Raw genomic sequence first — 144179 nt, forward strand, 5'->3', positions numbered from 1 at the left:
CTGGGTGGCTCAGTGGGTTAAAGCCTCTGCCTTAGGCTCGGGTCGTGATCCCGGGGTCCTGGGATCGAGCCCCGTGTCGGGCTCTCTGCTCCGCGGGGAGCCTGCTTCCTCCCCTCTCTCTCTCTCTGCCTGCCTCTCTGCCTACTTGTGATCTCACTCTCTCTGTCAAATAAATAAAATCTTTAAAAAAAATAAAAAAAATAAAGGGAGTAAATATTCCACAAGTTTCTACGTACAGACAACTTTCTGTATTTCACTCTCATTTACTAACCAAACCTCATGTCTTCTCAGGCTGGCAAGTCTAAATTTCAAGCACCCAAATCGCAATCTCTCTTACACGAGTATTTTCAGATAGATATCATCAGCCCCTCAAACTTCAATCCCAAATCAAATTTATCTGTTCTCTCCCCATACTCCTTAATATTTCTATGGTAACCATTCTCTCAGCCACAGAGACTCTGAAATTCCATTTTTATCACCTACATCCTCTAAAGCCTTACTATTCAAAAGGTCCTATGATCAGTGGCTTAACATCCATCAGTGTCACCCAGGAGTTTATTAGAAATGCAGAGTTTCAGTGGTTTAGACGGTTAAGTTCCTACCCTAGGCTCAGGTCATGATCCCCCAGCTCTGGGAAGGAGGCTCCGAGGCAGGCTCCCTGATTGGCGGAGAGCCTGCTCCTCCCTCTCTTTCTGCCCCTCCCACCCACTCATGCTCTCTCTCTTTCAAATAAATGAAATCTTTGGAAAAAAAGAAAAGAAAAGAAATGCCGAAGTTCAGATGTCACCCTACCTGTACTAAATCAGAATCTGCATCTTTACAAGGTTCCCAGGTGATTGATATGCATATTAATTCCTGAGGAGCGCTACTCTAACTTTTAGAGGAAAGGGATTATCTTTCTTACCTAGAATGCCTTAGCCTATGGTGGGTACTCAGGTCCTTCAGTATCTGCCTATGTATGTAACTGTTTCACCTGGGTATTGATATACTTTGCATCCTCTCCCTCTTGCTTTCTACACATTCCTTTTTGCAGTAACTTTCTCTTCAGCATCATCAATGTTTCCTTCTCCTGATCATCACCATCAGCATACATGTTCTGTAAATGGTTTGTTAGTTGTCATCAGGAGAAACCAACTAACCTGATTTTAGTAGGACTCTGCAGATGGTTTCCCCATCCTGCAGTCTGACATAAGCACCACAGGCAGTATTGCCCCTACAAACTCAAGCCTACCACAACCGCTGCTACATCAGAAAATGTCTCTCCTGAGTCCCACTTTCCTCCATCCTTGCTCCAGATTTCCCATCCAAGTGGGTCTGTCTGATTGGTGAAGACTGTGTCACATGTCAACACCCTACCTGAAAGGGAGGCTGGGAAAATGCGTGTCTGACATTTCCACCTTGTAGAACAGAAGTCAGGCTCTGCCTCCAACCAAGATTCATAATGCCATAATTCATAATTTAAGGAATTTTAGGAATTCCCTAAAAATGAAAGGGTTCAATTGTTACTGAAAGGTCAAAAAATAATAACATACTTCCACCACACTCAAGCATTTATCTTTTAAAAAAAATTCATTTTTCCTTTCCCCCTTTCAGTGAAATGTAGTGAAGCTAACTTTAAAATGCTATCTGCACTTGTCTTTATTTCCTCGTATCCTATTCACTTTCCACCCACTCCAGTGTAGCTTATGTTCTCAAAAACCACTGTATTTCCAAATCCAGTGCACACTTCTTGGTGCTCATCTACCATGACCTATCAGGGTCGCTGAATATTCTGCTGGTTTCCACGACCTCATGGTCTCCAGGAATTTCTCTTTTCTTTCTGATAGGTTCACTTCAACTTCCTTAGCTGGCTCTCTCTCTGCTCATCTCTGCATGTTTGTTTTCATAGCTCTGTTCCTGATTCACTTCTTTAATTCCATTCACTTTCAAACTGTTCTCGTTCAATCCCATTCCCTTTCCTGCCTTAAAATTCTTACAATTCTTAAATTTGACCATTTCTGCCTTTAGAAAAAAAGCTGTAGGCTGGTGGCCTCTTTGCTGAGCTCTGTAGAGTTTTGCGTTTCCAACTGCCTACTTCACACTTCAATTTACATCCTTAATGTATATTTTAATTTTAATATTCAATTTAATTCCTCTCTCTAAACTTGCTCATTATGAAGTCTCCCAATTTCAGCAAATGGCTTTATCATACCCAGTGTTAAGCCAGAAACCCAAGACTCATCCTTGATTTATTTTTCTTATATACTCATATCCCATTTAACTACAGGTTCTAAATTTTATACCTCCAACAAGAATCCCAAATTCATCTACAGCTCTCAATTCCCTGCAAGTCCTTCCTAAGTCTAAGCCATCATCATCCTTTGCTTATAATCATGTTTCCATATGAACCATTTCTTCCTCTATGACCTCATTTCAAATTACTCTCCCGTATCACCCCATGACCACTCAGTTTGGCCTCATTGGTCTCCCTCCCTATTCCTCAAACAAGCCAAGCTCTTTGCTATCCCAAGATTTCGTTTTTCTTTTTTCCTCCTATTATCCTAATTCTCACTCTGATTCATCTCATGTCTGACTCTACCTGATTTTTCCAGAACTGCTACCTTCCCTAAAGTATTCCACTACTTATCACATCACCTCACTTATTTTTGCTTTATAAAGCATTTAAAACATCTTAAAATTACCTTGTTTACCTGTTGACTAGTTTACAGAAGTTCTCCCCTGACTAGAAGATAAGCTTGATCACAGCAGAGACAGTGTCTTTTTAATGCATGGCTGTGTCCCTTCAACTAGAAGGAGAAATGTCTGATACATAGTAGGGATTCAATAAATGTTTGTTAAATAATTGAATGGGTACAGAAGTGAAGGAATGATGTAGAATTCCACTGAGATTCCCTAACCTTTTTATTTCTACCCAACGATTCATGTTTAGTCAGTCATCAGCTTGATAACAAGATACCCAAGACAAGTTTGTTTACTTTCTTTGTTTACTTTTGATTCAACTCAGGCTTGTTAATCATTTTCTCTACTAATAATAATAAATTGGGAAGCTAGCGGGAAAGGCGAAAACAATGACGCCGATATATTCCTAATATCTCCTGGCTGATGTGGTCAGTATCTAAATAAATGATGTCCACTCATCAATCATTTCTTTACTTCCTGCAAATGAATCTCCCTGGGAAAATTGTCAGATCCTCTCAATCTTGAATACTGACAAGAAGTCCCTATGGACTCCCTAACTCTAGTGAAGATCAGGAGGGGTCGTTGACACTAAGATTTAAAAGCCCCACTCTCAGAACAAGATTAGAAAACTGGTAGGTAAAGTTACAGTTATTGCAGTTTCTGGAAAGGAGCTGATCATGAAGGTAAGTGAAAGTTCTATTTACTTGAGACTTTTAAGCTGTTTATGAAAAGTTTTATAGCTTTTTACCTATTTTACCTTTAATAAGCATTTTATAGGCCAAATGATATTTAAACAATACACCTTAAAATATCAGAATCATTTGATTTTGCCTAAAAAAGATTACTCATTTTGGGCAAAGTAATGAAAGTAACGTATTTCTAAAAAAATTTTTAAAAGAGAATTCTTTTGTGGTTTAACTATAAGGCAGCCTCGGTAATCCCCCTCTCCTCTACATACTGAGTATTATTAAAACAGAGCACATGGAAAAGTTAAGAAGTTTGTAATTTTCCAGGTGTCACTCACAGAAGTAGAAGATCCCATAGGCACAGAAATTACTTTCTTTGCTCTTTTCTTATAGAGACTCAGAAGTTTGGTGGCAACAATCTTGGCTCTTTCCTTAGTGTTTTCTTTCTTGGGAAATTCCAGGAGTGCGCCACAGGTAATCAAACGCAAAAACTGGGGCTCTTGGATGTTGTTTCTTTTTTGTTCCTTTCCCTTCCTTCCTTCTGTTTCTTCTCCCTTTCTTCCTCCTTCTCTTCCTTTCTTTTTTCTAACAGAGGACTGGGCTACAATGTCTTACTAACTGCTCTTCTCTTCTCCCTGGGTTGTAGGGACTCTTTGAGAGACGGAACTGGACTCCTCAATCTATGCTCTATCTGAAGGGTGCACGTATGTTCCAAATACTTTGTTTTTCCTACAGCAATAAAGGAGGAACTTTCGGGGTGCATGAATCCATGGGATAGATGTGTGGGGAGAGAATAATATCGAGTGTGTTCCCTTAAATAATCGAGGTCAGCCTGGTCTCCGTCAAAGAAAAGGGATGGGGGGGTCTGGCAGGGAAGAGAAAGACTCCCTGATTATTTGAAGCTTTCCATTCTGACCTGGAGGGTTGCTGACTCTTGCCTGGGAAACGCCGCAAGGACCCTCGAACGCGACCACTGCTCAGAACCCATTCGCTGTGGCTGGCAGGGCGCGGACAAGCGCGGGGACAGGGCGCGGGCAGGGCGCGGGCAGCGCAGGGGCAGGGCGCGGGCAGGGCGCGGGCAGCGCAGGGGCAGGGCGCGGGCAGGGCGCCGGGTCCAGCCCGGAGCCGCAGGCGGAGCGCGGGAAAGCAGGCAGTCCCGCCGGGACCCCTGCCGCGGCGCCGCCGCCCCACCCTTCCAGGCCTGCGGACTCGCGGCGCGGAGCCCAAGTTAACCCCGGTTGTTGAGCACCTGGCAGGCGCTGAGCCCCCGCGTCTCGCCTTTGCAGAGGGGCGTCGCTTCATCTCGGACCAGAGCCGGAAGAAGGACCTCTCCGACCGCCCGCCGCCGGGTGAGTGAGCGAGGGAGGCGGAGACTGGGGCGGTGACCCGTAGCAGGACCCAGCAAGCGGACACGCTCCGCCTCGCGCCCGGCTCACAGCGGCTCGGCTCCGGCAGGGACGGGACTCGGGGCCGCCCTGGGGGAGAGCCGGCCGGGCCGAACTTAATTAAGCTGGCAGGTGCGGCTCCCCTCACTAAAACCGAACTCGGTCTGGGCTGTTCGGACCGCCCTCTGGCCGCCGGCGGTGCAGAGGTCCCGGGGGAGTTATCCGAGGACAGGCCAGGCCTGGGGGTTCACCTAACAGGAGTAAAGGAGGGGGAGCGAGAACCGTGCGACTGCTCCCAAAATGTACCTCCCCGTTTATGCCAAGATGTTTAAACGGTTTCCTCTTAAATGTTTTTGTTGTTATTAAAGTACTGATTTACCTGGAAACTTAAAATGTATGCCCCTATTACATTACTAGGAGGGGCTATAAAGCCGTTCAAAAGCAGAAATAGTTATGGGGCACCTGGGTGGTTCAGTGGGTTAAAGCCTCTGTCTTCCGCTCAGGTCATGATCCCAGGGTCCTGGGATCAAGCTCCGCATTGGGCTCTCTCCTCAGCCGGGAGCCTGCTCCCCGCCCCCCCCCCCCCCCGCGCCCCCCCCCCCCCCGCTGTTCTGCCTGCTTGTGATCTCTGTCTGTCAAATAAATAAATACAGTCTTAAAAAAAAAAAAAAAAAAGAAAGAAAAAAGAAATAGTAGGGACCATTAAGAAAAGGGCCAGGGACTGATATGAGCCTTATGCGTGGCCAAGAATGCAGATTATTATTTCAAACAGCTTTGGACAGAAGGAGAGAGGAAGAAGCCCAGGCTCCCAGGAGTACCCGTTACGTCTAAATGTTTCTGCCCAGACATTCCATTTTAAGCTGTGAAGGGTGAAATCATTCAGGGTTCTTTACCTTAATCCACCCTCCATTCGTGTTGTTCTCTGTAGTCTGTAGTTTAAATTCTCTTCCATACCTGTAATACACACCATAACCAATTGTAAGTAACATCTACAGGAAGTGTAAAACGTTTCAATTCCTAAAAATCAGTCTTCTATATAAAGGGGGGGGGGCTTTGTTAAGGGATCAAAAATTTATTTCATAAAGTTTTTTCTATTTATAGCATATCAGAATAGGGGTACTTAAATGGTAATAGAATCTGTACATGCTTTTTTTCTCCAGAAAGACGCAGCCCAAATCCCCAGCTACTAACTCTCGGAGAGGCAGCAGCTCTGCTCTTGGCTTCCTTGCAGAAACCACAAGAAGGTACAAGTCTAGGGACTCCTTTCAGCTGCAGGACAGGGAAGCTTTGATTACTTTTGGGATTCTGTGTTGAATACAACAAAGTTGCCTTTATTCAGATTTTTAAATATAATTAACAGTTGCCCCCTGACTCCAGAAACTCAGACATGTTTATTATATAAACACTAGTACATTTCTCATTAAGGAGAGTCCCCAGGAACATAACAACATTTTTTTGATGATGCTGGGGAATTTCATACTAATTTCAAAATCCAGAGCCTATTGTAACCTTATTTCACTTAGAACCAAATGACGGAATCAAATGAAATTGCTGAAAATGAAATATTTTTATTTGCATATATAGCAATGTTATGTGGTACATCCTAGTAGATATGGGCCAGTTCTGATTCTAAGCCTGTGTAATTTCCATTATACAGCTCCTTCTGTATGAAGATTAGGTGTACTTTTCAAATAGAGACATTTTGTCCATGTCTTATTGAAATCACAAGTTGAATTAAGGCGTCTTGGTAATATATAAGCCAGTGCTTTGGAGGACATAACAGGGTTCAAATCCTGGTTCTGCTGCTTTACAAGCTGGATGACACTGAGTCTTAGTTTCATATTGGTAAAATGGAATAATGAAACCCATGTGCAGGATTGCTATGAGACCTGATTGAAACAAGGTACATAATTTTAATTACTATTAACAATAGAGGTCATCAAAGCATAATAAACAGACCCAGAATTTTCCCTCTCAAAAATTGTAATGATGCCATATTGTGACATAATTTAAATGTTTAAGTATTTTAAAAATATATAGCAAGTGGTCTGGTGGTCAAAGCACAGGTTGCTGCTGGCCAAGTGCTCTGACACTTATGCTGAGGGGGAAGACATATAATCCTCAGTGCCTCGTATGGGGAGGGCCATGCAAGGAGAAGAGAGCAAAGGGTACTTTCTGGCTTCAAGCTTATAGTTTTCTTGTGAAAAAGATACCAATGAGAAGCAAATCCAAAAGACTGGCATTGGGTGTCCTCTGAATTCGGAGCAAGGCTGGGGCCCCTGTGGGGGTAGACAGGATTATGTGCACTTACTTCTGCTAGGTACCAGCTACCAGAGCAGGCAGAGAAGAAACTAGATTAAGGGGAAGCAGGAATGAGAACGACCTTTGTAGCAAAAAGATAGGGTGAGGAGCGCTTGGGTGGCTCAGTCAGTTAAGCATCTGCCTTCAGCTTAGGTCATGATCCCGGGGTCCTGGGATTCAGCGGGGAGCCTGCTTCTTTCTCTGTCCCTCACCCCCACTTGTGCTCCCATGTGTGCTCTCTCAAATAAATAAATAAATAAAATCTTAAAAAAAAAATAGCGTGAGCAGTCAGTGGAATAGCAGAATGCAGGAGGAGTGGTTATGTTAGAGCTAGGACAATGATTACCTGCTATCACTACCACTACCTGGAGCTAATAGTTGTTGTGGGCTTACTGTAATGCAGGGAGCCGAGCACTGTTCTCAGCACGTCATATGCATTAATACATTTAACCCTAACGGTGACCCTGGGAGGTAAGCACATTATTATCCACCCTCCAGGTGAGGAAAGAGAGGCATAGAAAGATTAAGTAGCTTGCCCACTATTACATAACAGATATCTATTGGAACTGGGGTGAAGAACGAATGTAATTTACTCTTTGTCTGAGAATCAGGAAGATGCCTTCTGGATTGGCAGCAGAGGGATGACGTGGTGAAGGAGGATGGATCTGATCATGGCACAGGGAGTAACAATAAGAACTGTAACAATAGCCACGATATAGGAAGGTCCGCTGTGTGTCAGATATGGATGTGAAACTTTCTAGCTCAGAAAACTGAACCTTCATGAAGTGTGTTTACTTTCCCAAGGTCACACCATTAGTGATGTTATGATGTTGGGATTTTAACTCCGGTCCATGTGACTCTACAGCTCTCTCCATTATGCCATGCCAGCTCTCAAATGCATTGTGTCCAAGAGGAAAGACCCGTAGAAGGGAATCAGGGAGAAGCCAAGGAACATGACAGGAAACCACAGGAGTGAGGAGAGGAGGTGCTGTCAGTCATGGGAATCGATGGGGGAGCTCAAGTCCGAGGGATCCTGGAAGGAAGAATGGGTAACATAGATAGCTGTTTACTGAAGGTATAAAAGGGAATCCAGAGTCCAACACATTTTGAAATGGTGATGCTGGTGATGAATGAACATTTATGTGGATATAATTAAGGTTCGGTTTGAGGTAACAGAAATGTTTTACTCTAGTGAGTAAAAGTGTGTAGGTCAGCGGTTCTCAACTATCCGCCTATGGACTGGCTCCATTGGAGTTAACTGGAGGGCTTACTCAAAATACAGTTTTCTCAGGGCACCTGGGTGGCTCAGTGGGTGAAAGCCTCTGCCTTTGGCTCAGGTCATGATCTCAGGGTCCTGGGATGGAGCCCCGCATCAGGCTCTCTGTTCAGCAGGGAGCCTGCTTCCCTTCCTCTCTCTCTGCCTGCCTCTCTGCCTACTTGTGATCTCTGTCAAATAAATAAAATCTTTAAAAAACAATACAGTTTTCTCAGCCTTAGACCCAGAGATTATGATTCTGTAAAAGTTGAATGACCTCAGAATCTGTATCCTTGAGAAGTTCCCCCAAATGATTCTGATGATCAGTCCGATATGGGAACAACTGGAAATTCAGAGCCAGTTACTAAACGCTGAAATCATGAAAATGGACATCTCTTCTAGGCCTCAAATAGAGCAGGAGAAAGGCACATAATAAAGAATTTGCCTTAGAGAATACCTAGAGATGAAGGGAAAAGGAGGACCATCCTATCAGTGAAGGGACATTCCAAGGAGAAGGCAGCAATGCAAGAGGAGAACCAGGATAACAGCATTTCCAGAAAGCAAGGGTGGAGAGTTTCCAGGAAAGAGTGATTAAAGCAGCACGTGTAGCAGAATGGTACAGAATGAGAGAAAAGAAGTCAACAGGAAAGGAAGATCATGCTGGCTATGAGAGGTCATTGAACAGCAGTTCACAAGATTTCTGCTCAGTTCCTGCCCAGTGATATTACTTGCTACTGCCATGCCCCTCCTGAAACCTTGTTTAGAAGGAATTTGTGAAAAGAAGAAAGCAGGTACTAGCCAACATGGCTCTCAGAGCTCTTGCAATGAAAAGGTAAGAAATGGTTGCTAATGGGTAGAAGATGCTACAGCCAAGGTGATCTTTTCTAAATTCCACATTCGGTACATTTACTATTTGTAAATGTACTATTTACTATTTACTATTGTTGAAATAGTAACTATTACTATAGTAATACTATAGTAGTATAGTATAGTAATAGTACTATTACTTTAGTACTATTTACTATTTGTTGAAATCAGTAAGAGGAGAGTGCTGGCGAAGACGGGTCGAAAGAGAAGTTTTAGATTTGGTTGCTGGGAAGAGGTATGGATCTAGAAAAAAAAAGTGAACTAAAATGGAATGGGGAGAAGTTAATTTTAAGAGGGGAAGAAGGATTTTCATTAGCAACTTTAAGGAGGGCTCCAGAAAACCAATATTGTACTATATGTTAACTAACTCAAATTTAAATTTAAAAAAAAAGAAACTTTAGGGACGCCTGGGTGGCTCAGTTGGTTAAGCCGCTGTCTTCAGCTCGGGTCATGATCCCAGCATCCTGGGATCGAGTCCCACATCGGGCTCCTTGCTCTACAGGGAGCCTGCTTCTCCCTCTGCTCTGCCTGCCACTCTATCTGCCTGTGCTCTATCTCTCTGACAAATAAATACATAAAATCTTAAAAAAAAAAAAAAAGAAAGAAAGAAACTTTAGGGAAGAGTGTGTGTGATTACAGGTCCCAATTTCAAGTCTTTTTTTGGAAAATAAATGTAATTTTTTGATCATTAAAGCTTCCAGAGTAGCTTGGTTCTGATGATGAAATAAAAAAATGAAATCTACTAGTTTAAATTGAAGGAAAAGTTTTTAATTTCCATATGATATATTCATTACTATTTTAAATACCTTTACTATTTTCATTCTAGAGTCCCTAAGCATTAGTAGGCTCTTATTTTATATAGTGAGTTTTTATTTTAGTGACCAATGTAAAAAGATACCCTTCTTATTGAGTTTTTTTTTTTTTTTCTTTTTCTTTAAAGAACAGCCCATCATCTGTTGTATTCTAAAATGTGCCAGCAATTCAGGTTAAAATGTAACTCAGACATGCAAATTATATTGTAACTAACTAAAGGAGTGTGGTTTTATGTAGAGATAACCTTAGAGAAAGTTAGGAGAGGCATTCTCCTCTGGCAACTTCCTCTCCCTACCTCTGGTAGGTTTTAGCTCTTCTACTCATTGTTATAGTCCCTGGAACCTTCTATAGCCTGACTGCTTACTCACTCTGCCCCTAAGTGATACCTCATGTACTAAAGCTTTTCAATCCCGTCCAGCTAACAAGTGTCCTTTCCTTTTGTCTCATTTCTTCCCCAGGTCTAGTCTAGCTCACCTAATAAGAGAATATAAGCAAAAGTGTTCCTGTGTCATGTTTCCCAAGTAAGATGCATTATTAACAGGAAACACAGAGGCAGTACCTTGATGCAATTGAATGGTTCTTGTGCTGGGTTTTAAAGACCTGAAGGGGCACACTTAGAGCAGGACATAAGGCCTTTTCAGATTTCTACGATGCATACCACATTATAGTTTCATTCATTCTGGAGAGTCAGATGTGAAATGTGAGTTCCCCTATGTGTCTTGAGCTGAGGAGGAAGATTTTTAAACCAAAACAATCAAAGCACACTTTTTTGGATTCTCAGTAGCAAAGTGTAGGAGTTAACATAATTTAGGAAACTAAATGTTTATTTCTTAGGGTTTTCTACATCTTATCCTTTTCCCTTTTAAAACACAGAGAAGTGTGTTTATTTTATGTACTTTTTCTTTTTTTCTTACAGCTGGAGAAGAAAACTTTGATCAAACCAGAGTCCTAGAAGATAGTTTACTAAACTGGTGAAAGTAGACCAAGTTATATTTAAATACATTTCCATTCTTGTTGAAAACATGAACCATGTAAATAAAGCCCTTGCACCCTTTTTACTTCAGTTGTAATGTTAGGAACATGCATAACCAATTTTATCCTTTCCAGAAGCAAAGGAATGTAGGGTTCTTAGCTGGAAACATCATGGCCTTCTTTCAGGGCTTCAGGTCCTGTGTAGGTCACCATATATCTTACTCCCATTTGTAATTATAAGACTGGAGACTCTTTAGAGTGTGTTTTCTATTTGTTACAAGTATCTGCCTTGAACTAGTGAGTCTTAATTGTTGGATTTTTCATTCCTTTACCCTTGCATTGTCCTGCACTCAGCTGCAAACCTCCCTCTCTTTTTCTACCCGCCCCCCCCCCCCCCCCCAGTCTCCATGGGGGTTGAGGGGAAAAGCAAGGCTGGAGGGAAAGAGCAGAGTGTATTCTCTTAGTTCATTTTTTTAGAGTAAGTTGTTAAGAAGCGAAGGGGAAGGGAGGTGGGACTAGGAAGAAGCCCGTGATAAGAACACTTCACTGTAGTTGCTGAAAGGGGGGGAGGGGGGACCTGTTAGGCCAGTAGAAGGTTCCGTAGTGGGGATCTCCCCTTTGTGCTCTTTGGGGATCTCCGTGAATTCAAGGAGTTACTGAGAAATAAGCAGATGGAGACGCACTCTGCTCCTGGGTACACTGTATAAAAGGAACAAACCAGTTTTTCAGAGGTAACTCTTGTTCCACAGCTAAACGACTCAAAGACTCTGCTTCTTGTAATTGACGAGAACTCTAGGCTTTATTTTACATTAAAACATTATATAAAGGCACCCTGATAACATCAGTACACGGTGATATGCCTCATCTGCTCCTTCTGAAAACTTTTAAAACTATCTGTAAACATACACACACACACACACACACACACACACACACACACATCCACAGTGAGCATAATAACCTGTTTATTTGGAGTTACAATATGATCAACATGTTAATTTTTTTGACCTAATTAGTTGAGAGTTGTTATTGATAAATGTCATAAGTGGAAAGTATTGTTAATTCTTATTGTTATCAGTATATAGCTATTATTCAGTAGCTAAAGGATATCTTTATATGAATGGATCTGTACCTGGGAATTACAATTTCAGGGTTATGAAGTCAAAACCCTGCTTATAAGATTTGTCTGTATCTTGTATCGTAATTGAATAATGAAACTATATTCAAGTAATTGTAACACTGATCCAAAAATAAAATGCTAACATTAAAAAAAAGTGGTATCATAATAGGCACTTGTCATTTATTATGATTTAAGTGGATTTTCTAGATAGTGCATATGTCCAGTTTATTGAGATTTTACTCATCATAGAGGTGTACATACTGGCTATTTAAACATTATGCTTATTCCAAGACTATTTTAAAACAACATATGAAATAATTCTACCCACAACTAAATAGAACAATCTCAAGTGTTTCACACTTAAAGTTTTTAAAAACTTTCTAAATGACCAAGAACTATTAAAATAATACAGTATCATATTAGAAGACTATTAGCATTGTCTATAATATCAAGTATTATTGATAGGTGCTTGAATTCCTTGGATGTTGTTCTGCCATACAGATGTGCTGATTAACATAGTAGTTGCAGGCCACCTGGGGGCTCAGAGTCAGGCTCCCTGCTCAGCGGGAAGTCTGCTTCTCCACTCCCTTTGCCCCTCCTCCCACTCAATCCCCCTTCCCATGCAAATGAAAAAAAAATTTGTAAAAACAACAACAACAAAAAAAGCATAGTAGTTGTAAACAGGCCTCTATGCCCACCTGCTACAACATTCTGTCTCTCTTGGAATATCTTTGCAATTCTCTTTATTTCTATCTTTTTCAAAATTGAAATGAACAAATTGTATACCTTATATTTTAAAAATGGGAAATACCTGCCCACAAGGCACACCAGGTACTAGAATACCTCCAGGTGGGACTGGTGGCCCCTCTGATCACAGCTCCTGCTGCTCTTAGGCTCTTTGTGTCCAAATCCATCCCCCCCTGTGGCTATCTGCCTTCTAGCTGGGGCTCTCAATTATTTTGTTTCCCCGGGTCTCCCCAGTGGATGCCTCCTCTCCCTCCTTCCACTCCAACAGCACCATTATGATCCCAAGAGAGGAGAGAAGGCAGAGGCCCTAGACTGTTAAAATCAGCCTCCAACTGGCATTTCCCCTTTATCTGGTTATGAGAAGTAAAAGTCTATATCTTATCCACCTTGAGTTACACTGTGCTTCAGCCACAGGAAACAGGGAAGTTGGGTATGTAACCCATTGGTCCCCTCCTACTAGACTATGAATTCCTTTAGTAGGAGTTTATTTCTACTGTGATCTGATCCTTATCACCAGCATGTGAAGCCAGCACTTGTAATGTGAATTCACAGAAGTGTATCCTCACCCTTTGGACCTCCCCACGTGCCCTCAACCAGTCCCTCTCCTGAGTCCTCTTTGTGCCCTGGGAAACTATTAGCAGACCACTTGTAACACTTTATATTCTCATCAGTACATGTAAAATCTGCTCTGTTCACCCTAACTCTTGAACATGGAAGGCAGGTGGGACAATGCATTAAAAAAAGTCTTCTGGGGGCTGGTCAGGCACACATTAACTATTTTCTATAGTTCTTTTACTCCAACTTATGCATACATATATTCTTTAAAAACACCAATTTTTTGTACCTCTATTTCTCCCAACGATACCATCCATTTGTGCAGCTACTGTGTATAAGGCACTGTGCTAGACACAGTCATCTATGAACCATCCTTACCTGTTGCTCCTCACATGGCTTTGTCAGTCTTGGGGAAGGAGGAAGGATTGGAGCAAGGGGATGGAGTCCAGTGGCAGCAGCTGTCTGAATGGAGGGGCGAGTGCAGGGGAGAAACGTGCCTTTCAACACCCAGTGTTTGCAAGTCCGTGAGTTTCCATCTGTTCTATCATTTGTACTCATTTCTAATCAGAGAACTGTTCTTCCGTTCAAAAAAAGCACTTGGATTTTCAAGTTTTATATTAAAAAGCTATTTTTCTGGGGCTCCTGGCTGGCTCAAAGGAGTGTGCCACTCTTGATCTCGGGGTCATGAGTATGAGCCCCACGTTTGCTGTAGAGAATACTTAAATAAGTATATATATATATATATATATATATATATATATATATATTACTGAGCCATTTTACTGGGGAAACCTTGTGCTTTCAATAACAGTGGACCAACCAGGTACCAACCAAGGGTATCACTTGAATACACACATTGTGTCACTTTACTAGGAATATATTTTCATGGTTATTGTAACTTTGAAACCCCTTTTTATCATGAGATCTTCCTGACACTTCTGCAAATGTGTATATATAATATAAGACAAATCCATGTCATATTTTCTGATTTCCTTGGCAGACTTTCCCAAACTGCTCTGCAGATGTTGGGTTAATTGGCATTAACAGGCATTTTTCAAGGATTAGGTTTTAGGTAATTTATTTCTCTCCTTTCTGAACCTCTAAATGAGGTGAGTTCACAACCATCTTCCACTCTGGCCTGATTTGAGGCTTATATCCACCAATCATCTACTTTTTCTGAACAATGGGACAGGCAATAGGAGAGCTCGATTAACATCTACTACTCCTGAACCACCTCCCACATGGCCATTGTTACTCTTCCCTTGTTGCCATCAATAATCCAGCACTGGGCAGACTAAAAATTTTTCTTTTTTTTTCAAAGATTTTATTTTTAAGTAATCTCCACATCCAATGCAGGGCTCAAACTCACAACCCTGAGATCAAGGGTCGTGTGTTCCACCAACTGAGCCCGCCAGGCATCCCAGACTAAAGCTTTTTTAAAAAACTCTGCAGACTCAGGTGAACTGGTATGCCAATCAAGGTATTCATTATTATCTAAGTGTAACAATACTTAAGTTGTGGAAAAGAACAATCCAAGAGGGAAGGAGGGCTTTTTGTTTTGTTTTTTGCCTATTTAGATTTCATTATATTTAAAACATAAATATGTTAAACTACAATCATGCAACAATGTCTCTAAGCATATCATGGATGTGTTAGAGACATTGTCCTTATTATAATTAGGAAGACTCTATATTTTCTTTTTGCTAATTTTTTGAAGGACAGCTTTAAATATAATCCTTTATAAGGCACTATTTCATAGCAGGTGTTTTATACAGGTTATCTCATTTAAATGTCTAAAGAATTGTAAATAAGACATCAATAAAAGCTTAATACATTGATATGGATATTAAGTTATATATCCATATATTAGCTTATTTGGGTTTAACAATTATCAGTTATAGATTGACCAAGTTTTCCAGAAAGCTTTCCTTTTAAATAACAGAAAAGTTGTTACAGTCAGATGGTATAGTGCAGATGGTAACATCTTCCCACCATTAAATTGAGAAATGATCTTGTAAATATGTGTTAATATGTATCAAGATCTCAATTTAAGATAGCTTTTTTTCTTGTGGATTTTGATTGTGTGCAAAGATAGAAACTCATGGTTCTGAATCATGTGAAACATGAACATAATCACTAAAGATAGAATTATTTAAAATATGTATGTAGGGCATGTCCAGGGCTCAGATCAGGATCTTTTGCAGGAAAAATGGGAGGTTTATTTGGTAGATGTGGCAGCTGTATAAATACTAAGCACAGGATTGTGGTGATGATAATTTAAAAATAAATACTAGCAAATGAAAATTCTTATTGCTTAAATTAACATTTTAAAAACACTTCCAGTCTTCCTCCTTTAATGAACATTCTTCTTCGTGCCTAGATTTACTGGGGGAAGGGAGTAGGGGAAAATAACTTGGATTTTAATAGAAATTACCAAATTGCCATTCACTTAATCTTTTCCCCTTGGTAAGCGGAGAATAAATCCCTTGGTCACACTTAGAAGAAGAAAATGAAATTTGTAGCATTTTCATTTCTTTAAATAATGACTCTTATTCTGTTCATACTACATCAGCTCTGTTCGACAAGCATGGAATTCAGTTCTTGTATTCACCATGTAGCTTTTTCTTCCCACGAGGAACACGGCCCAGAGAAAATGGCGACTTGATATTTAACCGATCCCTTTCAGCCTCCTCTTCCTCATTGTATCGCTCATCCTCTGCTTCGTCTTCCACATCACTGCTTTGAGGACTAGAGACCTGAGACCCTGAAGGAGAAGGTGGAACTGAGGAAGGCCTGGGGTATTTAAATCCTTCTGTCTGCCAAAGACAAAAATAAGTCACAAACATTATAATGATGTAAACACTTTGCATGTGCATTTGATACAAAACATAGTTGGATTTTTTTTTTGTGGTCTGTTCATGGGCTCTTATTATCTTTGATTCCTTTTGATTATGGTACCACCAAACTTAAGAGAAATTCATTAAATAAATAGTTTTCTTTTCTTGTGCACTGAAATGTGCCAGGTACCATATGTGTGTATGTATGTATACACAAAATCTTATTTAATCTTTGTAACAACATCAATAAATGTGTTTTTCCCATTTATAGAAGAAAATTGAGGATTAGAGAGGCCAGATGACTTGCCAAAGGTCATGCAGCAAAGAAGTGATAGAGCAAAGATGTGTACCAGGGTTGTGATCACTCCCTAGCTTTTAATATCAACTGTCATGTTACACCACTGATACTGTCAGTCCCCGTGCCACTTTGCAGGCCTGCTCAACAAAATTACAGAACAGGGGCAACTGGACATACCATGGACAGCTACCACTAGAACGAATCCTGAAGCCAGGCCACTTAGCTGATCCTGAAATTCTACCAGTTACTTTTATTTCAGTACATGAGCAAAAGTCACTAGGTTTTAATCAAATTGCCCTTCCACTTAAGATTCATGGAGATAAATCATCTGATCAATGAGTGCGAAGCACAACTATGGGTCAGGCACCATAATGCCACTGAGGAAGCAAAGAAGAACAATGTGATTCTTGCCCTTGAAGAGAGCACATATTTGACTGAGGAGAACAACTGTATAAAATAGTTGCAGCACTTACCAGTCTGTATTTCAACTACTTGTATTCATTATTATCATGTCATAGCTATATGATCATTTCAAGGTTCAGATATTGGCCCCAAAAGCAATAAAAAAAAGGTGGGGGGAGCTGATTTGTTCACTTAGGACCTGGCTCAGAGTAGGAGCTCAATACTTATTAATTGAATCAGTTGAACAAATGAATGAATATAGCTGAATTATCAAGTCCAGCAACTGCCTCTAATCAAGCTAAGCAATTAATCCTGAACAGGAAAGCTAGAATTAGTATTTTGAAGGGTTTTCAAAACCTGTCACCTTCTGCATGAGGGAATTTTCCCTTGGGCTAACTTTTGAGATCTGTTTCCCTTGACATTTGGTATAGATGGAATGTAAGTTGTGTTATTAAGAAAACTGATTATGGTAAAAGGGACTCCTGATTGGCAAGTTGCATCTAAACTCAGCGATTTTGGGGAATCCCTGAATTGGATGACTCTTGTACTTGTATATATTCCTTGTGGAGGCCATGGACGCTGATCTGTGGAGATTTACATGACATCTTGGCTCCTGTGGGGCACGAAACTCCTAAGCTAAGATAGATCTCATACCTAATGGTAAGGGTCTTATCTTTTTGCACCTAATCTTTCGCCTGGTGGCGGTGGGGGCGGGGGCGGGGCAAAGAAGTATGGCTTTTGGACTGCTGCACAGACTGCTCTAAGGACTGATTCCACTGAAGAGAAATGTCTGATGCTGTCCTACTTCAAGCTGCGTTTCCTATCTTATATCTTTCTAGGTGAATGTGATGACAAGTAGCCTATGCTCGTCTCATGAATATAAATGTCTAAGAGAGCTTCAGAAGACTCCCTGCCGGACACTGCTGACTGGAACATAAATACTCATCTAGTCCACTGCCTCCTGGGGTTCCTGAATTCACTTGCCAAGGAGTCACCTGATATTCAAACATTTCCTTGGTTAGCGAATTCACCTGCTGTTAAAGCAGGCCAGTTCATTTTTCAGTAATTCTCAAAAGAATGTGTGTCTAACACAGCGGTTTCAAGTACTAAGGCAAGGAGAGTTTTAATATGGAAATGATTCTCCAGTGACATGAATTAACTGACCATTGTCTCAGCTTCTAAATTAGGCTAACTCAGAATCAAGGGCTTTGACTTGATCTGATTTGTTAGTTCCTCTATTCCTTGCCTTTTTTTTTTTTTAATTCCTTGCTTTAAGGCAACATTATGAAAAAATATAAAAGTTTCTGTCCTTACCTAATTCTAAATAAAAAGGTATTGGGAGGACTTACCATGCATAAGAAATTTAGCTTCTGAAATAAATATACAACACATAAAATAGTTACCGTGGGTGGTGATGTAGGCTCCATATGGAATTTATCTGGAAAAGCTCTGCTTAATGTCAGGTACCTGGCGTGCTGATAATACTGTGATAGAAAAACCCGCTCATGGTTAAAAAAAAAATTATTTATCTCAAGAACCAACTTATATAAAATCTTATTCTCCTAGTTATAAAACACATTCTTAAAGTGAAGAACCTATTCACCCTAATTTTAGGAATCAAAAAGAAAAACCTGATAGTTTATAGTTTTATTATTTTCCAGAGAATAAGTAAAAGAAATATTACAAAATTTTGAAGAGAACAGCTATACTGATCTTACTGAAAGCTCTGAATTGGGTGCTAAGGGGACTGAAAACATTGGCTTCATTCTACAGAGAACCAGTATGACACAGGGAAAAGCTGGGCCCTGAATAATCACAAACTGGATCTAAATCCTGCTTGAAACCTTAGATAAGAAACATAGCTTCTGGGGCCTTTGGGTTGCAGAGTCAGTTGGGCCTCTGCCTTCGGCTCAGGTCATGATCCCAGAGTGCCCTGATGGAGCCCCACATTGGGCTCCCTGCTCAGTGAGTAGCCTGCTTCTCCCTCTGCCCCTCTCCTTGCTTGTGTTCTTTCTCTCTTTCTCACTCAAATAAACAAATAAAATCTTAAAAAAAAGAAACATAACTTTTAAGAGGCTTATCATTCTGTTCTCATTGTAAAATGTAGACGGTGCAGTGAATCACCCAGGGTAGTGATGAGCACTGGCATTAGTGTGTATGGGGACTCGGCAAATGGCAGCATCTATCATTTGTCAAGGAGAGCTTAGTGGCATCTAAGCAGATACATGATCTGAAGGTAAAGTCAATTTATTTTTCATTAAATCATCCAGTCCTAAGATACATGACATCTGGGTATTTACAAACCTGTTCTATAATTGAAAGGAGGTATTTCCTGTATTTGTCATTTGAAAACAATATTATTCCCACTTCCACTATGCTTAAGGAATATGGTCACATTATTGCTTAGGATCAAACAAAATAAAAATGTTTCTTTAGATGTTTTCCTCATATTCATGAAATAATACCTGAAATGCATCAAGTTAACCACTGACAAAAGACTAACTAGTAATACCCCAGATGGATCTGATAGACTTGCTGCTATAAGCTCAAACTAAATATGAAGATTTGGGTTTAGGACGTTGCCAGCTTGTTTTAAGTAAAATAGTACATGAAAACATCACTTGAGAGTTTAATAATTATGTTACAGAGTTGACTTTGCAGTTGATGATTAGAATCTGTATTTTTATAGTCCAGTGAGATATTCTTTTTTTTTTTTTTTTTTTTTTTTTTTTAAGTAAGCTCCACACCCAGCACAGATTCCAACGCGGGGCTTGAACTCACGATCCCAAGATCAAGACCTGAGATGAGATCAACATTCAGGTGCCCAACCATCTGAGCCACCCAAAGGCCCCAGTCTAGTGGGATTTTTTAAGCGGTTCTCTTGATCCCAAACTTAACTTACTCTGCCCAAGTATCTCCAATCCAGAAGATCAGAGAGCCTCTCAGTTCGGTTTCTCTGAATAATTCTTTGGCGGCGTGACTGTTTGCAAAATCCATAGAGAAACTGAGTCAGCTGATTGCAGGAATCATCCGGAGAGCGGAATCTCCTGTCAACAATGTAAATACCTGAGGAGGACAAAAACCAAAGCCCAGGTAAACACAAGGCTAACCTTAGAACGATCTTTCTTCCATTCATTAGGTTCTATCACAGACCACCACACTCATTATCTACTCCCTGACTCCCCTACTGCCTCTGCTTTATCTTTTCCCTTCCAATGCTGTATTTCTTCTGTGATCTTCTACGGGTTTGCAACCGTCACCAACAGACAGGCAACACAATGGATCTTGCAAAGAAATTTGGCAGTAGAGGGAATACCCTGGATCAATGATTCTCCCTAGTACTGCTCATTAACCATAATCTCTGGGGATCAGTGATTTTTAGGCTCCCCAGTTTTCCCACCATGCAACCCTAGCTGGGAACCACAGCTCTAGCCTGAGGAAAGAGAACCGTGACAAGGAGACTGCAGAACACCAGGAAATTGGCAATGTGTAGGCAGAGGATCCATCCCATCTCGCTTTTCTTGCTGCTAGGCAACACGGACACAGAGATGGTGGTATGCAAATTCTTCTGCCATCTTAAACAATTTCTAGTGAATTTTGCTAACTTGGCACAGACCTTTAAAATAATGACACTGACCAGTCTATATATTCTAAGGCCATAGTTACTATAACATCAATATACTTAATATTAATAGCATTTTTATCTTTTCTATGAATCACATAATTAAATCTATTTTCCATTAAACAAGAAGTATAAACATTACTTTAATCATCAGGATAGCTCTAGAGTTAGGCTCCCTAAAGACCCTGTGCTTTGTTTGTCAGAGGTTACTTCTCCCTACGCCGGGTGAATGATGACAAACCTCACCATACGCAGTAGGATCAGCCACGTGCTCCTGCATGAAACAGCCAAAGCCAGAAAGGTTGGTTGTCACACTGGGGATACCCATCACGGTGCATTCAGCTGCCAGGGGAAACAGATAAAGGCTTGGCTTCAGATCAACTCCTATATCCACTTATGCACATAGATGGGGGAGAAGCCCACGTCTGCCTAGTAATAGTGATGTTTATTCTGTATCAGGCACAGTACTAAGCTCTTTACGGGTATTAACTCATTTAATCTCAAAAACTACTTGAAATGAGACTGCCATTATCTCCATCTTACGGATGAAGAAACTGAGGCACAGAGAGGTTAAATAATTTGCCCAATGTGACACAGCCGGGGAATGGGGTAGAGGGATTTGAAGCCAGGTGCCTCGCTCCAGGGCTCCTGTTTGGAACTGCTGTTTTATCCTGCCTCTCTCATTCCAGCTGGCTTTGTTTTCTTTTTGCTCCATTCTAAGCTGTGTCTAAGCATGTGGTGAGTTTGTGGGTTTTGGACATGAGCAACTCTTCTCATCATATTAATCTCCCTTGCCACAAATCTCTCCACTTCCCCAAGTGTCCAATGTACCCATACCCTCCCTAGTTTTCTCTCCCCTTCTAGTCAAAACCTGTTTTTCATAAAATAGTGGATATGTTTCTTTTAAGAAGTATTACCTTTCACAAGGATGCCTGCATTTTTAACAAGGAATTTATATATGATTGTGGAATTAAACTTGGTTGGCTGGCGGGGATGGGTTAAAAAAAAGATTTCCCCACTAATCAAGAAATAATGCAGTTTAGACAGTGAGTGGCCTTTTCTTCTGCTCTGCAAGTATTGCCTCATGGCTTATCTCTAGAGAGAAGTGGTTTCCTAATTTCTGGGGGGAGTGGTAGAGGAGAAAATGGGACAGGGATTCTTGACCCACATGAGTATCTGATGAAAATCTAGAACTCATCCCCAGAAAAATCCTTATGCATATATGTAGAAAGAATTTTGCCTACGATTCCACGGAATTTAATGGAATAAGTATTTATGTTCATTGGATTTTCTCAAAACACAGACTTAAATGAATACTTTCTGGAGTGTGTTAAACTTAGCATCAAATAAAAAGTTATTCTAAAAAAATTAGAATTATCTAATATGCCAACACCAAACTTAGTCCACCAGAGGTCTTATTATTTCTGTAACTACAGGTTAGGTGAGGAATAGCCAACTTCCTTTGGTTAATTCAAAACAGAGAATGACTCATTCTCAAACATCTTTTTCCACCTGCTTATCTTTTATAACACTTTTGCTGGTCTTTATCTTAAAATACTAGATGTATCTCCTCTATCATTTTGGGTTAAGCATTTGGTGGAAAGTCTGCTGTAAGTTAGAGAACATTCTCTTTACCCAACATAATGATTTCCCACATCCTTCAGTTGCTCAGGCTTTGGTTTTGTGCTTCTCTATTTTTGAAACTTCCTTGATAATAAATTATGTTACTTACTAGAAATAATAGGAACACAAATCAATAACAAAATGCTAAGTTCATCCATGAAATATGCATTTTATGTATCTTAAAAGATAGATGCTCAATTATAAACAATTTAAGATAATATGAAGTTATTTCATAAGTAAGAAGACACCATCTTTATAAAAGTGACAACTGACACCCATAACAATTTTTAGAACTATGAAAGAGACAGCTAGAAGAATTAGATCAATAGCTTTTCTTTTCTTTTTTTTTTTAGATCAATAGCTTTTCTGTGTCATGTTTCAATAGGAGATAATATTTTATCTATTTTCCCCAGAAGTTTTAATATTTTTACAGCTGCTGGCAAACTATTCTTGGTGGAACCTAGAACAACAGAACAGGACCTTATGTCAAAAGATGCAGTGATTTCATGTTGCTTCTTATGTAAAGATCCTACTTACATAAAATTTTAAATACTATATTAAAATTCTGGGATCAGAATACAAAGATTAGAAAAATTCTTCCTCTTCATATTTCAACCATGATCTCCCTAACTTTGACTACAGCTACCCCTTGGTTGGGCAATGATGATGCTGAGATCAGAAAACAAAATTTATTAATTATTCATAAAAATGTTTTCTGAACCTTTTCTTTTAAAATTATAAATGGAGTTATATTTAAATAAAAAGGAAAATCAAATTACTAATACGAGACGGAAAGATCAAAATTATATTATATTCTTTCCACTGGCATTTATTTCAAGTATTTGTTTTTAAATTTTGAAGTATTTGTTTCCTTTTTAATTAGGTATTTCAGTCCAAATACAAATTGATCACTCTTGATACCAGTGACAAACATACTCAGAGGGGACAAAAAGAAAATAGGTAGTGCATCTGGGAATCTACCATTGGGGAGAAAAAAAAAAAAGGCAGATGAAGACGGGAAGGGTCTGAATGGAATGATGTCAGGGTCACAATACCTGTCACTGAATTGACATTTTATCTTAAAAGTACCTCCTTTTTGAGTGACTATGGTGTGAAGACTTCTCATTGTTTACTTTCTTTTTTTTTTAATTTAAAGATTTTATTTATTTATTTGACAGAGAGAAATCACAAGTAAGCAGAGAGGCAGGCAGAGAGAGAGAGGAGGAAGCAGGCTCCCTGCTGAGCAGAAAGCCCGATGCGGGGCTCGAACCCAGGACCTGGGATCATGACCTGAGCCGAAGGCAGTGGCTTAACCCACTGAGCCACCCAGGCGCCCCTCATTGTTTACTTTCTTATACTATTTGTTTCTTTAACTATGTGACTGTGGTACCTATTAAAAATTAAATACATCCATTAATTTTTAAAAATTATCATAAATTTTAGAGAACACTGTTGCTGGACCACTGTTTCTCATCTTAAACCTACCTGCACTCAATTTCTCCTTTATATGAATAGTTGGGACTCGGAGAGATAACTCAATAATACGTACCCTTTATAACACATTTTTTTCTTGTAATACAATATATTATTATAATTTAACTTTAGTAGAAATTACATATCAACTCTGAATATTATATCCATGTGCATAAAATAATAGATTAATAAGATTTAAAACATTCCATAATCTATACATGCCACATACCTGGAGTATAGCCCCATGGTTCATAGTAAGATGGAAATACTCCAAGATGACAACCTCGGACAAACTCTTCATAATCCATGGGTAGTAAGGGACTGGTGGAGGATAGAAACTCTGGGTGCAAAATCACCTAAAAAGGAGAATTCTAATGAGCAAAAAAAGAAGAGAAGAAAATAAAGCAAAAAATCTCCTACGGTTCGGTATTTTGACATGTAAAATCCTTGTGTTCTACATTCAGGGAAAAAGAGAGAGGAGAAAAAAAGAAAAAGAGATAAGCTTGGGTGTTTTTTTCTCTCTCTCCATTCAGTGTATTATCTACTCTGTGGACTAAGTTTCTCTCAGGTTCCAAGGCCTAGATTGGAGGAAAGGGAGTCAATATGACCATTTTTGTTCCCGTGCTAAGCTATATCCCTCAACCCAAACTGTATTGACGATAAGGTATTTTTTTAAAGATTTTATTTTTAAAGTAACTGCTACACCCAACATGGGGTTCAAACTCACAACCCTGAGATCAAGAGTCACATGCTCTCAGGGCACCTGAGTGGCTCAGTTGGTTAAGTGCCTGCCTTCGGCTCAGGTCATGATCCCAGGATCCTGGGATGGAGCTCTGCATCAAACTGCCTGGCCAGTAGGGAGTCAGCTTCTCCCTCTGCCTGCTGCTCTCCCTGCTTATGTGCAAGGTCTCTCTCTGTGTCAAATAAATAAATAAATCTTAAAAAAAAAAAAAGTCACACACCGTACCAAGGGAGTCAACCAGTCACTGCAACAAAAAAAGGTTTATTTTGTTTCCTAATGGCTGACTGCTGTCTATTTTTTTTTTATCAATTTGCTCCTATCTGGAGCAGAAAAGAGGGGAGCTTTGTAATATAATAGACTGCCCTCCATTGCGCCAGACACAAGGTAGCCCAGGGAAATGGAACTAAGGGACAGAGATGTACTAGGAATCTCATCTAGATTAGATCAGACTAGAAGCCTTCACCAAAGTCAGCATCCTCTCTCACCCGGAGGTAATCACCTCCTAACCTATCTCCCTGCTTCTATTCTGCCAAGGTCTCTACTCAGTACAATTAGAGTGAACATTCAACAGTGCCAGGCACTCCCTGCTCAAAATCCTTCAGTGGCTTCCCGTTTCACTCAGAGTAAAAGCCAAAGTATTTACCATGACCTTTAAGCAATGGTGTTCTGGTACATCCTTAAGAAGAAAAAAACTAGGGGCGCCCGGGTGGCTCAGTGGATTAAGCCTTTGCCTTCAGCCCAGGTCATGATCTCAGGGTCCTGATATCGAGCCCCACATCGGGCTCTCTGCTCAGCGGGGAGCCTGCTTCCCCTCTCTCTCTGCCTGCCTCTCTGCCTACTTGTGATCTCTGTCTGTCAAATAAATTAATTAATTAATTAAAAAAAAGAAGAAGAAAAAAACTAAAATATAAGTGTATATTTGTACATAAGTTTACTATACATTTTATTGATATAAAGAAAGCATAGCATACAATATCCAAATAGTAAAAAAATGTATGCACAAAAACCTGTACACAGATGTTTGTATCAGCTCTATTAATAATTGATAAAACTTGGGAGCAATCAAGATATCCTTTAATAGATGAGTAGATAAATAAACTGTCCAGACAATGGAATATTATTCAGTACTAAGAAGAAATGGGATATCAAGCCATGAAAAGACATGGAAAAAATTAAACATACATTACTAAGTGAAAAGAGCCAATCTGAAAGTCCACACACTGTATGATTCCAGCTATATGACATTCTGGAAAAGGCAGAACTATGGAGACAGAAAGAAGATCAGTCTTTGGATGGAGGCAGGGATGAATAGGTAGAGCTCAGAGGATTTTTAGGGCAGTAAAACTGTTCTGTGTGATTTTGTAATGGTGGATACATGTCATTATACATTTATAATGTCACAGAAGGTAAAGCACCAAGAGCATAACTTACCATAAACTATGAATCTTGGTGGATAATAATGTGTCAATGTAGGTTCCTCACTTGTAACAAATATAAGATCCTGGTATGATATATGGACAGTGCAGGATGCTGTATATGTGGGGGGGCAGGGGTACCTGGGAACTGTCTATACTTGCTGCTCAACTTCACTGTGAACCAAAAACTTTTCTAAAGAATGAATTCTATTGAAATATATAAAAACCTCCTTATTAAAAATTTTAGATAGTTAAATGCTTCCAAATGCTTTTGTTGACTTTTGACAAAATCTTGTATTCAGAACCAATTTCTGGTTTCAACTGAGGACTGAATGTAGTTGTGATGTGAATGTCGATCCTTTCAGAAATACACGTCAGAACTTCATAGGTTCATCAGTGACATAGAGACTTCTTTCCCGAGTTAGATATTAGCTTCTGAATATGGGAAAAATATGTCCTTGTATTTCTGTGCCACTCACAATTTTGTGTAATGACTCTAGACACAACGCTTTTAATATTAACATAACATAACGCTTTTAACATAATGCTTTTTTTTTAAGTTTAATCTGTATTGTTCATATTCATCCGCCACCTTCTTAAGTCTAGACAATCGACACACAATTAATCAAGGCATGATGTGGAGTGTTCACCTATTTTCACTCTCTAGATACTCCTACTATGGTCGGTTTCAAGTTACCGATGTGATGTCACTGAACTAGAGATGGGGAAAGCAGGAGCTCACCATTATAGAATATTCCCACCATGTGGGTATAATAGCCATACATAACTTTAAATGTAGAGATCATCATAAAAATGTAGAATTAACAATTAGGACGTGATGAGTTTTGAGCATTACCTTTCATTTTAATATAGTTGATTTATATTTTTAAGTTGATACAATTTAATTTTAAAAAATGGCTATTTTAAAAACTGGCTCATAAAATTTCTGAGCTCTCATGTGCTGGTATGAGCCGGTACTGAGACTACCTTGCCTGTAATGTTATGCAAAGCCAGAGACAAGAGAGAGAATGACTATCATTGGAAGGCTGTAGAACAGATACTTAACTGGTCACCTGGATGAAAGAATTCTCTAATTTCTCCTATTTATTGAGGTTTTTCTTGAACCATTATTAGGTAATTTGTCAGCCTCTCCTTATAGTTAAGTAGTTATTAAAAATCAATAAAATCTGATTTAAAAGCATTGTATATACTATGTATATATATAGTATATACAATATACAATGTAGTATTTATATTGTACACATATAAATAATATACACCATATACAAAATACATAATATATGATATATATTATACATGTATACTGTATATATATGGTATAATATATGACACAATATTATATAGTATTTGCCATATAATATACACATAAATATATATTATTAAATTATATATATACATAATATAACATATATAATATAATAAAAGAATAACTATATTTTTCCTAAGAGATTACTGTGAAGAAAAACCCTAATTTGGATATATAACAACAATGATAACAGTTATATGATACTTTATATATTATAAATAATGTTTTCATATATTATTTCACTTAATCCTAGCAACATCATGATATTCTCATTACTCTAATTTTGGAAATATATTATAAAGAAATTATATACATTAGTTACATGTCAGGAGACCCACAAATGGGACCCAGGTTAAACTTAAGCAGTAAAATGGTAAAATATCCAAAACTAGTATCTAAAAATGATAGTTCACTCAATCACAAGAATCACAAATCCCAAAGTAAAAATAGATAAAATATTTTCCTCCATAAAACACGATTTGAGTTCTTATTATCACGTGCAAAGTACTGCACGAGGAAAAGAGACAAAGGCACAGATCCTGTGTCCACACAATCATCAAATCAGCAGCCCACTATATCCCTGGCAGATATCAGCAAACAGGGATTCAAAATTCTTTGTGCCTATGTTGGCTTTTCCAAGCCTGGGAAAATCTGTACTCTCCAAAGCCCATTTTTGAACATGAGAATATCATGGCTCATTCATTTTGTTTCAGTCAAACAGAACAGCAAAACTAAAATATGAAAGCAGCTGCTCTGGGCCCTGAACAGCCAATGACAGAGGCCCAGGGCGGAGGAAAGGATTTTAGAGGTCAGACCAAGGTTACCGAGAGGATTAGATGAGATCCTATACACAAAAGTCCCCAGCAAAGCACCTGGCTCACAGCAGACCCTGGATCAGTAAGGAAAAAAAAAAAAAAAATCAAAACCAAAACGCTGTCTAACCACATTTATCCTGTGAGGGAATTAAGATCCCTGGAAGTTAATTTGCCTTCACAGAGTGCTGGCACCAGGTCAGGACCTGGAGTCTGCGCTGTAGGGTTTTCTCACTATGTCCACTGCCAAGGCAGAATTGATGATACAATCTGTAACATTTCCTGGACCAAGTGGTCGCATAAAGCGCTTGTTAATCTAAGAGTTAAAAACCACTCGATAGAGTTCTGTAAATATGCAGGTGATCAAATGAGTCAGTGTGAAGCTTTTTAAAGGATACTAGTCGTAAATAAAATACATAATTCTGAATTGACCAAGACTTATCTCAGTGCTTGGAGCATATACTATCGTGAAGGGGCTATTCTTTTATTTCTTGTGCGTGCGTTTGCTTTATGATAATAACCAGTGAAAGTCTCAAACTCTTCGTGAGCTTATCTATATAAACATGATTTGTGTGAGACAAACTCCCTTCTCCATTCACTCTACAGAAGCCATGTGCTTCTGTGTCTCTGTGCCTTCTTATCTACTGCGGCCGGCTCTCTGCAGGATGAACTGCTATGTGTGTGATAAACAACTGCTCACCAGACAAGATCTAGCTAACATGTCTCCAATTCTCCAGGCAGAGAGAAATCCTCCATTTTCTACTCTCATCAAACTGTTTACACCTGTCTTCTAAAAGTTATGAGTACCCAGAACATGCTAGGTACCGGGCTAAGTACAGATAAAAGCTGACATCTATCATGCACTCACCACGTGCCATGATCTGCACTAATTGGAGCATCTTACTTATTTAAGCCTCACAACAGTTCTTTGAGTGTAGCCTATCTTACCACCATCTTACAGATGAGAAGACTGAGGTAGATTAAGTAAATTTGCAAATTGATTAAGGGTAGGGAGATTTAAAGGCAGACAACGTATCTTGATTGACAGCCCCAACTGCTTCCCCTCTAGAACAGCTACAGCAGCTGCTCCAGCCTATAGACCTGGCAGGGAGGGGTTCTAGTGCCAGACTCTTTTGAACAACTTTTGTTTGGAAAACCCCTACTCTAATAGGAATCCCTATTAAAGTTGTTGCATGTGATTGCTCATAGAATAAGGCACCCATCTGCCCACCAACTTGAAACTGTTTGGTTGGTGAACGAAACACATGAAAGTAAAACATAAAAGAAAGGTTTAGATACAGGGAAATGATATATGTAGTAATGCTAATATACTTGAAATAAGTCACAGTAAACCACAACACACACACACACACAGCCCACACACAGAGGCATCTTTTGTATTAAGAAAGAAAGTGTTGGAAAATAATTTGGAATCTGTCTTAGCTATAGATTGATTGTACTGTTGGAAATGATTTTTTGTGTGTGTGTGCACACAGGAGTGCACATGCTTCTGTGTGTGTGTTTCCTTCCCCTAGCTGACCAGCCATTTAGTGGTCAGCTTTTTCCCTTTGTAAGTCACTACATAGTGCTGCTAGGTGTGTATATTTTTCACGCATTTGTTAATTTTTATTGATTCTAGTTTTTGTTAATGACATTTGACTCTCTGTAAAAAAAAAAAAAAAAAGATTGAGAGGTGTTTAGCACTGGGCTGCAGACTGTGGGTCTACCCTCCTCAACCTTCCTTCCTCCTCTTTCCACTGTGTGAACTATCCTTCCCTGCCTGCTTTTGCTTTCAATCTCTATCTTGCACAGGCATTTTTACCAAATTTTCACATCTAATCCTGTCTTGATGTTTGCTTTTCAGAGAGTGAATACTGAGAAAATGTATATGAGATATGATCATTGCCTCAAAGAACTCACAGTCTCACTGGAGGAAAGAACATACATATTTTAAAAATACAAATAACTTAATGCGATGATTCCTATATTTGTAGTAGAAACATCTTGAGAATCCAGATAAGAAAGCGATTGCTCTGTCTGGAGTAGATGAATGCAAATTAAGGACAAACACAAGGAGGGGATGACTTCTAGGTTGGATCCCAAAGGAGCTATTAGGATGCTGAGATAAGGGCAGTTCAGAAAGAGAGAATAACACCAGCAAAGACACAGAGGAACGAAGTCTTTAAAGTACTTAGGAAATAATGCACTTGTCCATTCCTGAGAAATGGCTTCACTGTTGCTGTACTTTAAAACACACACACACACATACACATACAGATCAGTAAAGCATACTTTGTTCAGAGCTGCCAATTTCAGGAGACCCTCTAAACTCAGTCCTCCCAAAAATAAAGGAAGCATGAACCACAGTCTGGCTCCATGTCCCCTGTTCTGTCTATACTTATTGTACAAATCATGTACCAGGTACCTGACAGATCATTAGAGGAAGAGCCGCAGATTTAAATATAGGTGTGACAAAGTTCTGTAAAATAGAAAGCAACAGGAAAATAACAGGCTTTCTTTCCATTACTATTTCCTTTCCAAGAGAAAAAAAAATTGAGAAGGACTGGTCTAAACTACATGAAAATGAGATCAAATTAGTGCTGATACACTCTGGAGGGAGGTAAGTTTCTGCATATCCAGTCGTGTGGAAAAACGTGAAGGATGCTGCACCCTTGAGAGATATGTCCCTGCATTTCCAGGGAAAAATGTGTAGCTTGCATATTACAGGATGTGCACTGGGAGTAAAAATTTTGGAAATGCAGAAACACAAATGAGAAAATAAAAGTCACCCATAATTCTATGGCACAGGGAAATATACACAAATATGTGTGTATCTATGTACGTACACATGCGTGTGTGGAGAACATGTTTAAAATGGATGGGATAACACCACATGGGACATGTTATAAACAGACATTTTATAAACAGTATCGGGTGCCTGGGTGGCTCAGTGGGTTAAAACCTCTGCCTTTGGCTCAGGTCATGATCTCAGGGTCCTGGGAATGAGCCCCGCATCGGACTCTCTGCTCAGCAGGGAACTTGCTTCCCCCCCTCTCTCTCTGCCTGCCTCTCTCCTACTGGTAATCTCTCTCTCTCTCTCTCTCTAACATATAAATAAAGTCTTAAAAAAAAAAAAAACCAGCTTGTATCATTTAGTTCTGTACTAGGAGCTATTGCTATCTACCATCACGAAAATTTCCCCTGCCCTGATTTCTGAGATATTTTTCTCTTCTAATTCTTGCTTCTTTCTTGCACTGACTTTTCCTCCTCTAATCTCCTCTTAAATCTTGAGGCTTTCTTGGGTCCACACTTTTCTCTGCTCATTCAGCCTGGTCTTTCAGCATGGCAAGGTCATCATTGCCTGGCATCTCTGCGGCCCCTCCACTGATAGCTCACTTCACGACTGTCTTATGTTTTCTAAATACCCATGAAACATCTTAACTTGAATAACTCACATATAACTCAAACACAATCTACCAAGAACTGAACTCAAATCTGATAAAGTCCTTTCCTTAGTTTTTAGATAGTACTGACTAAATACTGAAGCCAGAAGATTATCACCCTTGCCTTCTCCCTCTTTTTCCCTCCCAATGACCTTTGGTTACAAAGTATGATCTTTTCTATATGCAGCTGTCTCTCCCATTATTCTGTCCTCTCTAGCACTTCTGGCATGACCTTTGTAAGGGTCCCTTATCATTTCTTACCTGTTCTGTGGCAGAAGGTCCCTAACTTGTCTCCCTCCACCACATCTACTCATGCCTATACCGAATACTAAATGCAGCAGGAGGAATTAATTTACAAATAGACTATTTTTTTCCAAGAGATTTTGCAGGGAAGAATAGAAAAGAGCAAAACATTCAAAAACATCAAGAGAAGACCAGGTTAAAGCAAAGTTTGTTTGCTTTGTAATGTGAGAAAAAAAAATTTAAAGATTTTATTTATTTATTTGAGAGAGAGAGCATGATGAAGTGGGGGAGGGTCAGAGGGAGAAGCAGACTCCCCGCTGAGCAGGGAGCCCAATGCGGGACTTGATTCAGGACTTGATCCTGGAACTCCAGGATCATGACCTGAGCCAAAGGCAGTCGCTTGACCAACTGAGCCACACAGGTGTCCCTGTAATGTGAGAAAATTTAAGGAATATTGGTAGACAGCAAGGGAAGGAGCTAGTAAACCTGCAGTATAAGGGAAGGTTAACAGGGTAAGTTTCCCAAGAATGTCAGAGGGAATGAGATCCTAGAGCAATCCTCAGAACCCAAAGGAAAAGAAGTGAGAATAGGTAAAAGATCTACAATTGAGGGACATTTAAGGAGTTTGTACACTGAATTCTCAGGTTATCTGCTAAAGGTGAAAGAAAGAAGAAAAAGTGGGACCTTTGAAAAGATTGGTAAAAGCTTGTGACAACCTGATCTTAAATACTGCTGAATGGGATTGAGTAGAGATAAGCAACTGTCTGTTTATATGTTCACCATTATGCCCACACCTAGCACTGTGCCTGAGCATAGTACCCCCTCAGTACACACCTGAGAGACTAAGCTCCACAGGAGCAGAAATCAGGTCTCATTTATACAACTCATACTGTGCTTAATCGTTTAGAAACTCAAGTGTCAACAGAATGAATTGGTCTATAGAAAATTCCATAAAAATATCATGAGCCACACTCTCTGAAACTGGAAGCTTCTCGTATTATCCCCTTAAAGTTGAACTTTATTAAGAAGAAACAAAGAAAATTCATTTTCATTTCAGGGATTCACTAAATTCTTAGTGAATCTAAAAAACAATTCTTAGAATATGTTTGTATCATTAAAAATTAAACAAATTTCCTATTCTTACTGTTGATATTATACAATCTTACAAATGATACTAAAATAGTCATTATCTTTTATATTTTAATTACCTAAAACAGGAAACAGAATTAATTTTTTTTTTTTTTAGAAATATCATTTGAAATCTTTCTGAAAGGTATCAAAACAAATACAGGAGTCTTCTGATAAATTCTGAAAAAGTATATTCTAAGTCATTTTGAAGTGCCTTACGTAAACAATTAGTTCTACCTTGACTCTGTCTGTGCGGCTGTTGAAAAGTCCGATCCGTCTAATGGTGCTGAGGATAGGATCAGTGGAGTCATCAATCATGTTGTGAGTGGTCACTGGAGGCAAAGACTGTCGCTGAAGTCATAGAGGAAAGAAAATGTCAATTGTGGGACAAATTAATAAGTGTGACTAATTTCAACAATAGGTCATTGGCAACATGTCATCCAACCTTTATGCCCTCTATCTTTTGGAGAAATTAATGATGATGACTAAGTTTTGTGCAGATTTCAGAGGAAGGCAAAGGCTTGAAGAACTTCCTTCGGGAATTATGAACATATGATACTTCTGTTTCTCACCTGCAGCCACTACATGAAAGGCCTAGACTTCTTGACCACTCTTAAGACCTGTTTGGAATGAAGGTGTCCTGAAGTTGTGACTCAAGATGAACTCCTTTCCTGGATCCTTCTAGCAGGCCTGTCCTCTGATGGTACCTGATGCCTCACTGTTAGGACAAGATGTTGGTGCATGCCTATCTTCCATTTTTACAAAAAGTCCTCTCAGCTGAGAAACATTCACCTTTTCTTGATCATGACTCAAAATGCCATGCTTTTCAAAGATTTTAGGGACTGTTTTGTTGTCATTGCAATATACAATTGCAATTGTATATCCAATTGCAATTGCAAATCCAATTTCAAATGGACGTATTGGTTCCAAAGGAATTTTTAAGTGGATACAAGATAAATTCCATGAAATTTTTTAAAAGAGCACTGAAAAGCACCCAAAAAAGAAAATAAGTAAAGTTGCCATTTAGGTAAATGCATAAAAAAGACTTTTCTAGTTCCCGGGTTTATATATTTCCCATTCCAATAAGTTAAAATATTGATCTAAATTGATTTTAACAATCTTGGGAGTGTTGATCTCTCTTTTCTTCATTACCTGAGTTGAGAAGATGGCTCTTTTCATAATTGTTACATCATCTCGATCCAAAATATTGTTCATGTCAGGAATTTCTCCTCTGTGGGGCAAAATAATATTAATAAGAAAAATAAAAATAACTGGCACAAATTCAATGTCTCCATGAGTCAGATAGTGTTCTAAGCACTTTAAAAATAAATATAAAGCAAACATGGTTTCCTGATGACACTCAAAGGCATGAAGAAGTTTGATAAAAGAATAATTTTGACAACATAGAAGAAAGTTAAAATTCCTTTTTTAAATTTTTTAATTGTAACTTCTTTTTTAAAAAGATTTTATTTATTTATTTGACAGAGATTGATAGTGAGAACAGGATCACAAGCAGGGGGTGGAGTGGGAGAGGAAAAGCAGGCAGGACTCTGGGATCATGACCTGAGCCAAAGGCCACTGCTTAAGGACTGAGCCACCCAGATGTACCTTAAAACTCATTTTTAAAGCATTAATGTTGACCATCAGGAGGACACTTTCATCATATTTGGCTACTCTTGAGTATGTTCACAAGTGGCCATACCTGTCCATCTATAATTTGATATTTTTACTGGTAAAAGGAAATGATGCATGCCTTGCCACGCTCAGTCAGGAGACAACCAGCTTTCTCTTCATATTCTAATAAAATTTATATATATATATATAAAATATGTATTATATATATATTATTTATTTATATTAATATTTATATTAATTATTTTTATTATTTTATAATACATTATATTATATTTTATAATATAAAATAATTATTTATATTAATTATTATATATATTATTTATTATTTATATATTTTACAATATATTTTGATTTGATTTAATTCTTTAGAATTTTTAATACTTTTATATAATTCATTTATTTTATATGTATTTGTATGTTTATTATTCATTAAGTAAATATAGGTTACTTAACATTACTTAATATAAACTTAATATAAACTTAGTATATAAATATAGTATTTAATATATAAAGTCAATATATATTTTGACTTATAAGTTTCATGAAATCTCCATCAGTTTCACATTGACATATTAACCCCTAATGAGAGTCCCATTGAATTAGAACCTAATTTGTCTATGTGAATATGTTCACATTTGTACAACCTGTTTATAAGTATTTGTCAGATGATGGGTAAAACAAAACCCATTCCCATAATATAATACATATTCAAAGGCTAATAATTCCTTTATATTTGGAACAAAAGAAATACATGGTAGTGTATAAGTTGTTAAATTTGAATAATGAAGCCCTAACATATTTGAAGTATTAAGTAGTCTCAGCACCTACCTTAACAATGCATCATAGAGTTTTTTTCCAAAATTTTCCTTCACAGAATGTGCAATGTCCCTGTATAAATTGGAAGATTTATAATTTAAACATTGTTGCAATTTAAAATCTGTTTGTGTGACCATGCTGATGTTTTGTCAGTGTGTCCTTCGAAATTAACAGGTTTCTCTTGTGGAACCTCTTCTATTATTTTTCCCAGTTGCCAATTTAGCTTGAGTTCAGACCTCCAGAGCTGAGGCAGCAGAATGTCCCGAGCAGTCCACAGAGCTTAACATTTCTTTGCCTGATGATACTCAGGCCAGGGTAAAGGGCAGGGTGGGGTAGTGGATGGAAGTATAGATGTAACAAGATGGCAAATTCATTGGTGATTATTGAATGTGGGCTATGGGTATGGAAGGGGTCATTACACTAAATGTCTTTACTTTAGCTTTCATTTTTAAATTTTCACAATAAAATTAAAAATAAATTTGACCTATCTTTAAAGATTTCTACAGAGTTTTTAATCCTTCCATGGTGGCTCATTCCAGTGTTTTTATAATAACACAGTTTGATAGGCACTACATAATCTGACATAGTAGCCTATGAGAAGAGAACCAAGCAGCACTTGTGCTATAATAATCTTTTTTTAAAGATTTTTTATTTATTCATTTGTGAGAGAGGGAGAGAGCTGAAACAGAGGGGGAGGGTCAGAGGGAGAGGGAGAAGTAGACTCCCTTCTGAGCAGTGACCACCTCCCTACCCCCACCCAACGTGGAGGGTTGATCCCAGAACCCCAGGATCATGACCTGAGCCAAAGGCAGAAGCTCAACTGACTGAGCCACCCAGGTATCCTTTGTGCTATAATAATGTTTTCCTTTTAATATTTTATTTATTTATTTGACAGAGAGAGAGCATGAGAGAGGGAACACAAGCACAGGGAGTGGGAGAGGGAGAACCAGGCTTCCCTCAGAGCAGGGAGCCCGATGCTGGGCTTGATCCCAGAACCTTGGGACCATGAGCTGAGCCAAAGGCAGACACTTAACAACTGAGCCACCCAGATGCCCATGTGTTATAATAATTATATCTTAAAGAAAAAAGTTTAAGGCATATATCAGAAATTACACATGTTAAAAAAGTCTGTTGACACTTATTGCTTGAGAGCGTTTACAAGACATGAGATTACCATAGCTGTTTCCGTACTGCTTGGCCTTTCAGCGTTTCCACATTGAAATTATTTGTCTTGGCAGGCATGATGAAAAACACCACTACTGTGACATCACTTTTATGCATCTAGTAGGGGATTAGGAAACACGACAAGTCAACTACCAAAGGTAAAAGAAAACATCAACAGATGGACCTTAAACTTAAAAAAAAAATACTGTTTTAAATTATCTTTAAATAAAAACAATACTTATTTATGATTCACAGAGAAATTAAACCCACCTTCCTGAAGCTTTACTCAGAAATAATTAATTTAAATCTGGTTTTTAGTCGTGATCTTTTGATTAACAATTTGAAAATTCATACATAAAATATTTTCCTTAAGCAGGTAAAATACATAGCAATTGCTAGTGGTATCACAGTGCTTTTCTGGGGTTAAAAAAAAGGTCAGATGAATGTGAGTTAATGTTACAAAGCCAAAATTAGTTCCTTAAAATTTCAGATTGGAAAATTTATGGGGATTTAGTTTTGTTTCATTCTCTTTTTTCTAGTTTACTCACAATAATTTGCACAAATAGATTACTTACACTTTTCCTTTAAAAGTCTTGCCATAATGCTGCATTTTGTTTTTCTGGTCCTAAAGCACAGGAACAAGCCTGTGCCCAGGCCCTCTGGTGGCAGGCAGTGCCGGAGGCTTTAAAAGCTTAACTTAACCCAAGCCTCATAATAACAACAGCTAGCATGCTCTTCATTTTACTAACTGAAAGAGTGGTGCGAGTTTCAATTGTTTGAGTTCCTATCACAGATTATTGGCAAAGCTAAGATTCAAAATGGTGTTTTTTGATTCTATACTGTTTTCTTTTCCTCTTCCCTAGCACATCTCAGAAGGAAATGACATACCCAAACAGCTGTGAGAGTGGAAGCATAAACTCATTTAAAACAGTGCACATATGAATGATCATGTGTTCTGGAAATGACTGTCTCCTAAGTGTGGGCACCCATATTTTGTGGCCCCCTCAGAGGTCTGACAGTCTATTAAGATAATCTGTGGAAGTCAGAGACTAGGAAACTCACTCCAGAGTAGCCAACGTGCTATGAAAGAATAAATATACTATATGAGAGAGAATGCTTTCTTTTAATTTCTTCAAGTATTGTAATGATCTTTGATATCTAGAATAGTGATTGGCCTTTGCTTTATACATAAAGATAAAGTGACTGTTTAATAAATGTATAGAAAAATTGATTAATAATATCGCTAAACATGATACATGTTTGATATAACTTTGAGCCCATAAAGCTTGTTGAATAGGTACATACCAGAAATATTATGGAATAAGATTATTCCGGCCTATTCTAGAATAATTTCTGTGGTCTTCAGTCTTATTTTACAGAGTTGGGTTTTTATTAATGTATTATTTCCTTATTAAGTAGCATCAGTAAATCTGTCAGGATACTTGGTAAGATGTCTGCTCTAAAGCAAAAATAAATCTATGTCCAAGGAAAAAAAATTAACCGGAGAAGAGTACAAGCTCAGGAAAGTTTAGGTTGTCTTGGTATCTCAGTAGGATTGAAATTCTACACTGGTCTCCTATAGCTTACTGTTATTTATTCTATATTTTTACATGATAAGATTAGAATATAAGCCAATAACTTTAATCACTAGCTATTACATGGTACCATTTTGTGTAGCTCCTTCTGTTGGTACAGGTTTTATTGCTGGCTTAATTGGGGAACCTATATTAAGTTCCACCTTCCTGAACAAAAATTGATGGATTCCACATGGAAGTGGGAACCTCTTTTCCCCTTCTTGTTTCCATGATGTGGGACATCTCCTGGTTTCATAGTTCAAACTCTTACTCTCAGGGAGGATGTGTGGCTGGTGAGTAGGGAGAGAAATAACATTTGTTTGTGTTTTCCCTGTTGTACAGAAAACAACTGGTTGGTTGCCTGCAGTGTGGTGCAGATTCCTCTGCCTGCCTTCTTTGGTTGGGGGAACACAGCAATGTGATGAGCTAGCCAGGTCTACCAGCAGGTTCAATATCAGGAAGCCTATGGGTGTCCTTTAACAAGCCACATCTCCCATTATAGTCTTTATTGGTTTTTAAAATGGTGAATCTTGTTCTCCATTTGCTTGATTTCTTCATATTTATCTCTCAACTGGTTAACTCTTGGGACAAGAGAAGGAATGCTATAATGTCATCTTAAAACAGAACACAATAAGCTCATGGCTCTCTTTAAAAAATACCTGATAACATAGACAGATACACGAGTGAACAAAGTGGCGATCCCAATATGTAACTTGAAAGGCTGGAGTTGTTCTTAGAAGATTGTCATTTTAAGTATTCACAATCATATATCTGTTAGAAACTTCTTTTTTTTTTTTTTTTTTTTTTTTTTTTTTTTTTTTTTAAAGATTTTATTTATTTATTTGACAGAGAGAAATCACAAGTAGGCAGAGAGGCAGGCAGAGAGAGAGGAGGAAGCAGGCTCCCTGCCGAGCAGAAAGCCCGATGCGGGGCTTGAACCCAGGACCTGGGATCATGACCTGAGCCGAAAGCAGTGGCTTAACCCACTGAGCCACCCAGGCGCCCCCTGTTAGAAACTTCTTAAGAAGCCAGAAAGTTCTGTACTTCCCACAGAAGGAAGTCCTTCTGTAAAAGTATTACACAGTGTTCTATAGCATTCTTACCCTCAGCAGAAAATTTAGCCTGGATAAGGCTTCTAGGAAGATGTCAGCTCCTTTGTTTGAAAACTCATATCTCCCAGCAATGAAAAGGAACAAAGTCTTTTCAAGATCGAAGTCCAGATGACTAAAACAAAACAAAACAGTTTCAAATGAAATAAGGCAATGGCAACAAAATGTACAAACAAATTCTGTTAAAGTTCAAAGGGGGCTGGGAAAGATAAACATTTACTATAACAATTTTGTTTTCTCTATGCCATAGGTTTTTTTAAATAAAGAAGAACATACCCATAGAAATGACCTCGAACAAAATCTTGGATCCTGGCCTTGTACATGGCATGTAGATTTTGAAACTCATGCACTGCTGAAAATTTCTTAACATTTAAGCCATTTGGAGTAACTACATCTGGAAAAGCAAAAAAAAAAAAAAATCATCACAGAAATCTTTTGAGAGAGGGTACCGTTGTAGCAAAATAGTGTGCTTTAATATATTAAATTTTAAAATAAATAAATTAATTAACTAGTCTAGATGTTCCTTAACATTTCTAGTTTCTATCATACAACTAAAAATTCATAAAACATCAGAATAAGCTGCTGAAATAGGAAATTAGGGGTGTGTGACCAAAACAACATTAACTAGGACAACAAAACATCTAATTACAAGCACAAATAATGAGTACTATAGTTTTCATTTTTTGGTGGCTTACTATTGCTCTAAATGCTCAAAATGCTTTAAAATATAACTCATCTAATCCTTACAAGAAGCAATGGGGTTAGGTGTTCTTATCTGCATTTTCAGACGCCCAAACAGGCCCAGAGCTGTTAAGGAATCTGTCAGAGAACACAAATACCAGTAGGAGTAGAATCCATGCAGTCTGCCTCCACATGTTGTGTCTCTGGCCACGGTGTGCATGAAACTACCTCCTAGCATCTTGTCTGGCCAAGTGTGTGGGAAATGTTCTATCTGGAAAATTGGAAAGGCAGTCCTTTATTTCTAATTCCCAGAAGATTTTACTCAAACAGGAAGACATTTTTGGTTTTCCAGAATAATCAGCCTGTGACAAGAAAGATAGAGACTCAGGGCACAAGATGGGAACTACCTAGTGACTTGAATACACAGGTTGCTGCAAAAACAAATGAAATTCAAAAAAAGAAGCTATGTCAAAAAAAAAATTTTAACACATGGCAATGGGCATTTTTGCAATGGAGATTTGAGCTAGAATTATAAGTGTGCCATCATTTAGAAGGATATTTTAGAGTTAACAAGCTATCTTTTGAAATGGTTCCAGAAAATCAACCCAGGCTTTCTGGTCATAGCAATCGCAAACTGCCAATTCTTCTGATTTTTTACTAAGTAACTGGGCAAATTATATACTCCACAGCAGAGTCAATTTTAGGTTGCCAAAGTTTCTAGTGAAAACCCTCATGTGAATAATTCCTATAGGACAGTAGACAATCCCCTCTTACAATGTATTTCCCTTTCCATAACATTATATAGTGCTTTGTTCTAGACTCTAGTGTATTTGACAAATATTAGCTTCGTTTTTATAAAATCATATAAAGTAACTTATTTTGCTATCCACGTTTTATAGGAGAAGAATCTAACCTAGAGAGAGGTTAAGTTATTTGCCCAAGATCAAGAAATTGCAAAGTCACAGAGGTAGGATTCAAAACCACCGCAGCCTGGAGGCACCTGGGTGGCTCAGTTGGCTAAACTTTGGACTCTTAATTTCCCTCAGGTCTAGAACTCAAGGTCATGAGATCGAGCACTGTGTCGGATTCCATGCTCAGCTCAGAATTGACTTGAGAGTCTCTCTCTCCTTCTACTGCTCCCCACACCCCATGTACTCTCTCTCTAAAATAAATAAATAAATCTTTAAAATAAATTAAAATAAAGCTAAGGCAGTCTGGCTCTGAGGTCTACACTTTTATCCACTGTGACAATCAGCTGTCTTGTCCAAAAAGATATAGAAGCCAAGAATGTATATTAATATCACTTTATTATGACTTTAATTCCTCTGGAACTTTTCCAGTGTTTCACAAACGAAGTTGTATTTGGCAGCAGGAGGAAGGATAAGATTGTGTGGACTTTCGATAAAAGAGCAGCCTCAAGAGAAAGTTTTATTTTAGAATAGAAAAAAAAAAAAAAAAGCATTTTGTAAGCACAGAAAAGATACTGTAGACAAGAAACAAGAAGGATGCAAGAAAGAAATAGCATATTGATGGAGTTAACTTCTGTAAGGGGCATGACAGTGAGAATCCAAGTGAACCCTAGGGAATACTTGGAAAGACAAAAGGAGAACATAGAACCTATATGCTGTCATTATTCAAATTTTTTGGATTCTTCTTTAAAAAAAAAAAATATCAAGCACCTTGAAATACCTCCTCCAGACATCCAACTAGTATCTGGAAGAAAGACAAATAGAGACAAGATCACAAGGATTAAAGAAAGAGGATATATTCATTAGAACTGTTTGGTAACAAATAATAGACCCAGTGTTAACACTGGGTAACTAGATACTAACACTTGCTTACCTACAATAATGAGGAATTTGTTCATGGGATGGTTGAGTGCCTCATGGCAAAGGTTTACCTAGGCTTCCGGAATTAGTTTAAACCATTAGTTTAAACCACTGTGGAGAATCTAGAGCCCTCTCTGTTTGTTTTTGTTTTTCATTGTATTTCATTGTAGTTTAGCCTTCTTTTCGTTTTCAATTTTAAAAAGATTTTATTTATTTGAGAGAGAAAGAGTGTGTGTGTGCACGTGTGTGTGTGCGCACGCGTGTGCATGTGTGTGTGTGCACATGTGTGTGCGGGGTAGGGGCAGGGGAAGAGAGGGAGAAAGAATTTCAAGCAGACTTCCCGCTGAGCAGGAACCCTCCCCCCACACCCACCCACTGGGAGATTTCACAACACTGAGATCATGACTTGAGATGAAATTAAGAGTAGGGAACTTTAAAAAAAAAAAAAAAAGAGTAGGGAACTTAACTGACTGAGCCACCCAGGTGACCCTAGTTTAGCCTTCTTTGCATCCCATGCAACATAAAAGAAAAATGAACTCTGCCAACAGCTGCAAAGCTGACACACCTATCCTTCAAGAGTGCCTCCCTGCGGACTCATCTGCTTGGACTCCCTCGACAGGGTCATGTTTTATGAACAGGCCTCTTGGCATTGCAACCTCTAGATGGGTCTGGGGATAGTTCCCAGAAAAGCTTTCAAGGTCTCGGGAGGGGTAAAACAATAGGTTGGTACTAAACAGGACCAATGAAGCAATGTCATAAGATGTAGGACTGGGAGAGTCTCATAGAAATTTCTAATATTTTCTGAACTTTCATTTCCTTCAAATAGAAAAGTTACCTTGCTTACACACACCGGGTCACTTGTGACAACCGTAGGGCATAGGCCCACTTCTAGGATAGCCCATTTATTCAACAAGCACAGACTGAATACTACTGTGTTCTGGATATAGCTTAGAATTGGTGTTACTACAGAACTGCTGACATTGACAAAACATGTAAAGATTTGGGTAGTAATAGTGAATGCAATTTTTACTCTATTATTTTATGCTTTTTGTTTGTTTGTTTCAAACAAGACTTTTAGACTCTAATGTCATTTAGGACTGATAGGCAGGTGACAAACTCAGAGATAATTACCAGGCTTCCTCTTCAGCATATGTACAGCTTCTATTGCTGTTATTTCCGATACCGTGGTGAAGACATGAGCACAATGGACAGAGGCCCGCTCCATGCAATAACGGTGGTAAATCTGCCTTTCCCCAGCCTCTTTGTCTATGTTAAACTGTGAAAGAAAGAAAGAAAACAAAGGAAGAAGAAAAGAAAAAGCAAAAGCACATATACATTTGATACACATTTTCTCATACAATTGACGCTTGACCAACACAGGGTTAGGGGCACTAAACTTCTGTGTAGTCAGAAATCTGCATTTAACTTTTGACTCCCCCAACACTTAACTACTAATAGTCTACTGTTGACAGAAGGCTTACCAATGACAAAAACAGTTGATTGACACATATTTTATATGTTACATATATTATATACTGTATTTTTATAATAAAGTAAACTAGAAAAATGAAAATGCTAGTAAGAAAATCATAAGGAAGAGAAAACATTTACTGGACTGTACAATATTTATTTTTTAAAAATCCAGGTAAAAGTGGACCCACACAGTTCAAACCCGTGTTGTTCAAGGATCAACTGTACTGATCCTTCTATATAAGCAAAACAAAATCATATATTGTTTTTTCTCAAGGCTATGTAAAGTCTTTGGACTTTTATTTTTTAATTTTAGGACTTTTATTTTTAACTTTAGGACTTTTATTTACAATAAAGTAATGATAACTTTTTATTAAACCTATTACTAAAATGCACAGCCACGCATGCTTTAAAAAGTATTGTTCAGGGACCCCTGGGTGGCTCAGTCGGTCAAGCACCTGCTTTTAGCTTAGGTCATGATCCCAGGGTTTTGGGATCGAGTCCCACATCGTGCTCCCTGCTCAACAGGGAATCTGCTTCTCCCTTTGCCTGCTGCTCTCTTTCTTGTACTTCCACTCTCTCTCTCCCACTCTCTCTGGCAGATAAACAAGATCTTTAAAAAAAAAACTACTGTTCACTTCATTTCTGCTTCTAAACTGCTATTTAATCCCCTAAGTAAAGATTTCTACTTTGCTATTATTACTAGAATTCATAATTGTTTGGTATTTTAATTATATTTGCTTACCTTACATATTATAAATATTGAACTAATTCCTTTCACCGTGGTCTTTATCATATTTCCCCCATAAACAAAGAAACAAAACTGACATTAGCCTCAACACTGAAAATAAGGATAATCATTATCACCCCTAATTCACTGAAAAGATATCCAACAAAGAGAAGATACAAATGCTTTTCTAGGGTTGTATAACTCTCACAACTGTATCATTTCAAGGGGATGTACAGTTACTTTAATTGGATGGTATGTTAGATTATGCAATCATCCTTTATTCTGGGCATCTTAACTTTAAAAAAAAAACCTTTAAAAACCAACATACCAAGCACCAAACAATTAATTAAATAGTTGAAAGCAGTTGTGAGTTTTTGCCATTTTGCTCAGTTGCTGAACGTTGTTATGTCTCACATAGCTGCAGATGAAACTAACAGTGTTTGAGAGAGAAAAACATATAAAGTTTTTGGCATTATATTAGCAGGTGCTTTTCATAATGAAGAGTATTAGAAGCTCAACACTATGCATTGGGCTCTTTTCTAAGCAAGTATCGTATTTAACCCATATTAACCACTGAGGTTTGTTTTTTGTCCTCTATTCATGGAGGGAAAATTGAAGCTTGCAGGGGTTAGGACACCTGCACAAGATCACATTCTCATTAACTGTCTTAGCAGAGCCCTGAAATGATCCCAAATCAGTCTGACTCCAAGCCTGTGCACTCTCCTGCTTTTATACTGCTTAGATTCCAGCTCGACCAGCAAGTCAGGCCCAACAATTACTGAGCTATATAGAAGAAAGTACTGAAAAAGACTCACTAGGTGATTCTAAAGATTGCAACGAAGAAAGTCCTAGAGCATTCTTTCTTGAATGTAATATTTGTAATATTTCTCTGAAAATGTTTGAAGAATGGCTCTATACGGCATCCTTTAATCAGCTGATGTTTTCCGAAAAGCTCTATTTGGCTGGTGTCTTTTATTCAACCACATCTCTCATCCAATCAACACTTGTTGAGTAATTTATTGTTTCTGTGGCCTTCAAAGAGCTTATAAATTAGTGAGAATACAGGTTAAAGTTAGGCAGAAATGAGTAAGCGCCTGAGGAAGGTGTAGGATCAGAGTTGGACTGATTCTCTCTGGGGAGAATAGAGAAACTTCTCTCATGCTATGCAAGTGTTTGCATTGTCAGCATCACCTCTGGAGTGTAAGATTTTCAAGGGCAAGGACCAGGACTTATTAATCTTTGTACCTCCAAACTGACTGGATGAATAAAATGGCATTTGGACTGGGACATGAAAGTTTAATTTGGGGAAAGTTTATTTGGATTAAAAAATTAGCTGCCCTAAGGAACATGTATATTAAGTCACATAGCATGTGCAGGAAATTATACCTGATGGGACTACAGCATTGGTTATAGGATGTGGGAGACATGATAAGATGATAGACAAGCTAGAAAGTCAGCCTTTATCTTGTATACAAGGGAAAGCACTGAAAGGGTTCGTTTAAACATATGATACAGACAGCCTATGCTTAGGAACACTAGCTCTGGAAAAAGTATGAAATGTTTCCTATGTTACGGAGCTTTTATGAAGATGAAAAGAGATAACACACGTCAAATGGTTAGAAAAGCACCTGGCCCCATAACTTTAGCTATCATTACTACTATTGCTGTTGTTATTGTGGAGAGGAATAAGATTTCATATGTGGGATGGCATTTAACATATGGACATCTAGGGATAAGAAGCTAGGGTTTCTAAATGAGAAAACCAAGTATGCAGATATATAAGGGGAGGACAGCAGAGGCCTGGAGAACCCAAGAAAGGTCCCCAGAAAGACAGGCATATGCCTTTTCCTGGTCCTGTGGGGCCCCTTACCTCCCAGGCCTGCCATATACATGGCCAAACCTGTGGTTTACAGCAACCCTGGTATTTATACATATTGTCCACTTTCCCACATGTACATGATAGTCTGTTAAAATCTCTGTGTGGGGGATGACTTTGGCTCATGTCAAGATCCCAGGGTCCTGGCTCAGTGGGGAGTCTGCTTCTCCCTCTCCCTCCGCCTCTCCCCACACCGTTCATGTGCTTTCTTTCTCTCCTCCAAACGAATAACTAAAATCTTAAAAAAAAAAAAAAAACACTATAAAATCTCTGCCCAGTAATTCCAACATTTAGGACATATCTGGTCCTGGTTATTTTGACAAAGAATCTTACTTTCCTATATTTTCATGTATCTCATTACTTTTTATTGAATTCAGGAAAATGTGTACAAAAGAACAAAAATGAGGCAAAGTATATATTAGTCAATAAAGCACAATCCAGTGACAGAGGAGGATTACTCTATGGCCAAAGGTGATGAGCTCAAAACTTGGTCAGATGAAAGAGTTAAACCCATCAAGCAACTGTCTGTGGGTTCTTTCACAGTTTTTTCATCCCTTACATTTCCACCCAGGAAAGCCTGATGCCATCAAGGAAAGAGAGGCCAAAGCATAAGAAAGTCAATGGCCTTTTTTTTTTTTTTTTTTTTTTAAAGCTATAGTTATGTAGCCATGATAGCTGAGGGGGGAAATCAGTCAATGTCTGGACTCATAGAATGAATTTGCAAATATCTTCTTGGAGGGGTGCCTGGGTGGCTCGGTCAGTCAAGAGTCCAACTGTTGGTTTTGGCCCAGATCAGGATCTCGGTGTTGTGGAACCAAGCCCTGTGTGAAGCCCCACGTGGAGCCCTGCTATGAGCTCTTCATTAGGCTTCTCACTCAGCAGAGACCTGGCTTCCCCGTGCCCTTCCCCCTGCTCACATGCTCTCTCTCCCACCCAAATAAATAAATAAATAAAAATTTTTAAAAAGTATCTTCTTGGAGAGTCTCAGAAGATTCATATGCTGGTTGAAAATGCTTGAAATTCTATTTTAGTTAACAAATTTAACTAAGAACTTAAACCAACATCAAAGTCCTGTGAATTGGTTATTCAGAAAACACATTTTCAGTTGACAATTAGTATTTGGGTAAATACTACTCTTTCTACTCTTTCTGTTTTTATAAAGTTGGGTACCCAAGAACTCGTTCTTGTTCCTATTCTTCCCCCAGGTTTATTTGCCTGAGCCCAAGCATACTGCAACTGATTCTGGGTCTTGCATCAAAGACTAAATTATGACTCATCTCTTCTGTTGAATTTTTAAAAGCATTTCATGCATATAACTCATTGTCATTATATAACATCCAGATTCTAAACCTGCTGTGATCATGGGGTGGGGGGGTATGCTGTAGAAAATGATCATGGGGGCTTTTTCTGTGAAAAATGATTATGAGTTTCACTCAAAATCTAGTTCCTAATTACATTTGATCTACTAGTCTCCCCGCTGGGTAGGATATTTTACTAGCAAGGTGGACTAGGGCTGATAAGCTCATATATTTCAACCAGAGAAGAGCTTTAAGTTGGGGAGATACATTGTGAAGATAGTAAGGTATAAATATTTGAAGATAGTACATTGTAAATACTGACCTTTGAGCCAAAGGATAAAATTGTAATATGTAACTAGACACTATAATCATTTGTTATTTATTTATTTATTTATTTGTTTATTTAAAAGATTTTATTTATTTATTTGACAGAGAGAGAGATCACAAGCAGGCAGAGAGGCAGGCAGAGAGAGAGGGAGAAGCAGACTCCCCACAGAGCAGAGAGCCTGATGCAGGGCTCGATCCCAGGACCCTGAGATTATGACCTGAGCTGAAGGCAGAGGCTTAACTCGCTGAGCCACCCAGGCACCCCGATCATTTGTTATTTAAAAACAGCCAATAATATCTGATGAATTTTATTAGTTGTTTTTATTCATTGTTACCATATAATGGTCTTAGGTATTCTGAAGTGAAATATTTGATGTGCTTCTCCAATATTTTCTCTTTCACAAAAAATCAAAGTCTGCTCTTTTTTGGGAAACAAAGTTGATGAGCCTATCACAGATCACTGGTTTGGCCTTATTAGTTTACCATTATCATAGACCATTAGGAAATTTCCCTGATCTGATTTCTGAATTCCATGGTGACTTTATTTTAAATGTACATCTTATGTTCACAATTTGACATTTAGGTTAGGCTGACCTTTTTACAGGAAAGCTCTCTTTAGGACCACACACTGCTTTGCAAATGTTGAAGTTTGTTAGAAAGAACTTTCTTTCACTCAAAGGGTCTTCGGGATAGTAGGACCTCTTTCCACTATTATTATCTAAGTGTTCATGTTTTACAAACACACACACACAGTCACACATGCATATTTTCTGTTTCTAGAATCCTAGCACTTTTTTTAAACTGGGAAATTCTTTGGAAATCAACTTTCCAACTTCCTCATTTTTCTGATAGTAAATGGAACCCTCAAATGCTAAGTTGATTTGATTGTCAGTATAGACCAAATCTGTAAAACCCTGACTTTCTGGTACTCAAATGCTTTGTTGGTGTTACTGATATTATATAAAAGATATATTTTTATTAATCTGATTTAACTGTCAGCAAATACATGAGAAAGTCAAAACTGAATGAATTTGGTCATAGAGTTCAGTAGTCTTCTAAGATAAGGAAACCAGACTCTTTGGTCACCAAGGACCCACATCCCTGTTTTAAATAGCTGTCTTATTCGACCCCTACACTGACTCTACCTACACCTCAAAGTTATAGGAGAAATCTGACCATGTTTTCACTTGAAAGAGAGAGGGAGCCCCACAGGGCAAGTTGTATGTCCGGAAGTCTTGGTGTGTAGCTGCCACTCAGGGCGGCGTGTGAACCCAGCTCCACATGGTGTTTCCTCAGCTTTAGGATACACAGGAGTGCAACCCCCTTCCACCCACCATGCCTCTTTGGATCTTGGGATTTTGGATCGGTTGATGCAAAGTAGACACACATCCGGTCTGTCACCGCTATGCTCTACTGCACTCTGACAAAGTTAAACCACAACAACTCTCTGTCACTTCAGGGGAGGCTTTGTCATGAATATTGATTAGTTAAAAGGGCATTTCTGCCATCTGGCTGGCAGATGAAATGAAAGGATCAATACTTCTCATCCTTCAGCGTCAAGGATCAGAAAAGAAAGGTGGTGGGGGTTGGGGGAGAGGGAGAACATTTTACCTTATCAAGATGGTTGTAGAAATCAATGTTTGCTGCACAGAGATACCTCCCAAGCAGTGTGGCATGAGTGGTAAATATTGTAGCAATGGGAAGTTTCCGAGCTCGAGAAAGGACCAGTCCAGTTCCTGCCTGCCATTCATGGAACTGGGCAATGACATGCTTGCCATCTGCATGATCTGTCACCTACATCAGAAAAGAAGCATTTAGAAAAGTTGTTGGTAAAGCTCGATCTTGATCATGGCCCACAGGTGAAGGAAAGTTATCATTTGTGCCTGTAAATTTTAGCAAAATCTAAAGAGAGGTAAGCATGAAGTATGCAGATTTAGAAAGCAGAATTATTTTATTGGATTTACAGCATGCTCATAAAGCCTATATACTTGTATGGCATAATCCTCTCTTTCAGGAAGGAATCAGACTTACTTTTGTAGCTACAGAGGGGCCTCATAGAACAAATGCACAGTAGGTACTCCATAAATATTCATTGAATGGACAAATGAATAATAGCAATAACACCCTTGAAGATATCACTGAGCTGCTGATCAAGGGGGACTACACACTTACAAGCTTCTTTTGAAATAAATAATACATACCTTCCTGTTTTAAGTCAGTCTTATTTGGATCTTCTGTAATTGAAGTCAAAACCACTTTAACTAACATATTATTTTAAGAATACGGAACTGGGAAGAAAGAGGTGAATAACTTGCTTGGAAGCAAATCCTAATTTAGTCACACGCTGAGGACGCAGGTCTAATCTGGGTCTAGTTCTAAACCCAGGCAGGGGGTCAGTTTCCTTGCCTTTAAGTTATCTTGTTTCACCCTTCCAGAAATTTAGTATTTACATTCCACTCCCCGTACGACAGCTTGTTCCCTCAGTGTGGGAATAGAATTGATCATGCAATAACACGTGCATTCAGGGAGTCTGAGCAGAGAACTGGGAAATCAAGAGTTCACCCAAGAAGGCAGTTCTCACACTTGGAGGACATCAGTGTCACCTGGAACGCTGGTCAAGTAGAGACTTCCGGGTCCCATTACCAGGTAATCTATTTCTGGGCTGGGGGCAAGAGTTTGCATGTCTTACAAGTTTGCAGGTGATGGTACTGCTGGTGGTCCATGGAAATACTCTTTGAGAACCACTGGCTTAGACACACAGAGGCTGGCCTCAGCCCCGAGGTCCCTGGATCAAGGAGGCAGTTTGCATAGGAAGAGTTGGTTCCACCAACTGATGCTACAAGAAGACTGCTTATTGTCATTAGGCCAGATCTCTTCAGCACCCTCACTCTGCTCTCCTAATTCTGTCGCCAACACAAAGCAATGGGACTGCCCCTCTACCTTCCCCTTCACTTCAAAGCAGCCTTTCGTGGCTGCTGGAATAAGACTGCACCTGTAAGAAAGGCTGGTCAAGGGGATGCACTGCCAACAGTTTTGTGATTTGTCCTCAGACTACACCCCCACTTTGCTAGAAATGCTCTTCCTTCACCGTCTGATGTTTAAGTTAAGTACAATCATTTTGAGGTAATGCAAGGAATGCAAAGAAATCCTCCTTTGAGAACTGATGAGAGTGCGGGCTAGGTTCATTTCACAAGGATAGATATCTAATGCTCTTGGGGTCTTTTGGGGTTTGGGAAATTTGGTTTTTTGGGGGGGGATATTTCACTTCTACAGATCCTTAGCAACTGCTGAAATCACTTCAGCCCTTAGAAAATGATGAAAATACCTAAAAGCCACTATGATTGCCCAAGTACTCATGCATAAACAAAACCAAATAGTTCAAGCTATTTTTTACTCCCATAAGTCTAGAATTCAGGACTTTAGTGCATGACATATACAGGTTTTTGCTTGTATATATATTACCATCTATGTATCAGGGAATATAATTGGTTATTTTATATACATCATTCTATTTAAATCTGACATGAGGTATATATTAATAAGCATGATATTAACCTGTTCCAAGAGCTAGGATTTAGAGGAAGACTGAACATTTTCTCAGATTCTTTTGAAATGTATTAGGACAATCACAAAGGCATCATCTCCTTTAGCATAACCTAAAAACCATGGGTCATTGCTGAGCACAGAGCACAATTACGTTCCTCATCTGTTGTATGACTATACAATAAAGTATACCTCTTTTAAGAACCAGGCAGTTAAAGATCCGAATATTAGCATATCGTTGGCTTCTCGGTCATGGTAAGGGATGCCGACACTGCAGGCTTCCCAGAGGTCACCCTTCCACCTGTCCAGGTTCCAGGCTGAATAGCCTATGTCAAAGAGCACCACGTAAGGACTCCCTTCTATCAGCCACCTTCCAAAGTGCACCTGCCGCGTAAAGAACACAGAGCTTTGCAGTAATACCAGGCAACGCAAGGGGAAAAACGGTATATGTGCTTACAGCATATAAACTTTATTTAGAATTCAACAGCGAACTATGCAAGCTATATAGGAAACTGTAGTGGTAACACAAAACATCTGATATTTGAGCCTGAACGTGGAATGAGCTTGTATCTAGTCACCTAAACCTCCAAGTTCTTATCCTTCAGTAAATTCAGTCATTTAAAAATGAAGTATCTAGATTATGTAACCTCTGTCCTTTTTAAAAAGATTTTTATTTATTTATTTGAGAGACAGAGCATGAGAGAGTGAGAGAAGCAGCACAAGGGGGTGGGGGGAAGGGGTAAAGGGAACAGGAGAAGCAGGCTCCTAGCTGAGCCGGAAGCCCGATGCAGGACTTGATCCCAAGACCCCAGGATCATGACCTGAGCTGAAGGCGAACCTTCAGTCTACTGAGCCACCCAGGTGCCCCAATCTTTGTCCTTCTTTTTCTTATTCCTCTCCTGTGATCTAGAGCTCATGGTTTTAGGATTTAATATCATGCATGTTTTTATGATAGAGCTGTAAGATGAACTGCTCTGTATCTTTGATTTGTATTGGATGTAATGTCTAAAGTGTCACTTATTTTACTTTATGTAACAGGACTATGTATCATGCTAGAAAAATTCATTTCTATAAACAAATGTATATGATTTCTCTCATTTCTCCTATCAGAAAAAAAAAAAAAGTGACACAAAGTATTTCCCAACATGGGTGCTGCCAGGTGTCTTAACTAAATATATTGCCCAAGTTACTTTATCTCTTTAATCTAACAGCTCAAAGTCTAATTCTGTTACACTCTTCAAATTGAATTCTTTTATTCCCGTTTTTTCTTGTACAAGTTCTAATGTATTAGCTATATCATTTTTCCCAATTGTAATTACATAATCACTTGTATATCCAAGTTTTAACTTTCTTTTTGGCTTCTATTTTTCTATAGTAATTTACTCATCCTTTTGTCTTGACTTTTATTTAGGTTGATTCTCCAATTACATGGTATGCAACTCCGTAGTCACTTCAAACCCTTCTTGGAAGTTGCCAAAAGATAAGAGCTTCTCATTGGTATCTGGGCCTCTCCTATAAACTGAACATGTCCACATTGTTTAGATATTGACCCGGTGACTCTACCCAAGGCTGAATTTGGGGAATTTGAAAGCCCATTTTTGGTCATTATTCTCTTCCACAAGACTCAGAAATATATGGTGATATCTCTCCCATCTAGCCTTGGACAACTCTGAAAGACCCCATTATCTGTCGGTTGCTTCCATTGTAATTAATAAGCATCATGTACTCTTCCCTTTCCAGACTGAGTTTTCTTTTCAGTTGTTTTCTCTTTAGGACATTCATTGATTTATGTATTCATTCAATGAATAGTTACTAACTGCCTAATGTATGACATATGATACAGTGAGCTGAAATCATAGAGAAGTATTGACACTGGAGAATGTAAGCCAGCTTCTTTTGACTTCCAGTGAGTTCTTGGCTATGACTCGGAAATATCCTTACATCAGAAATCCGTTTAGAACTTTGAGACCATTCAGACCATTATGCTTTTCATCTCTGTCTTCTTTCATGAGAGCTTCAAATACAAGCCCCCTCCAAAGTCTCACTCTTTCATCCCAGTAGTACAACATGCATCCCTCTCTTACTTTCTTAGGTTATCTATGCTACACTCACTATGATAGGTTTCCCTGGTACCTTCTGGGACCTCAAGTTCCCTTCAGTTAAATCTTCTGCATCTCAGGCTTTGCATAGACCTTGTAGACACTGCTACTCACATGGACATCTCAGTAAAGGCTTCTCATGTTTTCACCCCCAGAAACTATATTCCTGGGGTGAGTATAAAGAAAGTTTGGATTTTTTAAAAAAGATTTTTATTTATTTATTTGACACAGAGAGAGACAGCAAGAGAAGGAATACAAGCACGGGGAGTGCTCTCCTCCCACAGAGCAAGGAGCCTAATGTGGGGCTCGATCCCAGGACCCTGAGATCATGACCTGAGCCAAAGGCAGACACTCAATGACTGAGCCACCCAGACACCCCGAAAGTTTAGATCTTTTAAAATCACACTGAAACTTATTTGTGTATAAAGACATCTTTGAAATTTATGTTATCCAAATACACTACTTTTCCTTGTCCCATTAATCATCTGGCTACTTTTCCACCTTTCTCTGGGCAACTTCAAAATCCAATTTTTTATCCTACACAGTTAACCTCATAGTTTTCTGACTTTATTGACTTCAAAGAACTTCATGTCCATGACATTCCAGCTACACAAGCTCATGGCTACACTGTTAACCTTGTCAAAACCGAGACTATTCCTTCTCTGAAATATTCAGCCTGAGCATTCTGTTACTTGACTACAACATCTATACCTCCACTTCTCTCACTCTGTTTCTCCCAGCTTATATATTCCTTTTTCTGTCATCAAGACCTCTAGTTTTTGGAACCCTCCATTTTTTCCTACATCATTGCCTCCTTTCTGGCTTTGCTTCCTTTCCTATCCATTTCAAAGGCAACTGTTCATCAATTCAACCATTAATTCAGTCAGTCATATAATCATACTTAATGATCCTTTTTCTTCATAGAAAAATCTTATTGCCACAACTTCTGTACCTTTTCCTCACCATTCACTCATTCCCCAATCCACTAAAATCTGATTTAACTTTCTTCTCCCTCAAGGCTGTATTTAGCAAGATTACCATGAATGACCTGAATATTGCTAACCCTAACTGAGATTGGTTAAACCTTTCATTGACTTAATCCCTCCTTAATACTTGAAACTCTCTCCTCCCTTGTTTTGACCTATTGCTATTGTGACAGCAACAGATTAAGACACAAACCTAGTGGTTTAAAACAACACAAATTTATGATCTTTCAGGTTTAGGAGTCTGTAATCTGAAATAGGTCTTTGGGGTTAAAGTCAACATGTTGACCGAGTTGCAGTCCATCTGTAGGCTCTAGGGGAATCTGTTTCCTGGTCTTTTCCAGCTTCTAGAGGTTACAGGCATTTCTTGGCTTGTGACCTCTTCGTCTCTCTTCAAAGCTCATCAGGCCAACCTCTACTTCCATTGGCACATCTTCTTTCTGATTCTAACTCTACTGCCTCTCTTTTATAAAGACCCCTGTGATTACATCGAGCCCACCTAGATAACCGAGGAGAATCTCCCCACCTCATGATCCAAATCTACAAAATCCTTTTGTTATATAAGCTAACATGTTCACAGGTTCTGAGGATTAGGATTTGCACACCACCCTTGATTCTATATCACCAGTTGTGTTTGTACTTGTGCAATCTCTGAGTTCTTTTTTTCTTTTCTTTCTTTTTTTTTTTTTTAACGTAGATGTTCTAACATGTTGACATTCCCAAAGGTTTGGCTCAAAACATTTGCTCTTTTTCTATAATCTTCCACTGAATACTGTTATCAATGCCAATAATGTCAACTACAATTTAAACACAAATGACTTTCCCCAAAACACGTATATCCTCTACCTTCTGCTGAGCTCCAAACCCATTATTCTATTAGACATTTCCTGACAATTTTTATAATATGCCTCAAATGTAACCTATTTCCAGTCAAATTCATCCTCTTTCTCACAATCCTGCTCCTTTTCCCTAGGTAGGTAGTCTTCTCTTGTGAGTTCATGTGAATGGTGGTCTGTTCTCCTATAACAGTCTACTAGTCCTGCAGAGTGAAGTTTCAGTCAGTGTCCCTTACCTGGCAGCCATGTTTATTCATTGTGTCCACTGCTTTTCTAACAGCATCATTTATAGGTTCACACTGTTCTACCTGAGTCTTCATATTATGCTCAAAATATGGTCCAATCAGAAAATAATTGTCTCCCCATTCATCTGCTGTGGTTTTGGCCTTCGTCTGAATCACAGTATAGATGCCACCAACTGTGAAAAAGAAAAGATTCAGTTTATCATTCAGGTTAGTATTTCATTGTAAGTGATGAAGGCATGGAAATGAGTTCTCATTTTTAAGTTAGCATTTAGGATTTATCAAGTACAAGGGTTTCCTTAACTTTCTAGAAGAAATTTTTTAAAGGACACTAACAAGTAGTTACTATTTGGTTCAGTTCATGCATTTCATAGAACAGCAGGTTGGCAGCAGCCGAGAAACCACAAGTATTTTCAGGAAATCTGAAGAGATGATCAGAAGAAAGCAGAACTTGACCTAAAGCTCTATTTGCACTGAAGTTTCAAAGTGGGTTCCAACAGCCATTGTCAGGACACACACCCTCAGCATCTGTAATTACCTTTTACTCCTTCTCCTACACTGCTCCAGAGGGGGCTAGTGTATGTCCAAGTAACAGCCACTACTGAAATTATGAATAAAACTTTCAAGCTAAAGAGCCATTTACCTTGGAAGGTATCCAACAAGGTACCTTTTGACAAGAGAAAAGAAATGATAGATTTTGAGGGGGGAATGCTTGGCCCAACCCTTATGTCAAGCCCAATGATTCACATTCACATTTTCTTTTAAAGATTTTATTTATTTATTTGAGAGGAAGAGATATCGAGAGAGAAAGCAGGGAGGAGAGGGAGAAGCAAGCTCCTGGCTGAACATGGAGCCCAATGTGGGACTTGATCCCAAGACCCTGGAATCATGACCTGAGCCAAAGGCAGATGTTTAACGACTGAGCAACTGAGGCACCCTCATATACATATTTTCATGTGGTGTCTCATTTCCCTTTTGGCACTGCTGCCATGACTATTAAAACACAGAGTCAAAAATTATGTGCACCCTCTACTGGGTATTTACCCCAAAGATACAGATGTAGTGAAAAGAAGGGCCATCTGTACCCCACTGTTTATAGCAGCAATGGCCACGGTCGCCAAACTGTGGAAAGAACCAAGATGCCCTTCAACGGACGAATGGATAAGGAAGATGTGGTCCATATACACTATGGAGTATTATGCCTCCATCAGAAAGGATGAATACCCAACTTTTGTAGCAACATGGACGGGACTGGAAGAGATTATGCTGAGTGAAATAAGTCAAGCAGAGAAAGTCAATTATCATATGGTTTCACTTATTTGTGGAGCATAACAATTAGCATGGAGGACAAGGGGAGATGGAGAGGAGAAGGGATTTGAGGGAAATTGGAAGGGGAGGTGAACCATGAGAGACTATGGACTCTGAAAAACAATCTGAAGGGTTTGAAGGGGCGGTGGGGTGGGAGGTTGGGGGAACCATGTGGTGGGTATTGGAGAGGGCACAGATTGCATGGAGCACTGGGTGTGGTGCAAAAACAATGAATACTGTTACGCTGAAAAAAAAATTATGTGCACCCTGGGATCCAGCATGTCTACATCTAGAATATTATTCTTGGAAATAAGAAGAGTGTCAAAAGATATGTGTATTGGGTTATTTATGGAAGCATTATAATGGTGAAAAATTGGGAACAACTAAATTGAACTCATTAAATCAACCAGTCTAAGGCTCAATTAACTCATTTGTTCAGCAGAGAAAAAATATTACTTAGCTTGGAGGCAAAAGGGAGGTTGTAGCAGCAGTGTCAAAGACTAAGGCTCAATGCAATGTAGTATTCGAGTAAGTACTTAAAAGGGTGAAGAAATAAGGCAAGCAGTTATGGAGAAGAACTTTTTAGGCAAAGACATGAGTTAGAGCCAAGGCCCTAAGTTGAGAGCACAGTGGACAAGGGGAGGATAATAGGCATTCAAAAGAGAAGGTTTGAGATGCAGCAACTAGGCAGGAGGAATAGGGAGGACCCAGCAGAAGACCTTTGGTAAACTCAGGCAGGGTATCTTGTGCTGGCTCTAAGCAATCAACTAGTATGAGAATATGAAGCAGTCTGAATCAATTTCTTGAGTAGTACTCTGTCCATGAGCTATAGGTGAGGAAACAACTCAAGAAAGCTGTGTGAGGGCGCCTGGGTGGCTCAGTGGGTTAAGCCTCTGCCTTCAGCTTGGGTCGTGATCTCAGGGTCCTGGTATCGAGCCCTGCATCAGGCTCTCTGCTCAGCAGGGAGCCTGCTTCCCCAAAGCTCTGTGAAATCCCAGAGCCAACACAAATCCTGGCACCAATCTTCAGCTCTACTTCCTAAAGTGATTTTATTACTTGTATATTTTTTTAAAAAGGTTTCTATTTTTACTCCAGTTTTTGTAAGTTATTTCAATTCATCAGGATATAGGGTTCGATAGCAATTGTATCTCTTAAACTGTTTCTATAATTTAGACTTTAAATGATAAATCTTTTTTAAATTAACATATAATGTATTATTTGCCCCAGGGGTACATAAATGATAAATCTTACCAATAGTCATAATCTATGGCCAAAAGGTAGAATTTGCCATCTGCAAATTTTTCTTTAAGCCTGAACCACTCAAAATATACTTTTTTGGTGAACTGCCTTTTAAGACGAGACACAAAACGCAAATGTTGGTACTGTTATATAAATACCAATAGGATTCATTAACTCATAAAAGGGTAGCGCTAATAGAATTCCCAACTTGTAATTATTTCATGCAAACAGTTTTCACATGAGCCTACATAAACTTCTTGTCTTTAAGAACTCCATGTCTAAGAAAAGACTTCATGCTACAGAAAATGTAAAGAAATTTAAAACTGTCACTTGAACAAAGAACAATAAGAACTTTCAATCACAACTCAGATGGCAGATGACGAAAATAGCATGGGACACATGAAGATGATCTGTAAACCCTGCATGTAAAGGCTTCCAGAAAAGACCAGAACAGAAATGATTCAATTACCCAATCAGCAATAAATCTGAGGCTACATAAATTGAAGCCAGAATCAAGTATGCCTAAATAGTTCTCCAAATTCCAGAAAATGTCATGAACTGTCAAAACCATTTGTTAAGAAAACAAATTTAGAGAAAAAATTTGCAAAAACAACTAAGAATTTTTTTCTTTAAAGTATTTGAGCCACATCTTAGCAATGTATTTATATACATACAAGCTTTATTCACACTCATGATCCATAAAAACACAAAATTTTCAAATAATTTCTTCTGTAGACTTATTTTCTTCACATTCTTCTTATAAAGGGGCTATGTTATTGGGTTCTGATGGCACGCATTTATTTTTGCTTTATTCACATTTCTATTTTTAAAACTCTCTTTTATTTGCAACTATGTATCTTACCCAGAGATCTTAGGACATCCTTGTTTGTTAGACTATGTGTTTCAAATTCAAATACACTAGGGCAAATGCAAACACATTTTTATTTGATAAAGGACCGAAAGGAGAAGAGAAATTCTTTACTCAAAAAAAAAAAAAAAAAAGATTAGGTGTGGGAATTGAGATGCAAAATTAAACACTGTTAGTTGATTTGCTGTTTCTTTTTCCCATTTGAGGCCTTCAACCTTGATAGAAATAGTCACCAAGTAACCTTAAAGGGTCCATAAATACTATGGCTATGCTCTTTCAGTGTATCAGGATAAAAACATAAAATTTAAAAAAAAAAAGTCAATCCTATATTGGTTGAGACCTAATAGTAAATGAATCATTCCCCCCTAGACTACTTCATGTATAGTCTTTCCATGGGGAGGTCACCTTACCACTATTTCATATGCTCAAGGTCCATTGTAACTTTTCCTGTCTCCCCATATTTGTATTTCCCTCAGCCTTTACTTTGTCTAGATACCACATTTACCCAAAACTCCTCTCCTGGCATGCTATTTATAGGTGAGTGTGATGGCAAAGAAATAGAGTCATTCCTATTTTCAAATTTGGACTATATTCCAGAGGTTCCCCAACACATATTTTTTAATGATTTATTGTTTTACTGGTGTAGGTCATTGAATTACATTGAATTGACTTACCCTTCACTTTCAAACATGTACTTTGTATTTTATTGATCTATATTTTCCTGAAACAACATGGGAGCTATCTTTTGTGTGAGGGCAAAGTATCAGGCCTTTCATAAGAAAGAAAAGATGAGGTCCTATGGCATATGCCATGGAGATAGCTAAAACCCCAAGTTTTCATATAGAAACACTGCTGATATTGCTAAAATTGGGACTCCAAAGTAGTATGGAATGTGGACACCAGCCAAAGTGTGTATATATATTTGTGTGTGTGTGTGTATACACACACATATATATTGTATATTATTATACTCTCTCTATATTATATATAATAAGGATATACATTTGACCCTTGAACAAGGGATGGTTGGGGTGCCAATCTCCCATGCAATCAAATATAGAAATATAACTTTTGAATCCACAAAAACAACTAATAGCCTGTTGACCTGAAACCTTATTGATAACCTAAACAATTAACCTATATTTGTATGCTATATGTATTTTACACTCTCTTCTTACAATAAAACAAGCTAGGAAAAGAAAATATTGTTCAAAAACATCCTAGTGTAGAGAAAATACATTTACAGTACTGTATTTATTGAAAAAGTCTGAATGTAAGTGGACCCATGCACTCAAAATTGTGTTGTTCAAGGATCAACTGTATTTTATATATAAACTGGGATAATCTTCATTACTTTGAAAAATGTTTAAAAGTTACAGAATTGGGGGGCACCTGGGTGGCTCAGTGGGTTAAATCCTCTGCCTTCGGCTCAGGTCATGATCCCAGGGTCCTGGGATTGAGCCCCGCATCAGGCTCTCTGCTCAGCGGGGAGCCTGCTTCCCTTCCTCTCTGCCTGCTTGTGATCTCTGTCTGTCAAATAAATAAACAAAATCTTAAAAAAATAAAAAATTAAAAAAATTAAAGTTACAGAATTGGGAAGTTATATGACTTCAGAATACAGAGCTACTAATCTGGCCTTCCCATCTCAAAACAGCTGCAGAACAAGAGTAGTCATTCTACACTTAGACATCCTTCTCTGAGGCATCAAACCTGATAGGAAAGACAACCATGGTCAACAAATGTTGATGTGTCCAGAGCTTTGCTGGGTCTGTGGCTTCAAAATAAAGCATCGGCAGTCTTGGGCAGTGGGAGATGACAGCTTGTAGCAAGCCAATAGCTAACTCTACCCTGACTGTACCACAATGGTAAATGCAAATGTTCTCGACAGGAGGGGCTCAGACAGGGTCATCTGGGTGAAAAGGAAGTGAGGACACAGGGCTCCTCTTGAAGCTGTGGATGTGCGGAGCATAGTGTTTGCGTGGATTGTGTTTCTTGTGGTGAGGCTCGGGATGCCACTGACACGGCCACCGCGAATCCATGCCAGGCAAAGGGACATCACCCCTACTTACTGTAATCCTGATCTATAACTCCCCCCCCTTTCTGGTTTTGTATTTGAAAACAGAATCATGGAATTGCTCAAAGTGAAAGGCAGTATGAAAATGAATGACCCAACTTCCTCCTTGGATGAATACATTTTATGAAGAAATAATAATAAGTTAACACCGCCAGAGCATTTACTAAATGCGAGGCCCTGTTCTAAGTGATTTACAGTTGGTATTTGTTTTAGTTTTCACAACACCATTATAGATACGTGCTATTATTACCTTTATTTTAAATGGGCAAACTAAGGCAGAGAGAGGCTATGAGACCGATCCAACATCACACAGGTAATGATGGAGTTGGGATTCAAGTCCAGGAAGTCTGACTCGAGAGTCCACAGGCTGTAGACAGCCAAACTGTAAAGAACTGTCTGGAGCAATATAGTGATGGATTTTTAAAAGCGGTGGGTGGGCAGGACAGAGGAAGAAAATGAGCAGTGTCGCAGAAAAACCAGTTGTCTTAGGTCTTGGGAAAGGTGGAATCCTTTCTATTCTGCCCTAGAGAAAAGCCATTTGGGAAACAATACTTATGGGAAATGGGTTTTCATTTTGGCTCTTGGCGCTTCCGGTTAACGAAAAGGAACCCAGGGCTTAGGTAGCTAGCAAGCAGGTTCTCACATCCGTCATGGAGGGTTTTGGAAATCTAATGAAGGCATGCAGTCCTTCTCCCCAAAAGAGGACTTACACATACCATTTTCGGATACAATTTTAAAGGTTTACAAACTCCTCAAAGCCCACTTTTCTCAAAGTCCCACCTTCAGAACCTCTGCCTCAGAAGAGCAGACTCACAATTATAATCAGTTTCTACCACACCATTCTGACTGCAGTCTTCATGTTTTTCCATATGCTGTTCACACCATGTGACCCAGACCTATGGTGTCTGGTTTGAGGAGGGAGAAAGTAGAAGTATTGTATGTATTATATTACTTGCTGGCTTTGGGTGAAAATGAACTGTTTTTATTTTTATTTTTATTTTTATTTTTATTTTTGAGAGAGAGAGAGAGAGAGAGAGCACACGAAAGCATACATGGTGAGGGGAGGGGCAAAGGGAGAAGAAGAGAGAGAACCCCAAGCTGATTCCAGGCCCAGTGCTCAGCCTGACTCAGGGCTAGATCTCACCACCCTGAGATCATGACCTGAGCTGAAATCAAGAGTTGGATGCTTAACTGACTGAGCCACCCAGGCACCCCTATTTTTAGTAAATTTTTAAAAAGAGCATTCATTCAGCAACTACATTTCAGAGTGGTTCACATGTATTAAATTAGAAATCATTATTTGTGTCAATATTCATTAAGGTCTTTTTAATAATCTCAGATATCCTCAACATAATAATTGGTCCTTAGTCTACTTTGATTTGGGCAGGTCTGTGGAGAAGAAATCATTGCAATGAGGCACAAACAAAGGAAAGAGTGAACTTTTTTTTCTGACATATGTGTAAAACTCTTCATCGTAGGCCAAGCAGCAGTCTCTAACTTGTCTCTTTCTTTCCTGCTATCCGCTCATGCAACTAGTAATAGTGTTTTTCAAAAACACATCAGACCACTTAACACTTCCCACTACTTAGAACTTCCCATCATTAACCATAAACTTCACAAACTACCCCCTGCTGGTCCTTCCCATCCGCAGCCACCCCTCCACTCCTTTCCTCTTTCTGAGCTTCCCTCAGATCTTTGAAGAGTACACTCTATCACCTCTGCATATTGACATATAGCCCTGTTCCCTCATCCTTACCCAGTGGCTTTTCCTCCTCCAGGTGTCAGCTCAACTGTCTCTTCCCTACAGAGGTGTTTTTCCCTAACACCGATTTAGGTAGAAACCTCCCCTCCCCAGCCCCCAATGTGTAGTCTTTTTCTTTTTTTAATTCAATTAATCAACATACAGTGTATTACTAGTTTCAGAGGTAGAATTTAGTGATTCATCAGTTCCATACAACACCCAGTGCTCATGCCATCACATGCCCTCCTCAATGCCCATCACCCAGTTACCCCATCCCTGCACTCTCCTCCCCTCCAGCAGCCCTCAGTTTGTTTCCTATGGTTAAGAGTCTCTTGTGGGTTCTCAATGTATATCTTAGAGCCCCTCCTTCTCTTATTCTTATTGTCATCACATTTGACTATAATTGCGTGTTCAATGTCTACCTGCAAGTTTGTAAATTCTGGAAGACTGGGAATCAATTCCGTGTTGTAAAGCTCTATCTTCTTCATTTCCCAGTGCCTGACACCTAATAAACACCTGATGAATTTTTATTGAATAATAAATAAATAGCAATAATAAATGGATAAATGAATAAAAGCAATAAATGCCAAGGGTAATATGAACAAGTAGAAAGTGTTATTCTGAAGTCTGAGAATTAATATCCAGTAATTTAACTGTGACTCTCATTTTTATATTATACACATGTCTATTTTATACTGACAGAATTCTAGCAGAATGGGATTTTTTTTCCCTGTCAGAAATCTTTTGTTTTCTTGGATATGAATAGATTTCCTTGTTTGCCACAAAACATCATAAGATGTCTGGATCATAGTATATTTATTTCATTCATGAAGAAACTTGATATTCAGACAGTTTAAAGAATGTTTTTTCAAAGTCTTAGAAATTTATGGCCTTTGATCACAAGTCCTATGTTCTTTCATCTATAGGGCATTTCCTTAGGCAATGATATTAATTTTTAATTCTTGTGGGTAGTAAAAAAGAGAAGTGACCTTGAAGAAGACCTAAATGCTAGTCCCAACCATTCCATTTGCTTGATCATTTAATGCCTTAGTCATCCATTCCATTTTTTAAATAGAGGAGTTGGATTCTAAGATGCCTCCTATCACTGCCATGAACTGCAGGGAAGTAAAAGTTCAAAGTAAATTAAAAAAAAAAAAAAAAGCTATGTATAGTGTCAATGTATTGTCAGGGATGAACACAATAATTGTCCATTTATATAAAACTTTCTAAAAGATATGACTGTAATAAGTATTAAAATAAAGACATGTTGGAGATGTTGTTAGCTGGGTAAAATTTTGTTGTTCCCTTCTCCACACACAAAAAAATTTTCTTTCCCTTGTAGGGGAAATGAAAGAAAATAGGTTTCAAAGGCAGTGAGGGCTGAAAGCAAAATGTATTCATTCCTTCATTCCAAGGAAAAAAAATCCATTGAGCATTTTCTGTGCACCAGTCACTGTTCTAGGCCCTGAGATCAGCCCACACAGGACCTGGATGTAAACTCCATGGGATAACAGTGCTCACCAGTGTATTCCTAGCACCGGCAAACAATGCTCCATTAATGTTTGCTAAATGGAGAGAAAAGGAAGAAAGAAGGAAGGAGAAGAACTCTGTTTAGGTGCTGGAACACACACAGAGGTCCTCTGAACTGATTCTTGGTGCTAAAGAACCCCCCCAATTTTTCCACTGATGAGCTACATCCTTGAGTTCCTGCCTACTCTGTAGAGAAAAACCTTCTTTCAAGTCTTGCTCTGGGATCTATGAATAACAAAAATGACTCTGTTCCCTGGAACTGTGGACATATTTAAACACCATAGGAAAAAGTACATTAGATACAGCTCTTCATAAAACACTTTTCTGTAATAAGGTTTCTGCTCTCTTTGTTTCCATCTCACTAAACTACAGAGTAGAAGACTGCTTTGTTCTCTCACATTCCTTCTTGCATTTGTACATAAGCAGGATTGATTTTCACTTTTGGGATTTCAAGATTGTGTGAATTTTATTAAAAAAGAGATTTTATGAATTTTATGACTATGTACATGTGAGAACTCTGAACACTTAGCATAAGGTGAAAATTAGAACAGATGCCAAATATAATTCTTCTAAGTTTGAAATACTCTCATTCTTCTTATAGGACCTTGACATAATGCCTTCTGAGCAGCTGCTAAGTTAAAACTGTAATTCCAAGCTATTTGTGAATTATTAGCAATATTACTAAGTATGTCATATAACCTTTTACAGTATATGACATTAAAGTTTGTCATTGGTCCCAATCGCATATGGTTCTCCTTAAAATAAAGTACATGGTTATGCTTCTTTGTTGAGAGAAATCATAAACCGAAAAATGAAATATTAGCTCTCTATTCCTGTTTTGTCATAACCTGTATTTTCAAATTTCAGCTTAAATGCACATTCCCTGGCAACGAGTAGTATTTTCAATGTTCTCTCCCTCCAACACACAGCCACATCTAAGTTATAGCCACCTGTTGAAACAGACAAGGTTAAACCTAACCAAAATTGACATTCAGTAAGTTTACATTCCTCCTCCCTGTCAATTCATTCTCACTAAAGTCACCTGTGATATCTTAATCTACATTCTTCACCAATCTGGCAAATAGCCACCTTCCAGGGCAGTACAAACCTTTATTGGTTACTTCCCAAGCGACTTCAAAAAGCAGTAAATCTTCCACAGGAAGTTCTTCAACTTCCCACCGAGGAAGCCCACTCAGGGATGTCACAGATAGAGATCGGCCTCGGAGCATTCTTTTTCCAGTCCTCTGAAGCTTTTCTGAATCCTTTATTCAATATACTGGGATCCCAGGAGCAGTGTGCTGAGAGCTGTATAGGTTCAAGGTGAAAGATCTCAGACTTGGGTAACTTCTCATAGGTGTAAACCAGTCCAACAAAATCTAACGTGCCTCCCAGAGAACTCTCAGTTTAAGCAGGAATTCTAGCTCCTCTTTACAGTCTTTCTGGGCAGGTCCAGGGAGGACAGTATCTCCAATCAGTATCAACCTAAGCAACTCAATCATGTAAAATCCTCGGGTTCGGGGCTTAAGCAAGCACCCCTTCGGATGGTGGAATCCTCATAGGCTGAGCATGACACAAATCCAGACCTTTAGCCCTTGTCCTTTTGACCAAACTCCTAGACTCATGCAGTCATCAGTGTTTATTTCATCACTTCCAAAGTGATCCAAGATTAGCAATTCCCCTTTTTAAGTTTGCAGACCACTTTAGATTCCATGAAGAATTCGCTGGGACCGTTTCTATGCTTTAAATCCCTTTAGATTTCCTAAGTATGCTTTGGTTCCTGTTTCTAGAGCATTTAAAAAATTATTCCTAGTTACTATAGTCTACATTTATAATCTAAATTTTAATGGTAGGCATAGATCTTGGTTCCCCTCCTCTAAATTAATTTTCTTAAAAATTTCCCTATGAAAATGTATAAATTCCAGTGGGTGTTTTGGTATAACATACAAAGAATTTAATCTTGACTGGTCAATGATAATTAAAAAAAAAAACAACTGTTTTCAAAAGTTTAATCAGATCACCTGATGATTGTTTTACTCACTCCCACTCTATTACTCTGACTTTTTGAAATTCCTGGTCCTCAATTCTCATTCGGGGTTTTTGCCTCAAGTACCAACATTCTCAGCAACACATCATCTCCTAATGACCCTCAAAGTAGACCTATGTAACTCTTTCGATCCTATAATTTCCAACAGGAAGACACCCTTTACCAATTCTTTTAAATAGTGAATGCCATTTTCAAAATTGCTCCTTTGAGTCAAGAAGAGGGAAATAAATGGAATCATCTGAGATCTGTTCACAGGATATATCCTCCTCTATCCATGTTATGTGGGTGAATCCTCTTCTTGTGTGTGTGTGTGTGTGTGTGTGTGTGAGAGAGAGAGAGAGAGAGAGAGAGAGAGAGAGAGAGAGGAGAAAGAGAGAAAGGGGATATTTTCTGTAATAAGATTTGGAGAGGAATCAGAAAAAGAAAAATTATCTGCTTTCCATATTCCTGAATATTGTCCTCTAAAATTCCAGCAGAGGTCACTAGATACATTCAGAAAAGCACACATTTGTTTTGACAGTGTGTAATCTTTTTTAAGTCTTTAGGATACTGAAGGCTTAATTAGCCTGCACCTGCATATTCAGAAAGAGTCAGTTAATGTATTTACGGAACACCTACTATGTGCTGTTACTCTGGAAATGGAAAGTATTTTAGTAAACAGTAAACAAGAGCTTGCCTTCATGTGGACAGGTAGACGGTTCATCATGTAAACAAATAAAAAATATTTCAGGTGCTGTTCTTTCTGAAAAAGAAAAATTGTAAAGTGATAGTGCCATTCAGTGAAATGAGTGCCTTAGCTGGGAGTGTTGGGAAGATCATTCTGAGAAAATGATATTTGAATTGAGACACAAAGGGTGAATAAGAGGCAACCCTAAAAATCTGCAGGAAAAGGGAAACCTAGCACCTTGTTGGTGGGAATGCAAACCAGTGTAGCCACTATGGAAACGGTATGGAGGGTCTCCAAAAATTAAAAGTAATACTACAATGTGATCCAGCAATTCTGCTTCTGGGTATTTATTTATCTGAAGGAAATGAAAGCACTAACTCAAAAAGAGATCCGCATTCCTGAGTCATTGGGGCATTCTTTGCAACAGTCAAGACTAAAGATATGTTTGCAGGATTTGGATGTGCACCACATGAACATTTAACTTCTGGAAATGCAACTGTGTCAGCTAGACAAAGAGAAAATAGAAAGAAACAAGAGAGAACAATTTAAATAGCTTTTGAGAAGAGAGAGGATGCCCCCATGGGGAGAAACTAGGAAACAATAGTTCCTACATTCGGTTTTCCATAGTCTGAGTATCTCACTGGCTGAACGTGTCTGAGGTTTTTATGTTGTTTTTCTGGGTTTTTGTTTTGTTTTGTTTTAAGATTTTGTTTTTTTGAGAGAGAGAGAACAAGCAGTAAGGAGGGGCAGAGGGAGAGAGAGAGAGAGAGAAGCAGACTCCCTGCTGAGCAGGGAGCACAATGCAGGACTTGATCCCAGGACCCAGGGATCATGACCTGTGCCAAAGGCAGTTGCTTAACAAACTAAGCCACCTAGGCACCCTGTGCCTGAGGTTTGACATACATTTTCCCATTTGTATGACAGCTACAGACCCCAAATTAAGTAAAAATATCACCAATATACTCTATGCAAGGGGTGCCAGCGTGCCTCAGTGAGTTAAGCCTCTGCCTTCAGCTCAGGTCATGATCTCAGGGTCCTGGGATCGAGCCCCACATCAGGCTCTCTGCTTATTTGGGAGCCTGCTTCCCCCTCCCTCTCTCTCTGCCTGCCTCTTTGCCCACTTGTGATATCTCTCTGTCAAATAAATGAATAAAATCTTTAAAAAAAAAAGTTTATACTCTATGCAAAAGATGGCAACAACTTGCACTAAGTACTAGCAGTGAATTTAGAGAGAAGTGAGTAATGGGATATGTGTTAACAATTGGCACTTCTTGGAATTAATGGGGTGTGGAAAAGTAAGGGTAGTTTGGTACCTATCAAACAAGGCAGTTGGTCATGTATGCAATAAAATAAGAAATATGGGGGAAGAATGGATTTATTTGAGAGATTAGATAGTGACTTCCGTTTTAGACATGGTGAGTTTGGGATACCAGCCAGATGCAGAAAGTTAGATATTTCTGCCTACTCAGAAGCTCAGTTGAGAAGTCTGGGACTTGGCTAATAACTAAAGCCATGGGAGTAGTGAGGTCTCAGGAAGAGGGAGTACAGAGTGGGTAGGGTAAACTGACCTGGAAGGAAAGGGTATATCGCTCCAGAAAGTTCGACTTTTATGGCAAAGGCAAGGATATGGTGTCATGGGTTTTATGTGGTATGGACAATACAACACAAAAGGTATATTATTTCTCGACAAGGGAGATTTCACATAAAACTTTAGATCTCTATTTTTTTCTTGAAAACAAAACCTAAACCCTATTTTCCTACCAGTATAGCAACAATCTTCTGGAACTGGGTAAATCTGTCCTTTTAGCTGCCACTTTAGTCACCTTAGTTTCTTGGGGCTACATCACTCATTTACACTGTCACATCTCTAGAAATACAAGAATCTTGACTTTTAATTTTTTTTTCTGTGTACATTTGCAGTTGGTGACCAGGAAGTGGCCAAAGAAGGAGGAAATAATTATCCTTAAATTAACATTGTATCCAAATGGACAATCCTGGGGGAGGAGCAAGATGATAGAGGAGTAGGAGAACTCCTGGTCCCAGGAATTCAGCTAGATAGCTATCAAACCACTCTGAACACCTACAATCTCAATAGAAGATTGAAGAGAAGAATAGAAACAATTCTATGAGCTGAAAGGCAACCACTTTCTGGAAGGTAGGACATGCAGAGAAAAGAATCCAAGGTGATATTTGGAAGATAGACCATGGGGAGAGGGAGCCTCTGTCAGCCACTTAACCAGCAAGTGAGAGAGGAGCAGAGCACAAAGTCAGAACTTTTGGAAGTCTGTTCCCCTGAGGGATGTCACTCTGGTGGCTAGGCAGGGGGTGGAATCCTCGCTGGGTCTATGTGGTCTCAGGGCCCTCAGGGTCACAGAAAGACCAGGAGTCTCTGAGTGTGGCAGAGCTCCCAGGTATCAGAGCAGGGAAGCCAGCTACAGAGATGGAGCAGAGGAATGGCTCTCAACTTGGGGTTACCTTAAACCATGATACGAGGCACAGACAGGCCACTACTCTTAGAGGAGGGGTCCAACAAAGGATGGATCTGGAGATACTCACCTTCCTCCCCCCGAGGTGCAGCAGCATAGGAGCACTTCACAAGAATTTGTTGGGTTTGGAGACTCCAAATGGGGCCGTGTGCCAGAGATAGAAATGCTTGGTCACAGGCTGGGTGAGCTTGGAGTACGACCAGAGACCAGGGAGATGGAAGGGATTGACTTTTCTCTGAGGGCTCACTGAAGAGTGGGGCCCTGAGTTCTCATCTCCTCTGGGCTGGAGATTGGGAGGCTGCCATCTTCATTCCCATCCTCAAGAGCTGTATGGAAAGTGTTCAGGGAACAAAAGCTCCTGAGAGCAAACCTGAACAGATTACGTAGCCTGGACTGTGGCAAGGGGGTGCAATTCCACCTCAGGCAAAGACATTTGAGAATCACTGCAACAGGTGCCTTCCCCAGAAGATCAGCAAGAATATCCAGCCAAGACCAAGTTTACCAATGAGAACTGCAGAACTCTAGAGCTAGGGGAAAGCAACACATAAAATTCATGGCATTTCCCCCATGATCCTTTAGTCTTTCAAAGTTAAGTTTTTTTAATTTTCATTATTTTTTTTGAATTTTTCCTCTTTCCTACTTTAACCTACTTTAACTATTTTATCTTATCAACCTTGTTAAAAATCTTTTTAAATTTTCATTGTTATAGTCATAACATAACATATAACATAATATAGTCTATCCCTTCATTGTATTTAACCTTATTTTTTGTATACATGTAAGTTTTTCTTTAAAATTTTGGGATATAGTTTCTTCTAACAGACCAAAATATACCCTCGACCTAGCATATGGCTTTGTTCTAGGCTCCAGCCTGATCACATTCTCTCCTTTTTTTTTTCTTTTTTCAACCAATTTATCTTATCAATTCCCTTTTTAAAACCTTTTACAAGTTTCATCTTTACTGTCATATTCCATCCCTTCTTTGTGTTTACCTTTATTTTTGTATATATCTGTTTTTCTTTCTTTAAAATTTTGGGAGGCAGTTTCTTCTAACAGACCAAAACACACCCCAAATCAAGTGTATGGCTCTCTTCTATTCACCAGTCTAATATATATAATTTTTTTTCCCTTCATTCTTCTCCCCCTGGTCTCAGGTCTCTTCTGACTTGGTTAGTGTATATTTTTCTTAGGATTTGTTACCTTTTTAGTATTTCATTCTCTCATTCATTGATTCTTCTCTGGACAAAACAACAAGGTAGAAAAACTCATCTCAAAGAAAAGAACAAGAGGCAGTAACAAAGGCTAGGGACCTAATCAACACAGACATTAGTAAAATGTCAGAGCTAGAGCTCAGAATGATGATTATAAAGATGTTAGTTGAGCTTGAAAAAAGCATGGGAGATACTAGAGAATCCCTTACTGGAGAAATAAAATTCCTTTCTGGAGAATAAAAGAACTAAAATCTAAACAAGCTGAAATCAAGAAAGCTATTAATGAGGTGCAATAAAAGATGGAGGCTCTTACTGCTAGGATAAATGAGGCAGAAGAGAGATTTAGTGATATATAAGACCAAATGATGGAGAAAAAAGAAGCTGAAAAAAAGAGATAAACAACTACTGGACCATGAAGTAAGAATTCGAGAGATAAGTGATACCATAAGATGAAACAATATTAGAATAATTGGGATCCCAGATAGAAGAAGAAAGAGAGAGAGGGGCAGAAGGTATATTGGAGCAAACTTTAGTACAGTATTTCCCTAATATGGCAAGGGGGAAAAGCATGAAAATCCAGGAGGCATAGAGAACCCACCTCAAAAATCAATAAAAATAGGTCAACATCCCATCATCTAAAAGTAAAACTTACAAGTCTCAGTGACAAGGAGAAAATCCTGAAAGAAGCTAGGGTCAAAAGGTCTGTAACCTACAATAGTAGAAATATTAGATTGGCAGCAGACCTATCCACAGAGACCTGGCAGGCCTGAAAGAACTGGCATGATATGAGGAATTTGAGAAACAAGACAGAGGATCGTAGGGGAAGGCAGGGAAAAACGAAACAAGACAAAACCAGAGAGGGAGACAATCATAAGAAACTCTTAATCTTGGGAAACAAACTGAGGGTTACTGGAGGGGAGGGTGGTGGGAGGGATAGAGTGGCTGAGTGATAGACACTGGGGAGGATATGTGCTATAGTGAGTTCTGTGAATTGTGTAAGACCGATGATTCACAGACTTGTACCCCTGAACCAAATAATACATTAGATGTTAATATAAATAAATAGTCCCCACCTATCATATTGAAGACAATGAGAGGGATTTTTGACCTTCACTGCTGAGATTATTTCGGAGGCAGCCTTAAGGAGTCTTACTCAAACACCCAGGACTTATTTTTGAAATAGACCTTTGCTTTATTGGGCCCTCTCCTCTGGTTTTATTTTAAACTCTTCTTTCACTAAATAGAGTATAAAAGATGAAGAGATTCAGAAGAGCAGCTTTAGCCCCTGTGAATAAGGAGGTGAAAGAATGCAATTCTGAGCAAAAGATAAGGCAGAGATTTCTCTCAGGAAAGAGTTAGTCACCCTGAGAAGTTCAATCACATTTTGTGATGTTTTTGTCAATGTACACCCATCCTCCATTTTCCCATTAAATTTTCAATAAAATCAATATGACTATTTTTTAAAATCAGTTAAAGATTTAGAATCTAAAACAAAGGTGTCTGAAGATGAGAGCAAAACTGCTAAGAACAGAAGCCAAATGCTGTCTGTTTACCAGAAGACTGTTAGAGAGGTAGCGTAGTGAAATTGTTAAAAATAAGGGCTTCGGAGTTGGGGTCATCTCAGTGAGAACTGGATTACTTACTAGCCTGTAACACAGGGGTGATCATACTTACCTCATGAGGATGTTGTGAGGGTTCAAGAAGAGAATGTTTGCATGTCCCTTCTACACTGTCTCCCAAATCCTGCTTCTCAGAAGGCGGAGACTGCAGTGTAGACGCATGAGGCTGACTAAAGGCAGTGCAGCTCAAGCTAACCTGCCTCCTGCTGGGTCTCAACTCAGAAGACCATTAGCTGGCTGTCATTAGGCTCCCTTTCCTCTAACCTCTGCTTAGATGCAGGGACACTGGTGTAGAAGTTAGAATATCAAGTACATCCGCGTCATCGCAAATGGCAAGATTTCATTTCTTTTGATGGCTGCATAGTATTCCATTGAGTATATACACCACATCTTCTTTATCCATTCATCTGTTGATGGACATCTAGGTTGTTCCATAGTTTGGCTATTGTAGACATTGCTGCTATAAACATTTGGGTGCACGTGCCCCTTCGGATCACTACGTTTGTATCTTTAGGGTAAATACCCACTAGTGCAATTGCTGGGTCATAGGGTAGTTCTATTTTCAACATTTTGAGGAACCTCCATGCTGTTTTCCAGAGTGGTTGCACCAGCTTGCATTCCCACCAACAGTGTAGGAGGGGTCCCCTTTCTCCACATCCTCGCCAGCATCTGTCATTTCCTGACTTGTTAATTTTAGCCATTCTGACTGGTGTGAGGTGATATCTCATTGTGGTTTTGATTTGTATTTCCCTGATTCCGAGTGATATGGAGTACTTTTTCATGTGTCTGTTGGCCATCTGGATGTCTTCTTTGCAGAAATGTCTGTTCATGTCTTCTGCCCATTTCTTGATTGGATTATTTGTTCTTTGGGTGTTGCGTTTGCTAAGTTCTTTATAGATTTTGGATACTAGCCCTTTATCTGATATGTCGTTTGCAAATATCTTCTCACATTCTGTCAGTTCTTTTTTGGTTTTGTTAACTGTTTCCTTTGCTGTGCAAAAGCTTTTGATCTTGATGAAATCCCAATAGTTCATTTTTGCCCTTGCTTCCCTTGCCTTTGGCGATGTTCCTAGGAAAACGTTGCTGCGGCTGAGGTCGAAGAGGTTGCTGCCTGTGTTCTCCTCAAGGATTTTGATGGATTCCTTTCTCACATTGAGATCCTTCATCCATTTTGAGTCTATTTTCGTGTGTGGTGTAAGGAAATGGTCCAATTTCATTTTTCTGCATGTGGCCATCCAATTTTCCCAACACCATTTATTGAAGAAGCTATCTTTTTTCCATTGGACATTCTTTCCTGCTTTGTCGAAGTTTAGTTGACCATAGAGTTGAGGGTCTATTTCTGGGCTCTCTATTCTGTTCCATTGATCTATGTGTCTGTTTTTGTGCCAGTACCATGCTGTCTTGATGATGACAGCTTTGTAATAGAGCTTGAAGTCCGGAATTGTGATGCCACCAACTTTGGCTTTCTTTTTCAATATTCCTTTGGCTATTCGAGGTCTTTTCTGGTTCCATATAAATTTTAGGATTATTTGTTCCATTTCTTTGAAAAAAATGGATGGTACTTTGATAGGAATTGCATTAAATGTGTAGATTGCTTTAGGTAGCATAGACATTTTCACAATATTTATTCTTCCAATCCAGGAGCATGGAACATTTTTCCATTTCTTCGTGTCTTCCTCAATTTCTTTCATGAGTACTTTATAGTTTTCTGAGTATAGATTCTTAGCCTCTTTGGTTAGGTTTATTCCTAGATATCTTATAGTTTTGGGTGCAATTATAAATGGGATTGACTCCTTAATTTCTCTTTCTTCTGTCTTGTTGTTGGTGTAGAGAAATGCAGCTGATTTCTGTGCATTGATTTTATAACCTGACACTTGACTGAATTCCTGTACAAGTTCTAGCAGTTTTGGAGTGGAGTCTTTTGGGTTTTCCACATATAGTATCATATCATCTGCAAAGAGTGATAGTTTGACTTCTTCGTTGCCAATTTGGATGCCTTTAATTTCCTTTTGTTGTCTGATTGCTGAGGCTAGGACTTCTAGTACTATGTTGAATAGCAGTGGTGATAACGGACATCCCTGCCGTGTTCCTGACCTTAGCGGAAAAACTCTCAGTTTTTCTCCATTGAGAATGATATTTGCGGTGGGTTTTTCATAGATGGCTTTGATAATATTGAGGTATGTGCCGTCTATCCCTACACTTTGAAGAGTTTTGATCAGGAAGGGATGCTGTACTTTGTCAAATGCTTTTTCAGCATCTATGGAGAGGATCATATGGTTCTTGTTCTTTCTTTTATTAATGTGTTGTATCACATTGATTGATTTGCAGGTGTTGAACCAACCTTGCAGCTCTGGAATAAATCCCACGTGGTCATGGTGAATAATTCTTTTAATGTACTGTTGAATCCTATTGTCTAGTATTTTGGTGAGAATTTTTGCATCTGTGTTCATCAAGGATATTGGTCTGTAGTTCTCTTTTTTGATGGGATCCTTGTCTGGTTTTGGGATCAAGGTGATGCTGGCCTCATAAAATGAGTTTGGAAGTTTTCCTTCTATTTCTACTTTTTGGAACAGTTTCAGGAGAATAGGAATTAGTTTTTCTTTAAATGTGTGGTTTAGAATTTCCCTGGGAAGCCATCTGGCCCTGGGCTTTTGTTTGTTTGGAGATTTTTGATGACTGTTTCAATCTCCTTACTGGTTATGGGTCTGTTCAGGTTTTCTATTTCTTCCTGGTTCAGTTGTGGTAGTTTATATGTCTCTAGGAATGCATCCATTTCTTCCAGATTGTCAAATTTGTTGGCGTAGAGTTGCTCATAGTATGTTCTTATAATTGTCTGTATTCCTTTGGTGTTGTGATCTCTCCTCTTTCATTCATGATTTATTTGGGTCCTTTCTCTTTTCTTTTTGATAAGTCTGGCCAGGGGTTTACCAATCTTATTAATTCTTTCAAAGAACCAGCTCCTAGTTTCGTTGATTTGTTCTACTGTTTTTTTGGTTTCTATTTCATTGATTTCTGCTCTGATCTTTATGATTTCTCTTCTCCTGCTGGGTTTAGGGTTTCTTTCTTGTTCTTTCTCCAGCTCCATTAGGTGTAGGGTTAGGTTGTGTACCTGAGACCTTTCTTGTTTCTTGAGAAAGGCTTGTACCGCTACATATTTTCCTCTCAGGACTGCCTTTGTTGTGTCCCACAGATTTTGAACCGTTGTGTTTTCATTTTCATTTGTTTCCATGAATTTTTTCAATTCTTCTTTAATTTCCTGGTTGACCCATTCATTCTTTAGAAGGATGCTGTTTAGTCTCCATGTATTTGGGTTCTTTCCAAATTTCCTCTTGTGATTGAGTTCTAGCTTCGGAGCATTGTGGAAATATGCAGGGAATGATCCCAATCTTTTGATATCGGTTGAGACCTGATTTAGGACTGAGGATGTGATCTATTCTGGAGAATGTTCCATGTGCACTAGAGAAGAATGTGTATTCTGTTGCTTTGGGATGAAATGTTCTGAATATATCTGTGATGTCCATCTGGTCCTGTGTGTCATTGCTTGGATGATCTGTCCATTTCAGTGAGGGGAGTGTTAAAGTCCCCTACTATTATTGTATTATTGTTGATGTGTTTCTTTGATTTTGTTATTAATTGGTTTATATAGTTGGCTGCTCCCATGTTAGGGGCATAGATATTTAAAATTGTTAGATCTTCTTGTTGGACAGATCCTTTGAGTATGATATAGTGTACTTCCTCATCTCTTATTATAGTCTTTGGCTTAAAACCTAATTGAGCTGATATAAGGATTGCCACTCCTGCTTTCTTCTGATGTCCATTAGCATGGTAAATTGTTTTCCACCCCCTCACTTTAAATCTGGAGGTGTCTTTGGGTTTAAAATGAGTTTCTTGTAGGCAACATATAGATGGGTTTTGTTTTTTTATCCATTCTGATACCCTGTGTCTTTTGATTGGGGCATTTAGCCCATTAACATTCAGGGTAACTATTGAGAGATATGAATTTAGTGCCATTATATTGCCTGTAAGGTGACTGTTACTGTATATTGTCTCGTTCCTTTCTGATCTACTACTTTTAGGCTCTCTCTTTGCTTAGAGGGCTCCTTTCAATATTTCCTGTAGAGCTGGTTTGGTGTTTGCAAATTCTTTCAGTTTTTGTTTGTCCTGGAAGCTTTTAATCTCACCTTCTATTTTCAATGGTAGCCTAGCTGGATATAGTATTCTTGGCTGCATGTTTTTCTCGTTTAGTGCTCTGAATATATCATGCCAGCTCTTTCTGGCCTGCCAGGTCTCTGTGGATAAGTCTGCTACCAATCTAATATTTTTACCATTGTACATTACAGACTTCCCGGGCTGCTTTCAGGATTTTCTCTTTGTCACTAAGACTTGTAAATTTTACCATTAGGTGATGGGGTGTGGACCTATTCTTATTGATTTTGAGGGGGGTTCTCTGCACCTCCTGGATTTTGATGCTTGTTCCCTTTGCCATAATAGGGAAATTCTCTCCAATAATTCTCTCCAATATACCTTCTGCTCCCCTCTCTCTTACTTCTTCTTCTGGAATCCCAATTATTCTAATGTTGTTTCGTCTTATGGTGTCACTTATCTCTCGAATTCTCCCCTCATGGTCCAGTAGCTGTTTGTCCTTCTTTTGCTCAGCTTCTTTATTCTCTGTCATTTGGTCCTCTATATCGCTAATTCTTTCTTCTGCCTCATTTATTCTAGCAGTGAGAGCCTCCATTTTTTATTGCACCTCATTAATAGCTTTTTTTTATTTCAACTTGGTTAGATTTTAGTTCTTTTATTTCTCCAGAAAGGGCTTTTATATCTCCCGAGAGGGTTTCTCTTATATCTTCCATGCCTTTCCCGAGCTCGGCAAGAATCTTGAGAATCGTCATTCTGAACTCTAGATCTGACATATTACCAATGTCTGTATTGATTAGGTCCCTACCCTTCGGTACTGCCTGTTGTTCTTTTTTTTGTGTGGTGAATTTTTCCGCCTTGTCATTTTGTCCAGATAAGAGTATATGAAGGAGGAAGTAAAATATTAAAAGGGTGGCAATGACCCCAGGAAAATATGCTTTAACCAAATCAGAAGAGATCCCAAATTGTGAGGGGGGGAAAGGGGATAAAAAGAGGTTCAGAAAGAAAAAATAAACAATTAAAAAAAGAAAACGAATAAAGAAAAAATATAAAAAATATACATATATATATATTAAACTAGTTTATTTTTTTTTAAAGATTTTATTTATTCATTTGACAGAGAGAGATCACAAGTAGACGGAGAGGAAGGCAGAGAGAGAGAGAGAGAGGGAAGCAGGCTTCTTGCTGAGCAGAGAGCCCGATGTGGGACTCGATCCCAGGACCCTGAGATCATGACCTGAGCCGAAGGCAGTGGTTTAACCCACTGAGCCACCCAGGCGCCCCTATATTAAACTAGTTTAAAAACGTTAAAAAAAAAAAGGGTAAAAGTTAAAAAAAAATTAGCAGAAGAAGAGAAAAAAAATGAAAAAGAAAAAAAGGTTAAAAAAATTATATTAACTGCAAGACTAAAGAATCATGGGGAGAAAACCATGAGTTCCGTGCTTTGCTTTCTCCTCCTCTGGAATTCCGCCACTCTCCTTGGTATTGAAACTGCATTCCTCGGTAGGTGAACTTGGTCCTGGCTGGGTTTCTTGTTGATCTTCTGGGGGAGGGGCCTGTTGTAGTGATTCTCAAGTGTCTTTGCCCCAGGCGGAGTTGCACCGCCCTTACCAGGGGCCGGGCTGAGTAATCCGCTCGGGTTTGCTTTCGGGAGCTTTTGGTCCCTGAGCGCTTTCCGTAGAGTTCTGGAGGACGGGAATGAAAATGGCGGCCTCCCAGTCTCTGGCCCGGAGGAGCCGAGAGCCCGGGGCCCCACTCCTCAGTGTGCCCTCAGAGAACAGCGCCCAATTATTCCCGTCTCCCCAGCCTCCGGCTGCGCTCTGAGCTGACCAAGCCTGTGACCGGTTCAAGGTAACCCCGAGCTTAGAGCTCACTCCTCAGCTCTGTCTCTGTAGCTGGCTTCCCCGTTCTAATACCTGCAAGCTCTGCGACACTCAGACACCCCCGATCCTTCTGTGACCCTGAGGGACCTGAGGCCATGCTGACCCAGCATGGGCTTCACCCTGGTTTAGCTTCTGGAGTGATGTCCCTCAGCGGAGCAGACTTTTAAAAGTCCTGATTTTGTGCTCCGTTGCTCTGCCGCTGGCCGGGAGCTGGCCCCTCCCCCGCAGTCTATATTCCCGTTGCTTTGGATTCACTTCTCCGCCAGTCCTACCTTTCAGAAAGTGGTTGATTTTCTGTTTCTAGAATTGCTGTTCTTCTTCTCTTTGATCTCCCGTTGGATTTGTGGGTGTTTGCAATCTTTAGATAAGCTATCTAGCTGATCTCCTGCTACCTGAAGTAGTCTCAGCCTGCTACTTCTCTGCCATCTTGACTCCTCCCATCCAAGGCTTTCTAACCCAGCCCTACCATAGAAGAAAGTTGAAAGCACCTTTCAGGACCAGGAGCTCTGTCTTCCCAGGGAGAATCCTTCCTTCTGGAAATGATGGCTTTCTTTCCTGTGTCAAATGTCTCCATACATACTAACATCACAGCGGGCAGTTCTCAGGTTAAGGAATTGAGGAAAGGAGAGGAGAGATTCTTTATCTTTTGTAGGATATATTTGTGTCAATGAATATCTTTTTTAGACAGTTTAATGACTACATTATTCTTAAATTCAAAACCCTGAAAGATCGTAACTATTCAAGTAGCCTATTGTTAGCATTCTCTGCAGATTTTGAGATGCTCAGTGGGTTGTGCCACTGCAACTTCCTCTAGTGACTATCTCCGTTGGTCCCGGCCCCTGGCTCCTGTCTCATCTAACACTCAGAACCAGGAATCGGATGCTTTGGCAACACCAGGCTGTGTCTCAAAGCCCCTATATACACTGTGACGTGCTTCCCTTCCTGTGCTGGTACTGTCACCTCTGGCAGGCGGAGTCTGTGGACTGCTCATTCTGCCCTTCGCCACCTTCTCTTTCATCCTCCAGGTGTCACCACACCAACGGTTCCTTAGGCTCCACTGTCCTAGCTCCCGGTAGATAGTCCTCTTTAATGTTCTTTAATACTCTGTGCCTATTCCTGGCTACATTTGTCACACTGCATTTTATAACAGTTTTCTGTTTGCATCTGTTTCTTCTCAACAAGCCTGTCGAAGGTGGAATTGTCTTGTTTTCATCTGTAATTCCTAGTGTCTAGCATAATATCTGGAGCATAATATTAAGTCTGGAGGTTTCTTTTGCTGTGGGCTTTTAGGCAGTTTTATTTATGATATACATTTTTATATAATATTTCAAACAGTTTACAATAATGTATACAAGAACGAGAAGATAGCACAATTCTCAGGCAGGATTAAAAAAAGAATTACAAGGGGAGAGAGAGAAAGAGAGAGCATGAGCGGTGTGAGGGGCAGAGGAAGAAGCAGACTCCCCACTGTGCAGGGAGCCCCATTTAGGGCTCCATCCAGGGTCCCTGGGATTATGACCTGAGCCGAAGCAGATGCTTAACCTACTGAGTCACCCAGGTGCCCTTGTTTTTATCTTTAAAAGGTTTTATGTGTCAGCGGCATCTGAGTGGCTCAGTCAGTTAAGCATCTGACTCTTGGTTTTGACTCAGGTCATGATCTCCTGGTTGTGGGATTGACCAGAGTAAGGGTCTTTGCTGAGCTGAGTGCAGGGTTGGCTTCAGATTCCCTTTTCTTCTCTCTCTGTCCCTCCTCCCACGATAGCTCATGCATGCGTACTCTCTCTCAAATAAATAAATAAAATCTTAAAAAATAAAAATAAAAGGGTTTTGTGTGTCTATATTTTTATCATTAAAATTTGAATGATGTTACTATTTATTATACAAGTTGAGGCATGGAGGAAAGTTTTTAAGTGACATTTATCTTATTTTTTAAAATTTTATTTATTTATTTCACAGACAGAGATCACAAGTAGGCAGAGAGGCAGGCAGAGAGAGAGGAGGAAGCAGGCTCCCTGCTGAGCAGAGAGCCTGATGCGGGGCTCCATCCGAGGACTCTGGGATCATGACCTGAGCTGAAGGCAGAGGCTTAACCCACTGAGCCATCCAGGTGCCCCAAGTGACATTTAATTTTATTTTAAATTTTTTTTGACATTTGATTTTAAAATGAGACATTAATAGGGGCGCCTGAGTGGCTCAGTCAGTAAAGCATCCAACTCTTGATTTCGGCTTAGGTCTCAAGGTTTTGAGATTCAGCCCTGAGTCAGGCTCTGCGCTGGGTGCATAGCCTGCTTAAGATTCTCTATCTCCCTCTCTAAAATAAATAAAATAAAATAACAAAGTAAAATAAGATGTAAATATATTAATGAGCTTACAACGTGTTTAAAATTAACACAGAGGGGTGCCTGTGTGGCTTAGTCATTAATCATCTGTCTTCGGCTCAGGTTATGATCCCAGGGTCCTAAGATCAGCCCCACATCAGGCTCCTTGCTCAGCCTGCTCTCCCTCTCCCACTCTCCCTGCTTGTGTTGCCTCTCTCGCTATCCCTCTCTGTCACAGTCTTTTTTTTTTTAAATAAAGTCTTTTTTAAAAAAGAAAAAAATTAAATAAAATTAACATTGAGAAAAAATGTTTTCTTGTGGCTCTTTAAATATACATGATATTAAGTATAAAATAGGTCTTTTGGGGCACCTGGGTGGCCCAGTCATTAAGTGTCTGCCTTTGGCCCAGGTCATGATCCCAGGGTCCTGGGATAGATCCCCGTGTCGGGCTCCTTGTTCTATGGGAAGCCTGCTTCTCCCTCTCCCGCTCCCCCTGCTTGTGTTCCCTATCTCACTGTGTCTCTCTCTGTCAAATAAATAAAATCTTTTTAAAAAAAATTTTTTTAAATAAATAAATAAAATGCGTCTTTTAACCTAAAAATATGTTCTGTTAATATGAAGTTGAACTAACTTTCAAGAAAAGACTGCTTGTGTCAGCATACTTCTCTCTCCCATCCCCTCACACTATTATTAGGGAAAGAAACAAAGTGTAACAAATCTTCAAGTCTTAAGTAAGCTCATGATGTCTCCTTGCAAAGTCCTTGGTTAATATGTGTGTTATTTTTGTCTACTGTTAAAAATATCCTGTGCATTGTTCTTAGAATTATGTAGCTGATTAGGAAGGACCATTTAAGTCTGGGCACGAATTGAAAGCACCAGCTGCCTGCTGTCAGGTGGGAGTCACCGTTTCCAGGCGGCCTTCTAGTTCCTCCTTGCTAAGAGGACTTGCCTGGCAACCGTGAGTGTTTTGTAATGTGAGTGGCAAATACCATGTCACTAGAGCAAACAAGAGATAACCTGAGAAGTGAGTTGTCATCATGGTCTAATTCCCCCCTCCCTTTAAACCCTTCAAAACCTCAGGGTTTTCTCTGTTTCTTAGAGCATTGTTTTTATCCCAAACCAGATTCCAGAATGATCTCATCACCTATATATCTGTTCTTCTCTGAGCCTTAGTAATGCAATTTTTTGGTTGCTTTAAAATAAGTTTAATTAAATCTGTCTTCTAGGGATGTAAGAATTTGTTTTTCCTCCATATCAGCCAGTTAAATCTATTGGTTTTAACAATGTAAAGTCTGTCCACTATTATCTGAGCAAGAAGTCACACAGGATATTTAAAAAGAATGGTGGTTCTTTCATCATTCACTCCTATGAGTTCTAGAAATAAGGAAACACACGTCTCAATGTTAGATTCAGATTACGTGAAGCACAGAATATATTCCAAAACAACCTGTTCTGTGGGCTTGAAAAGGGATACAGAATTTACTTCTTATAATAATGCTTATTATGTGTTATACAATGAAAATATCTTATATAGTGTAACACTTAATAGAATCTTAAACTTTCTCAAGAGAAAATAATGAGATCTTGAGAAAGCTTCATGAAGTCTGATGTCAGTAAACAATAGTGAATAGCTCTTACAATCTAATGACCTGAAGGGCATGGTCGTTTACTTTGTGATTTAGGTGAGAATATTAGAAAAAAATTGTTACTATAATATTTAGAATGTCTACAAAAGATGCTTCATAAAATATTACATTCTTTTTGTTATTTTTTCCACATTTCAGAGGCTAAGAAAAACGTGAAACAATAAGACAAAACTAGGAGTGCCTGGGTCGGTTAAGCATCTGACTTGATTTCGGCTCAGGTCATGATTTTGGGGTCGTGAGATCGAGCCCCATGAGATCAAGCAAAGAGCCTTCGTAAGTCTCTCTCTGCTCCTCCAGCCCCACTCCCACTCCTCCACACGGGCACACGCACGCATGAGGTCTCGCTCTCAAAAAAGAAAAAAGACAAAATTAATTCATCAGGATTTCTGAAGATTTTAATGTTCTTGCTATTTTTTTTTACATTGAAAACAGTTTTTTTCTTTTTTGATCATTACAGCTCTATTTTTTACTGAAAGCAATGTTTAACATTTTTTATTTTTAAAACTTTAATAAGCAGTACATTTGCCTGCTTAAAAACCACAAGTATAAATATAATGCCCTAAAATGTTCCCTTCTTCATGCCCAGCTTCTTACCACTCCCTCTTCCCCAGCTACCACCCATTAGCTCTAAAGATACATTGGCTTTTTCATAGTGTCTCAGTGTACATGCAAAGATAAAATATGTTCTTTTTCTCCCTCCATTTTTCTTTTCTTTTTTCTTTTATTTTTTTAAATTTTATTTTATTTTTTCAGTGTTCCAAGATTCATTGTTTATACACCACAGCCAGTGTCCATACAATAGTGCCCTCCTTAATACCCATCACTAGGCTCACCCAACCCTCCATCCTCCTCCCCCTCAAAACCCTCTCAGCATTCCCAGTCTCTCGTGGTTTGTCTCCCCCTCCGATTTCCCCCAACTCACTTCTCCTCTCCATCTCCCAATATTCTCCGTGTTATTCCTTATGCTCCACAAGTAAGTGAAACTATATGATAACTGACTCTCTCTGCTTGACTTATTTCACTCAGCATAGTCTCCTCCAGTCCCGTCCATGTTGATACAAAAGTTGGATATTCATCCTTCCTGATGATTGAGTAATACTCCATTGTGTATATGGACCATATCTTTTTTATTCATTCATCTGTTGAAGGGCATCTTGGCTCCTTCCACAGTTTGGTGACTGTGGCCATTGCTGCTATGAACATTGAGGTACAGATGGCCCTTCTTTTTCCCTCCATTTTTCTGTGGGCTATTCCTTTCACTTATCAGTCCATCTTTCTGTATGGCTATTTGGAAAGCATGGTCATCCTTTTACACTATGGAATAATATTCCACTGAGTGCATAGATATACTTCCAACAGTCCTCTACTGATAGACATTTCAATTGTTTACTGCCTTATGCTTTTATAAACAATGCCACCAGGCTAAGCTAAAATATACATCATGTTATTCTTATGTGAATATGTAGAATTCATTCCCGAAAACACAACTTCTGAATGAAAGGTATTTGCTTTTAAATTTTGATAATTTGCTCAACTGCCCACCATAGCGATTATATCAATTCATGCTCCTTGCAGCAATGTATGAGCTCCATTTCTCCCACAGGCATAGGATTAGAGTGCGTTACCAAATATTTGGATTTCTTCAATTAAGTGAAAAATTGTATGTCAGCATACCTTTAAAAAAAAAAGATTTTATTTATTTGAGAGCGAGAGAGTGCGCATGAGTGGGAGGAGTGGAAGAGAGAAGAAAGAGGGAGAAGCAGGGAGCCTGATGAGCGCCTCTATCCCAGGACCGCAAGGTCATAACCTGAGCCAAAGGCAGATGCTTAACCAGCTGAGCCATCTAGGTGCCTCTGTCAGCATACTTTCAACTTGTGCTTCTTACATAAGAAGTTGAGAATTTTTTCAAATATTTCAGAGTAAGGTGCTTCCTTCTAAGTGAGATGTCTATTCTTATCCCTTTGGTTATTTTTCAATGGCATTTAAAAATTCGGTTTCTAAGAAGTCCTTATAGGGAGATTCACACTCTGCCTATATTCTGTGTTGATATTTTCCTTCCCATTTATTGTTGCCTTTTGATTTTGCTTATGTTGTTTTTCCAGGCAGGCAGTTCTTTTTTTCTGTGGTTGAAGTGAACCAGTCTTTTCTTTAATGACTCCAGATTTGGAGACTTAGAAAGGTCCTTCCAAGTTCAAGGTAATAAAGGAATGTACCTTATATATTTTTTTACAACTTACTATTTGTTTCTTTTTGCATTTAAAGTTTTGATTCATTTAAAAATTGTCCTGGTTTAGGGTGTGAGGCAGGTTCAACATCTTTTTTTTTCAGTCATGCTATTGGGTTATTCATAATTCTTTCTACTCATTTCAATCTCCTTTTCTGAATCATCTCCATAAGGTGTCTTTCAGGCCATAAAGATTTACTGTTCAGAACTGTCATGGCACTTGGGATTTTACCACTCTACTGTTGTATTATGATAATAATGTACCTCTGTAGGGTTTTATAATTTATTTTTAAGTTTATTTATTTAAGTAATCTCCACACCCAAGCTGGGACTCGAACTCACAATCCGAGATTAAGAGTCACATGTTTCTCTGAATAAGCCAACCAGGCATCCCAGTTTTATAATTTATAAAGTCATATTCCACAAGTACTCTCATTTATATCTTTATTCACTACATTTTAAAGTAAAGAATCTGTTATTTCTGATCACAGGGATGAAGGGAGAAGGGCCGTGACTCCGCAAGTGTAACATTTGGACACAGGCATACTTCCTGTACTCAACAGGAAGTACTCAGCATACAGCTGTTGCACTACTGCACTTCTAAAGGTCTGATTTTCCTGAAGACATGTACTATGTCTTCTGACTTTCCACAGCAACTAGAAGAGTTATTTATACTAAACAAACACTCAATAAACATCTGTTTATTGGCTAATTTATTGTATTATGACTTCCTCTGTGTTAATTCTCTGCTTAATTTTGTTCACATAGACCTGTTTGCTCTAGAACTACATAAAGGATTCCTACTTTCCTTTGACCTCACAGTCTTCTAAAGAAATGACTAATGTTTCTATGTGGGAGTTTCAATAACAGGAACCAAACTGAACCAGATTCTAGAATGGAAAATATAGTGGCTTTCCCCTCAGAAGGTCTGCATTTGACCTAAAAACTTCCTCTAAGGCAGAATCCAGATAAAACTGAAAACATGTATTAGATAGTTACTGGGGGACAGTAATGCCAGGCAACAAAATGGGATCATGGAAAGGATTAGAAATTGTGTGTCAAGATTGGAAGACATTATTGTTTTTTTCATCTAGCACATATTTCCCCCAGTAGTAATACGGTAATCATAACTTAAACTTCTGCTGGGACCCACCCCTTTCACCTCTCTCAGTTAATGGGCTTTGGCTCTAGAAAAGCCAAGTCATTAGTCAATGAGAGCACTGCACCCTCCCAGGCCCAGGAGATAGGTTCAGGGATATGTATTTCATCAGTGAAATGCAGTAAAATGCAATAAGATGCAAAGAAATATTTTCCTGGAGTTTCTAGGAAAGCACTAGGAACAGTTCTCTATTAGAGCTGAATACAAGAGGATCTGAGATTGGAGTTGCTGTAGACAATTTGCCACAAAACCTGAGAATCTAAATATACAGAAAAGACAAGAATTAAGTGGAGAGTTAGAGAGAAACTTGACAATCCTGGTGACATTTCTTCTGTTGTTTCTCAACATAGTCTTGCTTAATGGCAGTTTTATTTATAGGCTTTTCAGTGAGGTAGACAAATAATTTTTTTTTTTTTTGCTTTTTGCTTTTTGTTTTGCTTTAGGCAGCTTGAAGGGGTACCAACTAACCAATAGATCCACAAAATAACTTGGTTGCATTTAGGCAAATCAGATTAGTACTTGGGTCTCAGTTTCTCCTCTATAAAAGAGCTTGGAATGAAGGTACTTCCCATGTTAAAATTATACGGGATAACATTCCATTTTTGAGTACACTATGTCAGTCCAGAAACCATTATATTTGCATTTGGGCTATTGACCTATGGGATATCTGAATCTTTGTATTAACTACGCAGGTGTTACTCTATTCCCAGAGAATGTTAACAGTTTCATTTTCCGTGTTTCCTCAGAGAACAGTAACTGAGGTGCTCCAGTTGAATATGTGAGGACTCAGTTTTTTCCTTGATTTTACAGCACCTTGGTTTATTACTATTATTTGTGTGTATCTCAACTAGACAAAAGATTACTTTGCCTATGGTTGATTGTTCCCAGTCAAGTCTTACCCAATATGTCACTAAGAATGAGCTTTGGCTACCTGGGAGAGACAGCCAAAATAACAGTGCAAGGAGTGTGTGTCCTTGTAATGTAAAAGCAATGAATAGCTAGTGTAACAGCTCCACAAAAACCAAGGACCCCAGACTTCTTCCAGCTCTTGGCTCCCCATCCCAACAGTTTTGCTTTTCTGCTCTTAGTCCATGATAGCTGATAAATTTAAGATTATGGTCTTCCCATTCTCTTGCCATTAAAATCTTATTTGTCCGTATGATAGTAAGAATATATATTTTTTTCTCCACATCCTTATTTGACAAAATAAAAAGTCAGCAAACTTGAGACCTCTACCTCACTCAACACAGGTACTCATTACCTATCCCTGATGAAGTAAACTCTATCCCCAGTGTGGGACTGAAACTCACAACCCTCAGATCAAGAGTCACACACTGCACCGACTGAGCCCGTCAGGCACCCCATGAAGTTTAAAAACTTTTAAACTGGTCCCTGAGGGGCGCCTGGGTGGCTCAGTGGGTTAAGCCACTGCCTTCGGCTCAGGTCATGATCTCAGGGTCCTGGGATCGAGCCCCGCATCGGGCTCTCTGCTCAGCAGGGAGCCTGCTACCTCCCCTCTCTCTGCCTGCCTCTCTGCCTGCTTGTGATCTCTCTCTGTCAAATAAATAAATAAAATCTTTAAAAAAATAAAAATAAATAAATAAATAAACTGGTCCCTGAAGTTCAAGCTTGGAAACTACTGGCTTATTGCAAATCCAGCATTCACATAGAAGCTGGAACAATGAATACCCTTTGCAGGAGTGCGGACAATACTGACTCCATCTTTGGTCCTCCATCTTGTTCATGTTGGCTCAATGACCTTTCTTGGGGCTACACATGCCAGGCCCCTTAGAGACTGATATATATACCTCAGAAATGCCCGCCAAGTCCAGAATGCGGGGCTTGTTTTGGTCTCCCAGGAAATCTGTTAGAGATAACGAAGTCTTTCCTCTTCCTGAAGCACAAGTGGTGCCTGGAGATCTAATAAAGGTTAGCTGTCAGTTAGGTGTATGGGAACCCTTTGATCTCACTACAGTGCTTTTCTGTATATCCCTTGTTCTATAACGTCAGAGGACTAAGGTCTGGATTTTGCAGAGAACAGCTACACAGCAGCTATGGACCATTCTTCACTTTATCCCCCAGCAGTGAGTAAACTGAATAAAACTGTAAACTCTATAGAGTCACCTACTGCACGTTCTGGCCTCAAAGTAACTTCTCGGTTTGGGGAATCCTTGGTCTCTCCCCCATCTTCTAAAACTTTCCTGCTTACATCTAGAAATGGATCATTACACCAAGATTGAGTCAGTTTGGAAATGTGACTGAGAAAGGTACTTGACAGCTAGCTGTCTTTGTCTCCTTTTCTAGAATACAGAATAATACCTTCATAACATAACATGCTGGATTATTAAATGAAAGAATGATTTTGATATTTAGTAAATCCTAAAGATGTAAAAATATAACAGTGACTAATGTTTACTGCAATGTAGTACACTGTGTTCGAGATCAGGGATGGATTAACAAGCTACAATATCTGGAATGAAACCCAACTCTGCTACTTAATAGCTGTATGACCTCTACCCTCTATGGACCTATGTTTCAGTTTCCTTATTTATACAACGAGGATCCAAATAATTTAGAGCAATGGTTTTGCTCCCCGGGGGAACACGGGCAGGTCTGCAGACGTTTGTGTTTGACCCAGCTAGGAGGAGGGGTCAGCGGCATCTAATGGGCCCATGCTGGGGACACTGCTCATCATACGACATATGGCAGTCCAGAATCAATTTGGCCCCAAGAGCCAACAGCATCAAGGTTGACAAACACTACCTCTTATGACCGGGTGATTTAAATGAGTTAATAGGATGTGTAAAGCCCTGAAACAGTAAGCACTATCTGAATGTTAGTTGCTATTATGACTAAGCATTGTTATGAGTTTTGTATTTTCTCAATTTATACAACACTCATCGAAGAGGTTCCATTGTTATCACTGTTCGATAGGTAAGAAAACTGAGGCTTGGGTAGCTTGCCCCAACTCAGTTATCAATGATCGAACCCGCAATGAAACCCAGGTTTATCGGACAATTCCCATACTTTCAACATTGACCCCTAAACATTATAGGTAAGTTGGAAAGTCTTCATTAAAGGAAGTCTGCCTTAAGTTTCCCTCTCAACTTCCACATTATGCTATGTCCCAGTAACCTGGATTTGGATAATTCAGCCCCAACTTTTTTCTTCATTATCAAGAAGAAGTAACTTTAACAGCGTTGAGTCCCATTGTAGAAAACCTGTTCTAGAAGTTCTTCCTTTTTGGGAATTAAAATGGACTTTCTTGTAAATGCTATCTGTTGCCTCTAGTTCCATCTTCAGTTACAGCCTTAAAGTGAAAACCGTGGAATTTTTAAGGGAGTGAAATGTGCTGCACACGAGAATGGTGGAAATATGTGACTATACGTTTATTCAAAGCCATGGCATGTACATCTCCAAGAGTGAACCCTGACATAAACTATGGACTTTAGATAACAATGTTTCACGGACTGTAACAAGTGTACCATTTGGTGAATGACATTGCAACCATCAGGTGTGGGGGCAAGGAGTGTATGGGGAATCACTGTACCTTCCTCTCAATTATGTTGTAAACCTAAAATTGCTCTAAGAAAATTATGTCTTTAAAAGGGTAATCATATTCTCAGGACAACAATAACAAGATCATGGCATATACTGTGACAAAGAATGGTTGTGCTATTTGGAGGGATGAATACAGAAAATGGAATAGATAGAATTTAGGGCATTCTATTGGACGGGGAGAATTATTTGAAATATTGACTGAAATCTTTCAGATCACTGAAGAAGGAGTCCCAGAAATAGAAGCACACTACAATAGTTAATTTTATTTGTTCAAGGGCTCATATTGCAAGCATTAAACCAAGCATGGGCTTTGATTCTGTGAGCCCAGATTCACGTATTTAGGAAGATAAAAGCAAACTACGATCCATGTATATGGATGAAAAACTGAAGGCTCACAGTTAATCACATTGTAGTTTTAAATTTCTACAGCCTAGAAGCCAGGAGTCACAGATCTTTTAGGTCTTTCTGGATGTCCCACAAGGTATCTGCACTTTTCTTGAGCTGGGCAACCTCATCATCTTTCAGCTTCTGGTTGATCACACTGGTTAAGCCCCGAGCGTTCAGGATACAAGGAAGGCTCAGGAAGACTTCGTTCTCAATGCCATACATCCCCTGACAGAACAAAAGAAACAATTAGATTAAGAAATGAAATCACAGTGGTGTGTGGGTAGCTCACTTAAGCATCTGACTTCGGCTCAGGTCATGATCCCAGGGTCCTGGGAACGCATCAGGCTCCCTGATCAGGAGGGAGCCTGCTTCTCCCTTTGCCTGCTGCTCCCCCTGCTTGTGTGCACTCTCTCTCATAAATAAATAAAAAATCTTTTTTTAAAAAAAGGAAAGAAATAAAATCATAGGGGGGCGCCTGGGTGGCTCAGTGGGTTAAGCCGCTGCCTTCGGCTCAGGTCATGATCTCAGGGTCCTGGAATCGAGTCCCACATCGGGCTCTCTGCTCAGCAAGAAGCCTGCTTCCCTCTCTCTCTCTCTCTCTCTGCCTTTCTCTCCGTCTACTTGTGATCTCTCTCTGTCAAATAAATAAAATCTTAAAAAAAAAAAAAGAAATAAAATCATAGGAAGAATGATCACTGATCCCATGTTTAAGCAAAAAGGTATGTAGAAAATACAGTTAAGCACAAACTCATTCTTTGATTTTCAACACATACAGGCCCTTATTTTCCAAATACTTACATTCTGAATTCGATTCTATACACAGAATATGCAAATATACATTATGATAAACAAGAAATTTTAAAGAAAGTAAGTTTTTTATTGAACTTATTGACACATCTCTCTCTGCTTAGATATACTTTAATAAAATTTAATATCTAAGTCTTCAAGTTAAATTGCATTCCAGTCTGTTTCTTAATGGGTTGCTTTTCATGAAATCCAAATTTTAAAAAATTCTTTAGTTTAGGAGGGAGTTTCAGATGGTAGCTATCCAAAAGTCCAGAATAAGTAGTTGGGAAGCCACTCAAAGGCAAAATTTCTGTAACATCCAAGAGTTGCTAAAAAAAAAAAAAAAAGTATAATTTCCCACTTTATCAGTTTCCATAAAGCAATTAATTTATTCACAGGGTCAATTTAACCATACAATTAGTTGGGTTATTTAATTATATTAAACAAGTTAATATATTTTTCAAACCTTTTTTAAAAAAATTTATTTCTTTTTAGTAATCTCTACACCCAATTTGGGGCTTGAGTTCATGACCCTGAGATCAAGAGTTACATGTTCTTTCATCTGAGGCAGCCAGGCGTTCCTATTTTCTGAACCTTTAATTCCAAAAGTTTTGTACATACAGCAAAGTAGAGATAAATAAGCAAATTCCAAATATGTACTCCAAGACTGAGCAATGATCTAATTTTTGCTATACTTACTTTATGAAATTTTGCTATAGTATCTAAAATAACAAAACCAAAAATACCTGACATCACATTTTACCACCAAATACTTCTATATCTTTCTCTTTTCCATGTTTCTTTTAATCTACTGTATTTTCTCCTTACATTTTCACCCTTGACATTGACTTATGGAAATCAGTTATCTTATACAATATTTTAATACAATCTTAATTTTATTGAAAAAAAAAAAGAATTTCTACTTCAGTGTTTCATAGCTTTTACTTTTAAAGATTTTTATTTACTTGAAAGAGAGCATGTGTATGAGCAGGGAGACAGGGAGAAGGAGAAGCAGACTCCCTCCTGAGCAGAGAGCCCCACTGGGGCTTGATCCCAGGACCCCAAGATCATAACCTGAGTTGAAGGCAGACGCTTAACTGACTGAGCCACCCAAGGTGCCCCTGTTTCATAGCTTTTAAATTGAATTAAATTTACTAAGATATCAAGTACTGCATCAATCTATAGACTAATGCCCCAACTTGAAATAAAGCTATTATGCTTATTCAAATAATATATATTTTGAAAATGTGTCAAAAAGGACTCAGTTAATATTTAATCTGCCACAATAAACAAGGAAGAAAAGAGAGAAGTTTCCACAAAATTTTGAGATTCAGGAAAAAGTAGACTGAGACCACCTTGTCCTTCTTGAAATCTATTCACAGAATAGAATACTGGAAATTATATTTGTAAGTTTATCTTACCTTCACCATTGTTGACACTGGATGAATCCTGGATAGATTTTTCAACATGGACTCAATGAGATCAGCCACACTTAATCCAATAGCCCAGTTGGTATATCCTTTTAGCTTGATGACTTCATAGGCACTAAGGAAAGAAAGAAATCATAGAAGAAGTCACTGAAATCAGACTCAATAGTTATGGAAACTGGACTCTTTGGGCTTGACTTCTGCTCTGTCTCATTAAACTGTGTCATCTTCAGTAAGCCTTTCTTATCTCAGTGTCCTCTTCTATAAAATGAGAACAACAATGGCATCTATTTTATAAGTTTGTTAAATGAGTTAATATATATATATAAAACTTGTGCAACTGGAAACACTACCCAGTAGACTCTACATGAATGCTGTGATAAATTTAAATAGGTTACTGAGGGGCCCGTTTGGTGCAGTAGGTTAAGCGTTCGACCTTGGTTTCAGCTCAGGTCATGATCTCAGGGTCTTGAGATCTAGCCCTGAATTGGGCTGTGAGCTCAAAAAGAAGTCTGCTGGAGTTTCTCTCTCTCCCTCTGACCCTCCCCATGCTCACTTCTCTCAAAAATAAATAAATCTTAAAACAAAATAACTTATTATATGCATGCATATTTATTAAGTCACAGCGGTAAAAACACACTTTTCCCCACCCAATCTTCATATTCATAAACATGAATATTTCCAAAGTTATTAATGAAATCAGAAAACAATGAAAATAAAAAGGACCATCACATTCTTCTTCTTTTTTTTTTTGGTGAGTAAATCGATGGAAGTTTATTAAGTAAAGGTAAAGAAAAAACCCTCAAGAGTAAGAGGGGGTCTCTACAAGGTTGCCAAAGAGGGCCTTCAGGGTTGGTCTTTTTTTATTTTTGTTTTAAAGTTTATTTATTTATTTATTTATTTATTTATTTGACAGAGAGAGAGAGAGATCACGAGAGGCAGGCAGAGAGAGAGGGAGAAGCAGCCTCCCTGCTGAGCAGAGAGCCCGATGTGGGGCTCAATCCCAGGACCCTGAGATCATGACCTGAGCCACCCACTGAGCCTCCCAGGCCCCCCTAGGGTTGGTCTTTTATAGAAAGCAACCCAGGGAATTTAAATCCTTTTCACATCTCTGTTGATAACACCTTCAATGGCTTACTTCCTTTTTAGGGTCTGGTTATTCTTTGTTGGTTGATTATCATAAAGATATCCACCCCACACACCTAGGCAGGGTGGACCTTCACATTCTAAGGACAAAAATATACCTTGATTTCGAGGTCCCACTTACCACTGTCACCTAAAATACAGTACCAACTAATGTTACAGCAGAGTGAAAATAATACCTGCCTGGCAATTTTCTGAAAGTAAATTTCACACCTTGAAACCCACAAAGGTCACAGGAGTAACCAAAATGAGAATTTAGGATATTGGAATTTAATGCAATCACTGGCTATAAGACCTTGACCAAGTTATAATATTATCTGAGAGACCCCTAGTTTTCTCATTTGTAAAATAAAGGGATTAAGTTAATAAAATGCTAAGGACCCTCTCACATTTTTAGACAATCTTTTTCTCCACGCACAGGTCAAATTCCAGAAAAAAAAAATCATTACATTTAAACTAAGCAAAAACAATTCCATGTTTGAGGAAGTCTTATAATAATTCTCTGCAAATAGTAATAGCCGACATTTACTGAATGCTCACCAGCATTATTCTGTGTTTTTACTCAATTTTTATATTAATTCTAATACCATATGACTTCAGAGAGAAAACGGAGATGCAACTTAAAAGTTAAATGGCATTTATAAGTGCCAGTGTCATGATTTGAATTCAAGCCCTTAGTCTTTACTCTATTCCACAATGACACCTTGTAAGCACAAAGGTCACAGGAAAGGATGGTTAGTAAGTAAGAGTGAAAAAAGGAAAAAGAGGGAGACATCTTTAGTTAGGTGTGGAAAATACAGCACAGCTTTAACACAGTAATCAATCAGCAAGTACTTATTTTAGTCAATTATGAGACTAAGAGTGTCTAGGTTCTAGACAAATCAACCTCATTTATTGGTAAGAGGCATGTGAAAGCCCTTCTCACCTGTTAATTCCATGTTTTTCTCCTGTTCCCTATATAGTAGGATTTCTCTAGAAAAACGTTTGCTTTCCCCACGGGGACGTCCATGGTAGGTTTGACCAGTAAGTTAGTCTTATCTGCTTCAGAAGAGAATAGCTGCATGTTTACTATATACATATATTAAAATGTTTAATTAACTTATCTTTATTTGAGAGAGAGAATGAGACAGCACATGAGCTAGGGGAGAGGCAAAGGAAGCAGCAGGCTCCCCACTGAGCAGGGAGCCTGATGTGGTACTCCATCCCAGGACCCTGGGATCATGACCTGAGCCAACGGCAGACGCTTAACCCACTGGGCCACCCAGGTGCCCTGCATGTTTACTATATTAAGAGCTCACCTGAGCAGACAGTCATGGAAATTTTGATAAATTTATCGAGATAAAATTAATCATCTTAAGCCCCCTTCCCCTTACCTTTCCACCACCATTTTATGCACTTCCTTCCAATTTTCACTGTCATTGTCTGTTCCCATATCTGGATTCAGTTCCTGAAGAGAAACACCTGCCACATTAACTCCACTCCACACAGCCACTGGAGAAAAAGGATAAACATGTCATACATTTCTTTTTAAGATTTTATTTATTTATCTGACAGAGAGAGATACAACGAGAGAGAGCACACAGGCAGGGGAAGTGGGAGAGGGAGAAGCAGGGCTCCTGCTGAGCAAAAGCCTGATGCGGGGCTCAATACCAGAACCCTGGGATCATGACCTGAGCCAAAGGCAGGTGCCTAACAACTGAGCCACCCAGGTGTCCAAAACATGTCATATGTTTCTGACACTATTTTAAAAAATCCTTTATTCTCTTAGTTCAGATTTCACCTCCGAGGCAAGTTACTGAATACCAGCTAGAGCAGCTCCAGAGATAGCTGCCCCAGTCCGCTTTCCCCCAGAGGCTGGCATGTGCCTTCAACTACACAGCGGACATTTTAACTTTCATTTTGGTGCAAAACAAGAATTGTTGCGTCGTACTTACAGAGAATGTGAAATTCTTTGCCTTCCCCTAGTTTGTGAAATCACAAGGGCTTCCAGTTCAGGACTATCTTAAACTTTCAATTTGAGAAATTTTTAACTTCACTCCTACTCACTCTTCTTATATAAAGCCCTTTCTTCTGGAGCGAAGTAAAAAAAAAAAAAATTCTGGGGTAAGGTCCAAATACACTCCAGTTATCTCTTTTCATACCCTAAGTCCAGTCTATCTCTCGAAACAAACTCCATGTAATAACCACAGTGAATTTTTCTGGTCTTAAATAGATCAAATATTTCCTTCCAAGAATGCCTGCAGAGGCACAGCAAAGGTGTTCTCGGTCATCAGCTTTATCTTTTGGAGGGCATGATGCATCAGAACACCTCTACTTATTCTTAACACCTTCTAGGCCAGCCCGAAGTATATACTGAAGATGCAGGGATATAAAAAATGAATAAGGGCATGGTCTGTGCTGTGGGCAAGTTCAGAATTTACTGGGAAACAGGCAAAGGAAACTAAAGCAATGGGATGAGCTACCACAGATGCATGGAGAAAGCATTATAAAACAGAAATTAAAAAAAAAAAAACAAACCATAAATTCAGAATCTATTTTAATTAGGGGTGAAGGGGTGTCAGAAAGGGCTGCAAAAATAGGTATTTGAATTGGACCTTGAAAACTAAGTATGGTCCACAGGGGCCTTTGGAGGAGAGCACTGTAAACTCAGGAAATAAAAGCAAAAGCATGGAATAAAGTCTAGTATGGCTGAAACCAGCTATGACAGGCAAAGCTGCCCATAGCCAAATAAGACTCCTCTATAAGTCCACAAGTCTTGGGAATTCAGGCTAACTGTAGAGAAAACTAAGGTACTTCCATGGCTTTTGATGAAACTATGAACTCTATATAATTATGTCAGGGTTGAGCACAATTTAATTCTCTTTCACTCCATACAGGTCAATGTAGAAATAGGAAAAAAGGTGTATTGGGAAAAAAGGACACAGTGATGAGTGAACAGAAGATTGGAGAGGAGTCCGAAGACATGATTCTAGTTGTAGTTGTACCACTAATTAGCTAAAGGATCTCTAACAAGCCACTGGCCACTACGCCTGCTTTGCCTCATTCTTTCTTCACTATAATGCAAGTCTTAAACTAGAGGACATATAAAATCATCTCCACATCTGTGGTTCTCATAATTGTACAATTGTAGTAACTAGCATTGACTGACCACTGCACACTAGATATTGTGATAATTTTTTTACATAGGACATAAATTCAAACAAATCCTTGGATATTAGGAACTCTTGTATAAAATAGCACAAATGCAACAGTTTGTAAGACCAAATTCTTATACTATAACAAAGGCTTTCCTAAAATCACATTACACATGCTCATTAATATCAAAAGAATATTTATACCTAAACCTTTTAGGGAGAAAATATTTCCTTGCATATAGGGCAGATACAAATTCAGTAAAATAAAGATTATCGTTATTATTTTTTTTTTTAAGATTTTATTTATTTATTTGACAGAGAGAGATCACAAGTAGACAGAGAGGCAAGCAGAGAGAGAGAGGGAAGCAGGCTTCTTGCTGAGCAGAGAGCCCGATGCGGGACTCGATCCCAGGACCCTGAGATCATGACCTGAGCCAAAGGCAGCGGCTTAACCCACTGAGCCACCCAGGCGCCCCGATTATCGTTATTATTAAAGTGTTCTGAATAATTACAGTTTTATATAATTAGCTTATTCAATGTATTTTAGTTTAATAAACAGGCTCAAGAGTTAAAAGATACAATCAGAATTGTTCATGTGTTTTTATTTTATATAAAATTGTTTGGAACAGAAATATTAATTTTTTAAAAAATTTCTTTAAAGTTTATTTTTTAGTAATCCCTACACCCAGCATGGGGCTTGAACTCATAACCACAAGATCAAGAGGTATCATGTTCTGACTGAGCCAGCCAGGTGTGCCACAGAACAGAGATATTAACTTAAATGAAAACAGAGACTTAATTAACTTAAATAAATAGTGCTCTGTTTTTTTTCTTTCTAAGATTTTATTTATTTATTAGTGAGAGAGAGTAGAGGGCAGGTGGAGCAGAGGGAGAGGGAGAAGTAGGCTCCCTGCTGAGCACAGAGCCCCGAGTAGGACTCCATCCCATAACCCAGAGATCATCACCTGAGTTGAAATCAAGAATCGGGTGATTAATCAATGGAGCCACCCAAGGGCCCCTTAATTGTTTCAAAACAAAGCATTATAAAAGAAACAGAAGTGCAATGTAACTTTAATGTTGGCCTTTCTACAATAATTAATGACTAACAATTCTATTTAAATTCCTAAAGAAAATATCTGAGGTATTTACCAAATGGTATCTTACTACTTAAATGATTGACAGTTATTAATGACGTATTAAAAATCAGATTTCATTTACTTTATCTTTTTTTTTTTTTTTAATTGGCTCCATGGTCCAATATGGGACTTGAACTCAAAATCCAGAGATCAAGAGTCAGACAGCTGCCCTACCAACTGAGCCAGCCAGGTGCCCCAAAATCAGATTTAATTTAAAGCAAGATTTTACACTAAAGAATAGTAGATACTGGTTATGGAAAAGCTTTTGTTACCCAATTTACTCCCTTCATTATACATGATGGATATAATACCTGTGTCCCCTGGAAAGACCTATACAAGAAGCAAGAGTGCACCTATGCCCAGATCTTGGTTTCTAAACACCATTCCTCTCAGAAGGAAACAGGGCTCAGTGGAGAAAGAGATGCTTCTAGTACAGGGAAAGGGAAGTAAAACACCAATGTGGCACACTTCCTTGTCCCAGAGACAAGGACTCAAAAAATGCTGGGACATGTCAAAAAGACATAGAAGCCAGTTTGAAAAGCCTATTACTTTCCAAATCTGGGACAACTTCTTCACTACAAAGATGGTAAAAGAACATTTGTGGAATAAAATAAAAATCTGAGTGCACACTGATACAAATGAATACATAAATGAGGAAGAGAAAGCGTTCTTTTACAGTAGAATATAATAAATATAAAAGAAATGACTGAATATTGTGTCTGACAACTATCATAGTAATAATTTACTTAATCAAGAAGTATCAATGGATTCTAAACTTAGCAGGCAAAAAATTGATAAGGACTGTATACATAGTTACCTAGTCACTATCAGAGTATTCTCCCCCAAATTGCTTATTTGTAATGTGAAGTACTTGAAATTAAAATTTAAAAAATTCAGAATAACAAAAATAATACCATAAATACACATTAGAATATTGTGGTTTTTTTCCCTTACCACTTGAATCACCATGTTCTCCCAAAATCCATCCATGGCAGCTGCTGGGATGAATGCCAAGTTTTTCAGCCATAAGATAGCGAAATCTTGCAGAATCCAGATTACACCCACTTCCGATCACACGGTGCTTGGGTAGTCCACTTAGTTTCCAGGTAACATATGTGAGAATATCCACTAAAATGGTTAGAAGTAATATATGTGAGTAAATCAAAACTGATTTCAACTGCTGTGTCAATTAGCAAGTGCCCTATCTTCCTTCTCCCCAACTTTTCCAGTCTGAGATGTAGCTGGGAAGACCGAATACTTTGACTTTACAGAGTTCAGAGATAATGGAGATAAGAGAACCAATGGTCACATATGCTCCTCTGATGGTAATGTTCCATGATGATAATGACTATCATAATAACCCAAAAGCCATGGGTTACTAAATTACTAAGGCATACTACTATAAATTTCCCTGGGCACAAGGCACTATTCAGTAAGCAATTGTGATAATATAAGGGATTGACATTTTGTAGTATTTAATGAAAGGACCTCTATGATAGAACCTTTATTCTGGTGTGCCACAGCCCTCAGACTTCAAAGAGTAAAACTTGCTGGCCGTGACAGAATCGCAGAACTTCTAGGCTAAACCTAGAAGAGGAGAAAAGGTGCACACAAGGCAGGCAAGAGGTTAATCTTGCCGTCTCCACCTCCACACACAGATGTGTGGAGATATTTTAAGGTCATTTTGGACTGGGTATTATAAACCTCTTCCTTAGCAACTCTGATTCAGTGGGCGTGACTCTCTGGAATTGAGACTTTGAAGCTATACCTGGAAAGTTGTATAATGAGCTAAGGATGTCTGCCTTAGGCCCGGGATGCAGGAACTTCCTATATACCAGCTATTTGTAATTCTTGTTCCTTCCAAGTCTACTTACCACTACATATTTATACACAAGACTGAGCTATTTAGTAACCCCCAATCCAGGACGGCACAGAACGCTACTAAAATAATCTGTCCTTGCTGGCCCCCAACTCTCAATATTTCATAAACTTTAAGGATCTCCCTGCTTCTGATTCACAATCTTTCTCTGGGTCAAGTGTCAGAAACAATCAGTTTTACCACTTTTCAATGTATCTACTATGCTCACTAATAAATGGTCCGTTCGGTGGCAAATTACAGACAAAACAAGTGCGAAATAGAGTGAATTCTGACTATTTTGGCTAAATAATGCAATTCTTTCTAACCAGAAGTTTTAATGCTTATTCTGCAAATGTTGATTTAGAAAAAAAAAAAAAAGGCAACATTTAAGTTATAACATTTGGCATTAGCACGTTATTTGTCTATCGATAGTCTACTTCTATCTTTAAAACTGGACTGATTAACAGCTTTTAAACTATTCTCAAATTCAACACTCCTAGAATACACTTCTTGGCCAACGGAAGATCAGAAATGCTACAATGTTTCCTACAAATTGAAGCCACATTTAAATGTTTCATTACACATCTCAGGATAATCTTCCTAGAAAATTTTAAAAGCTTCTAGGCTCTACAACAAACTGATGAAACAAACAGTTGCAACTGTTTTATATCTAACTTCTCACATTTTTAAACATTTGGCCCAGAACTCTGCCATTTGTTTTGCAAACACCACCCTTTCCCGGCTAGTAACAGAAGACACAACAATTGCTTCTGCTAGCAAATCTTAGAACAGAATCTTTAAAAACCGAACGAAATAAAACAGATACCCAAAGCATTTAACTTCACAACAGCGAACCTCAGGACAATTCTTATCAATAAAATACCTGGGTTGGAAACCACAATTATGATACAATCAGGACTGTACTTGACTATCTGCGGAATAATGAATTTGAAGACATTAACATTCCTCTGCACCAGATTGAGCCGGCTCTCTCCCTCCTGCTGGCGGACTCCCGCAGTCACCACCACAATCTTAGAATTGGCAGTCACAGAGTAATCTTGAAAGAGAAGGTGGGGGGGAAAGGTACTTTAAATACAACTCTTATCAAAATACATCATCTAGGATACGCTCCAGAAACCTAAACAACCATAAGCTTCTAGGACTTACATAGGCATTACATATTGCAAGAACTACATATGCAAAAATTCCCATTTTATAAGGTTTTGAAGTATAACGCTTAAGAGAAATAGCTTTCTCCTTCTTGAGTTACACAGAAATAATCCAACCATAAAACTCACTCAGAGAATGGACCAAGGTAATAAAAAAGGCCCCAAATTATGTTTCTGGCTAAGAAATTAAAAATGCCATTGACTTTAGAATATTAGATTGCTAGTAATTTAATAGAACATAAACAGTGACTCCAAAGTCCAGCAGGAACTCCCCCAACAAAAAAATAAAGGGCCTTAAAGGACACTTCTGGGCTTTGTTAATCCAATCTACGGAGGGGAAGGAAAGCACAGCAGTGTTTGTCCTCAGCCAGAAACTATTTTCTAATACTCAACATTTTAAGGAAGCCTATTCATTTTAGCAATTGAGTTTCTCTGGAGAGTATTTTTTTTCCTCAAGGAAGTGTCACTTCCCAAATACAGACATTATAACCTGATGTGACTATCAGAGACAACAGCTATGGAATGAGTCACATAATAAACTATTGCTAAGTGACTTTGATAGTTATTCAGACCTTTCATCAATGTTATGTGGAGGACCTACCTTTTATAGGTTTGTTGTGAATATGAGGTAAAATGTGACATTGAAAAATTTCATAGTACCCAGAATGCTAATAACTCAATGAACAGCAGCCACTAGTAGTAGTAGCGGTCCACTACTACTGAGGTCCACATTTCAGCCATTCTGTAGTGGAATTTATTTTGAGGTCACATTTGAGGTCCATTTTCCACACAGCCCTGCTCTGATGGTGGTACCACCATGTAAATGTGCTCATCCAGAACAGAGACAGCTAGAATATCAATTTTATTTAGTTTCTTCAAAGTTTCTAAAACATTTCTGTTCTCAAATATAGGTGAACAAGCAGTATGATACAACTTCCTAAAATATTATGTGTCAAATGTGTGAAAGTCGCACGGGAAGTTTATAGAGTAACACCTGCGCTGGTCCTCAAGGATGAATGGGAGGGAGAAGGAAAGAAAAACTGCCAACACTAGATTCACCAAGATGGAAAACTAATTTTCCGTGAGAGCGAGGGCATCTATTATTAGATCACCTTTATCTGCCACTATTTTAGGTGTCTGAAGAAATAAGCTCCCATGCTGCAGATCCATCATTTCTCCTTTGAGTTTATCTTCCAAAACATCCACAAGGGCAAGTTCATCAGCCAGGGACTAGAAATACAAGAAAAGGCATTAGTACCCGAAGCCACTCCAGTGCACCTCAACTCATAACCCAACAGATACCCTTTATTTATTTATTTAAGCACAGGGCTTGAAGTCACAACTTTGAGATCAGGACCTGAGATGAGACCGAGTTGGGACTCAGCCACCCAGATGCCCCCTAAACAGAGACCCTTTTTAAATGGCTAAGCACCAAGTGTTAAAAACCTTGAGAGTTTTACCAGGGAATTGGCTGTGCCCTTTAAACAACTGCATGAGAAAGTTTTGAATGAACTATTAATATTTAACACACTGATTCTCTAAATTTCACCTTCTAGTACTCAAACTAGGATTCAGTATCATGATACAAATCACTTTAAGAATATGTAGACAAAGACCCCTCATGAAACCAACAGTTCAGTAGTGGTCTCAGGATATACAAGTTTTCCAATGAGTGAGGGGTGGTGAAGACTCACCCAGACCCAGAATCCGCCTTGGGGAGTATCCATCCCTGAAATCACCTCCAGTTTGGAGGTTTTTCAGATTTGGTTTAAGCTATCAATAGCAGGATTTGAACCCCTGTCTGTAGCCTAACTCCTGAGGTTGGGTTGAACCAATGTGCATGTCTTGACGGGGGAAAGGAAGGGGTATCCCATGGAGGGTGGGATCCGGGACTAGTCATTCTCCTGTGATCAGCCTAATTCTCTGGGCTCTCGTTTTCTACTGCAGTTGTCATCCTCTGTCCCTCATTCAAAATAAAAATCTAAATCAACAAATACACTATTTAATCTTGATCTAGAGTCTTAATTTTACATATTCTATAAAATGTTTTATATGTAACATGTTTTATGTTTATATGTTCTCTATATCCCAACATGAAGACTGGCAGAAAACAAAGCCTTGGGTTCTCCCTTTATCAGTCATGTACAGCACTCTTTTTTTTTTTTTTAATAAAGATTTTATTTAAGTATTTCACAGAGAGAGATCACAAGTAGGCAGAGAGGAAGGCAAAGAGAGAGGAGGAAGCAGGCTCCCCGCTAAGCAGAGAGCCCGATGTGGGGCTCGATCCCAGGACCCTGGGATCATGACCTGAGCCGAAGGCAGAGGCTTTAACCCACTGAGCCACCCAGGTGCCCCTACATCACTCTCTTAACCAAGTACTTCGATTCTTCTTGTAAAAAATAGGGGAGGGCGCAGGTTGTTAGTCTAGATGCATCCAAACAACCTTTCAGCTCTGAAATTCCGTTATCTTATGGAAACCCATAACTTGCAAAATTTATAAGTAGTTATCCCTCTCACTGAAGTATCACTAGAGTCCTTGCCTTTACTGTATTTCGGGCTATTAGCAAAATAATTAGCTTAACAGGATATATCAATATGGACACCCACTTAAAAATGAAGATACCTCCTCTAAGGACCACGTGATCAGCTATAGAGCAGAGGACTGTTGATGGGAAAGGGTAGGTAATTGGGCTCAGAAGTCACTTTGGCTCAGTCAGGTAAGTGGCTGCCTTCCACTCAGGTCCTGATCTCAGGGTCCTGGGATCGAGTCCTACATTGGGCTCCTTGCTCAGTGGGGAGCCTGCTTCTCCCTCTCCCTCTGCCATGCCTGTTTGTGTGCTCCCATGCGCGCGCGCGCTCTTTCTCTCTAAAAAATAAAGTCTTTAAAAAAAAAAAAAATACAGTGTGAAGGAAAAGGGTAGAGTAGCCTAGGGTGTAACAGGAGTTATCAGGAAGGCACTGACCAGCAGAGGCAGAAGCCAATACGAAAACCTGACCTTCTCTAGTTTGCCAGCCAAAGCAGACCCACTCCCTGTGGGAGCCAAGGAATGAGCACTGCCCAGACCTCGAATCCCAGTGGCCTGCTAGTCTCAAGAAGTGAGTTGTAACAGTCTTGCTGGTGAGTTTCTGAGACCAGAACTTCCCAATGTGCTCTTACTTCCAAGCAACAAGATTTACCTGCAAACTTCTGCAATGACTATTTTGTGAGTTGGGAATTACTTAGCAACCATTTCCTCATTTCTACGTCTATCCAATACATTAAGTTTCACAAGTTTTATTTAAAAACTTGGTACTTTTTAATGGTTTGGTTCCTCTACTGCCTCTGACAAGATCACGTAAACCTTATTTGTGTTTTCTAAAGCTTCAGTGAGTACATTTTAACTTAATAATAGCCATCATGTTCCATCAAGGTACTGAGCAGTAGGAGTATCCCTTTTATTTTAGTCACATAACATGTGTGCTGCTAAAGTCAGCATGGCAAAACAATTCTGGGGTTAAGTGGAAAAGGATGTCACAGGATCTGAGATCCTGTCTTTTGTTTCAGCCGGTGGGTGTGGAGGATTGGCTGACAAGTGCACCCTCAGCTGGCAAGGAAGGAAGAGATCCAATACTTGAAAAAAAGAATTGTAGCACTGAATTTAGCTACATCTGCACGGCGGACTATCCTCCAAGTGTGGAGGCAGGCAACCCAGAACATGTGTGACTAAGCGTCAGCACTGGTGTTTGACTGAAATAAATCGTTTTCTGTATTCCTACGCAGGTTTCCCCCGCTATCCTAAAGTAGAATGTTCCTACCAAACCTTTTGTAAGCAGAAATGGCATAAGGCAGAAACGGCAATTACCATTAATTTATATGGGAAATTTTTGAGAATTCTCAGATCCCAATAACCTCTCTCAGGTTTTCCTTTTTTTTACAGTATTATGTTTTTAATTTCAAATTCCCCATGTTTGTGCTCACTTTGGCAGCACATACACTAAAATCAAATTCTACATGTTCATTGCTGATACCACAGGAAAGCAAATTAGCTTTTTTTCTTCTTAAGATTTTATTTATGTATTTGTTAGAGAGAGAGGACAAGTAGAGCGGCAGGCAGAGGGAGGGGAAGCAGGCTCTCCACTGAGCAGGGAGCCAGATGTGAGACTCGATCCCAGGAGCCTGGGATCATGACCTGAGCCAAAGGCAGATGCTCCACTGAGCCACCCAGGTGCCCCTCTCTTAGGCTTTTCTGATACCTTAGGACACATCTTGCTAACAGATGCACAAAATAAACTGAGGTAAAGCCCAGATGCTCACACAGCTCAAAGCTCCTGCAGCCTCATGCCCAGAGGCTGAGCAGGTGTGGTTCCTTCCTAGGGAAGGAAATCTGGTGGGACCACTCTCACTGCTTGGGATGTGTGCTGCCTCCATAACAAAATAAACTCTGGCTGCTTTCCACTTTTTACCTTTTTGAGGTAAAAGGGAAAATCTTGGGATTTCTTGTTGTTAGCGAAAACAGCAACTAATGGTGGGGTGGGGGGTCTTCAGTAAAAGCAAAGTGGCAGAACAGGAACTTTGAAAAAGCAGGAGTACCCGGATTCTAAAGCCTGTGAAGCCACTTACACTGTAAACATATTTAAAATTGTTTGAACAGCAAGGCTGAATTGCTGTTCTTACTGCTTCTTTTTTTTTTTTTTTAAGATTTTATTTTTATTTTTTTGACAGAGAGAGACCACAAGTAGACAGAGAGGCAGGCAGAGAGAGAGAGGGAAGCAGGCTCCCTGCCGAGCAGAGAGCCCGACACGGGACTCGATCCCAGGACCCCGAGATCATGACCTGAGCCGAAGGCAGTGGCTTAACCCACTGAGCCACCCAGGTGCCCCTGTTCTTACTGCTTCTTAACCAGTAAGAACAACGTCAGGTAGAAGGCAAGAACATCGCTGTTGAGCCTGACCACTTGTCTAATGTACAACAGAAACATCTAATCTCAAGTCCTCTGTGGACCAGAGGTGGCCCTATCTGCCTCCTGCCCCTCGTGGCCGATTAATGACTGCCATCAATGCCTTAGCATTTGATCGCTGCATTTTTTTCTTTCTTTTTTTTTTTTTTTAAAGATTTTGTTTATTTATTTGACAGAGAGAGAGAGAGAGAGATCACAAGTAGGCAGAAGTAGGCAGAGAGGGGGAAGCAGCCTCCCTGCTGAGTAGAGAGCCTGATGCGGGGCTTGATTCCAGGACCCCGGGATCGTGACCTGAGCTGAAGGCAGAGGCTTTAACCCACTGAGCCACCCAGGTGCCCCTGATCGCTGCATTTCTATTTTCAAGCGTCTCATCAGCATGAACTTTTGTGGAGGGAAAAGGTTGTTAACCTTTTCCAAGTAACAAACTAAACAGCCAAGAACCTTTTATTCAGTGATGTGCGGAATGCCACTTCTATCATAATTAAACACTGTTTGGGCCTTTTCCTGGGCTTTCGGTCAAGTTTATTACACAGTCAATTCTTATACAGAGACCAAGCATCAATGACATCGTACTTTTAAGCCAAGGCTAAAACTACTTCCCCACCCGTCTGCAGTTACACTGCTCCAAAGAGACTCCCTAAGCTGTGCAAGCACAAGAACACGGCTAGCCGACCTGAGTGAGGACAGAGACTCAAAGACAGCTGGACACAGAGGCCGAGGGGACGGCAGCTCTGCAAACCCTGACGACACGATGAGGTGGCTACTCAGAGCCCCCTCTCAACAGCTCAAGTGCGGAGCCTGTGATGGGTGGTAGGGCAGGAGTGACACGTGGCACAGAAGCCACAAGAAGGGAAAAGCTATGATCAAAACTTGACAAAATGTGAATATTAAGAATAGCAGAAGCATTTATTTATGTAACACATGCTTATTATTAAGTGCGCCAGACATTATTCTACTAATTAGGAACAAACATAGCAATGAACAAATTCAGGGAAGTCCCTTCTCTCGCGGGACTAGGGAATGGGAATTAAGTGAACCATTTAAGAAGACCTCTGACAGCGGCAGTGCTACAGAGACCATATGGCAGGGCGACGTTAAAGTTCCTGGGAAGACGTTTACTTGGACAGTCAGCAGCGACTGCCAGCCTACAAAGCCATGATATGGAGGAGGAAGAAGTCAACTCCGGTGGTCCAGGGTAACATTCCAGGTGAAAGAAAGTGTAAGGAAATGGGTTTTAAGCAGAAATGGGCTAGGTACTTTGGAGAAGGAGGGCAGATGGTAAACCCAGTCAGAGATGGTAAAGGCCCTGCAGGCACTATGTGAATGGTGCCCCATTGCACCGCCTTGTTCTGACACAGACAGGAGACGTCTGTGACATCTCAGATTTTGATGTACTCAGGTCTATGCGTCCCGTGAAACTAGTGGAAAGTTTACATACAAGAGCTACAGTTTTTACTGAAGCTTACTATAGTTCCTCGGAAGGCCATGATACTGGGGAGAGTGGGAAAGAGAAGCAAAAGATAATTGAGTTTTTGTAGTGATGGGACATTGTACTGGGGGCCTCAGTAGCCTTCTGAGGCCTGAGTGTGGGCCTCCCCAACCTTCACCTCTGATGCCCCAGGTTGGCTCACTTCCTGGGGAGAAAGCAATGTGCATTCTCTGTAAAGCATACCAGCCCAGTGACGTACTCAAAGACCGGATCAGGAACTTACCAGCTCTATCTTCCAACTGTTTCTTTCCAACAGTAATACATAGATGACAAGACCCTACCAACTTTGGGGAAGGAGTAAACGGAGTAATATACAGACACCTCACAGAGCAGGGCACTGTATTTTCCTTCCTCTGTTAAACGAATAGGGTTTAGAATCCCCAAATATTAGTAAGAATTTTGAAGCACTTTAATCTTCACCCATTAAAATAAGATTTAAACATTTTTAATTCGTAAAATGGTCTTTGAACAAGGCAGTCATTCCCTCACGGCATCTAAATTGGAAGATTCCTACTGTGTTAGCAGAAGGGTCTGTTCTCAAGCACTATAACTGGGCCAAAGTATTACATAACACAAGTACAGCCTCAAGTTTATTTACCGAAGATGATTTTAAGTTAAAATGAAAACCACAGAGGTACTCCTTACAGAATCATGGTAACTTAGGTGTACTTTCCTGCAATGTCTGAATTTTGAGATGAGCAGGAGAAAAGAAGTATCTTTAGCTAGCATTTCACCAACACCTTGATGTTTTTAACTGCCTAAATACTAGCTTAGACTAAAAGGAAACTGGAGTCCCCACAGTTAAAAGAGTTCAGAGCCTGGTTCAGAATATAGCTCTACTGGGGCGCCCTGCTGGCTCAGGGTAACACTGATCTTGAGGTCAAGAGTTCGAGCCCCTCGTTGGGGGTAGAATTTACGTAAAACAAAAAAAAAAAATTAGGGGCGCCTGGGTGGCTCAGTGGGTTAAGCCGCTGCCTTCGGCTCAGGTCATGATCCCAGGTCCTGGGTTCGAGCCCCACATCGGGCTTTCTGCTCAGCGGGGAGCCTGCTTCCTCCTCTCTCTCTGCCTGCCTCTCTGCCTACTTGTGATTTCTCTCTGTCAAATAAATAAATAAAAATCTTTAAAAAAAAAAAATTAAAAAACAAAATACAGCTCTACCATTTCAGCTGTGTGACTATGGGCAGGCTGCTTAATCTCTTCACAGCTCAGCCACCTCATCGGAAAACAGGATACAAACACCACCTATTCTGAGATTGTTGTTTAATATAAAGGGTTTTATTAACACTTCTACCTGGTGTGCAGTCAATAAATGTTTTGAAAGAAACGTAAGCTGGAAGATTTTTCATTTTTGTTGGCATGAACAGTGAGCACTAAATTGTAATTAAATTTCCTGTGACTTGAGAAGCAGCTATTACAAATAAGCACCTAGTCAAAACTAGCTAGGAAGGGGCGCCTGGGTGGCTGAGTGGGTTAAGCCTCTGCCTTCGGCTCAGGTCATGATCTCAGGGTCCTGGGATGGAGCCCCGCATCGGGCTCTCTGCTCAGCGGTGAGCCTGCTTCCCTCTCTCTCTGCCTGCCTCTCTGCCTACCTGTGATCTCTCTCTCTCTCTGTCAAATGAATAAAAAAAAAAAAAAAAAAAAAAAACTAGCTAGGAAAAAAATGCGAAAGAATAAAACCTTCATTGGTGCATACTACGTATTTTAGTTGATTTCTCTGATAGCTTTTAATCTGTTCCTTGAGAACTTAAGCTCTGCAAACAGAAACATGCCTGGCGAGCGTTATTCAGGCAGCCTTCAGATAAGGCACTAAGGGACAGTGTCCTCTACTGAAGGCAAAGCAGCAAATTTTTTAGGGGGGCAGGGTTCCTACATTTAAGGCAGCCTTAAAAAGATCAAGAATCAATTCAGTGAGGTAAACAATAAAGGGCCTCTTTCCTCAGAAGTCCTTGGAGACTAAAAAAAGCGATGGCCTGACCTACATGGCGTGTATATAGAAGGGAAGCCGGGAGTCCACAGAGGTATACAGGGAAGAAAGTCTGCAGGAGGGGAAGGTGGTAACAGTATGACATCAGTGTTAGTGTTAATATCTCCTGATGCTGATTACGCCAGAATTTATGTTTGTTTAGAAATGTACTCTGAAGGACTTAGAAGGTCATTCCGCAAGCCCGCAGAGCCCTTGTGCAGATTATTAATTATAGAGGGTAAAGTGACCTTTGCAGTAGGTAAGTCCTGCACTCACCACTTCAACCTAGGGTATCTTGGGCACTACCAGGAATAAAAAGTGGAACATTACATGCCTCTGATGGGATGCCATCACCTGGTCTTAACCCCACCCCAACATTTAACCTGAACCTAGTGACAAGGAAACATCAGACCAACATTGAGTGACGTTCTATATAATTGACTTGCACTCTACAAAAATGTCAATGATGTAGAGGCAAAATAAGCTGAGTAACAGCTCCAAATTAAAGAAGAGAGAGAGAGGGCAAGTATATAAAAGATATGATTTTGGACTGGGGTGGAAACAGTTATAAGAAACTATCAAACAGGGGTGCTGGAGTGGCTCAGTGGTTTAAGCCTCTGCCTTCAGCTCAGGTCATGATCTCAGGGTCCTGGGATCGAGCCCCACATCGGGCTCTCTGCTCAGTGGGGAGCCTGCTTCCTCCTCTCTCTCTGCCTGCCTCTCTGCCTGCTTCTGATCTCTGTCTGTCAAATGAATAAACAAAATCTTAAAAAAAAAAAAAAAGAAAAGAAACTATCAAACAGGTGGGAGAATTTCAACTCCAGGTACTGTATATTAGATAATAGTATTATAGCAATGTCAACTTCCCCGAGTGTAGTAGTTCTGTAGTCATATAGGGACAGTGTTCTCAGTAAATACACACTCATGTACTTAAAGGTCAAGTGTCATGATGTCTATAATTTACTTAAAATTGTTCAGGAAAAGGGGCGCCTGGGGGGGTTCAGTTGATTGTCTGCCTTCTGCTCAGGTAAGAATCTCAGGGTCCTGGGATCAAGCCCTACCCTGGGTTCCCTGCTCAGCAGGGAGTCTGCTTCTCCTCTACCCCCAACCCTACTCTTGCTCTCTCAGTCTTATGTATGTGTACTCACTCTCTCTAATAAATAAATAAAATCTTTAATAAAACAGTTCAGGAAAAAAATCTTTTAAAGATACAATAAAATCCTGAAGTGCCTAAAGAGATTGCATACATAAACTGAAATTATCGTGTCTGGTGTTCTTGAAATGTACCTTTCCCAGAATGCTGATGGCACAGGCCATACCAACTTGTCCAACACCCACTACAGTAATCTTATTGTTTGGGACGGCTGCCTCTTCTTCTGCAACTGGTGCAATCAGTTTTTCCTTAAGAGTTGCCATTGTGCCCTGCAAGAAAAGAATCAAAACATTATACATACACCCACATACAAAACCCAAACAGGAATAATCCATAAAATGTTACTGCTGCAATTCGGAACCCCAGCACAGCTGAAAATGAGCCTAATGATATTCTCCAAGATAAAATACATTTTAAAGAGCCATGCAACCCACTTAACAGAGAATTTAATTAACACAAAAACTTCCAAGAAGTCACTCGAATTTGGGTTCTTCTCTTCAGCCTAAGATTCTGTGCTAGTACTTAACATGTTATAACAATTCTGTCTTGTGGCTCTTCCTTTACTGGCCGAAAGAAATGAATATTACATTTAGATTAGCCTACTTGTTTCCCTTCCCCTCATAAAGAACTTCTATGTAACTATGCAAACTAAATTAGGGCCCTGTACCAACCCGTATTTCAGCTCAGTGTGAAAGAATTAATAACCATTATGGATATAGTTTCTACTACTAATGGTTATTAACACTCTTTGAAGATAGGAACTGGTTCTTCTACTTTAAGTCTCACTTAAAACTGGTCACAGTGTATTGGACATAAAGGTTACTTTATAAATACAGTGACATGAAAATGGTGTGAATGTTGATGCAAAATCTTCAGAAATATTACTCTAAATTCCATTCAGTGTACCTTGGAAGCTAACTGGAAAGTGGGCACACACGTAATACATTTTCCTTCCAGGGAGTCATGCTAGGAGAATATCAGCCTTTGAATCTGTTTCTTTCCAGCCATTAAAAGAAAAAGGAGGGGGAGAAAGAAAACCGGTTGGAAAACATTCCATATAGTAACACCAAATTTATCTGTGCCATCAGATCATCAGGTCCATTTTTTAGATAACTAAAATGGCAAAAAGTTACTTAAATTGTTAAAGAACCTCCCCAATTCCATGGCAAATTAGTACACAAAACCTACTACCCTGCCTTCTTTTTTTTTTTTTTTTTAAAGATTATTTATTTATTTGACAGACAGAAATCACAAGTAGGCAGAGAGGCAGACAGAGAGAGAGGAGGAAGCAGGCTCCTTGCCAAGCAGAGAGCCGGATGCGGGACTCGATTCCAGGACCCTGGGACCATGACCTGAGCCAAAGGCAGAGGCTCAACCCCCTGAGCCACCCAGGCGCCCCACTACCCTGCCTTCTTAGAGAGGATGCAGGTCATAATTAAGCCCTTTCTGCATATTTAAGTATCACTTATAATTGTACCCATTATTATTTTAGCTTTCCTTTTACTTCTTACGCTAGACTGTGTCATCCACAGCCCTTGTACCCATTTCAAACTGTACCCTGCTTTCTAGTCTTTTTTGTTTCTCATCTGCAGTGGACTCAGTAACTTAAGTTTACTAGTTCAGTGACTGCGCATGTTAAGAGTTCGGAAGGCTCTGAATTGGAATAAAGTACATGAATTTGGACACAACTATGTAACGACTATTGTTCTGTAGCTATTTTCCCACCAAAAAATATTGCCCTTCAACTGTAGGAACTAAATGTAGAGATTACTTTGCAGAGTTCATCTGCAGTTTTCTCACGAATGCTAAAGAAAAAAATCGGCAGCCTGGGACAACTGCCTCCTCAAACGGCCTGACAAAGTTCCACACATCCTGCTTTCTGAGCAGAATCCAGAATCAGAAGACTGCACCTTCTCTTACTGCATTTTTCTCCTTGAAATCTATTTTCGTTAGCTGGTTTGAGATCCCTACAGATAGAAGCCAGCAAGCAGTGGAAAACAAAAATCCAGAAATGGTTGCTATATACAGATTAGTCGTTTGTACAAACCTAAAGTAATTTCTGGAAACTTCAGAAACCAGTTAGAGGCTCAAGCCAGCACATACTTTCTTTCAGATCTTGCTGGAGAAAAGCGCTTTAATTTTTTTTTTCTCCTTAATAGAAGTTATAAAAAGCTATTAGAAAATGTTTTCTATTATATATGTAGGACAGTGCCACGATCCAAGTGGTGGCTGCAGGGGAAAAACCTGGAAAATAGGGTCAAAATCGGCCGTTCTCGGTCCTTTCCAGCCCCCTTAGGCCCAGCGCTCCCGCCTGTGGGGAGCGAGGGCGATCCCCCGCCTCCCTGCGGTTGTAAAACATCAGAAATGAGCCAAGCAAAGACCCTGTTTGCAGGCTATCCCTCGATTTTCACCTTTTTTAAAAAGCTAGGTGTTGCCATCTACTTCCTCCACTAACCACATGCCCTAATCGCTCGCCGCCCACAGGCCACCTCTTTCTGCCGGCGGCTGAGCTGAGAGCAGCAGGTCACAAGGGAGGGCAACCACCCCCGATCTCCCAGGAGAAAGTCTCTAGGGAAAATTCCAACCTCTCCACACCCAAGGCTGGCCAAGTAAACAAAACACCCGAAGCATCAAGAAAAGAGGCTGGAGAAGAACAGGCCTGCATCTCCAAGCAGGCCTGCATCGCCAAGCAGGCCTGCATCCGTAGCGGGGCAAAAACTGGAGCGCAGGGCCAAACCCGCAGACCATCCTCCACCTGCCTCCCCGCAGAAGCGGGGGCGATTGTCCATTACCCTGGTGGTAGATTCCAACACCCAGGCTCGAGATCCGCCAGCCCTCACGTGGTACTCGGTTCCCTCTCCCGCCCCCAGTTCCTCAAGCACGTGCCCGGGGTCAGCCAGCAGGGCCGGTGGGGGGAGGGCGGGTAAGGAGGATGCGGCCGCCGTAAACCCATCAAGGGCATGCAGAACCCCGGTTTTAGCTGCAAACGCAACAAGTCTCTCCCCTGATCCAGCCCAGGCTGGAGGCGAGCTCTGTGGCTGGGAGGACAAAGCCCGGGCTCAGGAGCAGCCTCCTCGCTGCACTTCGGGTCCCCAGCGGAGGGCACGGCCTGCCGCCCCAAACCCTAGGGGCGAGTCAGGGCCCAGGTCCTGATGCTCGGGGCTAAAGGCCCCGGAAAGCAGTCCTTCCTGGTCCTTTCCCCAGTGCTGCTACGCAAGGACTCCCCGGCACGTCCCACCCGGGGGCCCGCGAGCCCGGATTCGAGGGCCGGGACTGAAACCTACCGGAGAGAAGCCGCTTGGAAGGCCCCGCGCAGAAGACAATGTTCGCTGCGTGCGTCTCCTCCGGCGCAGGATCTGCAAGGAGAGGAGGAGGCGGGGCCCACGCGCGCCGCAGCCTCTTAGCTTCCTCTATTGTGATTGGAAACCCGATCACCGCCTACCCTCCCCTCGGCTCGCTCAATCCCCTTCAAGGACAAGGGCTCAAGTGTGCACACGTTCTCTCCCTCCCCACTGGGAGAGGTCACCTTCCGATGGCAAGGGCGGTCTCCGCTCTGCAGCCTCTCCCAGCTTACAGACTTCAACACAGGGGCCCCGTTATTTCTAAAACTTGCCCATCTTTGACTGTTCTCATGCTCTCATTTGGATACGTTTAGTCCAAATAGAAATAAATTTTATTTTGCATTCCAGGTCAACTTTAGAGGACCGCTGGTCTTAGCCAAGACGTGGGTCGCATGTTACCTTGGAATGGTACTGATGCTTCTGAATGTTGTTAAAAATAAAACTGAACTTTCAGTATTCAACATCTTGGTTATAAAGTTCATTTGGTACAACAGTGACTCCCCCCACCCCCACCTTAATTCAGCAAACTCCCACTGCTAGTTGTCCGATCAGATCAATGAGGCCTAGTGCCTGCCTTTTGAAGTTCCTCTACAAATCTGGGTGCTCTCAGAAGCAGGCTTTGCCCTCAAGGGAAGATAACTGGGTAAGATGCATTCGTTTTCTCCGTCGGTCTCTGAGCCACCCCAAGGCTGAAAGATACATTCATTCGTGTGTTTTTAATACCCAGCCCAGTGCCTTGTACAATAAGGTATTGGTGAATCAGTGATTAAGCATTCGGGGGCATCCTAAAGATTCAGCCTCCTGTGTGTTGTCTGTTTCTTTTCATTAAAAAGCTTTCAGAGGGGCGCCTGGGTGGCTCAGTGGGTTAAAGCCTCTGCCTCCGGCTCAGGGCATGATCCCAGGGTCCTGGGATCGAGCCCCACATCGGGCTCTCTGCTCAGCAGGGAGCCTGCTTCCTCCTCTCTCTCTGCCTCTCTCTCTGCCTGCCTCTCTGCCTACTTGCAATCTCTGTCAAATAAATAAATAAAATCTTTAAAAAAAAAAAAAAAAAAAAGCTTTCAGAAAGAGCAAACACCCTGGATGTGAAAGGAAGTTTTTTTGTGTTTGTTTTTATGTAAATGGCCCTTAATTCTATCATTGCTGCTTTCATTTCATTTTTGTGCCAGGCGTTGAAGGTACAAAGCTGAACATAACACTATGCCCCCTGAGAGGCTCCCAGTTCAAAAGAAACAAGTAGGCAAATTCTTTTCATTGGAATACAGTGTGATAGGTAGATAATCTCAAAAGCCTTGCATTCACCTTGAACCCAAGTTGGAAGCACACTCAAGAATCACCCTGGCAAGACCTCTTTCTCACCTACTTTCCAAAACCACTGATGTGTCCTATAGACTTCTAAGCATCTCCCTATTGATTTTCTCTCTTTCTTACCATCCCTGTTACTGTGTATCTTTGGGTGGAGAGGAAGGGAGACAGAAAAAAAAAAAAAATAGGAAGAGGTCTCTATTTTTTTCCTCTACTCTCATCTTCATTCCCTCCACATTCAGTTACTAATCTGACTGATCCATGTGAGTTCTCCAGTATGCAGCTCTGACTACCAAGACAGTACACAGTGCCAGTCTTGAATATTTTTGAGAATTGTATGCCCAGGCAACTTATTTTTGAAATGTGAAGTGTGAAAGTCAATTTTATACCTGCAGCGATTCAGACAATATACATGGGGTTCAGGACATGCTACCCCAGAGAATGGCAACTTGACATACTGAGTATCTTAAACTGAAGAAGTTTGACACAACAGCAAAAGTAGGAAGGTCACTCTGACCTCGCTCCATCTCCATTCTTACCCTTCTTCCCAAAAGAAATAAATCTCCTACATGAAAGGTACTTTCCCTGTGCCAAACCATTCTTATCCCCAGAGACATGGAATTTGGGCAAAGAAATCTGGTTCAACAACTCTGTTAAACTCACCTTTACCTTCCTAGGTACTTCTTCCCCATTTACTACCTTTAGCTCAAACCTCTTTGTCTTGTCAAATTCTTCACAAATTTATTATTTCTTTGTCCTTAAGGTGTAAAAGCTTCCTGCTCTGGTTCCTTCTTTTGGTCTTCATTTTTTTTTTTTTTTTTTTTTTTTTTGTGAAGGCTCCCATGGATGTATAAAATATTTAGTAAAATTTGCATGCTTTTCTCCTGTTAATCTGTCTCTAACTTTTCAGACCTAGCCAGAGTTCCTAAGAGGGTTGAAGAAAATTTTTTCCTTCCCTGTGCCCCATACCATTCCATCCTTTAAGAAATTGGAAGCTATGTCGACGCATTGAAAAATAAGCAAAATTAGGAATCCAAGAAAGGAGGAAGTTACGTCATGAAGCATAGGCAGCTTGGGATAATAAGAAAGAGATTGGGTCTTCATCTGGTTCTCAGCACAGAACTCCTAAAATCCTTCTAATTTCCTAAATGATAGGAGTAACTTCTATTCATAACAAGCCCTTTCCAGCATTCCTGAGTTTATGCTAATAAGGTGATTCAGTGAGAGTTCCATAGGTAGCATTAGGATGGAGCTAGTCTCCAAAAAGACCAGGTGATTGGAGAGATAGAACTTTGAGCTCACCCACCAACCTCTGGGATGGAAATTGGAGACTAAAGCTCTAAAAAAATTCTTGAACAAGATTTGATCAGGTTCTGGGTTGTAAAACATGCTGAGAGGGCAGTGCACCGCAGTGCCTTTGGGACAGAAACTCCTGTGCTTTGTTCCTTCCAGATCTCGCCCTATGGACTTCTTCATCGGGCTGTTCATCTGTATCATTTACAATGTCCTTTTTAATAAACTGATGATCTTGTAAGTGTTTCTCTGAGTTCTGTGAGCCACTCTATCAAAATTAATCCACTCCCAGAATGGGGTCGTGGGAACCTCTGATTTATAACCAGTTTATAGCCTGGACTTGTGATTGGCATCTGAAGTAGGCAGGGGAGGGCAGTCTTGTGAGACTGAGATCTTAACCTGTGGGATCTGATGCTATTTCTAGGTAGATAGCATCAGGAATGAGTTACGTTTGTGGGCCACGTGGTCTGCGTCTGTTGAGAACTGGAGAATTGCCTGGTGGTTAGGAAAACAGAGTCAGCAAGTGCTAAACCAGTTCATTTAGAGATAAAACTAAATAGTTCCGGGGTGCCTGGGTGGCTCAGTGGGTTAAGCCTCTGCCTTCAGCTCAGGTCATGATCCCAGGATCCTGGGATTGAGCCTCTGCATCGGGCTCCCTGCTCAGCGGGGAGCCTGCTTCTTCCAATCCCCCACCTCTCTGCCTGCCTCTCTGCCTACTTGTGATCTCTGTCAAATAAATAAATAAATAAATCTTAAAAAAAAAACAAAAACAAAAACAAAAAACCTAAATAGTTCCCCAAATTTTGGTTATAATATTGAATGCAAAAGTCAAAGAACCATCAAAACAGAAGATTATTTCTTTCAAAATATATTTATTGAGGCATATGTGGCAGACAGTGTTTTAGGGATCGAGATGGACAGGATGCCCTCCAATGGAGAACAAGTTAATAAAAATGATAGGATAAGGACTGCAAACATATTAATATACAGTTGTTCTGTCTGCACTTTTCCTACCTTCTGGCCTTTGTGAATAATACTTACGTGCGGTAATAAAGCCTCCTGCAAAGGGTAGAGTGCTTTGCTTCTATAAAAAGTTACCCCAAAATGAGAATTAGGTCTTGTCTTTCCTTTCCTTTCCTTTCCTTTCCTTTCCTTTCCTTTCCTTTTCTTTTCTTTCTTTCTTCCTTTCCTTTCCTTTTTCTTTTTCCTTTTTTTTACATCTTGTGCCTTTAAAAAAATTATCTCTTGTTGTCAGATTATCAGCTCTTTTAAAACCATATTCATAGAATTTTGGAATGGAATAGGAGCTCTGACATAATCTAATCCAAATGAATACCCAGAGTTTGAGTGCCTGACCTTGTATTACTCTGTGAGTTAACAATAGAACCAGAACTAGATTTGATCTTGCCGCTGTGCCTGTGGGAATTCTTTTAATTAGTTTTCTGTTTTTGTTGTTATGTGGTTACAAAACCAGACGAGCTAATCTTATTAAAACTGTAAATTCCTTCCTTATTCATCTTTATATCTCCAGGTAATATAGTATCTGACAAGATACTCTTGTCTCTCCCAGAAACATATTAAATGTGGGGCACAATATGAGCAAATAAATTCTATGAGTTAGGATCTCTGAGACATCTTTGGTTCATAGATTCATACAACTCCCTCCCCTTTTTTTTCTTGCCATTATCCTTTATTTCTTAATTCTTTTTTTTTTTTAAGATTTTATTTATTTATTTATTTGACAGAGAGATCACAAGCTGGCAGAGAGAGGGGGGGGAAGGAGGCTCCCCACTGAGCAGAGAGCCTGATGGATGTGGGGCTTGAGCCTAGGACCCTGAGACCATGACCTGAGCTGAAGGCAGAGGCTTTAACCCAGTGAGCCACCCAGGTGCCCCTATTTTCCAATTCTTATGTATGTTTCAGGCAGGTGAGTTTCCTTGAAGCTGAGTTCTGGTGGAGGAATTGTTACTCAAGTTGAAACTACAATAGCAATATTTGCTTATAAATGAAGAACTTGGTAGTTATCTTTAATTATTAAAAAAAAAAAAATACAAGGCCTAAGAGAGAAACCAGTTATTGGTGGAGAAAGAATAAAAGTGAAGATTAAATGTCTTGGAAAGCAAAATAATTAGATTTCATTGCATAGGTGTTCACTGGATAGTTGTAACTTAGAGTACCTTTTTTGTGTACATATTAGCTATTCCTTTTCTTTCTCTCTCTCTCTGTCTCTTTTTTTTTTTTTAAGATTTTATTTATTTTTTTGACAGAGAGAGACACAGCAAGACAGGGAATACAAGCAGAGTGGAAGACTCCTGCTGAGCAGGGAGCCTGATGGGGAGCTGATCCCAGGACCCTGGGATCATGACCCCAGCTAAAGGCAGATGCTTGATGACGAGCCACCCAGGCGCCCCTAGCTGTTCCTTTCCAAAGGAGGTAATGCTATCCTGAATTATATTAGGAGTTTTGAAATAACACACGGAGGAGTGAGGAGGATATGGACTAGTTGTGCTAAGCTATTTGGGGACAGTAGTGTACCTGAAAGTTGGGTGTTTAGAAGTAACATTCTCGGCAGCAAATTCCTGAACTCAAATCAAAGAATGTGCATAGATTTTTTTTTTAAGATTTATTTTTAAGATTTATTTATTTGAGAGAGAGAGAGCATGTGGGGGTTGGGGGACGGGGCACAGAGGGAAAGGAAGAGAATCTCAAATAGACTCTTGCTGAGCTGGGATTCCCCAGCATGGCTCCATCCCATGACCCTGAGATCTTGACTTGAGCGGAAACCAAGGGTCCTTCATTCAAGTGACTGAGCCCAGGTACCCTGGGGCATGGATTTTTATTTCTCTTCTCCTCGGAGGCTGTTTTCTCTGGGTGTCTGAAAAACAGCCGTGGATCACTCATGAACTAACATGCCCCACCCCAGAAAAAAAAATGCCGTTTTGCTCTCTCTTTCTGGGAGGGGAAGAGCCTTACCTTGGTAAGGGATCTGTCTTCTTAGAGTGATATTGGGGAGAAAATGCTCACACACAGTGAATTTTACAGCAGATTAGAGTTCACAATTTTTGTCTGAAGGTGAACTTCAGCCAGGCCAGCTCCCCCAGAGCCAATCAGAAAGCAGAACTTTCCTATCCCTTTGGGTGAGGTGTCCTTAAAGTTGTCTGAGCACCACTTCTGGGAGCAAAAGTGCCCATCCCCACTGCCCTCAGGACATTGCAAAGATCTTCCTTGTGTGAAGTCCTCGGAGCACTATCAGAATCTCCCATTCCTCAAACTTGTTTTCTTTAGTAGCTTCAGATACATCTCTTATTTTAGAGACCCTCAAGAAGATGAGTAGTTTCCCTGTGCTCTGGCCCTGCACATTTCAAAATACTTAAAAAAAAAAAAAAGATTTCATTTTTAAGAGGTTTCTACACTAATGTGGAGCTCAAACTTAACAATCCTGAGATCAAGAGTTGCATGCTCTGCTAACTGAGCCAGCCAGGCGTCTCTCAAAATTCTCAATTTTTATCTTTAGCAAATACAAGTTAAGAATCAAATAGAATGAACATGCTTACAATAAAATACTTTCTCCTTTTCTTTCAAGCCCAGTCTGGATCCTCAGAGCAACCACTTATGCCCCCTGATTTCTTGAGTTATAGCCTAAAGCCCAGGAAAGTATTATCACTGAGATTTTTTTTTTTTAACTTGTAAGTAAGTTCTGTCCCCAACGTGGGGGTTGAACTCACAACCTTGAGATCAAGAGTCACATGCTATACTGACTGAGCCAGCCAGGCACCCCAGGAACCTGTTTTATATCATAGAAAACCTTTCAGGGTACCTGGATGGTTCAGTGGATTAAGTGCCTGCCTTCAGCTCAGGTCATGATCTCAGGGTCCTGAGATTGAGCTCTACATTGTCAAAGTTCCTGCTTGCTGGGGAGCCTGCTTCTCCTTCTCTCTCTGCCCCTCCCCCCTTGCTCGTTCCCCCCACTCACTCGCTGTCTTAAATAAATAAATAAAATCTTTAAAAAATAGAAACTGTTTCGATTATTGTTCTATGCACTAGGCATGTCATACATCAACAGCCTGTACAGGTGCCTGTACAAGAAGTAATAACATGTAGTACTTGTTTTACTGTATTATTTTTATGTTTTGTAGTTGTATTATTCGTTGCAATACTTGTATTAACTGAACCATCATTTCAAGCCTATAAGGCACCCTTATTATCCTCATTTTCCAGATGAGGAAACTGAAGGACAGAGGGTTAATTCTCTACCCAAGTTCACACAACTAATAAACTGTTTCAGAATTCGAGGATCATTCTTTAAAAAGCTATATATATCTATAAAAAGGTATATACATACAATATACAATATCTATAAAAAGGTTTATACACATTTGTTTCCTTTTTAAAAAATATTACAAGAAGTCAGGAAGTTTGCTAAATATCCAGTCATTCAGAAATATGATTTATTTAACTATTCCCATATTTTGAGACATTATGCTTTTTACTTGGATAAATAACATTGCATAAATACCCTTGTACAAATTCATCATCTGTATTTTTTATTCCTTCCTTAGGATCTCTGAAGGCGAAATGACTGGGTGTATGAGCAAATTTCTAGAACTGTACTTTTATGCTCCCCATCCTGTCTGTCTTACTTAATGTTTTATTTTTGCCAGCTTATTGGATGAAAATGGTACTTTGTTCTAAATTTACAGGACTTTCATTATTGGTAAAGATATATACCTCATACCTTCTAAATATTCACAGAACACTTTTCTTTTTTACTTTCCATTATCTGCTCATCTATATCTACTAGAGTAGATATTTGTTTTGTTTTTTTTTACTTAGCAACTATTCACCTTACTTGTGCAAATAGGAGTTTTCTGTTCTTCTCTCACCTCTTTCTCCCCTTGGGTATATTGTAGCTTCTGGAGAGAAGAACCTGTCTGAAATTAGAGCCAGCCAGGAGAAATAAGAACTGGGTGGAAGGTAGGCAAGAGAGAAACAAAATGATGGTATCTGAGCTGCTCCTGGACTTTTTCAGGTAAGGAAATCACTGACCACAGCAATAAAGGGTCCTTACTGACATGGTTCTTTTGTCCATTTTTAAATCACAATGTCATTTTTTGTTTCAAAATCAAAATATTAAAGTATAGGGATTTTTAAAAACTTTTTATTCTGAAATAATTTTGGACACAGAAAACGGCAAAGATTGTTTGGGAAGTTGTCATTTACCCATCACTCAGTTTCCTCCAATAATAACACCTTGACCACTGCACACTATTAAAACCAAGAAATTGACATTGGTACACTAGTACATATAAATTAAACTATGAGCCTTACTCAGATTTCAGTAATTTTTATATGCATCAGAATTTTCTTAAAAATATATATACTTCTTGAACACCTTGGTGGCTCAGTCTGTTAAGTGTCTGCCTCTGGCTCAGGTCATGATCCTGGGGTCCTTGGATGGAGTCCCGCATCCAGCTCCATGCTACATGGGGAGCCTGCTTTCCCTCTACCTCTGCATCTCTCTCTCTCATGAACAAACAACATCTTTTTTTTTTTTTTTTAAAGATTTTATTTATTTATTTGACAGAGAGAAATCACAAGTAAGCAGAGAGGCAGGCAGAGAGAGAGGAGGGAGCAGGCTCCCTGCTGAGCAGAAAGCCCGATGTGGGGCTCGAACCCAGGACCTGGGATCATGACCTGAGCCGAAGGCAGCGGCTTAACCCACTGAGCCACCCAGGCGCCCCAACAAACAACATCTTAAAAAAAAAATTATATATATATATATATATATATATATATATATATATATATATACACACACACTTCTTTACACATACACTTCTTTTAAATATATTTACATTGAAAAATTTGTGCAACATACAAAAATCATTTTTCTAACTATAACTAAATATTGTAACTATTTTAAAATATATTGAGCACTATGTAGGTTTTTAGGCAGTGCCAATGGACTCAGGAATTTTCTTTCACTTTTAGAATAGAAAATGTTGCAGAGAACATATCCCTCAGGCAATTTTGGCTGCCCACTGTGTATTTAAGTTAGTTATTATGTCCTGCTCATTATTTAAGGCAGGTTAAAACGCTATTTCCTGCAGTGTTCTTGTATGCTACAAAAGAATTTGTTTCTGTCCATCATCCATCACCAGTGCTGGAAATCAGTTAATGGGTTTCTGAAAGCCTTTCCCCTGCAGTTGTGTTTATCCTTCACTCCAAATGCTCTTTGGTATTTCCTAAGCAAAAATATGACAAGGAATACTTTTCTTGTCTGCATGTGAAAACAGAAAAAGCCATTTTTTAGTATCTCATTTTGTTTTCTCTTATCTTTGCCTGTAGGAAAAAAGAAAACAAAAGGAACAACAATGAGGGATGCCTGGCTGCCTCAGTTGGGTGAGTGTACCACTCTTAATCTTGGGGTTGTGAGTTCAAACCCCATACTGGGGGTGGAGATTACTTTAAAAATAAAATAATAAAATAAATTTGAATGAAAGGAACAACAATGAAAGACACTAATTAAGAAAAACTACAGAAAAATAGAGAGGTGGACCGGAAGCAACTGCTAAATTCCAAAATCTTGATGTTCATTAAATGAAAATGGGTACTAAATGGAGAGAGGGACATCAGGGATATAGTAATTTCTTGAAACCTGCTATGTGCTAGATGCTATACTGGTGTTTTAAATGGCCCATTGTAACCTTGACAGTATATGCAATAGTGTATTGATGCTATCGACCTTAAAACAACTGTCTAATAGTATTTAGTGAGGAAAGGTGACAATCTAATGAAGCAATGAATCATTTGTAAAGCTGGAGGCAGAAGAAAGCATCAGTCAATTTCTGTCTAATTAAGTGATATTGTTGCAAGTTGGAACAGAATGGTCAAGAAAGAACTCTTTAGACATTGTATGGTGCGACTTACTAAGTTTATTTGAGTAGCACAGGGACGGGATCCCTGGGCAGAAAGAACTATGCTTTTTGTTGTATGAAGCTGGTGGTTACCTGCTTAGTGCTCAAGGGAGAGGCGGCGTACAGGATTAGGTAATAAATTAATTAGGCGGTGTACAGGATTAGATAATAAACGTCTTCTTCCTATTTCTATTTCTATTCATAAAATTACTTTTACAAGATTTCTCTGGTGCTTATCATTCAGCTTGATATTAACTATTGGTGATATGTGAAGGCTAGTCATGAAACCCTTTAAGAATGCATTAACCAGGGGTGTCTGGATGGCTCAGTGGGTTAATCGTCTTCGTTCTGCTCAGGTCATGATCCCAGGGACCTGGGATTGAGCTCTGCATTGGGCTCCCTGCTGAGCAGGAAGCCTGCTTCTCCCTCTCCCACTCCCCCTGCTTGTGTTTCCTCTCTCTCTGTCTCTCTCTCTGAGTCAAATAAATAAATATTTTTAAAATAAACATATAATGTATTATTTGCTTCAGGGGTACAGGTCTGTGAATCTTCAGTTTTACACAATTCACAGCACTCACCATAGCACATACCCTCCCCAATGTCCATAACCCAACCACCCTCTCCATACCCTCCTCCCCCTGGCAAACTTGAGTTTGTTTTGTGAGCTTAAGCATCTCTTATGGTTTGTCTCCCTCCCTGGTACTATCTTATTTTGTTTTTCACTTCTCTTCACCACACGACCCCCACCTTGCCTCTCAAATTCCTCATATCAGAGACATTATATGGCAATTTTCTTTCTCTGACTGACTTATTTCACTTAGCATGATACCCTCTAGTTCCATCCAGGTCATTGCAAATGGCAAGATTTCATGTTTTCTTATGGCTGCATAGTATTTCACCACATATATATGTAAATACATATATGTGTGTGTGTGTGTGTGTGTGTGTGTGTGTGTGTGTATTCTCACATCTTTATCCATTCATCTGTTGATGGACATCTAGGTTCTTTCCATAGTTTGGCTATTTTGGACATTGCTGCTATAAACATTCAGGTGCATGTGCCCATTCTGATCACTACATTTGTACTTTCAGGGTAAATGCCCAGTAGTGCAATCACTGGGTCATAGGGTAGCTCTATTTTCAACTTTTAAAAAAATTTTTTTTATTTTTTTAATTTCTTTTTAGTGTACCAGAATTCATTGTTTATGCACCACACTCAGTGCTCCATGCAATACAAGCCCTCCACAGTATCTACCACCAGGCTCACCCATATTTTCAACTTTTTGAGGAACCTCCATACTGTTTTCCAGAGTGGCTGCCCCAGCTTGCATTCCCACCAACAGTGTAGGAGAGTTCCCCTTTCTCCACATCGTCGCCAACACCCATTGTTTCCTGACTGGTTAATTTTAGCCATTGTGACTGGTATGAGGTGGTATCTCACTGTGGTTTTCATTTGTATTTCCCTGATGCCCAGTGATATTAAGCACTTTTTCATGTGTCTGTCGGCTATTTGGATGTCTTCTTTGCAGAAATGTGTGTTCTTGTCTTCTGCCCATTTCTTGATTAGATTATTTGTTCTTTGGGTGTTGAGTTTGATAAGTTCTTTATAGATTTTGGATACTAGCCCTTTATCTGATCATTTGCAAATATCATCTCTCATTCTGTCAGTTGTCTTTTGGTTTTGTTAACTGTTTGCTTTTCTGTGCAAAAGCTTTTGATCTTGATGAAGTTCCAATAGCTCATTTTTGCCCTTGCTTTCCTTGCCTTTGATGATGTTTCTGGAAAGAAGTTGCTGTGGCTGAGGTTAAAGAGGTTGCTGTCTATGTTCTCCTCAAGGATTTGGATGGATTCTTGTCTCACATTGAGGTCTTTCATCCATTTTGAGTCTATTTTTGTGTGTAGTGTAAGGAAATGGTCCAGTTTCATTTTTCTGCATGTGGCTGTCCAATTTTCCCAACACCTTTTGTTGAAGAGGCTGTCTTTTTTCCATTGACATTCTTTCCTGCTTTGTCAAAGATTAGTTGACCATAGAGTGAGGGTCCATTTCTGGGCTCTTGATTCTCTTCCATTGATCTATGTGCCTGTTTTTGTACGTACCATACTGTCTTGATGATTACAGCTTTGTAATAGAGCTTGAAGTCTGGAATTGTGATGCCACCAACTTTGGTTTTCTTTTTCAAAATTCCTCTGGCTATTCGAGTTCTTTTTTGGTTCCATATAAATTTTAGGATTATATGTTCTATTTCTTTGAAAACAGTTGATGGTATTTTAATAGGGATTGCATTAAATGTGTGAATTGCTCTATGTAGCATAGATGTTTTCACAATATTTGTTCTTCCAATCCAGGAGCATGGGACATTTTTCCATTTCTTTGTGTCTTCCTCAATTTCTTTCATCAGTACTCTATAGTTTTCTGAGTACAGAAACTATACTCTTTGGTTAGTTTTATTCCTAGGTATCTTATGGTTTTGGATGCAATTATAAATGGGATTGACTCCTTAATTTTTCTTCTGTCTTGTTGTTGGTGTATAGAAATGCAACTGATTTCTGTGAATTGATTTTACATCCTGACACTTCATTGAATTCCTGTGTGAGTTCTAGCAGTTTTAGAGTGGAGTCTTTTGGGTTTTCCACATAAAGTATCATATCATCTGCAAACAGTGAGAGTTACACTTCTTCTTTGCTGATTCAGATGCCTTTTATTTCCTTTTGTTGTCTGATTGCTGAGGCTAGGACTTCTAGTACTATGTTGAATAGCAGTGGTGATAGTGGACAGCCCTGCCGTGTTCCTGACCTTAGAGGGAAAGCTCTCAGTTTTTCTCCATTGAGAATGATATTCGCTGTGGGTTTTTCATAGATGGCTTTATGGTATTAAGGTATGTACCTTCTATCCATACACTGTGAAGAATTTTGATCAAGAAAGGATGCTATACTTTGTCAAATGCTTTTCCAGCATCTACTGAGAGTATACATTCTTTTATTAATAATTGTGTCACATTGATTGACTTGTAGATGTTGAACCAACCTTGCGGCCCAGGAATAAATCCCACTTGGTTGTGGTGAATAATCCTTTTAATGTACTGTTGGATCCTATTGGCTAGTATTTTGGTGAGAATTTTCACATCTGTGTTCATCAGATTTCAATTCATCTGTGTAATTCTTCTTTTTGATGGGGTCTTTGTCTGGTTTTGGGATCAAGGTAATGCTGGCCCCATAAAATGAGTTTGGAAGTTTTCCTTCCATTTCTATTTTTTGGAACAGTTTCAGGAGAATAAGTATTAATTCATCTTTAATTTTTTGGTTGAATTCCCCTGGGAAGCTGTCTGGATGTGGTCTCTATTGGGAGATTTTTTTTTTTTAAAGATTTTATTTATTTATTTGTCAGAGAGAGAGAGGGAGAGAGAGCAAGCACAGGCAGACAGAATGGCAGGCAGAGGTAGAGGGAGAAGCAGGCTCCCCGATGAGCAAGGAGCCCGATGTGGGACTCGATCCCAGGATGCTGGGATCATGACCTGAGCCGAAGGCAGCTGCTTAACCAACTGAGCCACCCAGGCGTCCCCTATTGGGAGATTTTTGATGACTGCTTCAATCTCTTTACTGGTTATGGGTCTGTTCAGGTTTTTTATTTCTTTCTGGTACAGTTTTCGTAGTACCTGTCTCTAGGAATGCATCCATTTCTTCCAAATTGTCAAATTTGCTGGTGTATAGTTGCTCATAATACGTTCTTGCAATTGTTTGTATTCCTTTCATGTTGACTGGGATCTCTCCTCTTTCATTCATGATTTTATTTATTTGGGTCCTTTCTCTTTTCTTTTTGAGAAGACCAACCAGGGGTTTATCAACCTTATTAATTCTTTCAAGGAACCAGCTCCTAGTTTCATTGACTTGTTCTACTGTTCTGGTTTCTATTTCATTGATTTCTGGTCTGATCTTTATTACTTCTCTTCTCCTGCTGGGTTTGGGCTTTCTTTGCTGTTCTTTCTCCAGCATCCAATACCCTGTGTATTTTGATTGGGGCATTTAGCCTATTCCCATTCAGGGTAACTCTTGAAAGATATAAACTTAGTGCCATTGTACTTCTTGTAAGGTGAGTGTCAATGTATATTTTCTCTGTTCCTTTCTGATCTGTTACTTTTAGGCTCTCTCTTTGCTTAGAGGACCCCTTCCAATATTTCCTGGAGGGCTGGTTTTGTGTTTACAAATTCTTTTAGTTTTTGTTTGTCCTGGAAATTTTATCTCTCCTTCTATTTTCAATGACAGCCCAGCTGGATATAGTATTCTTGGCTGCATATTTTTCTTGTTTAGTGCTCTGAATATATCATGCCAGTCCATTCTGGCCTGCCAGGTCTCTGTGGATAGGTCTGCTGCCAATCTAATATTTCTACCATTGTAGGTTACAGACCTCTTGACACTAGCTGCTTTCAGGATTTTCTCCTTGTCACTGACTATGTCTTGGATCATGGTTTAAGGTAACCCGGAGCTGAGAGCCAACTCCTTGTCTCTGTCTCTTTAGCTGGCTTCCCCACTCTGATACCTGGCAGTTCTGCCACACTCAGACACCTCTGGTCTTTTTGTGAGCCCACAGGTCCTGAGACCACACTGTCCCCGTGAGGACTCAAACCCCCGCTTAGCCTCTGGAGCATGTCCCTCAGTGGAGAGGACTTCTAAAAGTTCCAATTTTGTGCTTTGCTGCTCTACCACTTGCCGGGAGCCAGCCCCTCTCCCCGCAGTCTGTCTTCCCATATACGACCTCGGATTCACTTCTCCACCTGTCCTACCTTCCAGAAAGTGGTTGCTTTTCTGTTCCTAGAATTGCTCTCTCTTCTTCTCTTTGATCTCCTGTTGAGTTTTTAGGTGTTCAGATTGGTTTGATAACTATCTAGCTGAACTCCTGGGTCTCAATGATATTGAAGTCCCCAACTCCTCTGCCATCTTGCTCCTGGATTTCCTAAATAAAATCTTAAAAAAAAAAAAATACATTAGCCAGCACATAGTTGACCATTATTGGAACTATGCAGGCTCTGGGTCAGCCATCTAGGTTAAAGGTAAACTTTTTTTCTGATTCTATCCCACATCAATGCCATAGTGTATAGTCATGTCATTTTAATACCCTTAATTTTATTCTATGAACAGTCTATGATTTTAGAAAGAATTGAAAAAATATAGAAATATACAAAGTAGGAAGCAAAAGTCCTCGGTTTCCCCATCTCCCATTCTCTGCCTTACAGGTAATCATCCTTAACAATTTATTATGTGTTCTTTTTATCTCCATGTCTTAAAAGGTATACTGACTGAGCATATTTTGCCTTATAATTTTCAACCTTATAATTATGAAAATGTGATACACTGTTAGTAGAAATCATACTTTAATTTTTGAATTTTGAGCTTTTCCCAGGTTAGCAGTGTGTGGCACAATCTCTCTTATGAGGCTGGGCATTGGTTCACCATCTCCAGGATAAACAACCAATATATTTAACAACCATTCTGCACCTGTACAAGTATTCTGTTTTTTTCAGGACAGTATTCAATAAATTCATGTGATATTCAACACTTTATTATAAAATGGGTTTGTAGTAGATGATTTTATGCAACCATAGGGTAACATGAGTGTTCTGACACATTTAGGGTAAGTGAGGCTAAGCTATGATGTTCAGTAGACTAGGTGTATTAAATGCATTTTTGACTTTTGATATTTTAAATTTACCATGAGTTTATCAGGATATAGCCCCATCACAAGTGAAGGAAAAATCCGTACTTGAAACTTTTTTATTATACAATATGATTCTAATAAATTCCATTCCTTTTCAGAAGTAAGTTATTTATTATTTTTAATAATTGTTTTGCTTTTAGCAAATTATATTTTCCGGTTTCAAATATTGAAAATCTTAGATCATCAGTTAGGAATAATTTACTGTGATCAGTTTTTTTTCTCTTACTTGTTTGGTATTTAATAAAAATTGTTAAAATTCATTGAGTGACTACCATGGGTGTCCGGTACCTTACTTACACCAACATATATTAACATGTTTAATTCCATGCGAATGCTTTAATCTACATGTTATGATTTTCCATATTTCTAAATGGGTGGTGAATTTGAGGCACAGAGAAGTCAAATCAGCTGGCTAAGGCCACAAAGCTACTGAGTGGTATGCTAACCCAAGAGGGCCTGAAATCATCAGTGCTGGTCTGCCTAACATAGCTCCACAAGTCTGCTTTTTTATACTCTCTGTGCTTCAGTTTGCAGTTTTATGTTATATTTTCTAATTCTCCGAAATTTTCTTCTGTAGTTTCCAATCTGCTTTTCAAGTCCAACCAGTATATTCATATTTTCCTTTACATCTTCTTGAGTGTTTCTGAACATTGTAAGTGTGTATATGTTTGTGTGTGTAAAGTTCAGCCATCTCTCATTTCTGTCTTCTGTTTGTATTGACTGATTCCCCCCCCACCCCCTCCTACTTAGAGGTGACAGTCCCCTGGAGATTGCAATTGTGAATGTTGTCATGTTAAACAGTCTAGAGTTTGTTGCATTCTCTAAGGAGTGCTGAAATTTGTTTGGAAAACAATGAAGTCACCAATCAGCTTGATCCTGTTGAGGCTTGTTCTTAAGCTCTGTTAGAGCAATTCTAGAGTAATTTTCTTCTGTGTTTGGTTTACAGGCATTAATAAGACATTATACTTCTGGGAGCTTCACTGAAATGCTGGGTCTTCGACGTGATCTCTATACTATGGCTGATTAGAATTCAAATATCACCAAATTTCATTTGGGTTCTGGGAATCATTCAGTTTGTTTCCTTAGCAGTTTTTCTTTACTGACCTTATATCTGTTTTTTTTTTTAAAGATTTTATTTACTTATTATTTGAGATAGAGCACGAGAGAAAGAGCATGAAGGGGAGGGGGGCAGAGGGAGAGGGAGAAGCAAGATCCCTGCTGAGCAGGAAGCCCCGGTGCAGGAGCTCCATCCCAGGACCCTGGGATCATGACCTGAGTGGAAGGCAGACCCTTAACCGACTGAGCAACCCGGGTGCCCCCACTGACCTTGTATCTTATATGTGTCCCATATGTTCCACAGCTGTCTCAACTTCCCTGAATGCCCATCTCTGTCTCTTCTACTCACCAAGGCTTCAGGGCTCTGCTTGAACTCTTTTCACTTATGTTATAGCCCTAAAATGCTTCCAGGAAGAAACTTAGGGCAACTCCATGGCTCATTTCCTTTCCTGATTTTCAGAGATTACATTTTTGACAAGTCTGTTTTCCAAAGTCTGAAAACAGTTGTTTCTCCTGGTTTTTTTGGTTTTCTAGTTGCTTACATTTGCAAGTCCAGTATCATTTTACTCTATCGTGGTCCTGTATCCACTTCACAGGCAAGCTCTGAGAATAATTCTCAATTTCTTACAGTATTTCTTGCCATCTCTGGCTAAACTAGGTGCCTCAAATGGCTAAGGTATGGGCTGATATTCATGGCATTGTATATTTAGAAACATTTTGGAAGGGAATGCCTGGATAGCTCCATCGGTTAAACATCTGACTCTTGATTTTGGCACAGGTCATGATCTCAAGGTTGTTCGATAGAGCCCCATCTCACATCTGAGTGAGATGCACTCAGCTTGGAGTCTGCTTGGGATTCTCTCTCCCTCTCCTGCTGCCCCTCCCCCCAGCTCATGCACAGTTTCTCTTTCTCTCTCGAAAATAAATAAATCCTTATAAAAAAAGTCTTTAAAAAGAAGCATTTTGGAGGATTTTGAATTTTCAGGGGGTACAAGAGATGGTGTCAAGTCTGTGTATTTAATGAATATCCAAGTGACTCTGATATAGGTTTCTACAGCACACATTTTGTGGAAAATTGTTCCAAACCTCTGAAAAGTCTCAGAGCTTACCTTTGACTCCCTAACTGCACCTCTTTTACTACTGAAGGAAAGCACATACCACTTTGATCAAGGTGATCAAATGAGGAGGAAATGACAGTGGTGATCACAAGCATCCATTCTCAGATCATCTGGGCTTGAATCCAGGCTTTCCATTATTGACTGTGTCAAAAAGAATAGGCAGAGTAATCTTTCTGAAGCCTTCTCATCTGTAAGATGGACATAAAAATGGCATGGGATTGTGGTGAAGGGGATGCCTTGTAACAGCAACCAGCAGAGAACTAATAATCAACTAATAACCTGGGTCTCTAATTTTTAAAGTCTTTTCTTATCCAAAATATAGGCCAGTGTCCCCTTATTGCTTCCTTTTTCCCTTGTGCATAGAGCATGTGGGCAGCAGAGCTGGTGCACTTATGCGCGTGAAAGGGGAGGTCTCAAATAATGCCACACTCTATCTGCTTACACCGGCAAGTAGAGTCTGCTAACTTATCTGTGACCTGCCAGCTTGTAGAGACCCATCTGTCATCTCTGTATTCTCAGTGCCTAAAACAATTTAAGGCGTATTGTAGAAAATAACTCAATGATTTATTTTTACTTTTTTAAAAAGTGATTTTATTTATTTATTTATTTGAGAGAGAGAGAGAGAGAGCACGAGCGCACAAGCAGGGGGGGGGCAGGGAAAGAGGGAGAAGCAGACTCCCCTCTCAGCAGGGTGCCCAATGTGGGACTCGATCCCAGGGCCCCAGGATCATGATCTGAGGCAGAGACAGATGTTTAAGTGTCTGAGTTACCCTGGCAACCCAATTTTACTTTTAAATAGAGGAATGAATGAAAATTATATGAAAACATGAAGGCCTCAGACCCTCTTGCTTCTCCTGCTTTTTTTCCTCTTCTTTCTCATTCTCCACTTCCTCCTTCATCTTCTTCGTCTTCAGCTGTGGCCTCGTCTTCATCTTTGAAATGTTTTAGTGAGCTTCCCCTATTGCACTCCTGACCTCGCTTTCTAGGCACTGGTTGTGAGCGGGTCTGGCAGGAACTGTTCACAGGACTTTCAAAAGTGTCCAAGCTCCAGAGGATGATTTACATATCAGAGCAACCTGAGATGGGTGTCTCCACTTCAAACGTTCCACCCGCGGGAGGGGGAAGGGTCATCTTAGGGCATTTTCTTAGAGTTACAGTTGCACCAAGATGTGGGTCTATAAAAGGACAGAACAAGAACCTGTATTGTTCATTGTTATATTCCCACATTCCTGGCACACAGTGACCATTCAACAAATATTTGACAGATACAATTTTTTTTGTATCTCTCACTGTGCTGGTAACACTTTCTTGAACCCCTGTCTTTACCGTATCTTTCAGGGCTGGCTTTTCTAGTGCATATCAGTGTAATTTAAAGTGTCCACAGTGCACAATTTACCCTTACTTTGATGTTTTGAGATCAACCGTTATTATTATTTTTTAAATCAACCATTATTAATTCATCACTGCTATGGACAGAATGTTTGTGTCCCTCCAAAATTCGTATATTGAAACCTAATCCCCAGTGTGATGGCATTTGGATGTAGGGCCCTTGGGAGGGCATGAGGAGCTTGGAGACTCTCATGAATAGGATTTGTGTTCTTTTTTTTTTTTTTTTTTAATTTGACAGAGATCACAAGTAGGCAGAGAGGCAGGCAGGGGGAAGGGGGGAAGAAGGCTCCCTGCCGAGCAGAGAGCCCGATGTGGGGCTCCATCCTAGGACCCTGGTATCACGACCCGAGCCGAGCTGAATGCAGAGGCTTAATCCACTGAGCCCACCAGGCACCCCGAGCTTTGTATTCTTAATAAAGACATCCCAGAGAGCTCCTTGCCCCTTCTGCCAGCGAGGACACAGAGACAAGATGGCAACCATCTGTGAAGTAGGATGTGGGCTCTCACTGGAACTGGATCTGCTGGAGGCTCGATCTTAAGATTCCCTGCCTTCAAAACACTGAGAAGTAATTTTCTGTTGTTTATCAGCTACCCAGTCTATGGTATTCTCTTACAGCAACCCAAACTGACTACGATAATCCTTAACTGGTCCTTCTTAAGTCTGGTTACCAGCTCTCCTTGCATCTGTCCTTAATATTGGTGCTTCCCAGGATTCCGTTTGACGTCAGAATCTCACTGCTATCTACCCACGCTGCTTGGGCTATCAGCATCATTCTGGTGACCTCAACAATTCCTCATCTGTGATCTTTATTTCCTACCCAGACCTTTCTCTGGGACTCAGACCTCTATTTCCAGCCCTCTCCTGGAGAAACTTGTCTGGAAACTCTCCCGTCACCTCAGAATCAGCCCGTCTGTGTAAGGCCTCCAAAGCATCCTGTTCTTTCCTTTCAGCAGTTGTCAGAGACTGAGAATATTTTAGCCATGAGCAAATTCTTTCTCTCGAATGTACATTTTAAGATGTGATGGAAAATATTTTTATAAGCCTTGACTATGAATCCTGCTTATGGTGGTTGCTTTGGGGAGGGAATTGAGTGACTGGGGTGGGGTGGGAAGAAAAGTTACTTTTCACTGTGTATCTTTTGGTAGCTTTTAAAATTTTATACCATACATGTGTACCTCTATTTAAGGAATAATAATGAAAAGTATAATGACAGGAATAAGAAATATTTAGTATAAAAATTTCACTTATCAAAAACTCATACTCACCCAGAAGGAGCTGCCTCATTCCTTTTCAAAGTATGTTTTGCTGAAAGCCAGAAAGAGAGAGAGAAAAGACGGGATAATTTATTCATGGGTGCATGCTCTTTTAAAACAAGCCTGTTCAAAGGCAGTGATATTGTTTCAAGTTCCTCTGAAAACAAATTCAAGGGTGTCTAAACTTTAAGTGTTTTCTCATTTATTCAAAAACATTTCTGAGTTCCAGCCACCTTGTTGAGACCTAAGGACACAAAGTTAAATCACTCATATAGTTCTTGGCCTCAAATTGCTGCAAGTCTGGAGATCAGAAAATGATGTGCTAATGAGCAGGGGTCCTGGGGGCTTCTGGCCTTCCTGAGGGTTCAGGGAAGGCTTCCTGAAAAGGTTGGTCCTCACTCCTAAGACTGAGCTGAATAAAAACTTCAGTTCCACCTTAGGAGAGGAAAAAGGTAAGGAATGATTCAGGGCAAAGACACTGAGACATGAAATGGTTTTGTGTAAGTTAGGGAGCAGTAAGTGAGTCATGGGAGCACAAAGTACGAGGTAGCTAAATTATGATTTTAGACACAGCATCTTCCTTAACCTAATTCAGGAACTTAGGCTGTGTGTCTGCGTCTGAATCAAGGAGTATCCTCTTTCCTAACATTCCCTATTTCCGGAAAAGTTTCTGGTTTCTTTTTTCCTTTTTACACTGCCTAAAATTGTATCCATTGATATAAGTCCTTTTCATAGACCCAGATAATCTCTGAATTTTTTATATAAAATTGTGTATCTATGTGCCTGGCATTTTTCTGAGGAAGGAAGGCCAGCTGTCTCTCCAGCAGGTTACAAATAGGTCGTTCTTTTGACAATTTTCCTCTCTCACACATACACCCTACTCAAAATGTAAATACTGATTTAGTATTAAGCTTTTAAAATGCAGAGAACTCTGGGTGAGTTGAAAGAACTCTCAGACACTTGGGAAACAGTAGTTTCCCAACGGTGGACAACCACTGGCAGTGGCTGAATATGACTTAGCCCATCTGAGGTAAATTTCTGGGGGCTCCATCTTGGGTGATTAGGGTCTCCCAGGGGCAGAGATGGTACTATTTTTTACCTTGTAGCTTCTGGACAGACACACATAAACCCTTGACTCTAAAGGCGCTTAGGGTGTCCAGCTCCCTGGTCCCACAGAACCCCAGCATATTTACCCCACCACAGATCCTCCCAGCTGCCTGGGACTTTCCCAGGCAACTACTTCATGTCTGGCTATGTGTTTGTGGCACAAACAGCCTGTTAGCAAATACTTAATAGTAAATAGATATTGCTGGTGGGTGGGGAGGAAGAGTGGAGTGGCTGGGTGATGGACGTTGGGGAGGGTGTGTGCTATGGTGAGTGCTGGGAATTGTGTAAGGCTGATGATTCACAGACCTGTACCCCCAGGGCATGTAATACATTATATGTTAATAATAATAATTTTTAAAAAAGGGGGCTCCTTGGTGGCTCAGTGGGTTAAGCCTCTGCCTTAGTCTCAGGTCATGATCTCAGAGCCCTGGGAATCTCTGCTCAGCGGGGAGCCTGCTTCCCCACCCCCACCCCTGCTTACTTGTGATTTCTCTCTCTCTGTCAAATAAATAAAATCTTTAAATAATAATAATAAAGTAAATAGGTAATCTTAGGGGAAAATTGTACTACATAACTTGGGTCAAAAGTTTCTTTTTTTCCTGCCTGACCACATTTAGTTTCTTTCAATGCTATTTTTAAAAAAGTACTTTCTGTTTGTTTGCTTTTTGTTAGTTTGAAAAAAAAAAAAAGTCATAGAATTAATTTTAGTGGGAGATTGGATTTTTCTCCCTAACATGGTGCATGTACAGGGAAAGTGAAATGAGAATGTGTATGAGACAGACAAATGTGTTATCTGAAAGACGCCAAGAGCACAGACATTTCCTAAATTAATTGACTCCTATGTTCTGCCTTTACTAAGCCAGTTAATCATGTCCGAGCACTTCAAGTTTATTATATAAAACTGACAGAAAGAAAATAGTACAATGGATAGTTCGATTGTAAAAAATACCTTATTGAAGAAGGCTGTAATGAACTTCCATCATAATGAACCAACACTTTTTCTTCTTTGGCAAAATCTTCCCTCCCTCTTTGCTTGCCTGTTTGACAACAGGTTGTCGGTTGCCTTTTGACACAACCTTTATTATCAGTTTAATTTTCTTCTCCTTTCTAAAACACCCAAGAATGAATGATTGCTTCCTTGATTATATTGATTTCTTTTTTTCTTTCTTTCTTTCTTTTTTTTTTTTCAGATTTTGTCTATTTATTTGAGAGAGAGAGAGAGTGAAAGAGAGAGCATGAGAGGGGAGAAGGTCAGAGTCCCTGCAGAGCTGGGAGCCCAATTCGGGACTCAATCCCAGGGCTCCAGGATCATGACCTGAGCCGAAGGCAGCCTCTTAACAACTGAGCCACCCAGGTGCCCCTTTCTTTTGCTTTTTAACTCGAAGTATAATTAACATCCAATATTATATTAGTTTCAGGTATACTGTATAATGACTCAGCAGTTCTGTACATTACTCAGTGCTCATCAAGATATGTGTGCTCTTAATCCCCTTTACTATTTCATCCATGCCCCACCCCCACTACCTCCCCTCTGACAACCACCAGTTTGTTCTCTGTATTTAAGAGTCTGCTTTTGTTTATCTCTTTTTTCTATGCTTGTTTGTTCATTTTGTTTTTTAAATTCCACTTATGACTGAAATTATATGATAGATGTCATTCTGTGTCTGACTTTTTTTACTTAGCATTATACCCTCTAGGTCCACCCATGTTGTCACAAATGGAAACACTGCATTCTTAGTTATGGCTGAGGACTATGCTAGTGTGTGTGTGTGTGTGTATGCGTGCATAACACATCTTTTTAAAAAATTAACATTTAAGGTATTATTTGTCCCAGGGGTACAGGTCTGTGATTCATCTGTCTTACACAATTCACAGCACTCACCATAGCACATACTCTCTCCAGTGTCCATCACCCAGCCACCCTATCCCTACCCCCCAACCCCAGCAACCCTCAGTTTGTTTCCTGAGATTAAGAGTCTCTTATGGTTTGTCTCCCTCCCGATCCCATCTTGTTTCATTTTTCCCCTCCTTACCCCCCACGACCCCTGCCCTGCCTCTCAAATTCCTCATATCAGTGAGATCATATGATAATTTTCTTTCTCTGATTGACTTATTTTGCTTAGGATAGTACCCTCTAGTTCCATCCACATCATTGCAAATGGCAAGATTTTGGTTTTTTGATGGCTGCATAGTATTCCATTGTATGTATATACCACATCTTCTTTATCCATTCATCTGCTGATGGACATCTAGGTTCTTCCCATAGTTTGGCTATGGTGGACATTGCTGCTATAAACATTCAGGTGCACATGCCCCTTCAGATCACTACATTTGTATTTTTAGGGTAAATATCCAGTAGTGCGATCCATAGGTCATAGGGTAGCTCTATTTTCAACTTTTTGAGGAACCTTCATACTGTTTTCCAGAGTGGCTCCCTCAGCTTGCATTCCCACCAACAGTGTAGGAAGGTTCCCCTTTCTCTGCATCCTCACCAACACCTGTCTTTTCCTGACTGGTTAATTTTAGCCATTCTGACTGGTGTGAGGTGGTATCTCACTGTGGTTTTGATTTGTATTTCCCTGATGCCCAGTGATATTGAGCACTTTTCCATGTGTCTGTTGGTCATTTGGATGTCTCTTTTGCAGAAATGTGTGTTCTTATCTTCTGCCCATTTCTTGATTGGATTATTTGTTCTTTGGGTGTTGAATTTGATAAGTTCTTTATAGATTTTGGACACTAACCCTTTATCTGATATGTCATTTGCAAATATCTTCTCCTATTCTGTCAGTTGTCTTTTGGTTTTGTTGACTCTTTCCTTTGCTGTGCAAAAGCTTTAGATCTTGATGAAGTCCCAATAGGTCATTTTTGCCCTTGCTTCCCTTGCCTTTGATGATGTTTCTAGGAAGGAGTTGCTGTGGCTGAGGTTGAAGAAGTTGCTGCCTGTAACATATCTTCTTTATCCATAAATCTATGGATGGACCGTTGGATTGTTTCCATATCTTGGCTACTATAAATAATGCTGCAATAAATATATAGGTGCTTTGAAATTAATGTTCTTGTTTACTTTGGGTAAATTCTCATAGTTATTGGAATACTTTTTTTTGTTTTTATTTATTGGAGTACAATTGGTGGTCACTCAGGTGTAAAAAAGAATGAAATCTTGCCATTTGCAACAACATGGATGGACCTAGAGGGTATAATGCTAAGTGAAATAAGTGAGTCAGGGAAAGACAAATACCATAATATTTCACTCACCTGCGGAATTTAAGAAACAGAGCAAATGAGCCAACAAAGGAAAAGAAAGACCAAAAAAAAAAAAAGACTCTTAAACAAAGTGATGGTTGCCAGGAGCACCTGGGGGGCTCAGTTAGATATTTGGCTTTGGTTCAGGTCATGACCCTAAAGTCATGCTATGGAGGCCCGCTTTGTGGGGGGGGGGGGTGCTGCTCAGCAGGGAGTCTGCTTCTCCCTCTGCCCCTCCCCCTGGCCCATGCTCTCTCTCTCTCTCTCATATAAGTAAATCTTTAAAAAACAATGGTAGTTGCCAGAAAGAAGGTGGGGGGAGGATGGGTGAAATGAATAAAGGGGGTTAAGTGTACACTTATGGTGATGAGCACTGAGTAATGTATAGAATTATTGGATCATTATATTGTACACCTGAAACTAATAAAAAATATGTATGTAAATTATACTTTAATTAAAAAATGCATAAGTACATAAGTAAATAAAAGCATAAATAAATACCACTGTGTAGCATAGTCCATAAAATTCCAGGGATGGAATTGATATTTGGAACAATTTCATGCACCTCACACAGAATTACCAAGTAAGATTAACTGGATTTACTGTAGTTTTCAAAGGCAGTGTTCCCTATCTGCAAGTTGAAGGGTGAATCCAAAATTAAACAATTATCTGGAGAGAGGTAATGCTTTAGCTTCTGAACCTTTCGAAGGACAACAAATACTTGGAAATGCAAGTATGGGCCAAAGTTTGAAGATTTCTGTTTGACACCCAAGCAAGAGCAGCAGTCGAGGTGCGGCTGTCAGCGATACTTTTAAACACTGCCACCTACAGTAAGTTTGCTTGAAATGCTGAACACAACAGTAAATGAGAGCTCCCAACGTTTTCTGTATTTCATTCTGCCGGCATTTGTCTCTTTCTATCCTTCCCATCAAACCAGTCATGACTGGAAGCTAAGGAATACATAGCAGCTGTGCTGACAATTTGTATTTTTCTGTTAATGTCATTTTTATTTATGACCACCCTTAATACGTTTAAAATTGTTGATGTTTTTCCTATCTTCTCATTAGATGACAGAGTGCTAAGATGAGTTTCAGACTCAGACAGATCTGGTTCAACCATAACTCTGCCACTTGCTACTTCTGTGGTTTTACATATGTCACTCAATCCTTCTAAACCTCAGTTTACTCATCTATAAATTGGAACATTCTCAACATTACCGCTAATATAAAGCACCAGTAAATGGTATGCTTTTAATAAATTGTGGTTATTTATAGAAGTTCTGGTAATAATAAATATAAAGACAATGGTTTAGAGGTTTAAGTCAGCTTTCATTGAGAAATTCATTTGGGATCTTAGTTCAGGTTCCTTGGATTTTTTTTTTTTTTTAATAGCTTCTGCAAGGCCAATGTGCCTTGGAGCATTAACTGGGGAGCACCAGTTAGAAGGTTCTGAAAAAGCAGCTACAAAGCAGTTATGGTGTGGAAGAAGCCTATTGTTAATGGTTTTTGAAGTTCTTAAGGTTGACATCTTTTCCAGGAACCAGATACAGGCAGCTGACACAGGCAACATTTTGCTTAGGGCAAAAAGAAGACTGTTTTCACTCTATGCCCAGAGAATACTTAACTTCCAATATGAGAGTTGTATTTTCTGTTCCCTGTTTATGCAAAGGAATGATTAGGTGATGTCTTTAAACACCAACTCCTACCTTCTTCCCCAATCTCAATGACAAAAAAAGAAAAAAAAAAAACCAGCCAACCTGGAAGTACAATATGCATTAAAAATATTTATTCATGTCCTTATGTATGAGGATTGGATTCTCCACTTGATTTCTGTGGGGGAGTGGAGGGAAGCAGAGAGAGAATCTCAAATAGGCTCCAGGCTCGATCTCACAACCCTGAGATCATGACCGGAGCCAAAATCAAGGGTTGGATGCTTAACCAACTGAGTCACCCAGGCGCCCCTGAAGTCTCAGCTTCTAGGGGTAACTACTCTATCAGCAGAGCGAATGTCTTTTAAACCCATCAGCTTCACTTTTGTAGCTGCCCTCAGGTTCTTAGTTTGTACTATCTAGATCTCATACCACCTTCTGTCAGTTAAAGGCTTGGCTGATCAGAAGCACTAATGGTGAAGGTTTGTCTGAAGCAGGTACAGGCACAAAGAGAGGCCAAAAGCTGAGAGTGGACAAAGGCATAAAGCAATACTAAAGTGTTAGGGCATTTAGGCTTTCAGGAGTTAAGGTCTCTGTTAGCATGTTTGCTATCATAGTTAGTGAATGGATCCTCCTCTCAGACGTTTTCTGGGAAGCTTGGGTCTCCATGGCCACCCTGACCATGTTTGGTCAATAGCTCTGGATGCAAAGGACTTTTAAATCTCTGTTGGGGTAGTCTTACTATTTTTATATAAGAATCTTCATCTTCAACATTATCTCCCTCACCCCTTTAAAATTCCTGAGTCCAAACACTAGAAAGACACAAATATCAGAGTTGTTCTAAAAAGATAACTCTTACGGTCATCTATGTAAGATGAGATACAATTGGAATGATGGAAGGATAGTTTGTTGCAGCATCTGGTTCATGGTGACGGATGATGGCTGGTGAGAGCCATCTGTGAACAGGGTGGGATAGGTGGAGTCTGAAAATTACCATCGTCAGCTCGAAGATATTGGAAAAGAAAATTAGCTAATAAGTTCATGCATATTAACCACTTAGAGGAAGATAATGAACATGGTTATCTCATCTTCAGAAGAAATGGTATGAGTACTAAAGACAAGATTCAGAAAATTTTGCAGTGTTTAGCAAACAGATTAATCATGAAGAAGGTCTGGCTTAAATTCATGGAAAAAATGGAAATGTATGTAGGAAGAGATGGTGAAGAGCCAAAAACCTTAAGTTTGGAGAAAATTAAATGCAGTGTGAAATGACGATTTGTTCTTTGTAATGTCTTTTTCAGAAAGAAAATATATTTTAGCTTGTATTGCTTTTTTGACTGTCCAATTTCTGTAAAATTATTTTTTTGTTGGCATTTCATGGACGTTTTGGAGTATATGGTTTTCTCAATTATAAAATGGGATAACATCTAGGACCTCGCAGAGATGTTGTGAGACTAAATTAGATCAGGTAAGAAAAAGCCCTTTGTAAATTGTAAAATCTTTTACTTGGCTTTAAAATCGTCTGTCTGGGGGCACCTGGGTGGCTCAGTGGTTAAGCCTCTGCCTTCGGCTCAGGTCATGATCTCAGGGTTCTGGGATCGAGTCCCGCATCGGGCTTTCCCCTCTGTAGGGAGCCTGCTTCCTCCTCTCTCTCTCTCTGCTTGCCTCTCTGCCCACTTGTGATCTCTCTCTGTCAAAAAAAAAAAAAAAAAAAATCTTTAAAATCGTCTGTCTGGTAAACATAGCCCATAATGGGAAACTAAAAAAGTAATCATGGTACAGATGACCTAGTGACTTTGCTTTACTGCAGATTCTCCATTCTATTCCTATTCTTGAGAGAGATGACTGAGTCAACAGTCTGAATATTTTAAATTATTTTTTCACTTTGATTTCATATAGCAGCAAATCTGACTTTCTCTCATGAGGTGAAATGGAATACCAGAAACGATTAACGTTTGGTTCTTAGTGTTGCTTGTTCCACAATGTAGCAAAACCTAGAACACAGTGAATTCTGATAGAGATGTTGAGCTGTGGTGAGTTTTGGAATGGAAAAACAGGATTTAAAGTTCCCTTTCAAAAAAGAAAGCAGTCCTCTTTTGCCTGAAGGAAATATCTTTAATAAATACATCTTTTCCTTCATTATAACTCAGCTTTTTGTAATTAAAATAACCAGAAAGCCAGAACATTCTGGAAAGCAAATATTAGATAAATTAAAGTTAAGGTTAGAATTCAAATAAAACATTTTACATATCAGCATTTAGTCTTCGGCCCTTAGTAGTGATGCTATAAAATGAAACCCGAATGTAAGAGTAAAGAAGACCCTGAGGTCATGAGTGAGGACAAGACCTCAAGTTACAGGGCAAGACCTCAAGTCACTGCCTGGTTCTGCTCCAGGCTAGCCCACTTCACCCGGCCATCCCTTGTTTACTTTACCTGCTAAGCAAGGAGGGGTCACGAAGTCATCTCTCAGGCAAAGACCCAGACTAAAATTCAGCAACTCTCTGATGGGCAGTTTCAATGAAATAGATAGTGGTAAATTTTTAGGATTCTAAATTCTTATGGGTATTCATTAAAAAATGCTAGCTATTCCCGCAGAAAGAGAAGTAAAATTAAAGCCATGATGACATGGCACTTCTCACATCCTGGCATGTGAAACATAAAGAACTTTGATATTACAGTGTGTTAGTGATGGCAAAGGGAACTGGGTGAACTTATATATTACTGGTAAGAGGGAGATTGGTTCATCTTTTGGAGGACAAGTTGGCAACCCTCGTGGAAGTGCAAAACACGAGTGTCATTTCAGACATTTTTATTTCTAGTAAGTACAAAGTTTGTGCAAAAATTTAGACACAACCAAGATGTGCATCCATAGAAGACTGGTTTTTTTATTTTATTTTACTTTTTAACAGAAGACTATTTAAATAAAGTAGCACAGTTCTGTATAATGGAATACCATTCAGCGTCTGAAAGAGCAAGCTAGTTTTATATGAATGCACATGGAAAATCTCACTCATACACGAAGCAAAGCAATTGATACAACAGTGTGTTGCGTTTGTGAAACACGGTTATATGTGTGAATATGCACATGTGTGAATATGCACGTGACTGTGTCCAGGGGGACCAATCAGAACAGGTGTCAGCCATAAGAATTGTGATATGAGGGACGCCTAGGTGACTTAGTTGAGCCTTCAGCTCAGGTCATGATCCCAGGGTCCTGGGATCAAGTCCTGCATCAAGCTCCCTGCTCCAAGGGGAGACTGCTTCTGCCTCTGTCTGCCACTCTCCCTGCTTGTTCTCACTCGTTTTTTTTTGATTAAAAAAAAAATAGCAGTATGAATCCACATGCCCACATCAGCCCTACTTACCCATGCACTGTATATATCCCAAAGACATTCAGGCAAAGGGTTTCAGTGGTTACCACTGGGAACCTAGTGGTTCCCTAGGTGACAAAGTGGTTCCCTAGGTGACACTTTTCTACTATTCACTTTTTTTTTTTTAAGCTAAGGACATTTATTACCTATTCAAAAAAATAAAATATTTCATGGAAGAAAAAATAAATAATTATGTGTTTTTAACACATAAATTTTTATTTTTATAGTTTTATACTTTAAGCTTTATGATTTTATATTTAAGTCTCTCTTCTGTTTTAGCATCTTGATTATTCATTAATTTTAAAAAGATGAGTTTTTAAAAAGATATGTTCTGGTATAACATTCATAATCCGATCGTTTCATGGTACCTGGCATTGTGCCTTTTTTGTTAAGTGGGGCTATGTTTAATAAGTTCCTTTAATTTTGATGCCAGTTTTGCACAGATAAAGCTTCTCAGCTTCTATAAGCCAACTGGCTTTATATGCCTTAATTTATATGTATGGAATAAAGCAGACTTAATGGAATTCATTCTATGATACTTCCATCTTCTCAAAAGATAAATTATCTTTTACCCCAGACGAAACAGAAACAGACCACACAAACCTTGACTTGTCCCTCTGTGAATTAAAGTGACTACCATAGTGATGGTAAAGTGGGAAGCGGCAGTTTTTTTCAGCTACTTTGTCCTGTTTTTGAGGATTTAACTCTTTTCATTGCCACAGTATCACGAATTCTATGGAAGAAACTCACACATTTTAGCCTCTGGAGAACACTGTCTTTATCCTTAGTTCTTGTACACTAATCTGTGGATCCTGTCAACTTTGAAATGTGGTTCCCAGAGGTTTGGGGGGAACGTTCTTGGTGAAAGAAGCTAAGAAAACCCTTTGTCTGGCCTCTGAGTGAATATCTCTGGATAACCGACTTCCCAGTAAAGAGAGAGAGAAAGACAGACACCCTGTCTGTGCTCAGAAGCCATGCCTGTTTGCTCAGCATCGTGTCCCCTGTGACAAACACAGGGCTTGGTAAACAGGAATGTAGTTTTTTGGATAAATGGGATCAAAAGTGTATGGCATTCACAGCCCCCTGCCTTTTTATAACCTTTTAATGTTTATTTATTTATATTTGTAGTAATCTCTACACCCAGTATGGGGCTCAACTACACTCATCGTGGGGCTCAACTACACTCATCATGGGGCTCAAACTCACGACCCTGAGATCAAGAGTCTCGTGCTCCTCTGACTCAGCCATCCAGGCCCCTGCCCCCTGCCTCTGTGAAGCAGCACAATGGTGGCCATCACTGATCTCCAAACCCTCTTCACTCAAAAGTTCTCTGACCTAATTCTAGCAGGGGAAATGATTTCCTTGCTCAACACTTTCCTGACAGTGCACTTCCCTCTCATGCCTGGTACATTCTCCTTCCCAGGCACAGATCACATGTGGAGCTATTCCTGGGTTTTGGAACGATGAGCTCTTGCCAAGGTGTGTGGAGCTGCTGCAGATTATGTAACTACCCACATTCATCCACCTTCCTGTTGCAATGTGCCCTTTGTCTTATCCTGTTTATTTTATGGCCAGATTTCTACAACTGGCCCTGAACACAAAAGTAGAATTTGTGCTGTGTCCTTACGAAGGAGCCTTTGGAGACAAGCAATATCCCAAATTTGCAGTTGTTTCTTTCCATTCCCACTTGTTTGTCCTCTTCTGTTTGACTGAAGCGCTCTTGCTTCCTCACCCTTAAGTAGGTCAGCTATCGCCAGCTTTGCAGTCCTTGGTTCTGAAGCTGGCCTCCCCCGTCAGTCTACCTCAGCTCAGTTGCCTTATCACAAAAACCACTCGGGAAGACAGTGTATATAGAAGACCTCTAAAATTTTGTTAGCATTATATTCCTTTCTCATTTCCACATTGAATTAAATGAAAAAGAGCTATTATTCATCCATCATCCCAGTGTACCCTAGTTTTAAGGCATCACCTACACAGGCCGTCACCTTCACCCCTGGACTTGTTAATGCTGATGTCTGGCGCCACTCAGAGGGTGCAAGCATTCGTCAGGGTGGTACTGAGATTTTCTTGTTTGAAACTCAATTCTGTGGCCAACTATTGATTTAAGCTGGCCTTGGGGTGCAAGATGTCCACAGAATAGAGGGACTGCAGCACACTGAGAATACCAGAATT

At 39.5% G+C, this 144179-nt stretch overlaps 3 protein-coding genes across 4 annotated transcripts; 1 reads left to right on the forward strand and 2 right to left on the reverse strand.

Moving 5' to 3' along the window:
- Positions 1 to 3343: 3343 nt before the first annotated feature.
- On the forward strand, positions 3344 to 11855 carry SPX (spexin hormone). The gene is made up of 6 exons (XM_047742215.1): positions 3344 to 3362; positions 3759 to 3839; positions 4012 to 4069; positions 4652 to 4714; positions 5911 to 5994; positions 10903 to 11855. Exons 1-6 carry the CDS (start codon positions 3357 to 3359, stop codon positions 10959 to 10961), a joined length of 351 nt encoding a protein of 116 aa, XP_047598171.1. The 5' UTR covers positions 3344 to 3356; the 3' UTR covers positions 10962 to 11855.
- A 3877-nt stretch (positions 11856 to 15732) lies between these two features.
- GYS2 (glycogen synthase 2) lies at positions 15733 to 71914 on the reverse strand. Of its 2 annotated transcripts, none has more exons than XM_047743530.1 (16): positions 71800 to 71914; positions 54952 to 55133; positions 50990 to 51181; positions 48866 to 49048; positions 42685 to 42829; positions 39320 to 39437; positions 39038 to 39158; positions 36371 to 36477; positions 35209 to 35268; positions 33898 to 33976; positions 32983 to 33096; positions 23865 to 23991; positions 20786 to 20881; positions 19820 to 19983; positions 18321 to 18401; positions 15733 to 16196 (listed from the first exon to the last, which is right to left on the reverse strand). In XM_047743530.1, the coding sequence occupies exons 2-16, from the start codon at positions 55033 to 55035 to the stop codon at positions 15975 to 15977; spliced, it is 1893 nt and encodes a 630-aa protein (XP_047599486.1). In that variant the 5' UTR covers positions 55036 to 55133; positions 71800 to 71914; the 3' UTR covers positions 15733 to 15974. The 2 variants fall into 2 exon arrangements, with proteins under 2 accessions (XP_047599486.1, XP_047599485.1); XM_047743529.1 differs by lacking the exon at positions 71800 to 71914 and adding an exon at positions 64826 to 65266.
- A 17004-nt stretch (positions 71915 to 88918) lies between these two features.
- Positions 88919 to 112693, reverse strand: LDHB (lactate dehydrogenase B). The gene is made up of 8 exons (XM_047742029.1): positions 112543 to 112693; positions 109393 to 109527; positions 100828 to 100945; positions 99430 to 99603; positions 97643 to 97816; positions 93792 to 93909; positions 91270 to 91393; positions 88919 to 89287 (listed from the first exon to the last, which is right to left on the reverse strand). The coding sequence occupies exons 2-8, from the start codon at positions 109519 to 109521 to the stop codon at positions 89120 to 89122; spliced, it is 1005 nt and encodes a 334-aa protein (XP_047597985.1). The 5' UTR covers positions 109522 to 109527; positions 112543 to 112693; the 3' UTR covers positions 88919 to 89119.
- Between the last annotated feature and the right edge of the window lie 31486 nt (positions 112694 to 144179).

This window comes from Lutra lutra, chromosome 8, assembly GCF_902655055.1.
Source record: "Lutra lutra chromosome 8, mLutLut1.2, whole genome shotgun sequence".
Taxonomy (NCBI): domain Eukaryota; kingdom Metazoa; phylum Chordata; class Mammalia; order Carnivora; family Mustelidae; genus Lutra; species Lutra lutra.

Excerpts from the sequence above, each read along its gene's own strand:
- SPX (XM_047742215.1), top strand. Across the intron at positions 3,840-4,011 it reads ATTCCAGGAGTGCGCCACAG|GGACTCTTTGAGAGACGGAA; the intron begins GTAATCAAACGC and ends CCTGGGTTGTAG. Across the intron at positions 5,995-10,902 it reads CTTGCAGAAACCACAAGAAG|CTGGAGAAGAAAACTTTGAT; the intron begins GTACAAGTCTAG and ends TTTTTCTTACAG.
- GYS2 (XM_047743529.1), bottom strand. The coding sequence starts at position 64,946 with ATGCTCCGAGGCCGATCTCTATCTGTGACATCCCTGAGTGGGCTTCCT. Across the intron at positions 49,049-50,989 it reads CTGCCTGGTTCTTAAAAGAG|GTGACAGATCATGCAGATGG; the intron begins GTATACTTTATT and ends TTTCTGATGTAG. Across the intron at positions 36,478-39,037 it reads GGCTAAATTTTCTGCTGAGG|ATGCATAAAAGTGATGTCAC; the intron begins GTAAGAATGCTA and ends ATCCCCTACTAG.
- LDHB (XM_047742029.1), bottom strand. The coding sequence starts at position 109,521 with ATGGCAACTCTTAAGGAAAAACTGATTGCACCAGTTGCAGAAGAAGAG. Across the intron at positions 100,946-109,392 it reads CCATCAGCATTCTGGGAAAG|TCCCTGGCTGATGAACTTGC; the intron begins GTACATTTCAAG and ends TTGTATTTCTAG. Across the intron at positions 93,910-97,642 it reads AGAACATGGTGATTCAAGTG|TGGCTGTGTGGAGTGGAGTT; the intron begins GTAAGGGAAAAA and ends CTTTTTCTCCAG.